This window comes from Spinacia oleracea, chromosome 3 (assembly GCF_020520425.1).
Source record: "Spinacia oleracea cultivar Varoflay chromosome 3, BTI_SOV_V1, whole genome shotgun sequence".
In the NCBI taxonomy this organism is placed as follows: domain Eukaryota; kingdom Viridiplantae; phylum Streptophyta; class Magnoliopsida; order Caryophyllales; family Amaranthaceae; genus Spinacia; species Spinacia oleracea.
In genome coordinates, this window is record NC_079489.1 from 157,715,339 (window position 1) to 157,859,517 (window position 144,179).

The 144,179-nt window shown below is 36.8% G+C and overlaps 7 protein-coding genes and 1 non-coding gene across 13 annotated transcripts in view; 3 read left to right on the forward strand and 5 right to left on the reverse strand.

Annotated features, from left to right (window-relative positions):
- LOC110787501 (BEL1-like homeodomain protein 4) overlaps positions 1-5,833 on the reverse strand; it is a 17,199-nt gene extending 11,366 nt beyond the window's left edge. The window contains exons 1-3 of the mRNA XM_021992130.2: positions 5,350-5,833; positions 3,633-5,155; positions 1,998-2,383 (exon numbers count right to left, since the gene is read on the reverse strand). Of these exons, the coding sequence (XP_021847822.1) occupies positions 1,998-2,383; positions 3,633-5,066 (1,820 nt within the window). The 5' untranslated portion in view covers positions 5,067-5,155; positions 5,350-5,833. The remainder of the gene's footprint in view (positions 1-1,997; positions 2,384-3,632; positions 5,156-5,349) is intronic.
- A 21,836-nt stretch (positions 5,834-27,669) lies between these two features.
- LOC110787502 (protein DA1-related 1) lies at positions 27,670-36,526 on the forward strand. Of its 5 annotated transcripts, none has more exons than XM_021992131.2 (11): positions 27,670-27,931; positions 28,878-29,084; positions 29,787-29,898; positions 30,577-30,772; positions 31,699-31,819; positions 31,950-32,033; positions 33,012-33,131; positions 33,612-33,824; positions 33,920-33,982; positions 34,339-34,457; positions 35,997-36,526. In XM_021992131.2, exons 2-11 carry the CDS (start codon positions 28,968-28,970, stop codon positions 36,412-36,414), a joined length of 1,563 nt encoding a protein of 520 aa, XP_021847823.1. In that variant the 5' UTR covers positions 27,670-27,931; positions 28,878-28,967; the 3' UTR covers positions 36,415-36,526. The 5 variants fall into 5 exon arrangements, with proteins under 5 accessions (XP_021847823.1, XP_021847824.1, XP_056697044.1 ...); XM_021992132.2 differs by having other exon boundaries at positions 27,680-27,842; XM_056841066.1 differs by lacking the exon at positions 27,670-27,931 and adding an exon at positions 28,117-28,209.
- A 1,368-nt stretch (positions 36,527-37,894) lies between these two features.
- LOC110787503 (pentatricopeptide repeat-containing protein At5g66631) lies at positions 37,895-54,702 on the forward strand. The gene is made up of 2 exons (XM_021992135.2): positions 37,895-40,716; positions 52,202-54,702. Exon 1 carries the CDS (start codon positions 38,652-38,654, stop codon positions 40,614-40,616), a length of 1,965 nt encoding a protein of 654 aa, XP_021847827.2. The 5' UTR covers positions 37,895-38,651; the 3' UTR covers positions 40,617-40,716; positions 52,202-54,702.
- LOC130470210 (uncharacterized) lies at positions 47,657-48,343 on the forward strand. The gene has a single exon (XM_056839854.1). It carries the CDS (start codon positions 47,657-47,659, stop codon positions 48,341-48,343), a length of 687 nt encoding a protein of 228 aa, XP_056695832.1.
- Positions 52,953-54,032, reverse strand: LOC110787480 (lysM domain receptor-like kinase 4). Its single transcript, XM_021992103.1, has one exon. It carries the CDS (start codon positions 54,030-54,032, stop codon positions 52,953-52,955), a length of 1,080 nt encoding a protein of 359 aa, XP_021847795.1.
- Positions 54,703-56,522: 1,820 nt separating the features above from the next.
- Positions 56,523-60,544, reverse strand: LOC110787504 (lysM domain receptor-like kinase 4). The gene is made up of 2 exons (XM_021992136.2): positions 57,793-60,544; positions 56,523-57,358 (listed from the first exon to the last, which is right to left on the reverse strand). Exons 1-2 carry the CDS (start codon positions 59,081-59,083, stop codon positions 56,691-56,693), a joined length of 1,959 nt encoding a protein of 652 aa, XP_021847828.2. The 5' UTR covers positions 59,084-60,544; the 3' UTR covers positions 56,523-56,690.
- Positions 60,545-60,689: 145 nt separating this feature from the next.
- Positions 60,690-83,958, reverse strand: LOC110787505 (lysM domain receptor-like kinase 4). Of its 2 annotated transcripts, XM_021992138.2 has the most exons (6): positions 83,816-83,958; positions 71,102-71,241; positions 70,238-70,290; positions 69,545-69,608; positions 63,057-63,241; positions 60,690-62,481 (listed from the first exon to the last, which is right to left on the reverse strand). In XM_021992138.2, the coding sequence occupies exons 2-6, from the start codon at positions 71,102-71,104 to the stop codon at positions 60,969-60,971; spliced, it is 1,818 nt and encodes a 605-aa protein (XP_021847830.1). In that variant the 5' UTR covers positions 71,105-71,241; positions 83,816-83,958; the 3' UTR covers positions 60,690-60,968. The 2 variants fall into 2 exon arrangements, with proteins under 2 accessions (XP_021847830.1, XP_021847829.1); XM_021992137.2 differs by lacking the exons at positions 69,545-69,608; positions 70,238-70,290; positions 71,102-71,241; positions 83,816-83,958 and having other exon boundaries at positions 63,057-64,689.
- Positions 83,959-109,426: 25,468 nt separating this feature from the next.
- On the reverse strand, positions 109,427-109,533 carry LOC130471042 (small nucleolar RNA R71). The gene has a single exon (XR_008931736.1). It is a non-coding gene; the product is annotated as a small nucleolar RNA R71 (small nucleolar RNA).
- Positions 109,534-144,179: the final 34,646 nt, after the last annotated feature.

The following is a 144,179-nucleotide window of genomic DNA, read 5'->3' on the forward strand; positions in this document are numbered from 1 at the left end:
TTTTCTTGGTTTTAGTTAAGATTTTTTGAGTTTTAGTTATGTATTTTTGAGTTTTAGATAACGAATTTCAGAGTTTTAGTTAAGATATAAAATTTTAAGCATTGAAACTAATTAGTTAAGCAATTGAATCAATTAGTTAAAAAATTAAACTATTAAGTTAAGTTTCGGAATCAATTAGTTAAGCAATGTAATAAATTAGTTAAGCAATGTAACATATTAGTTAAACCATGCAAGCAATTAGTGAAGCATTGAAACCAATTAGTGAAGCACTGAAACCAATTAGTGAAGCACTGGAAGCAATTAGTTATACACTGGATTTAATTAAGTTAACCACTGAAACTAATTAGTTAAGTTTGAGATTCAATTAGTTAAGCAATGAAACTAATTAGTTATACAACGAAACCAATTAGTTAAGCACTGAAACCAATTAGTTAAGCAATGAAATCAATTAGTTAAGCATTGCAACTAATTAGTTAATATTTTATGAGTTTTAGTTAATAATAAGTTTGTTTTAAATTAATTGGAAAAAAAAATTGAAAAAAATATTTTTCAAATTTTTTTTTTTAAAAATTCGAATAAAAAAATAATAATTTAAGCCTGAAATCAAATTAGTTAAGCCTGAAATCCAATTAGTTAAGCTTGAAGTCCAATTAGTTAAGCCTGAAGTCCAATTAGTTAAACCTGGAAAAAAAAATCAAAAAACAAAAAAATCGAAAAAAAAAAATTTAAAAATTTTTTTGAAATTTTTTTTTTTTAAAAAAAAATTACATGCTGACGTCAGCATGACGTCAGCACATGCGCCAACATGGCTGCCAGCAAGACTGCCAACAAGGCGGTCTTTCCTGTTCACTTAGCTAGGCCATTTAAAAAAAATCTGAGCCTTGTTGACCTTAATTAATTATTAAATCTTAATGAAATTAATTATGTTGTAAAATCAACTTAATCTCATTCATTATTTTAACGGAAAGGTTAATCCAAAAAAATAATCCCTATGTTCCATAATAATTAAGTGGAACAATTTAACTTTAACCTCATTCACCTACTAACTTTGACTTTTTAAAAAAAAATTAATTTTACTAATATATATTAAAGTTTGTTATTGTATAATATGTAGGATTAATTACAATGTATATTTTCATAATAAATTTTGTTAGTATATTTTACTTCCTGACAATTAAAGATATTGATATCCAAATTTGTATATTCGCGCGTGTACCGGTCGAACTGTTCCACTCATTATGAAACGGAACACGCTCGAACTGTTCCACTCATTATGAAACGGATGCAATATTTTATCTGATGAAATATACGATTTTTTTATTTTTATTTTTTTGAGGGATAGAAATAGATGATATGTTGACAAAAGAAACTGTTTGTAAAAAGAACAATCAGAAAAAGAAGAAGACAAAAAAGAGACATGTCCATGTTGAAGAACCAATTTTTGATGCAACAAGGACACAAAGTAAACCACCATGCACACACCATAATCGAGATCGAACAAGATAAGATAACATAACATAACATAAGAGAACATAAGATTGAGAAACACTTACCACTACAAGAATTTGTAACTTTAACGACAACCTAATTACGACGGGTCAAAAATTTCGTCGCAATAGTTTTTTTGCGACGGGGCAAACTACCAAACAAAGACGGGAACAACTGTCGCAAATATATTTTACGACGGGTTAACGACGGAATTTTTCATTAATGACGATCCTCTTTTATGACGGGTTCGCGACAGGAAATCCCGTCATTAATCAACGATTATTGGCCTTTAGCGACGGGATTTTCCCGTCGTTAATGGTACAACTTTTTGTAGTGTACGGATGAAGAAAAAAAAGAGACATGATGAACCAATTTTTGCAAAAAAGACACAAAGTAAACCACCATGCACACACCATAATCAAGATCAAAGAAGATAAGATAACATAACATAAAGATAAGAGAACATAACATAAGATAAGAGAACATATATAAGATTAAGAAACACTTACGGATGAAGGAAGTGTTCAAAGAGCCAAGCCCTTAGAAAATTAACCGATCTCTCAGGCAAACCACGTTGCGGTCTCCAAGCTTCTTGATCCATCATCCCCATTTGATGAAACGCCCTTTGTTGTCTTAAACTTTGTTCCAACACCTTCAACCTTGGTGTCTCCCCCTTCGTTATCCCCGAGCTAGTGGTCGGATCTTTTTCTCCAAGCATTTCACAGCTGTTCTTCAGCTGTACTAGTATTGCATCTTTAAGACACCTGAAATGACGTGACATCGCCTTTTGGGCTAACGCCGTGTACGGGATGGCGGCCCCATACCCCATTATTAGGTCGAACGAGTTTACCACCATCTGCATCTGCTCGCAGTAGTGGTTGTACCGTCTGTCCACCTGAAAGGAAGACAGACAAACTGTTTTTTAAGTGATTCAATGTTCATCCTTCTCCTCGTTTTTTCTGTAAGGATTTTACAGAGGTTGGTGTGTCACAAGTTTAGAAAGGTGGTTTTGGAGGGTGAATTGGGTGATATGTCACAAGCTTCATGGGTTGAAGTTAGTTGGTGAAGAGGTTACTTAGTTGTTTTCACTACTCAACAACCTTAGAAAGTAACTTAATTAAGGAGAAAAGGTAGACTTCATTGATGAATGATGATATTTTATTTAGTTTGAAAATTACACACTATCAGATTTAAATTTCTATATGTATTTATGTATATGTATATATATTTTTCACGGTGGGTATAGAATAATTGGACATACGTAAGTATATGATTTTGGAAAAAAGGCATCTCAATTTTCTTACTATTTTTATATAGAAATATCTGTGACAATGATATACTTCAATTTTCTTACTGATTTTAAAATGAGAACAAGGATTATTTTTGTTATATTCATAAATATAATCATAACACACACGAATCATTACTTAAATTTTGTAGAAAAGACAAAGTATATATACTACCAAAATAGGAAATAAATGTATAAGTTAATTACTAACCTAAGTTTAATTTTGTTTAATTTTTCGATTGTTAATTTCATAAACCCTAAATAAACAAACAAGGAAGAAGTTAAGGTTTATTACACTTAAAGGGAAACCAATTAAAACTTTTGCATTTATAAAAAAAAAAGGGAAAATAAAATTATATGAAGATTAATAAAATAAAATAAAATGATTGTTAATGGAGAAGAAGGTTGGGGGAGGAAGAAAGGAAGAAAGAATATACTTGTCACTCGTAGTGTTAGCCAATAGAAATCAAATTAATTTTAATTTAAGTCAACTCGACATTATAATATTTATATTAATTAATAACACTACACCGTATTTGATTGGTAGCTTAATCAATTATATAATTAATATTTAATTTTAATTATAATACGATTTGATTAAGAATAATCCCTATATGCCCAACATTAATACTATTGTGCCGGCCAACATGATTCAACCAAAGTGCAAGCATGCCGGATTTTGTTTTAAATTTTTAAAAAATAAAATAAAATCTAAATTTTGGTGGTTTATTGGAAATTAATTAATACGAAGTAATTGGTTTGGTTAAGAAAAGTTGCTCATTATTAATTTATTAATAATTAATAATTGATAAAAGATTTGGTAATAAGTTAAGGAAGGAAAGAAAGAAAGACATGCCTCATCCAACATTGCTAGTAGTTTGACCTTCCTCCTTTGATGTTCTATCCTATCAGAAGCTGATAATTGCGGTGGTTCTTTGGTCGACGACGAAGATCCGCCACCTCCACCGCCACTGCCGCCACCACCACCACCGCTAGTGCTAGGGTGGTTTTGGTTTGAAGAATTCTGTCTTCCCAATTTATTATTATTAGTAGGCTTTTTAATTTGACCCCTTCCAACGCTACAAAACTCCTCTAGTAAATCTTGAGTAGGCTTAGCATACTTTGAATTCCTCAACACATTGACTACTCCCAAGGATGACGTGGCAGCGGCGGTTGACCCGTACCCGATATGGACTTGGTGTATTTGTTGACCACCGAACGCACCACCCACACCGCCGCCTTGTTGCAAGTGGTGTGGACTTGGAGCCAAATTCTCAAAGAAATGACCACCTTGTTGAGATGATGTAGTTGTGGATGTAGCTCCAATTCCTCCTCTTGTATTATTATTATTAGTATTTGGTTGGTGTTGGTTAAAAAACATAATATGAGGATCACCACCGCCACCGCCACCTGGACCACCACCACCACCAACACCAATTTGTCTGAATTCCTCCTCCGCCTGTTTTGCCGCTTGTAAGGATGAGGATAACGATAGTGATAAGTTAGAAAACCCTTGTCCTTCCACAATTCTACCTAATTCTGCTGGATTGTTCCAAAAATTAGGATGAGTATTATTTGTTGTGTTGGTAGTACTCACTACGGAGTGAAACCCACCACCCGGCTGAATGCCGGGTGGTGGTGGTGGTGGTTGTTGTGGTGGTGGAGATGGTGATCTTGGTTGTGGATTTGTCATGAAAAGCTGCATGGCGGCTGCGGCTGAATCATGTGCACTTATACCACCCATCTGCCTATGTTGTTGTTGTTGATGTTGCTGAATTTCTTCAATATGATGATTATGTTGATCATTCTGCCGACTGTTCCCGTACCAGTCGGCTGAACCCATTCCGGCAACCGCCCGGCGGTAGTCCAACAGCTCGGGGCCCGCTCCGGGCCCCGAGCTGCTTCCGTGCCCAAAATTAAACATCTCCGACAACATCCCGGCAGTTTCATATACAGGATGTAGACCTCCTGGGTCTACTTCCTCGGCTGCAGCTGCTGCTGCAGCTGCAGCCACAGTCACCTGCTCAGCAGATCTGTCGAATGCATTATTCGGGAAGGTGAATATATTCGCCGGTTGTTGTTGTTGTTGGTGGTGCTGGTGATGATGATGATAGGACATAGAATTTTCAGAATAATTGTTACTACTACTACTATATTTATCAATTGGTATACTGATTGACTGCAACCGATAAAGAGTGGCACTAGCGGTAGCCGTGGTTGTTGTTGTTGCCGCCGCCTTCTTCGATGATGACGAAGAACAAACTGATGGTACTGGTTGCGCTACACCCATGTTATTACTACTACTACTATTACTATTATCCTTTTCTTCATCACCATCATCTAGTTCAACTGTTTGTAATTCACTAAATAATGTTTTTCCTACACAAAAAACCACATCAATTTGTCAGCAAAAAAAAAAAAAAATCACAAAAACAAAAACACTGAACTCTCCTTTCATGAAGATGATAGCTAGATAGATAGAGACGACCCCAAAAAAAAAACAAAAAAAAAAAAAAGGAAAATGAATAAGAAAAACATAAGCATATTATCTTAAAATGGAAAAATGGAAATACCTTTCAATAATTCAGAAATTCTGCAAAAATAAAAAATTGAAAAATCCGAAGCTTTTTCTCTCTGTAGGTTGTCTGTTGTCTGATAATATGGTCGAAATCAAGCTTTCACAATCAAACCCATCTTTTCTTATTTATTTGAACGGGTTGTGGGTTGGGTTGGGTTGGGTTTAGGGTTCGGGTTCGGGCTTCACTTTCTCTTTGTGGTTGTCTTTGTAGTTAAGTGTGCTTCTTCTGCGATCGCCTTCTGGAAAGAGATATCATCATCAACTAACATTAAATTATATGTGGACTCACTTTGAGAGGGAAATGGAGAAGATGGCAAAAAAAAAAGGAAATCTTTTCTTTTTTTTCTTTTTATTTTTTTTTTATTTTTTTTATTTTATGATTTTCTTCTTCTTCTTCCTAAATTAAAGAAAGAGAGAAAGTATGAGAGAGAGGGGGTGAAGGGGAGGGGATAGGAGGGAGGTCGTTGTTGTTCTTCTTCTTCACCCACTCTCTCACACTCAATCCTTTATTTTAAAGTTTTTATTTTTATTTTTTTAATTGATTGTTTTGTTACTCCATTTATTATTCCCTCATTTGCAACAAAGGTATTGGAGAGAGTTTTACCTAAAAGGAAACCAATTAAAAGAGAATAAATTGTCCTCATTAAGCAAACAAAAAACACATACTGATTTACTAATAATATGTTAGCTATGATGTGCATAGACAGAGAAGAAGAAAGTTTTATTGATCTTGAGGAGTGCACATTATAAAATACAACTAGGTTATGACTTAAAACGTTTATATAATACTTTTTAAATAGATGTGAAAAAGGCCTAGAAAATAAGCTCAAACAGATAGCCAGGCTTATTTCAGAATAATAGATATGGTAAAGTGCAGGGGTGTTGCCCCCGAACCCCTAAACCAGGGAGTGTCACCCTAGCTAGAGCCCGACTCGATGGATTACTGGAAGGGGAGTTGATCGATTCAAGACAGATTCTGACAATTTATAAACCTTTATAAATATGGTCAATTGGCAATGGAGCACATACACTCAAATTCAAGAAGTTTCTCAAAATCTAACATGATACTCTGTAGACTGGCATCATATGTAGGGAAAAAATTGAGATCCGGTAGTTTAAATATGGATAGGTGCATGAACCCCTAAGTGCACCACCACCACGCGCCACCTTGGACCTTCAGCTTGCTCGCAGTAGCTAGCCACCCTTCCGCAACCTCTTTCATCATATACTTGTATTGTTCTCCTTTTCGCTAGGCCATTATTATTCTATATTGTAATAATATCAGTGCAATCTACCTTTCCAGCAATCGCACTAAATATGTTGAGATGGACATTAATTGACTTTGTTCGGTAAAATTAAGCTTGTGATTGGTAAAGTTGTTCATGTTCCTATAAGGTACCATTTTGCAGACATTTTTCTTCAACGATTATTTTTGAAATACAATCTAGTCTTAACTGTGATAAAAAATACATTTATCTACGGTTTAGGATATTGTATATTGTACGAAGTATTATTTTCTAAGTAACATTATGTTTCCTTACACAGTTACACGTATAGTACCATCTTTTGTAACCTTTGTAATTAAATATGATCCATATATACTCTATTTTAAGAACTTTCACAAAATGATCTAACACTTTTGTGTATATCAAATTTTATTTTTTTTATTTTTTATTGTGTATTACCCAACTTTATTTTTTAACCTTATTCACAAGTTTAATTTTGTTGACTTTTTTTTCACCAAACAAAATTTATTGCCTTTTTATTTTTTAGAAAAAACGGAGCGAGTCTATGCATGGTGACTTGGTGAGTCCAAAAGAAAATGATTGACTTTTGTGTATGCATAATCTGAAATCAAGAGTATAAATTTTAATTTTGAAGGTAAGAATAAGAGTCCTATTGACCAACATATATCGCAGGTTAGTTAGTCAACGATATAGGTTTATGTTAAACTATTTTCAAGCATATTCTTGCTTGTGAAACTCGACCTTGTGTCATAAGTTGAATTTTTCACCAACTTGTATATTTTGAGTATGCAAGTGTATGTTTTTTTGGTACAAGAGTATGTACTGGTATATGTTATCAATACTTGTAGTGGCCTAGGTGGGGTCCCCTACAAGCCGAAAATTACGTAATGTATTTTTAATTTACGACCCTTAAGTTTGAGTATAATTATGTATATTTTATACTCCGTTTTATATTGCTTAATATTTTTATACTGACCCTCCACATAAATTTGTTTAAAATACTGTTCTTATACTCCCTCTATCCCTTAATACTCGACCTCTTTTGACCGGACACGCTTGCTAATGCACAACTTTGACCACCAATTTCTTTAACTACATATTATAAAAACTTATAAAAATATTAATATTTTGAAAGTATGTATTAAGATGAAGCCAACAATATATTATATACTAACATTTGTTTTCATATACTAGAAATAAAATAGGGTCAAAGTAAATTATGTGAATAGTGCAAAAAGTCAAAACAGGTCGAGTATTAAGGAACTGATGGAGTATTATACTACCTCCATTTCAAAATGATCTTTACATTTTTTCGTTTTAGTCCGTTTCATAATGTTCTTTAAACTTTGCTTTATTCTATTTTTGGACATGAAAATTTACTACCTTATCCTTTTTGCCCAATTATATTTACAATTTTCCATTCACTTTCTCTTACTTTATTCATTTTTTTTCTAGCTTACACCCATCTACATTATTACTCATTTCTCTTACTTTATCCATATTCTATTATATTGAACCAATTTTTCTACTTTTGTCTTAATCTTTGTGCACATAGTTAGGGCTGTTCATTGGTCCAAACCCGGACCGGACCGAAATTATGATAATTCAAGACCCGAAAACCGGACCGATTATGCTTGGACCGAACCCGGACCGAACGGAAAAAAATCGGTCCGAAACCCGGACCCGGTCGATTAGGACCCGTTGTAGATCTATTTCTATATATTATTTATTTATTATAAAAATTATGATAAAAAAGAAAAAATATATATTAAAAAACTATTTGTTTGAGGCCTTTCTTGTAATCTAAAATAAAATATATCACAATATAATAATATATACAACATATTAAAGGAGAGAATTAAATTTTTTAATAGTTTATATTATATTTTATTAAGGAAAAATCGGTCCGGTCCAAAATCGGGTTTTGGAGACCGGAGCGAAGACCAGAAATTGATATTTCTCGACGCGAAGACCGGACCGATTGCCTTCGATCCGATCCGGTCCGGTCTGGGTCGGTCCGGTCCAATCCGGTCCATTTTTTTTATTCCGGACCAATTCTTACACACCCTTACAAATAGTAACTGTAAATTTTTGTCTTAATCTTTGTGCAAATACGGGTATTACGTATTTCCCCTAAAATCACGTAAAATACTACAATTAGCTATCCAAATTCAGGACTAGGAGTCATGGAATATCAAATTATGGCCGGGCCCATTACTTTGATTTTTCATGTAACGTGAATACGTGATAAGCTCAATTTATTATTTGTCGAATAATATGGAGTATTCCTTAGTACTAATACTAAAAAAAATGTTTGGAAATTTATAAATTAGAAATAAATAAATAAATAAATAAGGTCAGTACAAGGTCATCTCAATCTTTGGTGATATGAAATGTCCATTTCACCCTTCCCGTATATATAGAAGGAAGTTGTTGTTACGTTATTGGTAGTTTTCCTAGCTAGTTGGTACATATATAAAGTAGATAGATATATTAGATGGTTCGTTTGGTCAATTTGATCGTACGATATAATTTTAGTACACTAGTAACTAGTGTTTGTTTTGGTGTGTATAGTATAAACTAGATAGAGATCGGGGTTATTTGGTCGGCATCTAAATTAAATCGTGAAAAATATAACTTTGCACGGAGTAGGAATTTAAAGGAGATTGCACTTTCTTATCTAGGTCTTCTTGAGGTTGGCTATATCCATTTCCGAGCTGGTCCATTTTGGACGCTAATAACTTTACAAGCTTAATTTGTTGGAAATCAGTTTGTTATTAGTAATGATAACCACCAATAAATTAAGCCTTTTAGTACCGGTAAAGCAAAAGTTTTACCGGTAGTGATTACTTGTGTATTTAGTAGTATAAAAAACATAAGAAATGTATACCAAGAACATAATAAATTTGTATCAATAAAGCTTGTTAAGTTCAACATATTATTGTTTTAGCTAGACTTCCTCAGGTCTTCCCAGGAGTCTTAGGTAAGTGGAAATTCTCATGCATGTGAAATTTTACTTCCTAGTTCAACCAAACAACCTTAAACAATGGAAATTCTCATGTGAAATTTTGCGAGTACTTAAAAGTTAGTCGCGACAACGGAATTGTGAAAAAGGTTGGTAAAAAAATTGTCGCTTCAATCCCAATTCCATTTTGCGACGGATTTCCTTAATTTTGCGACTACTTTTTCAGTCGCAAAATCACGATTTTCTTGTAGTAGACGTATCTTCTTCGGGCGTGCATGGGTGGGCTCGGCCTCTAGGACATAAATTAATTGGTGTGTTTTTAGTTTCGACTGTCTCTAAAATTTGAATATTACTGCATAAATTCACACTATATTACCTAATTTTTCTACTAGTCTTCCTAGTAAAACTGTTCAACATCCGTCAATAGCCCTAGATACTTCCATTCTTTAGAAACTAACCTACATGAAAAAACATTTCCAATGTATTTTAACTTCATAAATTATATTCAACCAAACGATCACCTATTATAGTGATGGGAAAGCAGAAAATTAAATAAGGAAAGCTTACAAATTAAATTAAAGTTAAGCAACATTGATGGCACGTGCCATTTGGTTGGGGGTCTATGAAAATGTTAGGTTTGTAATCTTTGTTATGGAGGGAGGTATGGAGGTTGACGTTTGAAAGCCACATATAACTGCATGCCTGTAATTTAGGGTTTAACAATTCACATCAAATTATATTCACTTCTTATCATTACCTTAATATTTGTATTCATTATTGGAAAGCTATTTGAATTCACATGATTTCTATTCATGACTTAATTATTATCCTCTGAATTACTCCGTAGTATAATATTGCAGCGAATTTTTTTATCCGGGTTATTGCAGGGGGCTTTTAAATGTACGCTGCAATAAAACGGGCTATTGCAGGGGGCTTTTAAAATGTACGCTGCAACAAACACTTTTGCAGGGAACAATTAAATTGTACGCTGCAACAACCATTTAAATGGTTTGACCCGCGTTGACCAACTAGTTGTTGAAGCGTATTAATACATGTACGCTGCAACAAGGGGGCTGCAACAGGGGTTTTTTCTACTAGTGCGGGGTCATAATGACGTCATAATTGTGGGGCCCTGTGCAAATTTTCTAAATAAGGTCCTCATTTAACTAAAAACAAAAGGAAAGAATAAAAAAATGAACTTGATAGGATATGAACCCAAGACCTTAGGTATTATACAATAAGGGCTTAACCACTACTCCAAATTTCTTTTTATTTACATTAAGGAAACTAATTATATTATATTCTGAACATTGGGGGCCCTGTTCCGTCGCTCACCTCGCACACCCTCAAAACCGGCCATGATTATCCTTTTATTATTTTTCACTTAGCCCATTTGCTCAATTTCATACATATACTACCAATGAATAAGTCTCCTTAGAACTTTAGGGCCTTGTTTGGCGATTAGCAGTTACTATGTAAGAAGTACACTACAAGAATTTGTGTCTTTGGCGTCTAAATTTACTGACCGCTCATAAATTAATCGGTAAAAAGAGATTTACCGACCGCGAAATAGGTAGTTAGTAAAAAAATCATTTATCGACCGCATAATAGATAGTCGGTAAAAAGTTATTTACCGACAACACTGATAGTTGGTAAAAAGCCACACTAACTGTTAGGTGGGTGACTGGTTGGTACTTTTTACAAACTGCTTTTAGCCTTTTACCGACCGTTTTAGGCGGTCGAAAATTAGGTGTTTTCTTGTGGGGGTAGTTGTTAGCTGGTTTGACTAATTGTTATATGTTTACTGGTTGAATTAGTTGATTTTGTAAAGTGTTTGTTAAATTAGTTGTTAATTGTGTTAATGTGTAAAAGACCGTTAAGGACATCGAAATAAAATAATATAGGTAGGTAAGAGTTGTAATTTTATACAATAATGGAATAACTTGTCATTTTATACTTATTTCTTCAAACCTCTAATCGATATTGAGCTTCTTCAATGTTAGTCTTTTCATCCAAAACTTTTTAACTTCAAAACCTCTCATAAGTCATGACCAATCATTCTCATTATCTTTTTGTAATAGTCAAACCTTTAATTCACCTCAAAACACTCTTGAAATAAAATGATATAGGTAGGTAGGAGTTGTAATTTTATACAATAATGGAATAATTTGTCATTTTATACTTATTTCTTCAAACCTCTAATCGGTATTGAGCTTCTTCAAAGTTAGTCTTTTCATCCAAAACTTTTTAACTTCAAAACCTCTCATAAGTCATAACCAAACATTTTCATTATCTTTTTGTAATAGTCAACCCTTTAATTTACCTTAAAAGGCTCTTTTTTCTCCAAAACTCTCATAATCAGACACCTCATATATCTTTAAGTGACGTGTTTAAAATGGGACGGAAGGAGTACTTGTACAGAAAATATGGAGTGGTCCTTAGAAAGCCAAAGTCAAATGATTCCTACTTGAAATAAAGGCACACAAAACAGGATCTATCTGTATAACTGTATTGCTACAATAAGAAGCTAGAATCACTGTTACTATGTACTATAGATTACTCGTGCAAAGTATGTAGCTAGAAAGGGAAAAACTGTTGAAGATTTATAGGGTTGAAACTTTTTCTAAAAAAGGGTTGTCTAGCTATAATATTTCATTCTATTACAGTTTATCAAGGATCGAATCTTTGATATTTCCGGCATTCTCTGTTAGTTGCAATATTTTGACTTTTATATTATTTGATTTACGTACATACTTTCTTTTGATTGGCTCTGATGAATAATAAACTAAAACATAGTCGTGAGGGGATCTTGTTAGATTTCTTTCGATTATAGTTTTACAATGTCAACTTTTATACAGTAGTTTTTTAACTACACACATTATTGACAAACGTGAAAGTTAAAACGTTGCAACTGAAGAAAAGAAAATGAGGAATTAATTACATGATATTCATTTTCTAAGTTACACCTTTTAATTCTTACTATCCTATGTTCCTTAAAGTTCTTTACGTTTACTATTTGCATGGACTCCAGTGGAATAACTAACCACTAATATATCCAATTTCGTATGTGAAAAAATAATGAAAATTTGATATTCTGAACATACATATCGATCAATCTAACAAGATCTTACATGATAATGTTTTGCGTATATAATAGGAGAATTTACAGTCAATTTTTTTAATATTTTGGATAGATATTCCAAGGTGTAAAGAATTTTCAGGAACAAGTGTAATAGTTAGGAGCCAATACGCGTCACTACGATCCAATTACCCACCGATGATATGATGCTATTATCTGGATATTTGATACCGACTATCATGGTCTCATGGATGAAGTGCGGTACTCATTACCTGTGATCAAATCATGTATATCAGTATATGTGATCAAATCTTGTATTATAGACGGTTATACTATAAAATCCTGATGTCAACTATCTTAATTAGTTAGTTAAAGTCATGATCTCATGGATAAAGTGCGGTACTCATTACCTATGATCAAATCCTGTATAAAACTGTTTTTTTAGTCTCATGTTTTACTATACCAAACCACATATTTCGTACTTTTGTAGTATTGATTCAGGTTTCGCAAGAGATAGGCCCAAAAAAAGTTGAAATGATCCCCTCAAAGTTTGATTAAGGACGTTACTTAAGAAGAAAATTAATCATGATGATTACTTAATCAAACAATAATTGAACATTTAAACAATTATAGTTTAAATTAATTTGGGACATACTAATAATAAGGTTGTCAATTTCCAAAAGGTGTTGTCACTCCTGATTGACGTGTAGAGCTCATGTTCATCATTTGTATTATTATATATATATATGAATGAATTAATAAACAAATCGAAGAAGAAACCTTCTTACTTTGTACACAAGTCTAGTCAACTCCTTATAAATCATATAATTTGAGTGAAGCCATGTCATAGATCTTAATTAATTTCCTCTCAGATCCTCTTATTCTTTATAATGATGTTTATAGTTAATTGGACTAGGCAAGTTAAGGCTTAATCTTTCCAAAGCTCGTCGCGCTCTTCCGATATCTAAATTAAGAATTTGTTCTCTTCACTTGATCTGCTCTGATTTTTCTAGTTTTTGGTATGATCTGATCGATTTAATTTGGTCTGGTATTTTCTGATTTAGTCTGGTCTGGTCTAGTTCAGTGGCGAATTTTGGACACTTTTATGAGGGGTAGTACGTAAGAGGATTAAGAAATATAGTTTGATTTGTACAATTATACAAAGATTAATTTTAGGGAGCTTAACTAAAAATACACTACCAAATACAGTTTGAATGTTTTCTGTTAGTGTTTTTTGTTTTTTTGTGGTCTAGTCTGGTCTGGTTTAATTTTTCTGTTCTGGTCTAATAAACAATAATATTAAGGTGAAGAGAACAAAACCTAAATAATCTACACGATAAGATCGAGATGATAGACTCTAAGAAAAGTACTAAAAACAAGTAAATATATAAATAATAAAAGATCGATACATAAGAACACAAAGCTAATCTTTATTTGATTCAATTTGTTATTAAGTAGGAACATTAAGTGTTACACAAGAGCATACCCTTAGCATGGGAGTTCCAATTCTGCCAATTAAAGGAGATAAAAAATGGTTTATAATGTATAAATTAACAAGCCCTAATTAATCAAAAATATAAATAAATAAAAAAAAGGTCCTAGGGAAAAACAGGGATGTCCTTCTCAAAGGTGGGTCTATTTTCTGAGCAGATGAATACATGCGAGGACCAACATTCTCATGGTATGCCTATGTCGTCTATGCCTGCCTCCCATGCATCTCCTTTCCTCACATTACTATTATTTCACTTTCCTTTCTTTTTCATCTTACTTTTCCTTGGTTTTTTTTACTCATTGCTAGCTATTTTCACCATCTATTAATTTCAATAATTTATTATTATTTTAAAAACAAGTCAATGTTTGCAGTGGCGTATCCAGGATTTTGAAACAGGGTAGACATTTTTAAAAGAAATAAAAACTACATTTTAAAAAAAAAAATACAATGAAAATGACAATTTGCATAGTACTAATTACAACGTTTACATAAAATTTACCAATTCACTTTTCACTGTTATTTTATAAATTCTAATATTATACAAGATAAATGTATACGGAGTACTCCGTGTTATATAAGCAAATAACAACAAAACTTTTAAAAAATACGAAGTAAAAATTAAAAATCAGATGAGAATATGAGATTCAATAAAGTAGTTGTATACAATGGCGGACCCAGCTAAGGGTCATGGGAGCACGTGCGACCCCGGAAAAAAAAATGAAATTTTAAATATTTGGCGAACTAAAAACAATCCTTATATATTTATTCTGCAACAAAGAAACATAAAGGCAAGATGTTGGAGTGGTCAGCAATCAAATCTAGCTAAGATAAAGTCCCCTGGTTGAACAAATTTGTGATTTTTTTTTAACAAAAAATACTCAGCCTATTAAAATGATTTTTCAATTACAAAACTGGGTAGACATTTGTCTACCCAGTGTGCATAGTACATCCGCCACTGAATGTTTGCCTAATTCTAATATGACTACAAGAAATTGTACCATTAACGACGGGTAATCCCGCCGCTAAAGGCCAATAATTCTTGATTAACGACGGAATTTTCTGTCGCGAACCCGTCATAAAAGGGTGCCGTCATAAAAGGGTGCTTTCATTAATGGAAAATCCCGTCGTTAACCCGTCGTAAAAGACATTTGAGAGGAATTGCGACAATCGTTTCCGTCTTTGTCTGGTTATGATCCCCGTTGCAAAAGGCTTTTGCGACGGGATTTTTGACCCGTCCTTATTAGGTTGTCATTAAAGATACAAATTCTTGTAGTATATACTTATACTCGGATGTAAGCGTTTTTAAAGAAGTTTATGTGTGGTGTGACACTCTTCTATTTCAACGAGTCTCAAAGTGCACTTATTTGAAATCTTCACAATATGGTGCTTGCAAGAAGTACTTGAACTTGCATTATATTATCAAGTTTTGAGGTTCGTTAAAGTCGCTACCACGGAGGCTATATTCTCTTCACTTGATCTGGTCTGATTTTCTATCATTTGAGTTTGTTCTGGTATGTTTCTTTGGTATGTTCTGGTCTAAATATTTTTTTAATAACTGTTTTTTTGCTTTTTGTTGTCTAATATAGTCTGCTCTGAGCTGATTTTTTCTATTATAGTTTGTTATGGTCTGATTTTGTATGATGTGGCATGAAATTAAGAAAATTACATTGTAAGTCATACGCAACAAGATTAAGATGAATAGCACATTGCTAAATTATGTCATTCAAAGTATTAATAAGAGGTTATTCTTCCCAAAAGAAATATAAATAAATGAAAATGAGGCAACCATGCTATACATTCCTAAGATGATATTGTACTATCTCCGTTTCAGAAAATTCTTTACGCTTTGGAAAATGTGTCCAACGTATAAAAATTTTGACCATAAATTCTCACCATTATATACATCAAAACGTTACATGTAAGATCTTGTTAGATTGGTCACGGGATGTATTTTCAGACTATCAAATTTTTACAATTTTTTCACATACGAAATTGGATATATTAGTAGTTAAATATTGCATTGGAATCCGTGCAAATAGTAACTGTAAAGTTCTTTTTGAAACGGAGGTAGTATATGTTTTCGGTAGTAATTTACTTGAAGCATCACCCGAACCCAATAACTAGTTAGTTGACAAAAACGCAGAGAGTAATAGTATATGCTATTATTTTTTCTCCATAATTCTTTTAGAATGAAACTAATTATTCTCGAAGAGTACCATTAGTACGTGTAAGTTGAACTTTTTATTGACTTCCCATAATTAGCCTAACATTTATATATATATAGAATTTTATTTGTACAAAAAAAAGAAGATGAAATTGTCGTTTATCTCTGTTAAAATTCAGCAATATCTTCGTTTGATGAAGATGAAAAAAGTAAAGAAAACAAAAATAGGGAAAAAGAAAAGGGAGAAGGAGGTATTTAAAGCAAGAGCCAAGATGAGAGGGGTGGGCTCATGGAGTATGTTGGGCATTGCGGACGGACAACTTTAAAAAATGGTCCCAAATTCAATGAAAATGACATAAATTTAATAATTGTGAAAATACATTTTTGAAGTGCAAAAAAAATTCAATAATCATTATATAAACTTATTTTCCTTTATGTATCGGAAAAAACCAATTATAAATTTACCGTCTTTGCAGAATCAAAACGACTACTCCGTATTATCTAAGCGATTTCACCGTGTATTTAGAATTTTGCAGGAGCCGAAATTAAATACTTGCATAAAAAATACAAGGTAAAATCCCTTCCTCAAATTAATAACGGTTTTACCATAATGAAAACGCAATTTGGTATCAATTAGGGTGCGGATGCGGGAGAGATAAAATCTTAGGCTCTGATACCATGAAATAATTTAATTACGTGGTTTATTATTGCTTTACGTTAGTGTATATAAACACCTTACATGTAAAATTAGGGTAAGTGTTCTAAGTTCTAACGAATATACAAAGAATATTGCACAAATTAAACTGAGATTATTTACATAATCTATCAGGTTCCATGAACAAAAACACTATCTCGTATACTACATCCGTTTCAAAAAGATCTTTACACTTACTATTTGCACGAACTCCTGTACAATGTTTGACCGTTAATATATCCAATTCTGTAAATACATTTCGAGGCCAATCTAACAAGATATCTCATAATAATTTTTTATAGATATAATAGTGAGAATTTATGGTCAAAGTTTTGATTATTGGACATATTTTCCAAAGCGTAAAGAACTTAATGAAATGGAGGTAGTTGTTGTTTTGCTCTAAATTAATTAAAGAAAAAATGAATTAAGTTATTCGATGGTCATACGTGAACGACTGAACGGTAATCACTCACTACGTATGTTTCATTTCAATGTAGAACTACTATTTGGCTCGGGCGATGTCCCAGATTATTATGTGAATAACAATTAATTATTATATTTTTTAATGAAATTATGTTAATTTCTTTTCACAAGATAATTATTATATTAATAAATAAATTTGCAAAGATAACATGTAAAAGCGTTAGCTCAATTGGATAATGATCTGGTGTTTAAACCAGAGATCTCAGGTTCGAATCTTATGCTAATACCATATTTTTTGGTGCGAATGAGCCACAAGGGCAATATAAATTACAAATGGGGGCGGGGGATTCGAACCTGAGATCTATTGTACACAGGCCCTCAGTCTTAACCACTAGGCCAAGACATCATTGGTGCTAACACCATATTTTTTTAAATGTGCATTGATAACATATACGTATGGATTGAGATAGCATCACGTAACATTTATAGAAACACCTTTTAATATATAGTATAGATAAGAAACACTCCGTAAACTTTAAAAGAACTATACTTCTGTCAATCGTTCTATATTGACACTAGTTAATTTTTTTCTAAATTCCATAATAAAAATAATGTACTTCCTCCTATGTGAATGTGATGTTTTGAGATCGACTTATTGATTAAAAGTTGCATGACATAAGTAGCTGAATTTTATTTTATTTAATTATTTATTTATACTTATCTTTTTCGAAATAATGGTGGTCCTATGTTGTACAAGTATTACAATTAGTAAAGGGTCCACGTGGCAACCGGCAGGAGGTGGTCAGAGCCACGTGGGAATTGTGGTCCAAAAGGATCAAAGTCATATACCTCTATGGAGTAGGCTACGTCACCTGATCAGGCAGGCTGTTTGGCCTGAGAGGAAATATAATTTCGATCAGAATTCAGAAAATATGTCCATATACAATTATACATAAATTGCCCAAATTTACATTACTATATTCACATTATGATTTATGAGTTACATTGTTTGATTTACTTTGACTTACTTCATAAAAGTAAGTTTAGACTTTAGACCAATGAAAAAATTAGACATCATCATGATGAGCCCGATTCAATCCAAAAAGACACAGGTTTTGGTCATGGGATTAAGGCTTGAAATCCGGGTTCTGGAGCCAAAAAATAGTAGTAGTGGGTACTCCCTCCATCCCAAAATTATAGTTCTGTTACCTATTTCGGGCGTCTCAAATTTATAATCATGTTTTTTTACTTGGACATTTTTTATAATCATGTTTTCTTACTTAGACACTATATTCTACTTTTTCCACTTTTCCATACACTATATTCTAATTTTCCACTTTTCCATACATTTTCTATTCCACTTTTCTAAAAACTATGTTTTCAATCAAACAATACTGAAGTATAATTTTGGGACAGAGGGAGTAGCATTTCTGGTTTTAAGATTTGGCTATTTTGAGTAACTTTGACAAGTTAAAAATGAAAATTTTGAACTTTTATTTTTCCCTTTATGACTCCTTGTTGGGTTGACCATGAATGCCATGATGCAAGCCATGCTGATTCATACTTGGTAATTTATCTAAAAATAACAAATTAATAAATGGTGAAATCTAAAGGGATGGATGGATCATGGATCATGGTCCCAATTGTTGGTCTGTTGCTGGCTGACATTCCCCGCACATTCAACAATCAATTACCCGGCCCATCAGGCCCACAAGGCCCACTAAGCCCATTAAAAGAAAAATCAAATCTACTTGGAGGAGCCCGTACAAATTGGGTAGATCCATAGATGTCAAATTGGGTTTGTAGTTACCAACTGATCGGATTATGATCGGTTCATTTTTGGAAGCCATTTTTATTGATCAAGGTATGATTTAATGGAGACTCAATCCAATGCTTTATATTCCCTCCGTTTCGATCCAATAGGGACAATTTACATTTTCACGATTGTCAAAGTAAATGTTTGGTCATTAATATCTCTTATTTTGTATTCGTAAAAATTATAAAAAGTTGATATTCTGGAAATACATATCGAGGCGAATCAAACAAGACCTCACACGACTATATTTTTTTCCTTACCCATAAATCACAAATGATAATCAAATTGAAAATTTTGAATAGTGTCAAAATTTAAAGTGTCCATATTATTTCGAAACGGAGGAAATAAGTAGAAGTAGAAATAAATTAACTTTCAATTATTTTAATCCGGAGACTTTGTCAATAAAGTCAAATACTGTAAATTAATGAAATTATGACTTCAAATATTATCTAGTAATTAAAATATCAACTTTTATTTGACTGCCAAATTATATTACGGTTTTTCATGAAATACCCTCGAGGTTTCACGTAATGCACCAAATACACCTGCGTGTTTCAAAATACATAATATGCCCCTATTTAAACTTATTTGCACCAAATGCCCCTGAACTTAACGGAAGTCTAACGCCGTTAGTGATTAACCCCAAATATGATAATTAAACCTAATTAATTAAAAAAAGTTAACCCCTAATTTACTAATTAGCCCCTAATTAACATCTTATCCTTCCTTCTCTTCCTCCTCCTTCCCACCATCACCCAGTTCAACACCACCATTCTCTTGCATCCCAACCCGACACCACTACCCCAACCGGCGGCACCACCGCCGACCTTCCACCACCACCACTATCGACCTCCCACCAGCACCACTACCGACCTTCCACGCCCATCTCCTCCTACCTCGGGAACCGCAGCAGAGGCAACGACGGTGGTAGGTGGGCTTGCTCATTTCTACCCACAACCGCCACCACTCTAAATCAAAACTTCCCCGTAAATCCCTCCGGCGGACCCAACTACGCGACTTCATATGGGCCCAAGCATGGTGGATTGGCTCGCTCATTTCTACCCACAACGCCCAATCTGAAGATCCAGACACCCTAACCCCTAATTGATCAATGCCCTGAAACCCTAACCCCTAAAATCTTCAAAAAAAAATCACATAAGAGAAAATTGAAAGAGTGCCGGAAAAACAGATCGAGGATGGTGCTGCCATGGAAGAGAAGGGAAAGGGGGAGAAGAGAGGAGGACGACTCTCTGCGCGGTGGGCCCAAGCGTGGGCAGCGCCGATGCTGGTGCTTTTGATGGTGACTAACTGGTGGGCGGCGCAGGGAGAGAAAGGGAAAAGGGTTGGGGTTGTGGAGGCATGGGTTCATGAATAGAGAGCAAGAAAAGGGGACGGTGAGGTGCGCCGATGACTCTGGCGTGTCAAGCGAGGGAGCCGGAGTACGCCGGCGGGTCCGGTGTGAGGCAAGGGCCAACGAAGGTGTGTGCAGGTATGGTGGTGTGGTGTTGATGGTATTAGGATATTGGTGGGTTGGTGTTTGTTGTAGTTAGGTAGTAATTAGGATTAATTTAGGGTAGTTTAGAGTTAATTTGGTTTAATTAGGTTAATTAGCAGTTAATCACTAACGACGTTAGACTTCCGTTACGTTTAGGGGCATTTGGTGCAAATAAGTTTAAATAGGGGTATATTATGTATTTTGAAACACGCAGGTGTATTTGGTGTATTACGTGAAACCTCGAGGGCATTTCATGAAAAAACCGATTATATTACTCCTTGTTTTTCTTAATGTTATACGTAGTAGCTTTCTATTTGAAATCTTGTAGGAGTAATTATTATGAATTTGTAAATATACAAGAAAATAATATAGTCATGTAGGAGTTTTGTTTGATTTGTTTCAATGTGTGCTTTAAGGAAATCAAAATTTTATGACTGTTATTAACATATAATTAAAGATATTAGCGATACAAAAAATGCATTCACCAATGTTCCCAACGGAATTGAGAGAACTTTTAGAAACGGAGGGAAATACTATGATTATCATTTTATCGTATCTTATCTTAGTGGCCCTTATTTTATCTTATTTTATCTTATCTTATCTCATCGAACCTGAAATAAGTGAAAATAAGGTGAAGAGAACAGAGCCTAAGTACCAAAATATATCACTAAATGTTCCTTGCTACAATTGACCACAATATTTGAAAGATTTCAAGTTTTGCATGTAATTAATCATCTACCGATCTACGCAGATGTTAGATGACTAAAGCTACTTGTTAATCACAGACTGATAGGAGTTACGACAACCTCAAACCTAAAGTTGACGTCGAAAAAGGTTGCATGTTCCAACGCTATATACAAGAAACATTCTAGCTACATAGTACATTGTAAGATATACTAGACAAATGTAGTTTGATGAAGTACGAACTTTTATTTGATGTTCTATGTATGACTCTCTATTTTGAAAAAATAAGAGGTAGCGAAGTTCAATTCATAACCAAATACGTGTTTAAATAACTTTTTGATATGTAATTTAAATTAGTGAAATCGGTGATGAATAAAAATAACCCTAATTTACCTGATCTCAATGTATATATTTGAACTAAGTATTTTGTTTGAAACTAATTAAAGATCACCAATCCTGATCAATTAGGCAAGACATGCATCGGAACTCAAAGTATACATATAGAACAAAAGGATTTTAATATAGATATGTAGAGTATTATTTTATTCGTCTCAATTTATGTTTTAGGAATAGTAATTTTTTTACAGATCTAGTAAATTTGGGATCTATTAACAATACAAAATGTACATTGACAATCTTCCAGGAAAATGAGAACGTTTAGTAACAAAGGGAATAGGATAATTACTAGTTTAGTTAGATGAAGGCTAGGGAACCTTTATTTGATTTTATTTGTTTTTTTTTTTTTATATAAAAAAATTCCTTACACTAGATGTTATATACTTATATGTATGACTCTATTTTGAAAAACAAGAGGTAATGAAGTTTAATTCATAACCCAACACATGTTTGAATAATTTTTTTATATAATTCAAATTAGTGAAATCAGGTGAATAAAATTAACCCTAATTTACATGATCTCAATGTATATATTTGAACTAAGTAATTTGTTTGAAACTAATTAAATATCACCAATCCTGATCAATTAGGCAAGACATGCATCGGAACTCAAAGTATACATATAGAACAAAAGTTTATTTATAAACAACCATTTTCTTTTCCAAACTAATCAAACCCTAACTATTTTTAAACCCTAACTATTTTTAAACCCTAACCGATACACGGAATCAAAAACTTAAACACATTATCAAACTTCAACTCACGTAAACACCCCTTAATAACCTTCTTTTTATGGGAAGATTTACAATTAGTTAATCCAAAACCCTTATCCCAACTACTAATCATCAAATTATCGACTTTAAACCACTTCTTGGACATCTTTTCACAATTAGGGTTCTCTTTGGTGAAGGTGTAGCTTCTTAGATACCTTTGCCTAGAAGCAAACCGCAATTTCGACAACGATGACAATGGAGAAGAAGGTATTGAACTAAATTTAGAGTAATGGACATCATTGTTGCTCTTTCTTTGAGTTAGTTCCTTCAAGAATTCGGCGTCCGAACGAGGCCATTCGAAGGGTTTCATGATAATATATACCTGATCAAACCTGATTGGAACTTATATATAGATCTGTTTTAAACTTATAGACCTGATAGAATCTGATTGCTAACTTATCGGGAGGTGAAGAAGACGTATCCTTAAAGTATGTTCATGTATCTATTTATACAAGAAGTAATGAGCAAATTCTACTTACGGTAGAGATTGTGTCCTAGTAGGTTTTTTGGATCAGATGTACAAAATCTACAAAATTGTAATGTAATTGTACGTGTAATTAATGTCTCCTAATCCTATTTGTCTTTAGGGGTTTTAGTTGTCTACTACTATTCCGTTAAAATATAATATTACATATATAAAGGAGGCATATTTGCTGAACTATTAGAGCGCCACCTAGGATTACTAATGGTTTCGGCCAATGAAAAATAAGATTTCTAATTTATTTTTGAATTAAAAAAATCGAGTGCCACGTAGATAATTAATTAGGTGCCACGTAGATATTTTAATTATTTAATTAATTACTAACATATACAATTTCATCCAAAATCAAACGCTCTAATAATTAAAAAATAATTACTAATATATACAATTCCAATTGCTCTAATAATTAAAAAAATAAATCTAATAAAATTCACCCAAAATCAAACACTAATCTAAAATAAAATTCAATCCAAAATCAAACATTAATCCAATATTAGAGCGCCACGTAGGAAATCTAATGGTTTCAGCCAATGAAAAATAAGACTTCAAAATTATTTTTGAATTAAAAAGTCGAATACCACGTAGATAAATCATTAGGTGTCACGTAAATATTTTTATTAAATAATTATTAATATTTCTTATATACAATTTCATCCAAAATCAAACACGATAATAATTAAAAAATAAATCTATAATGAAATTCAATCCAAAAAAAAAAAAAATCAATTTAATATAATATATAAAAATATAGCAGTTGATATATGTAGGAGTTTTATTTTAACGTAACAATATATTTAATAGAAACCGTGCATCGCACGGGCTAAAATCTAGTTTAAAATTAAATCTAATACAAATCGGATTACTAGTTGTAATTTATAAACCCTTAATTACACTCTGATGTGCAATAAATATTGTACGACAAATGTGAAGTTAACCAAAATGTTTAAAAGTTACCCTGATATAATATATATAACAACTAGATTTTGGGCTCGGGCGATGCCTCGAAGGCCGAGTCATCACTTGAATAATTGTAACTATGCCTATTTTTCTGTAAAAAAATTTGAAAACAAAACATAATTAACCCCTATTTTTATTAAAATCATTTTTCTTTCTTTACTATCACTTTATTATATATAGTTTGCAAAATATAACACGTAAATTTGCATAGCCAAGTGGATGAGTCATTAGTGGTTCCAATCACCAAGTCATGGGTTCGAATCTTGTATTTGTAATCTAATATATATATATATATATATATATATATAAAGGAGGCATATTTGCTGAATTATTAGAGCGCCACATAGGATTACTAATGGTTTCGGCCAATGAAAAATAAGATTTCTAATTTATTTTTGAATTAAAAAAATTGATTGCCACGTAGATAATTAATTAGGTGCCACGTAGATATTTAATTAATTAATTACTAATATATACAACTCCATCTAAAATCAAATACTATAATAATTAAAAAATAAATCTAAAATAAAATTCATCCAAATCAAACCACTAATCTAAAATAAAATAAATAAAATTCAATTCAAAATCAAAAATTAATCCAATAGGCATATTTGGTGAATTATTAGAGCGCCATGTAGGATTACTAATGGTTCCGGCCAATGAAAAATAAGATTTCTAATTTATTTTTGAATTAAAAAAATCGATTGCCACGTATATAATTAATAAGGTGCCATGTAGATATTTTAATGAATTAATTACTAATATATACAACTCCATCTAAAATGAAATACTCTGATAATTAAAAAATAAATCAAAAATAAAATTCATCCAAAATCAAACACTAATCTAAAATAAAATAAATAAAATTCAATTTAAAAACAAACATTAATCCAATATTAGAGCGCCGCGTAGGAAAACTAATGGTTTCGGCCAATGAAAAATAAGATTTCAAAATTAATTTTGAATTAAAAAAGTCGAGTGCCACGTAGAAAAATAATTAAGTGTCACGTAGATAATTTTATTAATTAATTATTAATATTACGCATATACAATTTCATCCAAAAACAAACACTCTCATAATTATAAAAAAAAAATCTAAAATGAAATTCAATGCAAAATAAAAAACTAATCTAATCTAACACAAAGAATATAAAATTTGTATATACAGAGTTTTATTTAAACATAACAATTTAATAGAATCCGTGCATCGCACGGGCTAAAATCTAGTTTTTGAATAATATTGGATGACACGTAATGACATGTGTCAAATTGAAAAAGGAGGGCGCCACGTGGCATTGTATATTTTCTTATATACAAACGCCTTTTAATATATTAGTATAGATTATATATTTTTTTAGTGATGAAAAATTTCTTTTTAATAAAAGCTATCCCTTCAAAATGACTCACAATGTATAAATGTAACCCAAATGCTTAGTTACACCAGGACCACCCGGTGTACAAATATATATCGTGATGCGGATTTAAAGTTACACTCCGCACTTCGTATTAAAATGCCTTAAAATTACCCCATAAAATGTTAAAACTTATTTATTTATTAGTGATTAATTGTTGTTCTTTTCAATAGATATTATTCATTCAAAATCACCCTTGTAAACCTTAAAATGTTTTCCCATCAAAAATTAATTCATAATATAATTTTTTTTTTAATCAAAACATGTTTTAAGTTACCAAAAAATGGATAAAAGTTATCTTAGATGCATGCAAAATCTATTGTAAAAGTAACCAAATAACCATGTAAGTAGTGACAGATTTTAAACCATTTTACGAGGGACACCAGTAGAAGAATTAGGCAATATAGTATGAAGTATGTAAGTTAGACAATTATATTAAAATTTTAGGGGGGAACAAAACTAAGAACACACTACGAAATTTTTTGCCCGGTGAGACGGACCCACCCCGACCATCAAGAAGATCTGTCATTCATATAACCCTTTTCCCGATGTACAATAAATTTGCCCAAATGGCTTTTAAGTCGTGTTGGGTCGGATTATATTTATTTGCCATCCCAAATTTATTTGCTACATATCAGTTAACATAACTCTTGGGGTCAGTCTTAGCCCAAGATTTCCAACGAGCCTCCAAGAGAGAGGCGTTTAGCCCATTTGCCACCTATTTTATTTAGGAAAAAGGGAATAAGGAAATAGAAAAATAATAAAAAAAATAATAAAAATAAAAAACAATTGGAGAATTAATTGCTGTTTGAGCCAACATTCTGGAAAAAAGAATATTACTTCACCTTAATTTAATTTGCAAACATGCAGAAAAAAAAGCTCGAAAATTGAGCTTAATTAAGGCGTGCAAATCCAATCAACTAAATTTTGTATAAAAAGATGCTGAAGTCAACTAGGATCCTAAAGTAACGAAAATCCAATTATGTCCAATTTATTATTCACATGGGCAAACCAACAAAATAAGTTAGCTACAAAACTAATTAGATATATACCCCAAAAAAACAAAAACAATAAAAGATGGATTAAGAAATGGAGGATGTTCAAGGTATAACGATTGTAGTTTTGCTGAAAATAAATTTGATTTGATTTGACTTGTGATGTATATTTAATAATTAATACGGAGTAGTATTTCTCTTGTAGATGTCTATGCCTTTTTATTGATGAGTTAAGTAATTAACCTCTTTTTTTTAAGTTTATTTTTCTTTAACATACATTATAACTAATTAAGATAGTAGAAAGTGTAACCTTTAATTCACGAGGTCCGAGTTATTTAGTTTTGCACTATTATATTCCTTTAAAAAATAACACCGAGTATGTACCTGTGTATGAATAAAAGTGGCCATGGATCGTTTTGCTTTGCTGTTGTTGTACTAACAGGAAAATGAATAAAAATAGAAAATGTATAAAAGAAGTTCCATTGATGGAATTATATGAGATATCTACAAATCCACGTAAAGCGATATATATTTTCCTTTATGATTTTAGTATTTCTTGCATCATTTGGAATTTTGAAGTGGAGTACCATATAATAGGAGCATTAGTAAGTAAAAAATGTACGATCATCAACACTAATACACTGGATCTCATCAGAACTCCACAAATAAGTGTGTTTAGGCAAAAATAGTACGGAGTACTAGAAATGAGAGGTGACCTATGTGGAAGTTCACTTGCTGCGCCGCATTTTTAATAAGCAATGTTTTGACCTAGTGGAAAATATTTCACTTCCAACCAAAAGGTTGAGGGGTCGGTCGATCACCATCGGGAGTACTTTAAAAAAGGATTCCCTTACAGTTTTCTCCACTCTCAATGTGTCTAGCTCGCTACCTTGATGGGATTTTTAGCCTAATAGGGCAATTAATCGATCGTATTAAACAAAAATAAATAAATAAAAAATCAACAAGTACAAAACACCGATATTATTTTTAATCAAAAATGTTTCAACCTAGCGATTAAGATTGATAGCATCATAGATTCATAGCATGTATTGTGTGCATGATATATCTTCTTCTTCGTTTATAATTTTTTTTACGAATTCTCCATTTATAACTTATCCAACCATCTCCACCAACTCTGTGTGTACTTATATTTCATACTTTTTATTTAATAATGAAATTATAATAATAATACTTCCCATAATATGCATAAAATTTGCTGGGCCCCATCAACGTTCACACTCTTTCTCTCTCCTCCCTCAACTGCCTGGAATTTTCTTCCAACTTTTTTGTCGACTCCCTCCTCAAACCCCCTCTCAAAATCGTATTTTTTTTCCAAAAACATTTGCCTTGCTTTTGAATTGTCAATACAAAATTACGAAAGCAAAGAAGGAAAGAAAGTAAAGCAAGTAATTAAGGTTCTCCCATAAATTATTCTTCATTTTTTTTAATTTTTTGATCTGGGTTTATTCTGGGAATCTTGATCTACCTTCAATTTTTTTTGTTGGTGAGTGATAATTTCTGATACTTATATGATCAAAAGTTTACAACTTTACTTATTCATTGGTTGATTTATTGGATGCTTTTGCACTTTATAACTAGAATATAATTAAGAATTGTTCTTGTTTTGTTTTTTACTCCAATTTTAGTGGGCACTTTTGCAGTTCTTATTTTTGTTGAAGATAAGCATGTATTTATTTATAAATCAATTTTGGTAAATATTAGGTTTGTTATTGTTAATTGTTCTTACAAGTTTGGATTCTTGTAAGGAATTATTGAGTTGAGGTGGTAACCATGAATTTGAAATACAATTTTTATCCAATTTTGGTAATTTTGTTTTGTTGTTGTTGTTGATTTTGACGTGTTTCTAATTTGGTATTATCAGCTCGAATTTTCGATTCATTTCATTGGATTATTGATCAATTTCCAAATTTGATGTTTTGAACCTTATTATGTAACTTAGTTCCTACCCATTTGCGCTGTTGCCGAGTAATTTAGTCTTTTTGATATTTGTTCTGGTCTTTAATATCTTGGATTCTTGGTATTTGGCACTAACATTTTGCTATGATAATTGAATCACTGATCAATTTCCAAATTTGATGTTTTGAACCTTACTATGTAATTTAGTTCCTTCCCATTTGGGCTATTGCTGAGTAATTTAGTCATTTCGACGTTTTTTTAGGTTTATAATATCTTGGATTCTTGGTATTTGGCACTTACATTTTGCTACAATAATTGAATCACTGATCAATTTCCAAATTTGATGTTTTGAACCTTATTATGTAACTTAGTTCCTATCAATTTGCGCAGTTGCTGAGTAATCTAGTCATTTCGATGTTTGTTTTGGTTTACAATATCTTGGATTCTTGGTATTTGGCATTCACATTTTGCAATGATAATTGGGATTATGTTTTTCAATATGTAATTTTCAAAGCATGTATGATAATGGGCAGATTGTAAAATGGCAATAAACAGCTGAGTGTAGTGCTTCTCAAGTTCTCATTGATTCTGCCAGCCCATAAAGAGAGAGAAATTCTTCCATTATGGGTTGGCTGAGTAAGATTTTCGGAGGTTCCAGCAATAGCCATAGAGTTTCAGAAGGGCAACATCATGGAAGATATGGAGAGGATTCAATTTGGGACGGTCCCACCACTTCCGGGGTAATTTCTGCAATCCTTGACATTCTCTTGCGAATTTCACATTTTTACTTTATTCCTGTACTTTAGAACAAAAGAATCTGATGAGGAAATCGTTGCATTTTTCTGTTGCAATCTTGAGATTCTGTGGCTATACCTAGTTTTACTCTCTTTGCCTCATATTCAAGTCTTCAAGATAGAATGAACAATTTCATGAGAAATTCACGTTTTAGTTACCTTTACTATGAATGGAGGTGGTGGTGTCAAAATAAAATAAAATTGAATGGAGGTGGAGGAGGACTAGAGTGAGTTGGAAATTTTCAAGTTGCATTTTCTATATCGGTGTAACATTTTTAGTCTTGACATTCTCTTGCTTTTGCTTGCGAATTTCACATTTTTACTTTATTCCTGTACTTTAGAACAAAAGAATCTGATGAGGAAATTGTAGCATTTTTTCTGTTTCAATTATGAAAGGTTATACCTAGTTTTCCTCTCTTTGCCTCATATTAAAGGGTTTTCATGTTCAAGTCTTCAAGATATAGCTTAGAATGAACAATTTCATGAGAAATTCACGTTTTAATGACCCTTACTATGAATGGAGGCGGAGGAGAACTAGAGTTGAGTTGGAAATTTTCAAGTTGCATTTTATTTACCGGTGTAATATTTTTAGTCTTGGTGGTCATCTATTGGTGTAATATTTTTCTCTAAGGCGGTCATTATGTGCAGGATGCATGGTCAGATTACGGGAATGAAGATATTGATCGTGCAATTGCACTTTCCCTTGCAGAGGAAGAGGAAAGAAGACAGGAAAAAGATCAGAAAGGCAAAAAGGTGATTGGTAAGTTGGATGTTTAGTTGCAAAACCAGTATCTTTTTCAGAAGACATGATTTAATTTCCTTGTGGTAGATATGATATATATTAGTTTAAATCACACGAGGGTGCTTTAGATTTTGCCTACCCATGGATTTTATGGCATTTCATATACATCAATTAGGTTCCGTTTGGTAGGGCGTAAAACATTTTCCCTCGATTTTCAATTTTACATTGTATGGTTTGTAAAGGAGTGTAAAACCATTTTCTCTATGAGTAAAATTGCTCTCCCAATGAAGGAAAACCATTTCCCCTTCAAAATGAAGGGAAAACTGTTTTCCTTCCTTTTCCTTATCTCTCTTGTACACTCCTCTCACTACCTGCTTGCTTTCCCTTTCATTTTCCTTTCGTTTCATCATTTTTCATACTTGGAACCAAACAACGGAAAACTAATTTTGGAATTGTGTTTTCCGTTGTAAATTGTTTTACATGAAAATCATTTTACACTGAAAAACTAGACTTTTTCTTGGATGGATGCTTTTAAGTACCAAATGCGAACATCTTCATTTCTGCTTGATAGAAAACTCCAGCTAATCATATATTCAGTGTAATAGGAGTTTAAAACAGGCTCGGCAATATTTGGTAATCTTTAATGCTAGTTTTTGTCATGAAAAGCTAAAGAATCTTTCGTGAATTGTCTACCAGATCATGATAGTCTATTGGAGCAAGATGAACTACTTGCCAAGGCTCTTCAAGAGAGTTTAAATATGGAGTCCCCAGCTCAAACACCACCACAAACTCCTCCCAGACCGCCTCCTCCTCAATATGATCGTGGAAATATATCGCAGCCTGATCGTGGAAATATGTCGCAGCCTTATCCTTTCTTTTCTTATGGATACAGGTCTTTTATCAGAACTTATCAGTTTCGTCACAACAGTTTCTCAATTTTTTTTTTGAAAATAATCATCAATACGTAGACCCTGTATACTCGTTGGTGATCGGCGTTTTTATTGAATTTTAGTACGGAGTAGTTGTTATAAAAGTATGTTGGCATCTTATATGAACCCATACCCATGAATTTGTGAGAAAAGAAAAACCTTGCGCTGCTGCTTGTGTCTAAAAGGAACTAGATATGATTTATTTGTTAAACATATCGGTGGAAGGAGTTAATATTGACACCAGATTTTACTTCTATGTCTTTTGTGTGCTTGTGGACTCTTAGGCTCCGTTCTATTCAACTTATTTTGTCTGAATTTATATTATTTGAACTTCTCTAAACTTAACAGAATTTAGTTGAACTTATCCGAGCTTATTTTGTCTGAAAAAAAACTTATTTGTGTGTAAAAAATTCTGAAAAGAAGTAACTTATATTATCTGAACTTATCTGAACTTATTTTGTCTGAAATAAGTCAAAATAAGCCGAACAGAACAAAGCATTAGTGCAAGATGTATTTAAGATGCTTCTTGAGTTCTTGCTATACATGTATGTCATTCTCAGGGTTGGTCTTCTGTGTTCCCTTTTGGGTTAGCTGTTCCTTTCACGCATAAAATGCCCATTCAGAGAAATCTATTGCAAGAAACATTTCTTTAGTGCATTTTGCTGAATCTGCTATTGTAGGAAATCTGTTACAAATATTGTGTAGTCTGACTAAAAATAGTCCCAAGAATCCTCCTAAGAATTTTTGGTCTCATTCACGATGGAAACATAGTTTAAAGGATTAAAAGTGTATATAAAATTGAATTGTTTTGGTATCTGTTTTTCTTCCAACTGTTCCAAGGCATTGTGGACCGTGGTAAATCTGAAATGGAATTGTGTTTTGCGGGCAGGACTTGTTCTGGTTGTGGTGGTGAGATTGGTCATGGACGATATTTAAGTTGTATGGGCGGGTTTTGGCACCCAGAATGCTTCCGTTGCCAAGCATGCAATGAGCCAATATCTGATTATGAGGTTAGAGATGCCATAATTCACTTTAAAAAAAAAGATGCATGTGCCTTTTTCTTCCTCTCAATTTATGTGAATAACCCGAATTTTTTTAAACTTACTATGTTGTGTGCTCATCTGATTTTTCCTTCATCAGTTTTCTATGTCTCGGAATCGACCATTTCATAAAACTTGCTACAAGGAGCAGCATCATCCAAGGTGTGACGTCTGCCAAAACTTTGTAAGTAACAGAAAACATTCCTTTACCAGTGTGATTGTTATCCTGCTAAATTGAAGTATCAAAATTCACTGCTACTTTATGCCTCTAAGTTTGTCTACCGCAGTTCAAAAAAGTAACAGATATTGACTTTTCCCTTTAGTTGTGTTGCCATGTTGCTTCACTGTGGTGGTTTGGGATAGTATCATATTTCACTGTAATTAATGACTGTTTATCAGAGTTCAATTATTCCTTGTAAAATTTTGTCTTCTCTTAAATTTGACTCTCTCTGTTTCTTTTTTGTATACTTTTTGGGAGAATGGCATGTTTTGGTTTTGAGTTGTCTCCAAGGACAGGACACAGAAAAACCTACCAAAATTAGGGTTATTGGCATATTTTTGAAAGAGACAAATATAGTGCATGTTAACATAAAAAGAGATAGAGAGAGTAGTTGTTAAGGGATTGGTATGGTATGGCAAACGTAGCTTAAATCTGACCCTTACTGATATTATTATGTAAATTGTTGTTGGATTTATCTTAATGGATATTTTAAAATATATCGACATTTTATATTTTTTACTAATACTTGCCCATTTGGGTTGAACAGAGAGAAATTGTAAATATCAAAATTGACCATATGATAACAAGCAAAAGAGAGGGAAAATGTTAGGTAAAAATGGTAAATGTGAAATGTAAGTAAGTTAAAGTTGGTATTTAGTGTGTGAACACACCAAAAGCATGTGAAAACATACCATAAAAGGAAATGAGGCAACTAATATGCAACTCCGTAAAAGGAAAATGGTGCAAGTAAAAAAATAGAGGAAGTACGGAATTACAAATATATGGTCAAAGTTATGCGTTGACAAATATGAAAGTAAAAAATGGTGCAACTATTTAGAAACGGAGGTTGTATTTCGTTACCAAGGCTTGAAACCTGCATAATTTTGCCATTGTAAACTTTTACCTTCTACCTACTTGCTTCTCACCTTTGTTTTTGAACAGATTCCAACAAATGCAGCCGGGCTTATTGAGTATAGAGCACATCCTTTCTGGATGCAAAAGTACTGTCCTTCTCATGAATATGATAGGACTCCAAGATGTTGTAGCTGTGAAAGAATGGAGGTAAGTTGAAACAAACTGTTCGAATATCTAGGATGATAAAGAAAGAGTTGTAAAGATGGCTGTGGGCCGGGTCGAGTTTCGGGCCATGGGCCTAAACGTCTAGGGCCCACTCTACATCGTGCTGCCGTGCCGAAAAGTTCAAAACAGGGCCCAGGCCTACGGGCTGCTGACCGGGCCGGGCGTCGTCGTGCATACGCCTAAATGCCTAATTTTACTAAATTTAGCGTACTTTGTCGTGTCGTGTCGTGTCGTGTCGGGTCGAGCCGTGCCTTGTCGTGCTTTTTCTAAAAAATGCGCCCCATGCCCGGTCCACGACTTCGTGCTCGTGTCGGGCCGTGCTTTTTTCGTGCTGGGTCGAATCGGGCCTCGGGACGGCCCACAACCGTCTTTACGAGTCTCAGCCTCCACATTATAAATAAAAACTTCAATACATTTTACTTTGGTATGTCTGGTAATCTGAAACTTTCAACATTTATGCAGCCTAAAGACACTGAATACCTGGGACTTGATGACGGTCGTAAGCTGTGTTTGGAGTGCCTAGACTCGGCTATTATGGATACTAATGAATGCCAACCTCTTTATATAGAGATTCGTGAATTTTATGAAGGGTTGAACATGAAAGTGGAGCAGCAAGTACCCTTACTCTTAGTGGAGAGGCAAGCACTCAACGAGGCTATGGAAGGAGAAAAACAAGTAAAAAAAAAACATATGCTACAAATGATCCTAAGTTTTTTTGATGTTCTTGTGATTTTTCTTACTTTCATCTCTTTTTTTTCTTCTTCTATTAGGGTCATCATCACATGCCGGAGACCAGAGGACTTTGCCTCTCAGAAGAACAGACAGTGCGAACGGTAAGATACGTTAAGATGGGTGTTTTTCCATGCATGACTGATACTACGTACTTCCTCCATTTTTATTTACATGACACAATTGAATTTTGGATACTATTTACACAAGCTCCTTTGACTTCCTTTTGTGACTTATACTTGAGAGAAACCATAGTCGTGTGGGGTCATGTTAGATTCGTCTAATAAATATTTTTAAAATATCAACCTTTTATAATTTTTTCATATACATAATTGAAGACATTAATGTTTGAAATCGTGCATAAATACTTGTGTCATGTAAATAAGAACATAGGAAATTAGGAAGTATATATGATATGTGATTATTGGTCCTTTAAGTTAATGTGTCAATGGAAAACCAGATATTGAAGAGGCCAAAGATCGGAGGAGGGCATCGGATTATGGACATGATAACTGAGCCATATAGGCTGGTCCGTCGTTGTGAAGTCACAGCTATTCTGATTCTTTATGGCCTTCCCAGGTATGTTATTCATCTATTGTCTAATTAACTAATCTATCACATAATATTTACCGACTAAGTTAATCTTAGGGGTCATTTGTCCGAAAATTTACCAGGAATTGTGCGCTTAGTTGTTTGCAAGCTATTCTTTTTCATCTGGGGGAGTTGAATTTGCAGACAGTTGTGCTCCCTATGTTTTTATCAATTGATTTTCTAGTCTTTTATTTCTTAGGAAATGCAACTTCAAAGTTCAAATGATCACTCTGGTCTTATTTGGTAATTAGTACGTAGTAGTTAGCAGTTGGCCAACAGTAGCAGTTTGACATCTTGAAATCTAAGGTTCCATTCGGTAAATATAAGCTATATTTTGATAGCATTTGGTGCCAACATTAGATGTTCGCAAGGTTACACTCAATTTAGTTAGCTGCTTACCACTTGAGCCAACTTTATATGACGGCGTATGCAAAAAACTCTTGTTGGGAGACTCACCCACCACAAACTCTTGTCGGAGCTAAGCTCCAGGGAACCGGTGTGCAAACTTTTAAAAAAAAAGTTAACTGTTTAAGCAAGTATATAGTTAATTAGCCCTTAAAAAAGGTAAGAGAAAATTAGGTTAATTAGCAGCGTAGTAAAGATGTCACCTTTATTATGCTAAAACTTCACATCTAATTTACATTTGTTAATGGGAATTGCATTCTTGAAGTTAGCAGACCTTACTTGGGAGGAAATCAGAATCACAGATTGTAAAAGCCATGTCTCCACTTACAGTCTGAGGCATCACCCAATTCTTAACGAATGAAATCTAATTGTTGAAAAAGAAGAAAGCGATAATAATTCTGATGAAGGGTTACTACCTTTGTCCTTGAATATATAGGTCATATTTCTATTTTAGGCCACCCTAAAAGAAAAAAATAATAGGCCTTTTATTTTCTTTTTTGATGGAAAATACGTAGGTCTTTTTCTGAATTTAGTAAAGCATTGGGTGCGTTCTATTCACCTGATTTTCACTTATTTTTTTTAAACTAAGTTGGACTTATCTGAACTAAAAGCTTATCAAAACTTATTTTAGTTATAAATTGTACACTGAACTTAAGGTGTGTTCTATTCACCTGATTTTTATTTATTTTTCCTGAACTCATCTTATTTGAACTTAACTGAACTTATCAAAACTTATTTTAGTTATAAATTATACTTGGTCAACCCTTATTTTTCCTGAATTATCTTATCTGAACAGCTGAACTTAACCTAACTTATCTGAACTTGTTTTTCCTCAAATAAGAGGAAATAAGGTGAACATAATAGACCCTAGTTTTCTTGAAATAAGTGGAAATAAGGTGAACAGAACTGAACGTTAACTTATCCATATCGCCCTTAATGACAGCTTTAACAAAAATCTATTTCGTGGCATGTTTGAGATGTAAACATCAAGAAGGATGGTTATGGGTAGCCCTCTAAATCAAATGTATCCTACAATTTAGTGACATTTAAGCACTAAGTTGAAATATGCTACAAATTTCAAGTTACTAACTTTCATTTTCTTATAATCCCCCTTGATTAAAGGCTTCTAACAGGATCCATACTTGCACACGAAATGATGCACGCATGGTTACGCCTCAACGGTTACCCCAACCTAAAACCCGAAGTTGAAGAAGGAATATGCCAAGTATTAGCTCATATGTGGCTAGAATCTGAAATCATAGCAGGTTCTGGAAATAGTAGTAATAGTGGTGCATCTTCATCTTCTTCCTCTAATTCAGAACCCGGATCTTCATCTTCTTCTTCTAACAGTAATTCTTCAAAGAAAGGTAAAAGGTCACAATTTGAAAGGAAACTTGGTGATTTTTTCAAACACCAAATCGAGTCTGATGGTTCGCCTGCTTATGGAGACGGGTTCAGGATAGGTAACCAAGCGGTTAGCAAGTATGGTTTGAAGCGAACTCTTGATCATATACGATTAACAGGGACATTCCCTTGTTAAAAAGAAAGACACTTTTTTTTACCAAAGTGTAATTTTTTTGATATACATATGAATACTGAAAATGTATTGGAGGATTGACAGGTTATAGGAATTCAGTACAGCATTTCTTCTACATGGTTTTTGAGTACCACATACTCTGTATATTTTCTGATTATTTTGGTGTATAAAATTTGAAACTGCATGTATAAAATCTGAAAAAAGCATGTATTACTGAACTAGGGAAAAAAAGAAGACATCCATATTTTTTAATATTAAAAAACTTGTATCTTTTTATCTTTTACTGGTAGTTTTTTGTAAGGAATTTGTCTTTACCAGCAGCAAAGGCTGATAGACACGTTTAATTGAAAGTACTTGATTAAATGTATCTTAAACGTTTCTACTAATGAGGTCTTGATTTAGTGGTTACGATCGAGGTCTTGTGTATGTTAGGTTTGAATCATTCAACCCTCCCATTTGTAATATGCTTATTTAACTTGTTCATATAAAAGAAAAAGCTTGATTATTCGTACTTTTTTAGTCTTTCTCTACTCGTTAAACGTCTACGTTGGTGTCTTACGTTATTATTTGGGTGACTAAGTTTCTCCAAAAATGTATTGGCCTAATAGTTAAGAGTTAAGACCAAGGGTTGTGGGCCGGGCCGGGTGCAGAGGTGTAGACTTGAATGAGCCTGTCTCGTGCCAAGCTGCTTGTTTCAGACCGGCCTGAAAATTTCAAAAATATGGTTCAGGCTCGGCCCAAGCTCAGGGTCCCTCGTGTTGGGCCGGGCTGTTGTGCCGAAGTCTAATATTACTATTTAGTGTGTTTTGTCGTGTCGGATTAGGCTAGGCCGTTGTTCTTAAGTCTAATTTTACTAAATTTAGTGTGTTTTGTGGTGTCGGATCGGATCGTGACGTGCCTTATCGTGCATATTCCAAAAAATAAAGTTAAGGCCCGATCCACTTAACTTCGTGCCCTTGAAGGAGCCGTGCTGTTAATATTAAATCCAATATGGCAATGAGTTTCAGTTATGATATATTACTAGATATTTATTTAGGAGATATATTATGTTATTGTATTCCTATTTTACGAGTTGTATTTTAGGGATAGATTAGTATATTGGTTTTTCCTAAATTGTAATATTCTAGTAATATTGTGTTTCCTAATACTAGGGCTAGGGTTAGGAAGTTGGGGTATATAAATAGGGATTTATATACCATTATGTTTGATATGCTTGAGATCCTGAGCTTGAGCAAAGTTTGAGAGGAACACCTGTGAGGTTGATTGATTGTATTATTAATAACAGTTTTTGATTAATAATACAAGTTGGGACGTGAGTATATCACGTTATTAATATTGTGTGTGCTTTGTCTAGATTGTTATCTCGTACTATTTCTAACACGTGCCTTTCTCGTGCGCGTTGTGGGCCGGTCCGGCTCACAACCATTTGTAGCCTGTGACCCTGTGTATGTTCTCTGTAATTGTTTGAAATATGCTCATTCGCACGGTCGCACACTCGCACTCTCGCACCAGAAAAAATAAAATAAAACCTCTTTCGCGCCACATATGGGAACGCTAATAGTTGCGTCGTTACTTTCCTTCACTACTCTTCTTCCTATTCTATAACTCCATTTCTGCAATTCTGCTACAATTCACCCGAAATAGCCCCAAATCCAAATTAGTATCACTATTATTAAGTATCATTTCTCTCAAAATCTTTGAAATTATTTCCAAGAACTTTTGATTTGTTCCAGTATAGCTCTCAAGTCTCAAATAACTGTTCAAACTCTAAACCCTAAATCGCAGTCTTCAATGTTAGAACTCTTATTCATGGTTAAAATTGGGTTTAATCTGTAGAATCTCCATTGTCAATTTCATACACGAAGGTATATCAGTATGCAATTGGTATGATCTCTTTCTCCTTCAGTGTAATTTTGATTTGTTATATTCATGCACACCAACTGTTTGATAATTGTTCTAAGAGAACTTAGAAACCTGTTTGTCATTGTTTATTAGTAAAAGATCATTCAATCATGATCTGGGTTTTATCCAATGTTTAGACCAACTGTTCGATAATTGTTCTAAGAGAACTTTGAAACCTGTTGTCATTGTTTATTGGTAAAGATCATTCTATCCTGCTCTGGTTTTTATCCAAAGTTTAGACCAGCTGTTTGATAATTGTTCTAAGAGAACTTAGAAACCTGTTGTCGTTGTTTATTAGTAAGTTTAGATCATTCAATACTGATCTGGGTTTTTATCCAATGTTTAGAAGGATCTTTTTCAAAGTACAGGATTTGTTTTCTAGTGTAACCCATCATCAAGCTCGGGTCTTTTCTCAAAAACCTGACCTTAATCAAGTCTCTAGGTACTTCTGTCAGGCAAAATTCATAGACTCGATACGTTTAAGTCTTAGGTCTGCTAATCCTGATTCTGTTCTTCCTTTGTTAGTGAATCCACATTTGGATTCATTTGTAGTCTCGAATGTCCTTCGTTCTGCTCCTTCCCCTGAATCTGCTCTGTCCTTTGTTGAATCCCTTAAAAGGGTCCCTAGTTTTTCTCATACCCAACATACTCTTCATGCAATTGCTAAAACCCTAGCTAAATCAGGCCGTACTCGTCAGCTGAAAAAGCTTGTTGATACCATTAATGCTGGTGAATTCCCAAAGGTTCGACCTGTTAGTTTTGTGGACCAAATGCGATTGTATGCTACTGCTGGAGATATAGAGTTGGTACTCCGTGTTTGGGACGAACTTCGTGCACAACGTAAAGGCGCGTGTATTGAATCTTATAACATAGTCATGGGCCTCTATGTAGTGACAGGCAAAGACTTGGAAGCTGTCAAAACATTTCGAAGCATAATGCAAAACGGAGCTATTCCCAACTCACGGACATGTACTACCGTGATTGAGCATCTTTTAAACTATGGGGAAGTAGAAAAGGCAAAAGAAATTTTTTACATACTGCCACGAATGAGGGTAAAGCGTACCCTAAGGCAGTATTCACTTCTTATGGAAGCATTCTTGAATGTTCAACAATTTGAGGCTGTGAAGAGCCTTCTTAGAGAAATGAAGACAGAAGGAGTACTACCTCCAAGATCTATGTTGTCATCATTGCAACGAATGTGTGAGGCAGGATTATTGGAAGAGAGTGATGATTTTCTTGTAGAGATGGTACCTGATAGTAGAATTAAGAACATAGAGTTATGTACAGCTCTCACCAATGGTGAAAATGAGGAAGAAGATGTTGATGGTTGCAGCTTCAGCACTGAAGCTGATATTGGTAGTGTTCAGTTGAAGCCGTGGTTGGACCCGAGTGCTTTGGCAAGTGCTTTGAGGGACTGGACAGACACTGACATATCTGCTTTAGAAGATGCTAAACTTGTTTGGACAAGCCGCTTGGTTTGTAAGATGGTTAGGCACTTAAAATCACCTTTAACATCATGGAAATTTTTCTGCTGGGTTGCTTATCAACCTGGATTCGTGCATGATGTTCACACTTATTCAGGGATGTTTACCAAATTAGCAAGCCATGGGAGGGTTGATCTTGTTGATGATATATTGTTAAAATTGAAGAAAGAAGGATTTAAATTGACAATCAGCACAGTCAGACAAATAGTGGATTTCTATGGTCTTTTCAAGGAAGGAGATGCTGCTTTGAGGATTTTCCATGATGTCAAAGTGCTATGTGGTCACTTCTCAGAATTTGATATGGTGCTGTTATATTCCTCTCTCTTAAAAACATTGCTAAAGTGCGGTAGAGATTCCGATGCCATAGATACTGTCAAACAGATGTTCTCTTTGGGAATTCACCCTGATGCTCAGACAATTTCTGGTCTGATGCATCATTTTGCAGTTCGGGGTGATTTCAGAACGGTACAGAAACTATTTGAGATTGTTAAAAAGTGTGGTGTAAAACCAGATGGTTACTTGTATAAGACACTTGTTCGTGCTTACTGTAACTGCGGAAGGGCTACCCTCGCACTGAGACATTTTGAAGACATGAGCAACTCTGGTTTGGTTCCTGATCGTGAGACAAAGTCGTTGCTTGTCAAAAGTCTTTGGAAGGAAGGAAGACTAAAAGAAGCTTCCATTGTTGAAGAGACTTGTGAGGAACAAGATGAAAACCTTCCACTTCCTTCAACTGGTCAGATGTTCAATATCAGCTCTGCAGATCTTATGAAATTACACAATTTATATTGTGGCAGCTTTGAAGGCTCTATTGGTTAAGTGTTATTCAGTTAGAGACTTAGAGTCATATTGGCTCTTTTTTCAGCTGATTTGAGATGAAGCGCCATGATTTTGTGTGCAACTTCTCCCTGATTTTGTGGTAATTATTCTGATTCCTCACTTTTTCCTCTTCTGAATCTTGTGTCTGTTGATTGCATTTCACTTCAATTTCTAATTAGTGATTGTCCTGCTTGTATCAAAATTTTAATTCTCACGATTTATGCTGGTTTTAATTTGAGCTACTCATCTTCTATAGCATATGATAAAAGGGTGATTCCAAATCAATAACGGTTATTGATAAATAGTACAAATCACATGGCATAATCGTAGTACACATTTTAACAGTCTTACTAAAAACTCTATGAAAAACCTCTCTGGAAAAACGCCCCCAACTTCCCAAACCCCCCCCCCCCCCCAAGAACAAGATCAATTAATTAGATCTAATAAAAAACCCAAACGCAAAATCACAAACTTCATCTTTGGCAAAATGTCCCCCCAAGATGAACACATGATGGAAGTGGAACATAACACCCACCAGGCTCAATCTACCACGAACAATGGTGAGGCACTGCAGTCTACATCAATGGTGGTCCTAAAGCGTCACAAATTAATCCCCAAATGTCTTTTAGGGACATGATTAGGGGAGATCACCGCCAACATGAAGCGATGCATATATCCCCCGTAGAGGACGAAGAAGATGTTTCTGATGATGATGATGATGTTGCACCTTAAGAACATGAGTTTGACGAACGGTGTCCAGTAATTCTATTAACCAAAGAGGAGAAGTAACGCATGAGGAGACCCTGGAAGAACTCACTAATTATCAAGATGTTCGATGGCAAACTAGGCTATATGGGGCTTATGCGCAGGCTCAAAAAGAAATGGAACCTTCGTGGAGAAATCTCCCTCACAGACATAGGATGCAGGTACTTCATTGCTAGATTTACCAACGAGGCACATTATAATTTTGTACTCACACAGGGACCATGGATGATTGATGACTGCTATTTAACAATCCGAAAATGGGTGCCTAACTTTGTCCCGGACGAAGCTCCAATCAAAGTACTAACAACATGGGTTAGAATTCCAAACCTTTCGGTTGAATATTTTGACATGAACTTCCTAAAAAAAATAGGATAAAAAATAGGGAAGGTCCTGCGGGTAGACAAAACAACTGCACAAGCACAACATGCCAATTCACAAGGCTGAGTGTAGAGATTGATATAACCAAACCCCTACTATCCAAGTTCTGGCTCAAAGGGAAAACTTGGAGGATTCAATACGAAGAAATAAGGATGATCTGCTTCAAGTGTGGTGTCACCGGTCATGAAGAGCAACATCTCTTCAAGATAAGCAACTCCGTCATAGGTCTGAAGAAGATGAAAACTTTGGAGCTTGGATGCAAGTTAAAAAGCCGATCCGACGTCGGAACCCACGACCGGAAAAAGGGGCCAACGCCACTAGCAAGGATGGTGCTGGATTGAACAAGTCAACAAACATATCGGGTCAAAACTCAGAAAAGGGAACTAAGATCACGGTTGACGAAAATTCAGGCGACAAAAGAGGAAGTGGATCAAGGTATGCAATACTCGAGAATCAAGAGAATATCTCAATGCCACAAAATATGGTTAATAGCGATGATTGCGTAATAATTGGAGACAAAGATTTGGAAAGTGCTAATTTCAACACGGTAGATTTGGGAGTGAATACCCAACCTATCCCTGATATCGTGGAACAAAATCTTAGTTTTAAGGTAGGAAATGTATCCTCACCCCATCAAGAGTCCAACAATTCCAAAACTGTCTCCGAGACTTACCAAGAAAAAAGGAAGCCTACGAATCAAGGACTTTCAAGAGTCCTTCAGAAGTTAACCTAACCCTAATCAACTAATTTTTGCCGCCTTAGTGAAACCTAATGCCGCAGGTAAAGTTGATGATCTTTGAAGCCACAAAACAAGCATCTCAACAAGCCATTCCACAGGTCGATAAACAAGCCCCCACACATCCAGAGGGAAGTCAACCCTACCGAAGCAATGACAACAATGCCTCCCCTTCCACACATTGTCCACCTCACAATGCCAACGGAGAAGACCCTATGTGTGGGGAAACCCACAAACGATCTTTACATGATCACAACAAATCCCCCGACCCATGTGTTGGAAGTCAGGATGGATTCGTGGCACGACCAATCGTCGGAGCAGCCGAAGCTGGTAGTGACTTTGTTGCTACCCAATGAAATCAAGCGCATTATGCGTCTGAGTTGTTTTGCACAGAAAAAAGGGTATTTTCTGTGAAGGTGCGCCCGCAACCACTTTGGGCGTGCCCGCACCCTCACAGAAAATTATCTCAAAAAGCTACTGATCTCTGCGTTTTAGGCATTTTTGTTCAGGTGCGTTCGCGGCAGAATCTGGTGCGCCCGCGGCAGGAGTGGTGCGCCCGCACCAACTTTATTTTCGGGATTTCCTGGCAGCTCCCCCTCGATTTTGCTCACATCTTATTTCACACTCTCTCAAAACACGAAAACCCAAAAACAACCTCCCCATTTTCGGCACCCCTCCTACCTCAAATCCTCATTTCTCCATCATTCTACCTCAAATCAAACATCAAATTCACCTTTTCTTCACCTCCATTACACAAATTCACCTTTCTTTTCCACAAAAATCACCCATCCACTCAAATTTTCAGATTTTTCAAAGTTGGGGTTTGAAACCCAAAATTTTCAAGTTCTTCATATTTGGGATTTTTGGAGCATTTGGGAGTTTGTTCTTGTTCTAGAAGGAGTTTGTTCATCATTTCCACCATTGGATTGGTATATCTCACCTCCTCTATTTGATTAATGCTCATGTTCTTGATTTTTCAAATTGTTGAATTTGGTGGTTGAAATTGTGGATTGTTGTGGTTGTTGTGCATTGTGGTGATTGTGTTGGCCTTGTTGGAATTAGTTGTTGTTGGTTTGGTGTTGTTAGGTGATTAATTTCTTAGGTGGAATTGTGGTGTTGTTGGATTGTTGAAGTTGGAATTGGTTGTGGTTGTTGACTTTGCGTGGTTGTCGGTTTTGTTGGAGTTTGTTGTAGTGAGATTTTTGAGTCATCTTGTCCAACACAATGTTTGGTAGAAAGAAATCAAAGACTTCCAAAGCCCCCTTGGGGTCGAGAAGGAGGGTGGTTAGACCACCAAATGTTGATACTTTGGGGATCGAGTTTTCCGAACAAGCCTCGGGGGACTACTTTATGGGTCTCAGGGAGCGAACCATTCGGCCCACGAGGTTCTATGATGCCTCCGAAGTTGATAAGTTGGGCATCCGGCCGGAGGTAGAGTATTTGCTCCGAAGTTTGGGGTGGGAGAAGTTCATGGATATGCGGGCCGACACTTATCGTGCCTTGACCTTGGAATTCATTTCCTCGGCCCGTTTAAATACCGTTGATGATATTCTTGAAATGTCTTTCCAAGTGTTCGGGGACTCCCATACCCTTACGGAAAGCCAAGTCAATGGCATTTTTGGTTTCCGCAAGGAAAATGTGTATTCTCACCACTCGGATCTTTACTCCTCTTGCCCGGGCTTTAGTGAGCATGATGGTGGAAGAGTTTGACGGAGTTACCGACCTTTTCCACGAACTTCGCCAAGGCCTCCTCCTACATCCACCCGACTATGAGAGTTCTCTCCCGCCTCCTTGTATTTGCCTTGTTCTCAAAGCATAGTGCGGGGGCCCTCTCAAGCTTAGAATTGGGTGCTACATGGTTGGCCCATCATGGGGGTGAAAAGGAGACTCTTAACTTTGGGTTCTTGCTCATGCACCGCATAATTGACACTCGAGATGGGCACGCTCTTAGTGGTGACATACTACTTGGTGGGATGCTCACCTTGATTGTCCAGGGGCTCAACAAAGATTATGAGGAAAAGCTATTGGCACTACCTTCCGTGGGGGACAATCGTCTCACCGTGGGGGAAATGATGGGGTATAAGTGGTTGCACCGGACCGACAATCCGCCTAATTTCATTTGGTGCGTTGGACCAAGTGAGGAGGGGTGCCTCCTCCCTAACTCAACCATCACCACAGTTACCCCCAACCGCGATGATACTTGGCTCATGCCTAATGTTGCTTTCCCGGATTCCGTTCATGCTAAGGCTCTTAAGCGGAAAGCCCGCCACACTCTTCCCATTGTCACTCCGCCGGTTTCCACTCCCTTCCAAGAGGGTGGTACGTCATCTTCCTCTCCTTTATTTGATTTCAATGGTTTGCAAGCTACTCTCGCGGCTATCTTGCAAGGGCAAACCACGCAAGCTAATGCATTAGCCAACCAAGCTAGTGCAATAGCTTCACTAGGCCGCTTATCCGGCATAACCGTGGACCGTGGGGTACATGGGGTCACCACAATAGTCACTCCCCCCCCCATTTGGGTATAATCATAAGGAGGGATCGTAGGGGGAGTGACATCGGGTTGGGAGGGTCCGGTCCAATAAGGGTAGGTGGGTGTATGCGCCTCATTCTAACTAGGGACGGGCCCTTGTTATGATGGATGGTAGGGATAATTGACATCGGGTTGGGAGGGTCCGGTCCAATAAGGGTAGGTGGGTGTATGCGCCTCATTCTAACTAGGGACGGGCCCTTGTTAGGGTGGATGGTAGGGATAATTGACATAAGGCTTAATATCCCCTTTGTCTACATGGAAGTCATACACTTGCCTACCATAATAGTTCGAATCAAAAGAATTATAGGAAGCTATCTCACGGCTCCCTTGAGGGGAAAGAGAAGCTATTGCACTAGCTTGCTTGTGTGGTTTGCCCTTGCAAGATAGCCGCGAGAGTAGCTTGCAAACCATTGAAATCAAATAAAGGAGAGGAAGATGACGTACCACCCTTTTGGAAGCGAGTAGAAATCGGCGGAGTGACAATGAGAAGAGTGTGGCGGGCTTTCCGCTTAAGAGCCTTAGCACGAACGGAATCCGGGGATGCAACATTTGGCATTAGCCAAGCATCATCGCGGTTGTGGGTCACTGTGGTGATGGTTGAGTTAGGGAGGAGGCACCACTCCTCCTCACTTGGTCCAACGCACCAAATGAAATTAGTCGGATTGTCGGTCCGATGCAACCACTTATACCCCATCATTTCCCCCACGGTGAGACGATTGTCCCCCACGGAATGTAGAGCCAATAGCTTTTCCTCATAATCTTTGTTGAGCCCCTGGACAATCAAGGTGAGCATCCCACCAAGTAGTATGTTACCACTAAGAGCGTGCCCATCTCGAGTGTCAATTATGCGGTGCATGAGCAAGAACTCAAAGTTACGAGTCTCCTTTTCACCCCCATGATGGGCCAACCATGTAGCACCCAATTCCAAGCTTGAGAGGACCCCCACACTATGCTTTGAGAACACGGCAAATACAAGGAGGCGGGAGAGAACTCTCATAGCCGGGTGGATGTAGGAGGAGGCCTTGGCGGAGTTCGTGGCAAAGGTCGGTAACTCCGTCAAACTCTTCCACCATCGTTGCTCACTAAAGCCCGGGCAAGAGGAGTAAAGATCCGAGTGGTGAGAATACACATTTTCCTTGCGGAAACCAAAAATGCCATTGACTTGGCTTTCCGTAAGGGTATGGGAGTCCCCGAACACTTGGAAAGCTATGTTACTCCGACTCTTCATTTTACCTCAAGTACCCGTGTCGGACCCTCGACCCTCCGACATGGGTACGGACGCTCCGACACTTCATTTTCGACTTAAATCCTGGAAGTTTTTCATAATTTAGCCGAGTCGGACACTTGGACACGTACCCGTGTCCGACACTAGTACCCGAGTCCAAATAACATAGTTGGAAAGACATTTCGAGCATATCATCAACGGTATTTAAACGGGCCGAGGAAATGAATTCCAAGGTCAAGGCATGATAAGTGTCGGCCCGCATATCCATGAACTTCTCCCACCCCAAACTTCGGAGCAAATACTCTAACTCCGGCCGGATGCCCAACTTATCAACTTCGGAGGCATCGTAGAACCTCGTGGGCCGAATGGTTTGCTACTTGAGACCCATAAAGTAGTACCACGAGGCTTGTTCGGAAAACTCGATCCCCAAAGTATCAACATTTGGTGGTCTAACCACCCTCCTTCTCGACCCCAAGGCGGCTTTGGAAGTCTTTGATTTCTTTCTACCAAACATTGTGTTGGACAAGATGACTCAAAAATCTCACTACAACAAACTCCAACAAAACCGACAACCAAGCAAAGTCAATAACCACAACCAATTCCAACTTCAACAATCCAACAACACCACAATTCCACCTGAGAAATTAATCACCTAACAACACCAAACCAACAACTAATTCCAACAAGGCCAACACAATCACCACAATGCACAACAACCACAACAATCCACAATTTCAACCAAGAAATTCAACAATTTGAAAAATCAAGAACATGAGCAAAAATCAAATAGAGGAGGTGAGATATACCAATCTAATGGTGGAAATGATGAACAAACTCCTTCTAGAACAAGAACAAGCTCCCAAATGCTCCAAAAATCCCAAATATGAAGAACTTGAAAATTTTGGGTTTCAAACCCTAACTTTGAAAAATCTGAAAATTTGAGTGGATGGGTGGTTTTTGTGGAAAAGAAAGGTGAATTTGTGTAATGGAGGTGAAGAAAAGGTGAATTTGATGTTTGATTTGAGGTAGAAATGTAGAATGATGGAGAAATGAGGATTTGAGGTAGGAGGGGTGCCGAAAATGAGGAGGTTGTTTTTGGGGTTTTCGTGTTTTGAGAGAGTGTGAAGTAAGATGTGACCAAAATCGAGGTGGAGCTGCCAGGAAATCCCGAAAATAAAATTGGTGTGGGCGCACCACTCCTGCCGCGGGCTCACCAGATTCTGCCGCGGACGCACCTGAACAAAAATGCCCAAAACGCAGAGATTTATAGCTTTTTGAGATAATTTTCTGTGAGGGCGCTCCCAAAGTGGCTGCTGGCGCACCTTCACTGAAAATACCCTTTTTGCTGTGCAAAACAATAGCTCAATAATGCTTATTTGACTTCCATCACTAGTATACCTGTTTTAATGGAAGATACAATTCTAAACCTCTGTCTGAATTCTCCATCAATAACATGCATGGTATGGAATGTCCAGGGAGCGGGAAACCATAACTTCATCTCAGCACTCAAGGAAGTTGTTCGGTCTAATAGACCTAATGTTATTGCACTTATTGAAACTCATATGGGAGGGCAACAAGCCCAAAAGATCTCGACTGTACTTGGCTATTCCGGGCGTACTCGAGTTGATGCACAGGGTTTCAGCGGAGGCATTTGGATTTATTGGAAGCCTGAATTGGTACTAGTTGAAACTATCCTGAAACATAATCAGCATATAACTATGGACATCAAGAGGGTTGGGGATACTCCTTGGTATTTCACGGCCGTATATGCTACCCCAGATCCCACGAAAAGAAAAGAGCTATGGATTAAGCTAAAAGAATTTGCATCCACGCACAACAAGCCATGGCTAATTGCGGGTGACGTTAATGATACTCGCTTCCCTTCGGAGCGTAAGACGTCTTGTAATGAGACGAATCAAAGGTCTGCCCGATTTAACGCTTGGATTGACGATATGCAATTGATAGAAGTTGAATTTTTAGGAGCTATGCACACCTGGTCGAGAGGTCTTATCCCAGAGACGAGACAAAGTGGCAGACTTGATCGAGCCCTTTGTAAGGGGAATGGGGGCTTAGATTCGAAGCTGCTAAGGTGAAGCATCTACCGTCAATCCAATCGGACCATTGTCCCTTGCTGATCTCCCCCAATGGGTTCGCCCCATTAAAGTCTATTAATAAACCGTTTCGTTTCCAGGCCATGTGGCTAACCCATGAGAAATTTAGCGAGTTTATAGATGAAAAGTGGGATCGAAATAGTCACCTCATTCCAGCCTTGGCCAAACTTTCCTGTGATCTTCAAGATTGGAACAAGGAGGTTTTTGGAAACATTTTCTGGCAAAAAAACCCATTATTGCACGAATCGAAGGCATCCAAAAAATCCTACCTTCGAACCCGGATTGTGGCCTTTTGAAATTAGAGGCAAAACTCAGAAGAGAGCTCGATGAAGTGATGGAAAAGGAAGAAATTCTATGGTACCAAAAAGCTCGGGTGGACTGGCTCAAGAATGGTGACCGTAATACCTCGTTCTTTCATCTAAGTACCATAGTCAAACAATGGAGGAACAAGGTGGTGGCCATTCGAGATGCCAACAATTCGTGAATTTTAGACAAAGAATTGGTCAAGGCACACTTCGTGAGCTACTTTACGCATTTATTTACCGAGGAATGCTCCCCCCCACCAATCAGTCATCCCTAATGACATTTTTCAAGAACTTCTTCTGAATGGGAATTATTATCAAAACCATATTCTACGGTTGAGATGGAGCCCTTAAAGCACCAGGTCCAGACGGGTTTCAAGGCCTCTTTTTCCAGAAAAATTGGGACCTAGTGGCTCCTAAGGTACACAAGACGGTGATCGACGTGCTCGAGGGCAGAGGGATGCCTGAACATTTGAAAGAAACACATATTGTGCTCATTCCAAAGTCAGATCATCCGGAACTTGCTTCTCAGTTCAGGCCCATTGGGCTATGCAATGTAGTGTACAAGATCGTCACGAAGGTGATTGTTAACCGTATAAAGCCCCATCTGCCATTCTTTATATCTAATACTCAATCGAGTTTTGTACCGGGGAGGCAAGGAACGGATAACATTGTCATTATGCAAGAAGTTCTTCATACAATGAAGAGGAAACAAGGAGTTAAAGGGTACATGGCGATCAAGATAGATTTCGAAAAGGCCTATGACCGACTTCGATAGAGCTTCATTCGAGAAACCTTGTGGCAAATGAGTTTACCCTATCTAATGATTAACGTGATCATGGAGTGTGTAACCACTTCAAGTCTCAGTGTACTTTGGAATAGTGAACCAAAACAATATTTCAAGCCTTCGAGGGGTGTTCGCCAAGGAGATCCATTATCTCCGTACCTTTTTGTCATGTGCATGGAAAGACTGTTCCAAACCATCGAAGAGGCCATAGCACAAGAAAAGTGGAATCCCATTAGGGCAAGCCGTGATGGCCCCTTACTCTCTAATCTATTTTTTGCGGATGATGTGGTCCTCTTTGCCGAAGCGTCGGTCGACCACGTTGGTAATCAAGGATTGCCTTGATTGGTCGTGTAATGTCTCGGGACAGAAAATTAGCTCTTCGAAGTCACGAATCTATTTCTCTCGAAACATACCAGTGTCGACACAGGATGGAATTAGCTCAGCCTTGGGGATGACCTCCACGGAAGATCTTGGGATTTATCTTGGCATGCCCACCATCACAAGTCGAGTAACGAAAGAAACCTTTGGTCACCTATGCGAGAAAATTGATCGGAGGTTAACCGGGTGGAAAACCAAGTATCTTTCATTAGCCGGGCGTATCACTCTTGCGAAATCTACACTTACCACCATGGGTACCTTCTCGATGCAATTATGCTAAGATCCCACGATCCATATGCGACGACATCGATAAGAAAACCCGGCGATTTATTTGGGGCGGTACATAAGAGAAAAGGAGCACCCATTTAGTCTCGTGGGAAAATCTACAAAAGCCAATGAGTCAAGGTGGCCTCAACATCAGGTCAACTCGTCAAATCAATGGTGCATTCCTTGCAAAATTGGGGTGGAGGATGTTAACTGAGCCCGACTCTCTGTGGTCTCGAGTCCTTCGCCACAAATATTTCAAAGGACGGTGTGACGTGGATATGTTTGTACCTAAGGTCGGAGGGTCAAACGTCTGGAGTGGGATTACAGAAAATGCTAAGGTGTTGTGTGAAGGGATGCGGGTTGCGATTGGGAATGGGAATCGATCCTTATTTTTGGACCATCAATGGGCACTTTCTCAACCCCTTAGCAGCGTTGCAACCCAACCTATCCCTATGGATATAGCAGGTGCTACTGTAGGGGAAATGTGGGATTCGGTTCAAGGCTGGAAATGGGAAGACTTTGCACCGTACCTAGCCGAAGAACATCTTAAACTTATTCAAGCATTCAAGGTCAAAGAGGATCCTGAACTTGCAGATTTGGTTTACTGGCAAGGGGACAAGAAGGGGAAGTTTTCCATTAATGCAGCCCTTTGCCTTATGAAAAATGAAAGTGATGCTTTAGATGATGTAGGGTGTGACTTAGTGTGGCATGCCCCAGTTCAGCAGCGAATTAGAGCTTTCCTTTGGCTTGTGTATCATGACAGATTACTAGGGAATTTGAACAGATTCAAAAGGCAAATGACGGACTCTCCCAAGTGCTATGTGTGTGATGCGCCTGAAGAATCCACCCTACACATATTGAGGGACTTCCCAACTGCGTCAATGGTGTGGAAGGTCCTTGGGGGACCAGCTGATTCCCACCAATTTTACTCCCAGGGACTGCTGGAATGGGTTAAAAATAATCTAACTCATAGTGATGATGAGGGCATGCCAATCTGGGCAACTTATTTTGGTATCACATTGTGGTGGATTTGGCGGTGGAGGAACCCCATCAACTTTGGTGCATTCCTTAAAGTAAGGTATGCTGAAACGCGTAATGCTATCGAGAATGTCCTTGATCTTATTACTACCACAACGGTAAGGGAGGTCGAATCCTTCATACAGTGGATGAGGCCTCCTAATGGTTGGTATGCTTTAAATGTGGATGGGGCAGCAAAAGGATGTCCAGTCCCAGCAGGGTGGGGGGGGGGGGGGGGGCAATCATTCGAAATCATCAAGGGGAATTCCTTTCTGCCCTAGCTGCAAATTTTGGTCACACTAATGCCTTCAAAGCTGAGGCCATGGCTTTATTGCGTGGTCTGGAATTAGCCAATGATCTGCATATTGCGAAGCTGCTTATTCAACTAGACAACTTGGCTTGTGTCCAGATCCTCGAAAGCAAGGACTATGGAAGGGGTGATTGCTCCCATATCTTCAAGAGATGCTTAGAGATTATTGAAAGTCCTTCATGGACAGTTAAGATTACCCATGTCTATCGAGAGGGTAATAGAGCGGCGGATTGGCTTCCGAACCATGGAGTGACTCAACACATCGGCAACCATATCTTTACTTTTGCACCATTAGAACTTTGTAGGATTATAGGAGAGGATGCTAGGAATGTGGCTCATCCACGCCTAATTCCTCCTTAATTGTGCTGTTGTTCTTGTTTTTCTTTTGCCTGTTTGTTGGTTTTTATTTTCTTTATGGAATCATTCCTCATTTGGATCAAAAAAAAAAAAACATGGCATAATCGTAAATAAATAGACTTTCAAGATATACATTTAACTTCAATTTTTATTCACTTAAGCTTACATTTTATTCATTTAACTTCAAATTATATTTAGTTAACCTCAACTTTTATTCATTTAATTCATTTTTTTCGTTTCTTTTTTTTATTTTTTTTTTATTTTTTTATTTCCGCCTTTTTGAGTTCCCTTACCAATTTAATTACGAAAATGTCATGTTATTTGCACTATTCACAAATCACAGTTATTGATATATACTTTTCTATAATAAAATGGTGGAGTGGTAAACATTTTAACAACTTTTCAAATTGTTATCTTAATAGAAAGAAAGAGAAATTGAGACAAGTACAAAATTGTTAGCTGTAATTGATGTCATCCTGCTGATTAAGTATTAGAGACAAGAAGCTCTGAAGAAAAAGGGCCTTCTCCCTTCTGTATACAACAGCTAACAGATGACATGACATAATATATGACAGTATCAGCTGTAAGTTACAAACTTTGCTACTTGCTAAACTTATTCCTGAACACATTCCTGATCTAGATCCTATCTCATCAGTGTAAAGAAAAGGTTTATAAACATCTGCATAATACCCTTCTCGTGGATTACCAATCCACATTAAAATTTTGAATTACTACTAGGAAGCAAAAATGCAAGGCTCCGTTTGGTTTGGTGTAAAACGTTTCCGGTGCAAAATGATTTTCCAAGGAAAAACACAATTCCAAACGAGTTTTCCTTTGTTTGGTTCCTTAAATGAAAATTGGAGAAGATGGTGAAGATTAAGGGGAAGAAGGGAGAGGGAGGCAAGTAGGAAAGAAGAAAAGGTGGAAAAGTGGTTTCCCTTTCTTTGAGGGAGCTATGGAAAATTGTTTTCCATTCCTTGTCAACCCAAACAACGTAAAATGATTGAAAAGGGGAAAATTGTTTTCCATGAAAACGTATATACCCCCTACCAAACGGAGCCAAGTGTAAAAAGGCGTTAGTACAATTTAACTATAGAAGGTGCTTACAACTACCCCATTTCCTAGTGAATGGTAATTCTGTGAAAGATTTTCGAGTCTGTCTTGCCCTAGAATTCACAGCGTTGATTCCCAGGTCATTGACATACTCAAAACTTTTGAGAGAGACCTTACAATTTCCTCCATTTCTGGCCTGCTTGAAGGATCTCTTTGTAGGCAAAGGTCAATTAGTCTAACTACAGAGATAACACATTCAGAAGGATAATTCCCTTTTAGAGAAGGATCCATCAAACCCCTTAACCGATCTTTTCCCTTTGTTTCATCAAAAACACCCACGAAAACCTCTGGTAAATTCCCATCTAGCTTTTCTATTAGGTTAGCAGCCTTTTTCCCTGTGAGTACCTCTAGCATTAGCACCCCAAAAGCATATACATCTACTTTTGTAGAAAGCTGGTTTCTTTCTCTATACTCAGGTGAAAGGTAAACTTGCTCAGATGTAATTTGACTTTTTTGCCCTTCTGCTGATTTTGCTGGGCTGAAATTGCTGATCTTTGCCCTGAATTCAATGTCAAGAAGAATGCTACTGCTCTTCACATCTTTGTAGACATAAGGAGGGTTGTTATAGCTGTGGATATAGTTAAGCCCTCTTGCAACATCTAACACAATTTGCATCCTTTGTGTCCAACTTAAGAACTTCTGATTTGTATTATTGCTGAAAATCCAGTCGTTTAGTGGCCCGTTTGATGCATACTCGTAAATAAGATACCAGCACCCTTCATTGAAACAAACACCTAGAACACGAATAAGGTTGAAATGGTTGATGTTTGATAAAGAACTGATTTCCTTTGACACATCCCCTTTCATCTTCTTAATGGCAGTAAGATCACCATTCATTTTACCCCGGTAAAGAGACCCGTTAATTTGTGAACTAGGGTTGAAATCATCTGTTGCATACTGTAAATCCATGAAATTATACACTTTCATAGATTGAGGTATATTGGCTAAGCTTTCTAGAGATTCTCGGTGCTCAACCTCTGTTTTCTTCCATATAGGATTCTCGTATGCTTCGAATGTCTCTGCTGGTAGAATATCTGCTTCTGTCTTTGTTTTTTTTGAAGACATGCAGCAAATACATGTTATCATGACTAAGATAACAGCTATTCCAGCAACAACTCCAATGATGATATAAGCTGACATCTTTTTTTTGATGTTGTTATGATAGTGGTGGTAAGAACTCGGAATTTAGCCCAGAAATTTTGGAAAAAATGCAGCGATGAAGAAACAAAATTGATAATATATAGTTATGATAATGCTGGTAAGAACTCGAAATTTTTGCCCTAGAAATTTTGAAGAAAATGCAGGGATGAAGAAACAAAATTGATCATATATAGTTATGATAATAGTGGTAAGAACACGGAATTTTAGACCTAGAAAATTTGAAGAAAATACAGGGATGAAGAAACAAAAGTGATCATATATAATTATGATGTTATGATAATGGTGGTAAGAACTCGGAATTTTAGCCCTAGAAAATTTGAAGAAAATGCAGGGATGAAGAAACAAAGTTGATCATATAGTTATGATGTTATGGTGGTAAGAACTTGGGAATTTAGCCCTAGATATTTTGAAGAAAATGCAGGGGTGAAGAAACAAAGTTGATCAAATAGTTATGAAAATTGCAGATTCATTGAAGAAAACTTCCAAAAAGGAAGAAGAAGAAAGAATTTGACAGGGTTTTCATCAAGTCCATCGTGCAAACTATATGTTTGGTTGACAATTTCTAGGGTTTTTAATCATATTAACAAAAAAATTACAACCTGTAAGAGAAGTTTCATGGTTGCCAATAAACATTTGATTTGATGTCGTATTTCAGGGGGCACATCCTTTAATAATTTAACTGGAATGACAAGCTCTCCACTAACCTGAAACTCATATGGGATTAATTTCATTAATTATTAGGTCAATTTCTTGTTAATCTCCTTATTAGTGGCTTAATTATTGATGATAAATAACTTATTTTTGGCTGTATCTAACCGTACAGAAGTTGGAAATTTAGATTACTGTTGGAATTCTGTTGTGAGAGATGGTAATATTGATAATTATGGTTATTGATGATATCGCGATAACTTGTATTTTTTTCACCAAGTATAACCTCAATGAGCGATTTTCAAAATGCGCCACTTTTTAACTTAATTCACACCATACCGTCCACGTCAGCATTAAAACCGGTTTTTTTTAATGAAGCGACACTAAACCGCTATCTCAGGTAGCGGTTGACTTAAGTAAACCGCTACCTGAGATAGCGGTTTATAATCACTATATATAAATGGTAAAAAAAAATGACCGCGTCAGTTAGGGGGGTTGAACCTACGACTTTCTGCGTAGGAAACAAACGCTCTATCCACTGAGTTACAGACACTAATGTTGATAAGTTAAATTTGGTAATGTTTATAATTAATATTAAGAAATGGTTAAAAAGAAATAAGTGTGTCAGGTAGGGCTTGAACCCACGACCTTCTGCTTATAAACAACACACTCTATCCACTGAGCTACAAGGAAATCGCTTGAACCCATGCCCTTCTGCTTAGAAACAACACACTCTATCCACTGAGCTACAATGGTTAAAAAGTAACGTATTTAGGAAATTATTGGATCTTTATGCAATATTGAAGGAAATCGCTCAATCTCAATTACTAGAAAAGAACATTTTTTTTAATGTTGTAAATTACAGATGTGCATTGTGTATTTTTCAGTTATCACTACCTACAAACCCGAAAAAGTTATTTCAATTTTACTAAAAAAAGTACAAGTATTTTCTTCTTTTAAAGATGTGAGAGGATAACATTGTCAAAAAGTGTTAAAGACTTTGAGAAAAACTTCCAAAATGCTTCATGCTCCAATTATTTAGAGCATCTACAATGGTAAGCTAATTTGACAATTAGCTTGTTATGCTGCATAAGATTTCAAGATATTTTATTGTCTAGCTAATTTGTGCTACAATGGCTAGCAACTAGCTTGTTATTTAAATTTGTCCTACTTGTCCACTTGTCAATTAATTATTTGGCAATTTTGAGAGCTGGTTGTCAAGCAAATTAGCTTGTTTAAGCTAATTTGCTTGGCCAAGCTAATTTGTTATTTTCACTCCAATGGTCTAGCTATTAGCTTGAACTTTTATAAATTTCAAGCTAGTCTCTAGCTACAACCATTGGAGATGCTCTTAGAATGTCTAATATTGCCAATTATGTTTCCAAGAACAAAATATTCTACATACTCTTAAACATGTAAATTTGTACCAAACTAGTCTTGTGAGCCAAATAACGAATGGGGATGAGATATTTCAACCTGTGGCCTAGCGTACACTCTTGACCATTACGCCAAGACATCTTGAGGGTTGTTTAGATATATGGAACTACGGACATCGTTTCAACTCCAGATTTGTGAAATAAAATCATTTTTGGTTTAAAGATGTTTACCAAAAGTATGGGAGGAATTCTCCCTGGCTAAACCCACTGCATCCTTCCTGAAGAGTTCCTGAATGAAATTAGGTAAAATGCTCTTATATTGATATCAAGACGTAATATTCCTTGCTTATATAATTACCACAAATTCTTAATTGTACCAGGTATACAATAAATAGTATAAGACGGATGTAAATTTACTATAAAATACTTAAAAGTTATCCCGATATAAGTAAAAGTTATTCCTTCAAAATCACTCATAATATATAAAAGTAACCATTTGTACACAATTGTCTTTACCTTCTGGTTTAAAAACATCATAAAACAAGAGACAAGAGAAATTACATTTATAATACATTGACAAAAATCTTAAAAATAGTCCAGACTCTTGATATGATCATGAACTTGAGATGCTAGTAGAAGTAGATTCCCAGATCAGTGTTTTTGTAAGAGTTTTTGACAGAATTTGCACAATCTCATCCATGGAAGGCCTATTTCCTGGATCTTTACTCAAACAACGATCAACGAGCACAACCATAGAATAAGCAACATCTGCATTATAATCCTGTCCAAGTAAAGGAGAATCTATAATTTCATAAACATTTGAAATCCCATCTTCATCATTCATAACAGGTCCTAAAACCTCAGATAAATGAACCTTAACTCCTTCGTAAAGGGTAGCAACGTCTTTACCAGTAAGCATCTCTAACAACAGAACACCAAATGCATAAACATCAAGCATAGGGGAGACTATTCCATTCTCTAAATACTCAGGAGCTAAATACCCTTTAGTCCCTACAATATGCTTTGTTAAGGTGAATTGACCATCATGCCCTCTAACCGGCCTTGCGAGTCCAAACTTCGCGATTTTACCCCTGAAGTCATCATTCAGAAAAATATTGCTGCTTCTTATATCTTTGTGAACATGGGGTGGACTTGTATACCTATGAAGATAATTCAGCCCTGTGGCGACATCACAAGCCACCTGCATCCTCTTTCCCCAACTTAAGGTTTGAACCTTATCGGGGTTATTTTGGTAAATCCAGTCGCTCAAAGGTCCATTACCTGCATATTCATAAACAAAGTACTCCGTATCAAATAGAGCTAGCAATTGGTTGGGTTGGGTAGGGTCAGAATCACGTCGACCCATCTATAAACGGGTTGAGATTCTCAACCCAACCTAATTATAAACGGGTTGACCTGATGTTGACCCGTTTAATTTGTTTTTTTCACGTTAGTGTTGATTGACTTGAATTTATAACTAAAGGGATCATTTTTTAGGGGCAAATCTCATAGCAAAAAAGACCAATACTCCAATTTTGAGAGAGATAAATAAGTATTGGCGGTTGCTAGACGTTAGTTTAAGTTATTTAATATTTATAATTTGTAAAAAGATAAAAAGACCCAAAATTAAATTTTTTTATGCGGTTTGACCTAACCCAATTAGTTATATGTGTTAGGCGGGTTGCTTTCGAGTTGAAAGTTCAGAGGTCCGTTACCTGCATATTCATAAACAAAGTACCAAACTCCATCATGAAAACAAACTCCTAACAATCTGATGAGATTAAAATGGTTGATCTTGTTTAGTACACTAATCTCTTTGCTGACATCTCCATCCATCTTCTTGATTGCCACCTGATCACCATTTGCAGTTCCTTTGTACACCGATCCCTTAATCCAATAATCAGGGCTGAAATTCTGTGTTGCTGTCTGTAAATCCTTGAAACTGTATACTTTTAAGGAAGCTATTTTCGATATGCTCTCGAGAAACTCCATGGATTCTGTCTCAATCTCTGTAGGCAGCTCTGCAACTACTGCAATGGCCTTTTCTTCTGACACAATTGGACCATTTCCATTTTTCTTCCTCAAACTTTTCCTTAAAAACATGAAGAAAAGAATGATCCCTGCAACTGAAATAAACACAGCCCCTGCAACCACCCCAACCCCAAAGTAAACCCATCTCCGGCCAGAACTGCCACCATCAGGTGGTGGTGACAGTGTCTCAGTAGGAGGAAGAGAGGGTGGAGATGATGGTGGTGGTGGTGGTACATAAGGTGGATACTCCATTCGAGAACCATTAGGTGGGTTTTGTAATGGAACAAGAAGGGTTGTGTTAGGTTGTATAACAGAATCCTGCTCAGATTTTCCATTAGCTTCAAGTGTTTGCCCAACATCAGCTCTAAACCTCTCAGCAATACTCCCAATACCATTTCCCGGTTGAATCACAACCGTCATAAGGTACCTAATCCCGGCATTAAGCTGCCCTCTTGTAGGACAAGCACACCTTAAAGGTATATTAAGCCTTTCATCAGGAAATATATCTATTATATTTGGACTGGGTTTCTGAATTTGTATAGCATTACATGTAGTTAAACTTTCAAAAGGGTTAGTAGTTATAACATAATAGTTTTCACCAGTTTGAACAACATGAGTTGTGTTGGCTTGGTAAAACCTACCTGAACAAGAGCATGTTACAGGGATGATCAGCTCGGTGTTCGTTGCCAAAGCCGTGGTTTCTGACACGTTGTTGTTGATTTCCGAGACCTGAGATGGATTGACAGATAAAAGGGAAGAAATGGAAGAGACAGTGTTATAGGCAGGTTGAGCTCTGTATATGAGGAAAGATTGGCAAGTTCTGTTAACACCATTACAGTCGTACCCAAGAGTAGTCGTGGCGTTGTTGTAATCAGGACAGTTACTATCACCATAAGATTGCTGTGCTATTATGAGTAAGGAAGGGAAGCAAAGTAAGGAGAGAAGAAAGGTGTAAGTTAATGAATGAGAAGCCATTTTGTATTGGAGTTTTGGGTTGGTTAGTGTGGAATAATATGAATGATTTTGATTGGATTTATAATATAAAGTGGTAAAATTTTTGGATGATTCATGATGGTATTGAAAAGAAAAAAAAAGATAGTAACTTCAATTATTAATAATAAAAAGTATGTTAAAATCATTCTTGGGGAGGTTTTTTTTCAAGGAAAACTACATGTAATTTCTAGGTTGACCATCTTAATTCTTAATCCTAGAAATAAGGAAAAAATAAAAAATAAAACAATGTTGTGGATGGGTAATGAAAACTCCTATATATGTGGGCCATGAGGAGTTGTATTGAGGTCAACGTTCCAACTATGAAAGTCAATGTTCAACTACATAAGGGGGATTTGTAAAGATATATTCTTGATGGAAGGAAATATAAAATTTATGTTATGAATTGGTAGTTTGGTATTATTTCATGTTGTTTTATTGATAGAGAATTAGAGATATGATATGTTTCAAAATGTTGTATAATTATCATCGTTTGGTACAACTAAAAACTATTTTGAGACCGAGGGAATACAATATGGTAGCCGGCCAGCCGGGGAGGCTCAGAATCCCACACACATAATTGGGTTTCAGTTTTGACTATCAAGGCCTTAGTTAAGAATCAGGATTACTATAAATTTAAACCTAAATGATGAAACAAGAAATCAAGACTCCTTAACTGATAGCATTTTCTGATTAAACCAGAGAAGAATCAAACATTAAAACTTTCAGAGGATTAAAATGATGTCAGAAACTGTATCATAGACTAGAAGATTCAAGTTAACCTTTGTTTACCATCAGTAAAAATAGCACTACCAAATAATTTCATCATTCACTCATTCAGTCTCTTTCTCAAACTTCTAGACAGTAGCTAAGCCGTGACACGGCGGTTTTCAAACCTGCCTTATCTCATGGTTAATGAGGTTTAATTACCATAAGGTTGATCAGAAACAGTCAAAAACTACCTGCTGCACTTTAATTTGAGTGATAATTAAGGTTGTTTAAGGTTGACAGAAATATAATATACAGCAAAGAATTCTTTGAATTGAGTTAGCTTGTTAAGTAGACAAAGTTATTATAATGTGATAAACATACATACAAACATAACAAGGGACTGTTTTTTTATTCTTCTATCTTATCCAATTTCAGGAAGCTTCAAGCTTACCTGAAAATGGAGTAATAAAAAATTCCTTATGATGTAACAATCAACCTTAACAAAAATTAAACAACACAAACAGTCAAACAAATTCTCTAACCTAGTAAGAATAATAGTACCAGTCATAATCTACACATATCAGCCATTTTAGCCAAGCATAATAAATTATTCAAGCAGTTTTTAACATTTTCAGCAATCTTCTGTCATTAGTCTCTGTTTCTTTTTCTCCCCTGCAAAATTCTAAAGGGTCGTACCAGTGCACAAGGTTCCCGCTATTTAGCACACAGTCTTGGGATATACGGGCACACAGCCTTACCCTTACTTTCATAAAGAAGTTGTTTACACGGATTGAACCTGTGACCTATCAGATAGCAAGTAGACACTTGACAGTTGACCCCCACAAAAGTTCTATCAAAAGAAAATTCTTTGGCTAGAAGGTTAACAACTTAACATCAAGACTTGATGTTTTCCTCCTTAAACGGTCAGTTTCAGTTTCAGTTTCACGGAAATTTTAATGCTAGTTTAGTTCATAGAAACATTCTACCTTAAAATAAGATTTTTGGTTAACCCTAACCTAGTACAGAGTATGAACTATGAAGTACTCTGTATCCTTCAGCTGAAATAAAACGCCACAGTTACAGTGAGTAGCTTAAAGCAGCTGAAAGACAAAAACAAAATAAACAGCAACTGCTACACAGAAAACTAGTCCTAACCTTATCATGAACTTGAAATACTAGCAGAAGTACTGGATCCCCAAATTAGTGAGGTTGTCACAGTTTTTGACAGAATTTGCACAATTTCATCCATGAAAGGACGATTTCCCGGATCTTTCCTCAAGCAACGATCAACTAACAAGAGCATAGTATACGCGATATCAGTAGGATAATCCTCCTCAAGCGAAGAATCCATAAATTCTTTCAACCTTGAAATTCCATTCTTCTCACTCAACACAGGGATTAAGATTTCTGATAAACGCACCTTAACTCCTTCATAAAGGAAACCAACTTCCTTACCAGTAAGCATCTCTAACAGAAGAACACCGAAAGAATAAACATCAAGCATGGGGGAAACAATTCCGTTCTCCAAATACTCAGGAGCTAAATAACCTTTAGTTCCCACAATATGCTCTGTTAGCGTAAATTGACCATATAGATATTCATTCCCTTTAAGTGGTCTCGAGAGCCCAAATTTGGCGATTTTAGCCCTAAACTCTTTATTCAGAAGTACATTGTTGCTCCTTATGTCTTGGTGAATGTGTGCCGGGTTAGTATAGCTATGAAGATAGTTTAACCCGGTGGCAACATCGCAAGCAATCACCATTCTCTTCTCCCAACTCAAGGTTTTACCATCGGGGTAAATCCAATCCCGTAAAGATCCATTATCAGCATATTCATACACAAAGTACCAAACCCCATCATCAAAGCAAACCCCTAACAACTTAATGAGGTTAAAATGGTTGATCTTGTTTAGTACACTAATCTCTTTGCTAACATCTCCATCCATCTTCTTGATCACCACTTCTTCCCCGTCAATACTTCCTTTATATACTGATCCTTTAATCCAATGATCAGAGCTGAAATTCTTCGTTGCTGAATGCAAGTCCTTAGAACTGTATACTTTCAGAGAAGCTATTTTAGATATATTCTCAAGAAAATCAAGGGATTCTTTCTCTGGTGTCTGCTTCAAAAGAGCGGTTTCTTGTGCTTCAAAGTTGTGTGTTGATGATGATACAATTGGGTTAGTTTTTTTCCTTGGCAACACAAAGAAGAAAAATAACCCGATTAATGAAATAAATATACCCCCTGCAACTGCTCCTAACCCAAAATAAACCCATTTCTTGTTCAAATTCCCACTAGACAGCGGCAATGGTGTTGCTATAGGAGGCAATGACGGTGGAGAAGATGTTGGTGGTGGTACGTAAGGAGGGTACTCCATTTGAGAACCATTTGGCGGATTCTGTAACGGAACAAGAAGGGTTGTGAAAGGTTGGATAACATAATCCTGCTCAGATTTTCCATTAGCCTCAAAAGTTTGTCCAACATCAGCTCCAAAATACGTTGCAATACCCCCAATACTAGGATTGCTTGGTTGGATGACAAAGCTCATAAGGTACTTAATCCCCAAATTTAGTTGCCTCTTGGTAGGACAAGCACACCTAAGAGGTATAGTAAGCCTTTCACCAGGAAATATATCGACTATATTTGGACTCAGTTTTTGAGCTCGGATCGCCCTGCAAACAAGGTTATTAAAATCGAGATTCTACTTTCAATCAGAAGGGGCTCTTAGAATCAAATCGTACGAACAAGTATAATCATGATTTTATTCTCAAATTTCATTTAAAGTGCTTATATTATAATTCATCCGTTTCAAAATGATCTTTACACTTTCCGTTTTAGTCCGTTTCATAATGTTCTTTACCCTTTGCTTTATTCTACTTATGGACATGAAATTTTACTACCTTAATTTTTTTACCCAAATATATTTACAATTTTCCACTCACTCTCTTTATTTATTTATTTATTTTTCTTATACTCAACCACCTTTTTACACATTTCTCTTAATCCATATTTTATTGTATTCAATCATTTTTTGTCTTAATATTTGTGCAAATACTAATTGTAAAGTTCTTTACGAAACGGAGGTAGTAAGTGAAAACTTAATATTTGATATTTGTATAATAGCTAAATAAATTAACAATATTTATCTATTAACAACTTTCTCATCATTATTCAAATTTACGAGGTTTTCACTAGTCAAGAAAAAAGGTATAGAATCATATTTGAATCGCGATTTTAATAACCATACCTGCAAGTAGTCAAACCTTCAAACGTGTTGTTAGCTAGCTTGTAGTAATTATCATCACGTATAACAACATGAGTGGTGTTAGCTTGGTAGAATCCACCAGCACAGGAGCATGTAACAGGGATGATCACCTTAGTGTTTGTTGCTAAAGCCGTGTTTTCGGTAACATTGTTGTTGATTGCAGAAATCTGAGATGCATTAGCAGAGAAAAGAGTGGCAATTGAAGAGATGTTATTGTAGGGAGGTTGAGTTCTATAAATGAGGAAAGTGTTGCAAGAAGTTTTCACACCATTGCAGTTGTACCCAAGAGAAGAAGACTCGTTTCGACGGCAATTGCTACTGGCATAAGGCTGTTGGGCTGTGATCAAAGAGAAGAAGTAGATTGATGAGAGAATGAAGGCATGGATGAATGAAGGAGAACCCATTTGGGTTGGGTTGGGTCGGGTCGGGTCGGGTTGGAGTGAGATAGTGAGAGAGAGATGGAAGGGGTGGAAACTTTTGAGCGGGATGATAATTATAGGAAGTGTTTTTGAGTGGGATGTAATGTGAATTTTGTGATTGAAAGCAACTTTTTGACTTCTAAATGAGAATTTGGTTGGAAATTGGGAATGGGTTTGAGGTAGGAAAAGTTAAGGAAGTTGCTGTCTTGTTTGTTTTTCATCAAAACAAACAAACCGAGAGTTGAAATGAAAGCTAGTGTTGACGTCAATAGTCAACTAAAGGAAACAAATTTGTTATGAACTGGATTGCCGACTTTGGAATCTTGTACGGAACAATCAAGTGCAAGTAAATAATATGGACCCACCCTCATTTTTGCATAAGTTCTCCTTCTTTGGTGTTAAAATCGTTAACACATAAAGATGGTTGTGGGCGGGCATGACTCGATATGATATAAAAAAAAGGCCTAGCCCGGCATAGGCACAAAAAAACACGGTCCGATACGAGCACAAAACTATGGGTTGTGGCCCGTATTTTTTTTGGAAAAAGCACGACAAAGCACGAAATCACTCGACCTAGCACAACATAGCACGGCCTGACAAGAGCAAAGTGGGCTTGGCGTGGGCCGGGCCGTTCTAGTCCGTGGGAGCTCGACCCACAACCATCTTTACTTTCACATATCAAATATTCAAATTGTAACTCCAAAATGATTACTTAGGGGCATTCTTTTCGCCGAATGAAACATAGACTTATTTTAAACTGAATTGTCTGAAATTATTAAAAGTGTTTAAATCGGATTGACATGATAAAACCATTGGAACATATTGTATCTCCTCGGACCGAATTGCAAGAGAGAAAACTTGATGAGGTCAACTTATAAGACATGGTTGAAGACCATATAGGAACTGAATGCAACTTATGACCCGACACTTCTTTTTTAAGGTGAAGAGAATGCACCTTTAAAACTGCAATTTAAAAACACAATCCCTCCGTATTTTATTAAGTTGCGCACTATGGCCAACACAAAGTTTAATGAAGGTGAGTCAATTTTATTAAACAATGGAGTAACTTATAATATAAGTATTACTCCCTTTGTATTTATTAGGGGAAACACTTGCCTTTTCTGGCTGTATTTATTTAAAAGATACATTTGCCATTTTTAATAACTTATCAACCCCACCATCTAATTAAATAATATATCTACACCCCACCCCCACTCCCTAAAATGATATGGTCCCCACTTGTTTTTCTTATTAAAATATCTACTCAACCCCACTTGTTTTATTACTTTATTTCATTCAATTCTTTTTCTTAATACCCGTGTCCGGCCAAGTGTATCTCTTAAATAAATACGGAGGGAGTAAATATAACTAGTGAGAGTAAGAAAAGATGACTAGTGGGATCCATAGGAAAACAGAACATTATCAAATAGGAGTAAGAGATGAAGTGTCCATAAATAAAAGTGCACACTTAATTAAATACGGAAAAACTAAGAGAAGTGCATCACCTAATAAAATATGGTCGATTATAAGAAATGCACCACCTAATAAAATACGAAGGGAATAAAAGAGGCCAAAGGATGACCATTGTTCTAGACTTCTAGTCAATAGTCAAAATACTACTCAATACTCATTAGTGAGCTTATCACTTCATTTTGCGTACAGCTAAGTAATGCACGATGAGTCAACAGTCAACTACATCAACTTGTTCTTAACGAAAGAGTGTCTTCTTATATCTTTGTGTTATGCTTAAACAGGCTCTCCACTCTAATTGAGGAAGAGGTTAATAATGGGAGCTGGAAACCTCTTAAAATTTCATCATCTATTTCCATTTTCCACGTTTTCTATGCAGATGATGTTTTTTTATTTGGAAAGGCCACCACTGATAATATGTCTGTTATTATGAACACGCTAGACAGTTTTAGTAATCTTTCAGGTCTTAGAATTAACATGAATAAATCTTCCTTGGTTTTTCCTGCAAAAATGTGTCATCAAGTTCGTAATTCAGTGGCTGCTACTTATGGTTTAAATACTACCTCTTCCTTTGGAAAATATCTAGGGGTGGATATAAGGCCAAATAAATTGAAAATTTCAAATTTTTTGGGCTTGCTAGATAAAACCTTAGACAGGGTTAGGGGATGGCAAAGTAAGTTATTAAATATGGCTGGTCGTTGTACGTTAATTAAATCAGTACTCAACACTTATCCCTTGTATTCTATGCAGACCACTATCTTACCTACTAGGGTTTTAAATAACATTCAAAAGAATTGTAGGCAATTTCTTTGGAATAAAGTAGATCGATCTCGTTATATATCTAGAACGTCTTGGGAAAATGTCACTAGGCCTATGGGCTTAGGGGGTCTTGGAATAAGGAGACTTAAAGATTGGAACATCGCCTTTATGGCCAAGCTTTGTTGGAAAATGCTAACTAGTCCGGATAAGCTATGGGTTCGTCTCTTTAAAGAAAAGTACCTTAATCGTACTAATTTATTTGATTGTATTCCCCATGGGTATCATTCTCCTATGTGGCGAGATTCTTCATGGTAGATCCCTACTTCAAAAGGGGATAATTATAGGAATAGGAAATGGAAGGTCCACCTCGCTTTGGTATCATCATTGGGTCGGTTCGGGCCCTCTTTATAAATTAATTGATACAGATACTCCCGAGTCTAAGTCCCATTGGTATGTCAGTAATATTATTAGAAATGGGAAATGGTATCTGGATAATGTAAGACACATAATTCCAACTGATTTGTGTAATCTTATTCTTTCCACTCCTTTATCCATGCATGATGATCAAGAAGATTTTATTAGATGGATGTATTCTGAAAATGGTTCTTTTACTGTCAAATCAGCTTATTCTCTTCAAACAAATTCACTGTCTCAATCCATTGTTAATCCCACTGTTTTCCCTTGGAAGAGTTTATGGAAAATAAAAACTCCTTTTAAATACAAAATGCTTTTGTGGAACTGTTGCCATGAAATTCTCCCTGTAGCTCAGAAACTTTCGAATATTTTAGAATTTATTTCCCCAATCTGTTGTAGATGTCAAACTCACTCTGAATCTCATCTCCATCTTTTCAGAGATTGTTTGGGAATCTGGTATTTTCTGGAATTTTGTTTTCCAGCGATTAACAGCTCCTAAAAGTCTGAACTTATCTAATTTCTTTAATACCAATTGGAGGGACTGGTTGACTCTCAATTTGGCTCAGGATATGAACTGGAAAGTGTTGTTTGTTGTGGGCATATGGCATATTTGGAAATCTCGCAATAGGGCTGTTTTTGATCAAAAAATGATAAAACCTTTTTCAGTTTATAATAGTTTTTATGTGGATTGGATTTCTACTTCAACCATTTTGCAGGATAAAGGAAAAGCACCAATGAGAGTGTTGTCTCGTGCCAAGCATGTTTGGACTGCCCCAACTTCTGGCTACCTGAAGCTCAATACTGATGGAGCATGGACTGCACATACTATTGCTGGAGGTGGTGGTGTTTTCAGAAGATCTTCTGGCACTTGGTTTATGGGGTTTTCCAGTAAATTCAATGCTGTCACTCCCCTTGCTGCTGAGTTGCTTGCTATCAGAGAAGGTTTGATTATGGCAATTGAATATAAGGTGGACAAACTGGAATTAGAAACTGATGCCTTGTCCTTAATGAAAATGCTCAATTCCTTGGATGGTCATACACATCATCAATTATCTCCAGTCCTCAATGATGTTGCCAGTCTAATGCAACGATTCACTTCTCTCACTGTGCATCATATCCCGCGTGCAAGGAACCTGGTCGCTCACTCTTTGGCTGCTTACTCTATCTCTATGGCTGTGGGTCACAAAGTCTTTGCAGATGCCCCTCCTTTTGCCAGAATTGCATATCATGGAGATTTACAAGGTTTAGTCAGAACTTTTGCAACTGAGGGAGAAGCGCCACAAGTTATTGATCTAGAGGCTACTTCTGAGGCAGCTTCTGCTAGCTCTACTCGAATCATGTTTGGCTCAATTCCTGCTGCTGTACCAATGGAGATTAGGGGCACTGAAGGTGGAACTGGAGGATCTAATGCAGGTTACAATGATGAGGTTATCCAGGAGACTGATGTCTCTACAAGGAAGGAGTAATCGCAGTAGCAATTTGCAGCTCTCCAGCATGGATGTCATTTCAACTTTTTGTGTTCTTTCATGTTTCAGCTGGAGCTGCTCGGAGACAAAAAATATTATTTTGTGTGCTTTAATGGTTAGACAAGTTTGTTTTGTGAATATTTGGGTTGTAAGTTTTTGGTGTTGCCCCTTTTGTAACAAACTTATTGATGGACTTGAGTCCTAAATAATAAAATTGTCTCCGTCTTATGTTAAAAAGAAAGAGTGTCACAATTACACATTGAATTTGAACGTTGTCTCGGGCTTTCACATTAAGCTTCCTTTCAAACCCGATTCCACAAAAAGTGTGAACATGTGATCCTAAACTAAAAACTATGCAAGTATGTAACAAATGCATTCAAATCAATTCTTTAACTCAGAGAAAAAGCTTCCTATCAATAGCATAATATCTGAATTGAGAAAATACTCTTCTGTGCTTAATGTCCTTAGGACACGGCTCAATGTATCGGTTCTTCTTCCAGATACTTATTTGGCCACTAGAGAACGGTCGAGTCACGCAAAGCTATTGGTCTAACAGTCTAAATTGGTATTTGACGAGTTCTAAGTCAACCTACCGAAGAAAGGGGATCAAATCCCGTCTACATCATTTGTCGCCTCGTCCTTAGTGACTTTAAAGATGGTTGTAGGCCCGGCCGGCCTGAGCACGAAAAAAACACGGCCCAACATGAGCACGGAGTCGTGGGCCGGGCCTGATCCTCATTTTTTTTGGTAAAAGCACGATTAATTTAGTAAAATTAGGCGTCGACACAACGCTTGACCCGGTCCGGCACGACACAAGGCGGCCCGACAGCCGTTGGCCTGGGCCCATTTTAAAACTTTCAGCCCGGCCGACACGATGCAGAGTGGGCTTGGCATGGGCCATGCCCGAAACACGGCCCGTCCAACAACCACCTTTAAGTGGATCTCTCTAACCAAAAAACTAACGAGAGGGGATGTGCAGAGGCGCGAGCTGCTGTCACTTTTGTTCCTTTTCCCCCACTTTGCCCTTCCTGTGACTCTAGCTGCTGGTCTAGGGGCGAAATAGGGGGATGGATTAATGACGAAAGAAATATAGGCTTTGTTCTTTACACTCACAAATTCAATCTGAACCGAACTTGCTGGCCTTAATCTGAAATTAATTCTTGGTTGTTAATTGAACTTGCAAATAAATTTTGACAACAATTCTAATCACAAAAGAACAAAGAATTGTATGACAACTGCACATGGAATGATTTCTCTTAGTAACATTCAGTGTTCAAGTTGGTTCTAAAACAATACCGTTCCAACATTTTATACAAATCAAACAACATCCATCAACTCAATAATTGTATCCACCACATTGCTTGCTCTATCAACTAAATATATTCTAGACCTATAGCCCAGCCCGCTGGCCAGGCCTGAAAAGTACGGGGTTGGGTAGCATAAAATATGCATTTTAGACAAAAACCTGAGCTCGCCCCGAGAAGGCCACACCAAATTTATGAGTTTGGGCATGATTTTTTTGTTAAAGCCCGACCCGGCCCGAATTTCGATCACTTAGTATATTCTAACAGCCGCATGAGGCTCTTTAAATTTTCTTTCCTTGACCCTCCACTGCAAAATGAATCAATTTGTACAGAAAGGTGGAACTGGATTATCTTTTATACATTCTAGAGTGTTTCATTTAACTATTGCGGATTCCTCCTTATTAATCACAATCAAAAACAAAGAATTCTAAACATTTATCAAGGAAGGCAACTCAAGATAATATGCAATTCCATCAGGAAGTTCTTCTCAGATTTCAGGCAGAAAAACAAGTATAACCAAGACAGAATAGAAAATCTGTTTTTTACCAAAAACTTCGTACTTTTATAGGTGACCTATGCAAATAGAATTTGTGCATATACAAAGACTTTATAAGGAAAAATAATGTATGAGAATGTACCTCAATCAGCACATAACAAAGTTGCGTAATGATTCTTAATCCTGCTCTCTGTGCTATTATTAGCCTGTCATTTGAAACAATAGATATATAACAGCAGACAACTATTTTCCATGCCTAAAACTAGATTCACTTGTCATTAAGCAATGACAATAAAACTTCTCTGCAATTGACAAAATAACTGGTATTCCATTGCGCTTAAGGCTTATTGTCCCCATTTTGTCCCCATTTTAAGGCTCGGAATGATATTCATTTTGAGACCACCTTAACTTTTAGTAGTTAAGGTGCCAAAACGATTAACTTTCCTAACTGCTGCATGAGGATCTATTAACTTTCCCTCCACTGAAAAATGAATCAATATGTACCGAAATGTGGAATTGAATTCTTATTTATACATTCCACATTATCACATTTAACTTTTGCGGATACCTTCTCATTAATCTCAATCAAAAACAAACAAACCATTCTTATCAAGGAAGGCAATTCAATCAAAGATAATATGCAATTCCATCTAGAAGTTCTTCTCGATTCAAGGGTAATAGAAATCAACAACCTTGCGGGAAGGGGCAACCAGAGACCAAAAGTCACCCCACAGCAGGTCTTGGAAACTTCCTACTTTTATTAGGTGATTTATGCAAATAGAATTTGTGCACATACAAAGAACTATAAGGAAAAACTGTCCTTGAGAAAATGTACCTCAATCTAATTGCGTAATGATTCCTAATCGTGCTTGCTATGCTATTCTTATCCTGTCATTTGAAACAGTAGATATATAACGGGCAGGCAACTATTTTCCATATCTGAAACTGGATTCACATGTCATTAAACAATAACGATAAAACTTCATTGCAATTGACAAAAGAACTGGTTTTCCATTGTGCTTAAACCTTAATGTCTTCATTTTCAGGCTTGGAATAATATTCATTTTGAGACCAAGAAAAATACATTGAAGTACTTCATAACTCTTAGTTGTTTGGGTGCCAAAATGATTTCCTCATTTGGGCCTCTTATTAAGCACCCCATAAAGAGAAAATATGTTTACAACAGAGTAAATAAAAGGGGGGAGGGGAGGCTCAATAAAGCCAAAATCCCCACAACTTGCGCCATTGATTGTCCAACTATGAATAGCTAAAATGTGGAGATCCCAAGGTATGTCAAATATCTCACTTGAATCACCTCATACACACCTCTTCGAAAAGATATCATCTTTCTCACATATCTCAAGCAATCATAGACGTAGGAGGGAGTTTCATCCAACACCAGCCCCAAGGTCAACTTATTGTGTTGTGAGCAAGTGACTTGGCTCAAACACAACATCTAATACTCCGTATGTTTTCCCTACAAACAAAACAAACCTCACTAGGGGATTGTTCTTTTACCCAAAAATCCAACAGAACAAGAGGTGAGAGGTAAGTAATACGAAGTAGGAATTACACACCTCCCTCCATGGAGATTTAAGTCCTACAAATCCCAAGTCCCAAACTCCCAAGTGCCCAACCTGATGGTTTGGATCTAGGGTTACTAAATACTAATAGGGGGAGTCAACCTTAAGTCCCTTACCATTACGCTTGCTCAGCTTCACTCGTGATTGTTCTCGACTCGATTAGAGCTTTAATCAACTTTCACCAAAACCAATCTTGACCAGCTTGTTCAATGGAACATACCATCAACCGTACACCCAAGCCACCTATTAACCTAGTCTACAACAGGAGGCACAGAAAGAGACAAGATCAGTCAACAACAATCCTACAGGAGACAAGCAAGGAGGCACAACAATAGGTGGGAGTGGATGGTACAGCCGTTAGCAGCAAGAAGACAAGAAACAATTAAAGTAATGTACTTGAGGAATACCTTGAGTATATATGTCGGGGAAAGAAGAGAAGTAGGGCATTGTGTATTGTATTGAGATAACTGAGACTTGTAACCTGAAGTTATAGACATGGGATTGGTACCCTCAAAGCTATTTTGTTACTCTTTACAATCCAAAGTGTGGGTTTGGGTAGCATAAAATATGGATTTTAGACAAAAACCCGAGCGCGGCCCGAAAAAGCCCGTTTCGGACCCCAAAGTCTGCACCAAATTTATGAGTTTAGGCATGAATTTTTGAGTTGAAACCCGGCCTGAATTTTGATTAATTCTAACGGCCGCATGAGGCTCTTTAAATTTTTTTCCTTCACCCTCCACTGAAAAATAATCAATTTGTACAGAAAGGTGAAACTGAATTATCTTTTATACATTCTAGAGTGTCTCATTTAACTTTGTGGATTCCTTCGTATTAATCACAAATGAAAACAAAGAATTCTAAACATTACTGTTATCAAGGAAGGCAATTCAAGATAATGTGCAATTCCATCTAGAAGTTCTTCTCGGATAAAGATACTAGAAATCAACAATTTTGCAGGGAGGGGAAACCGAAGACCAAAAGGTACCCCACAGCAGGAACAAATTTCAGGCACAAAAACAAGTATAACCAAGACAGAATAGAAAAACTTTTTTAACCAAAAATTTCCTACTTTTATTAGATGATTTATGCAAATAGAATTTTTGTGCATATACAAAGAATTTATAAGGCAAAAATATCTATGAGAAAATGTACCTCAATCGGCACATAACAAAGTTGCGTAATGATTCTTAATCCTGCTCTCTGTGCTATTATTACCGTCATATGAAACAGTAGATATATAACAGGCAGACAACTATTTTGCATTTCTGAAACTAGATTCACTTGTCATTAAGCAATAACAATAGAACTTCCCTGCAATGACAAAAGGACTGGGTTTCCAGTTCCATTGTGCTTAAGTCTCAAATCTTGATTTGCAGGCTCGAAATGATAGGAGTATTCATTTTGAGACAAAGAAAAAAAATTTGAACTAGTTTTCAGTTGTTCAGGTGACAAAATGATTTTCCCATTTGGGACTCTTATTAAGAACCCCACAAAGAGAAAACATGTTTATTACAGAATACAGAGTAATTAGATGGGAAAAAAGCTCAATAAAGCCAAAATCCCAGCAACTAATACCAATGATTGTCCGACTGTAAAATCTAAAACGTGGAGATCCCAAGGTATGTCAACTACCTCACCTGAGTCACCTCATACACACCTCTTCGAAAAGATCTCATCTTTCACGCATATCTCAAGAGAACTTAGACGTCGGTGACATTGCTGAAACACAAAATCTAATATGTACTCCCAACTACAAACAAAATAAACCTCACTAGGTGATTGTTTTTTACCAAAACTCCAATAAAACAAGAGGTTACAGGTAAGTAATACGAAGTAGGAATTATCACTCACCTCCCGTCCCATGGATATTTAAGTGCTGCAAATCCGAAGTCCCGACTACCAAGTGCCCGACCTGATGGTTTTGATCTAGGGTTACTAAATACTAATAAGACGTGTAAACTTTAAGGCCCTTCCCTTTACACTTTCTCAGCTTGACTCGTAGGAATGAGACACCTCCCGCCATGGATATTTAAGTCCTACAAATCCCATGTCCCAAACTCCCAAGTGCCCAACCTGATGGTTTGGATCTAGGGTTACTAAATACTAATAGGACGAGTCAACCTTAAGGCCCTTCCCTTTACGCTTGCTCAGCTTGACTCATGATTGTTCTCGACTTGATTAGAGCTTTAATCAACTTTCACCAAAACCAATCTTGAGCAGCTTGTTGTAATGGACCGTACCATCAACCGTACAGCCAAGCCACCTATTAACCTAGTCTACAACAGGAGGCACAGAAAGAGACAAGATCGGCCAACTACTGTCGTGCACGAGACAAGACAAGGAGGCACAACAATAGGTGGGAGTGGATGGTACAGCCGTTAGCAGCAAGAAGACTATAAACACACACACAAAAAAGCAATAAAAAGAGGAGAGAAGTGAAGAAGAGAAATCATACCAATATGTACAAGAAGTGAATACCCCCCAAGCTAACTCGGACAATGTCCTCATTGGCTCAAAGGAGTATGGAATCGTCACCAATATCATCATCAACACCATTATCATCGCCACCAAGCTGTCCACCACTCGGCCCTGGTCCACTACCTCCGGCACCAAAACTCCCTTGCCCACCGACATGGGTAGTGGGCATATAAAAACCATGGGTACCGGGAGCTGCGTAACCACCCGCGGGGTACTGGAACCAAGAGGGGTGCTCACTAGACTCACCAACAACGCCCTGCCTGGCATAATGATCATACATAGGGAACGCGGCTCCTCTGATGGTCGCTCTCGAAGCGATTAAATCGACTCTCAAATTGACTCTCAAATCGATCGAATCGGCTCTCGAATTGACTCTCAAGTCGATCGAATCGGGAAGTGAGAGCCTCTTGGTTGGGCTCTAGCTGCTGGAATCTAGCATAAATAATCTCTGGGTCTAGGGGGCCGGGCTCACCAGGGTGTCCTGAAGCCCGTGCTGCATCTCTGAAATAGGCTTGCTCTTGTATAGGTTGCTCAACATTACTAGGAGCCTGCTCAGCGGGGATGTCATATAGATAGCTAGCCTGATCAGGAAGGAAAGCCGTGAGGGTAGTATCAGACATTGTGAAAAGAGGCTTCCCATTGACCATCCATTGAATCTCACCAGGTACTAAGGTACTAAGTTATTGTGGACGGGCTTGATCCACCCTTGCCTTTCCATATAGAGAAGTGTCATGGCATTACCACCCTCAACATACCTAGTGTCTGGTTGAACAAAATTAGCTACACTCATAGCTAGGCGGGTGATCATGCCTCCCAGCACGATGGGGCGGCCCGATGACTGTTTTCCTACAGCTTGAAAATGTAGGGCCATGTGGTGGGCCACATTGATCTTGTAAGAATTACCTCCTCTGTATACCCAACTTCCCAGAATCATCAATTCAGTACTACGGACATTGTTAGGCTCAAATCTCCCAAAGAAAGTCATCCCGAAGAATCGTTGCCCTACCCTAAGCAAGGGGTGTTGGAAGGAAGTGGCATGCAGATGTTGCACATCCTCCTTTACCTCCCCTGTTAAAGTATTCCATAATTGCAAAACATTGTAGGGTGCGGGGGTTCCTCAGGTCCGCTTATATTCGTACCAAACACCCGAGCAAAATCTCTCAAAGTCATGTGGTAATTCTGATTGAGCAAACGAAAATACACATGTGTAATTTCACTACCACGTCCTCGTACTACATTGAAACTACTCAAGCATTCGAGAGTAAGGCGTGCATTAGTTTTTCTACCACAAATATCATACATTCTACCCAAGCCAGCATGCTGAAATAGTTTTTTCATTTCCTTATCAATGCCTAACTTGTTTAGACTCTCCTTATGCAACCAACGAGTGGGGTGAATGGGTTTACCTTTGAGATTCTTAAAACGGCATTGTTGATCGTAGAACTCGAACACCACATCCGGGTAAGTGGCATCTTGATCGATCTGCACTTGAGGAGGCGGTGATGGTGCCCTACTCGTACTTGCCTCAACCCTTGCCCTTTTTGTTGGTGCCATGGATGATATTTTCAAGCTTTTGGAGTGAAATCCCTTTTTCAAAAATCTGAGTGAAATAAAAAATTGATACCAAGAGATGAAAGAGGAAAGGATGGGGATGATTTTGATGTAAGAAACTTGTAATTTGGTGGAGTAATGAAGGTGGTATGGGGATTTGAAGAGTTAGGGTTTTGAGGTTCAATGGAGTTTGGGGGAAACTTTGGGGGAGAAGATAAGTTTGGTGTGAGAGAAAGGGATACGTGGAACTGCTGGCTCGATGAAGGAAAGCAGGTTTTGTGGTCAAAACCTGCCGGTTTTCTCTTTAAAATTTTGTCACTAATCTGCTCAAAACCGAGGTTTTCACAAACTGAAAACCTGCCGGTTTTCGGACTTTCTCTAAATTCCTTTTCCTTGCGAAACCGGCACCAACAAAAAGGGCAAGGGCTGAGGCAAGTACGAGTAGGGCACCATCACCGCCTTCTCAAGTGCAGATCGATCAAGATGCCACTTATCCGAATGTGGTGTTCGAGTCCTACGACCAACAACGCAGTTTTAAGAATCTCAAAGGTAAACCCATTCACCCCACTCGTTGGTTGCATAAGGAGAGTCTAAACAAATTAGACATTGATAAGGAAATGAAAAAACTATTTCAGCATGTTGGCTTGGGTAGAATGTATGACATTTGTGGTAGAAAAACTTATGCACGCCTCACTCTCGAATGCTTGAGTAGTTTCAATGTAGTAAGAGGACGTGGTAGTGAAATTACACATGTGTCTTTTCATTTGCTCAATCAGAATTACCACATGACTTTGAGAGATTTTGCTCGGGTGTTTGGTATGAATATAAGCGGATCTAAGGAACCCCCCGCACCCTACAATGTTTTGCAATTATGGAATACTTTAACAGGGGAGGTAAAGGAGGATGTGCAACATCTGCATGCCACTTCCTTTCAACACCCCTTGCTTAGGATAGGGCAACGGTTCTTCGGGATGACTTTCTTTGGGAGATTTGAGCCAAACAATGTTCGTAGTACTGAATTGATGATTCTGGGAAGTTGGATATACAGGGGAGCTAATTCTTACAAGATCAATGTGGCCCACCACATGGCCCTACATTTTCAGGCTGTAGGAAAACAATCATCGGGCCACTCCATCGTGCTGGGAGGCATGATCACCCACCTAGCTATGAGTGTAGCTAATTTTGTTCAACCAGACACTAGGCATGTTGAGGGTGGTAATGCCATGACACTTCTCTATATGGAGAGGCAAGGGTGGATCAAGCCCGTCCACAATAACTTAGTACCTTAGTACCTGGTGAGATTCAATGGATGGTCAATGGGAAGCCTCTGTTCACAATGCCTAATACTACCCTCACGGCTTTCCTTCCTAATCAGGCTAGCTATCTATATGACATCCCCGCTGAGCAGGCTCCTGGTAATGTTCAGCAACCTATACAAGAGCAAGCCTGTTTCAGAGATGCAGCACGGGCTGCAGGACACCCTCATGAGCCCGGCCCCCTAGACCCAGAGATTATTTATGCTAGATTTCGGCAGCTAGAGCTCAACCAAGAGGCTCTCACTTCCTGATTCGATCGACTTGAGAGCCAATTCGAGAGCCGATTCGATCGATTTGAGAGTCAATTTGAGAGTCGATTTAATCGCTTCGAGAGCGACCATCAGAGGAGCCGCGTTCCTTATGTATGATCATTATGCTAGGCAGGGCGTTGTTGGTGAGTCTAGTGAGCACCCCTCTTGGTTCCAGTACCCCGCGGGTGGTTACGCAGCTCCCGGTACCCATGTTTTTTGTATGCCCACTACCCATGTCGGTGGGCAAGGGAGTTTTGGTGCCGGAGGTAGTGGAGCAAGGTCGAGTGGTGGACAGCTTGGTGGCGATGATAATGGTGATGATGATGATATTGGTGATGATTCCATACTCCTTTGAGCCAATGAGGACATTGTCCGAGTTAGCTTGGGGGGTATTCACTTCTTGTACATATTGGTATGATTTCTCTTCTTCACTTCTCTCCTCTTTTTATTGCTTTTGTGTGTGTGATTATTTGCTCCTTGAGGATAATCTTATTGCTTTGAAAAAAAAAAATATACAAAAATACGTGTTGATCAATGAGATTTAGACAATAAATTCCTTGTGCCCCTTTGGTTCGAAATTCTTATTTGATGATTCAAGCTGATAAGACAGGTGAGCATCATGGATTGATTGTTTTTTTATATGAACTACAGTTACATTGACTCTTGTTAAAGGTCAACTTTGTCCCACTTTTCATATGTATAATGCTGGATTGTGGTTGGATGTGAGGTTTTGAGCCTTGATTCTTCTGAGTGCTTAATTCCTGGTGTTGCATTGATCTGAGTTTTTTGGTTTTCGACTATTAGTATGCTTAACACACTTGTACTTTGTGCATGATGAAAGACCATTCTTTAGGAAGCTTTCAAACCGATCTTAGATACATTTGTTCCTGCTTTTTCCTCCCCATGCTTAGCCTTGACCATTCTTTCATTTAACTCCATAAAATAGCCCTTATTAGCCTCGTTGGTTACTTATCCCAAGTCTAGCTTGGGGGAGCTATCATTTGTTATTATCGGTTCTTTTTGTTGAGATGGTTGGCTTTATAGGCCTAGGATACTCAAGGTTGTGCTTCTGTGTTATATGGGAAGTTAGCAAGGAAGAGGTGTAATCATTAGTTGGCACCTAAAGTTTGTGGTTACGGGTATTATAGTTTGTACATATCTAGTTATTCATTTTCGTCGTTATATATAAAAAAAAATCAAAAAAAAAAATATGTCATTTATTTTGTAGTTTAGAAAAGTAAGGAAAAGGGTAGAAGTTGGTTCATACTTCAAAATTTGTTGGTTACTTCTTCCCTTATGGTTGTACTTTGGCTATTGATGAGTTATAGTTTCTCGAGATGAGTTATACTCGACCAGACTTGGCTTATTCGGTCCATATTTTGTCTCAATTTATGTAAGAACCTCGCATGGAGCATTGGGAGGCGGCCCTTCGAGTCGTTCGTTATTTGAAAGGGACTCCCGGTCAGTGTATTTTGCTGCGTGCAGCGTGCAGATAGTGAGTTGACATTGGAAGGTTGGTGTCATTCAGACTGGGCGGCCTTTCCCCTTACTCGTCGTTCTCTAACAGGATGGCTAGTGTTTTTAGGTCAATCTCCGATTTCTTGGAAGACGAAGAAAAAAAATACGGTTTCCCGGTCCTCTGCCGAAGCTCTAAGTACAGGTCTATGGCCGCGATCACTTGTGAATTAAAGTGGCTAAAGGGTCTGTTGTTGAGTTTGGGTGTTCATCATCCTAAGGTAGTTAAATTATTTTGTGATAGTGAATCTGCTTTGCATATTGCAAAAAATCCAGCTTTTCACGAGCGAACAAAACATATTGAAGTTGATTGTCATTTTGTTCGGAATGCAATAAATGAGGGTTTGATTTCACCATCTCATGTCTCCACATCGTCCCAATTGGCGGATATTTTCACAAAAGCTCTCAGGAAGGCTCAGTTTCATTTTCTCCTTTCCAAGTTGGGCATTTTTTAATCTCATCCTCCAACTTTAGGGGGGGTATTGAGATACAGTTAGGAGAGAGATATTTAGGAGAGACATATTTAGAAAAGATATATATTTAGGAAACTAATTGTTAGGATATCTTTAAATATTTATCTTTCCAAGTTTTCTAATTTCCCTCTTGGCTTGTATTATACATATTGTTTGGTGATTGATAATGAAAGCAAGCCGAGATTCACCAATTCAACACTCGGGAAAACAATGGAAAACAGCCAACACCCATTAGAGCGGTGATGGTGTTGAGAAGAGTTCTTTCCGGTGGGTTTTTGCACGAGCCGTGGCTGGAACACCGTCAAAAGGGAACGGTGGTGGAATATCGGCGAAAGTTCATTGAACTGATCGCACCACTAGACGAAATTCTAGAGGCGGTGGAGAAGGGTAGTTTATCAGCGGTCTCAAGGATGAAGTAAAGGTTGAGGTGAGATTACATGGACCTACCTGACTTGACCATGCAATGGACCTGGCTGTCAAAGTAGAAGATAAAATGAAGTTTGGGCTTAACAAGCCATTTGGGCCAAACGCATCCAGTAGTAAAATGGGTTCATTTTCTAATAACAACTCTTTTCTTTTAAATCTGGCCACATTACTTATAATAGTACATATGCCTTGTTATCATCACCAACTACCTAATGTGGAGGCCATACCTTCAACTCCACCAAACCTTACGGTGGGGTGCGGCGTTTAAGTGAGAAAGAGTTCCACTACAAGAGGGAGAAGGGGTTATGTTTCCGTTGTGACGAGAAATGGAACGTCGGCCATGTCTATAGCAAGAAGGAATTGAGCGTGTTGCTCGCGGTCGAGGACGATGACGAGCTCGGTTCGATGGGTGACCTAGAACCAATATGGAGGCACCGGGAGATCACGAAGAGGAGTTTCTACAACCAGAAACTTCCTTGAATTCGGTCATGGGGCTAACTAATCCTAAAACTATCATGATGATGGGTCACATCAACGGTGAAGAGGTGGTAGTCATGATTGATCCCGGTGCGACGCATAACTTTATTTCGACGACCACTGTGGAAAAATTACTTATGTCGGTGACTCCCTCTAAAGCCTTTGGGGTATCCTTGGGTACTGGAGAATTGGTTCAAGGGGAAGAGATTTGTCAAGGGGTTCCACTATATCTACAGGGCATTGAGATGGTGGAGGATTTATTTTCGTTGCCACTAGGAAATTCCGACCTCATCTTGGGTATTCAATGGCTCGAGAAACTGGGCACAATGACCACCAATTGGAAAACTCAAACTCCCAAGTTCATGTTAAATGGGGAGGCGGTGACTTTGATGGGTGACCCCTCCTTAGGTAGGCCACTCGTATCTTTGAAGGCTATGATCCGTACTCTAATCAAGGATGGCAGAGGTTTCTTGATCGAGTTCAATCATTTGGAGGGGCAACGTGAACATAATACAATACACAGAGTGAGACATCCACCCATAGTTCCACCCTCCCTGGAACAGTGCTGAAAACGTTTGAGAAGGTGTTCCATATGCCTAATGGCTTACCACCAGGAAGGAGGAAGGGGGTAAGAGCATACAATTGTGCTCAAGGACGGCACACAGATATCCCCAATGCCAAAAAGACGAGATCGAAAAACGTGTACATGACAGGTTGAACGCAAGCATAATTCAAGTATCGTCTAGCCCTTTCTCAAGCCCGGTGTGTTACTTGTGAAATAAAAAGACAATTCATGGCGGTTTTGCATTGTCTATAGAGCCTTGAATAAAGTGTCGGTACCGGAAAAGTATCATATCCCATTATTTGATGAATGAATTACACGAGTCTAAAGTTTTATCTAAGCTTGACTTCAAAAATATGGTCATCACCAAATATAGGTGCGAAAAGAGGATGTGGCAAAGACAGCGTTTAGAACACACGAGGGATATTATGAATTTCTCGTAATGCCCTTTGGACAATGCTCCCGCAACTTTACAAGCCCTTATGAATGATGTATTTAGGTTGTACTTGAGCCTTGAGGCGGTTTGTATTGTTGTTTTTCGACAACATTCAAATTTACATAAGATTGAAGGGGAGCACCAACAACATATTCCCATTGTGTTAGAGCTGCTAGCCAAACACTAACTCTATGCCAACGCAAATAAGTGAGATTTGGTCAGAAAAGTGTGGCCTATTTGGGTCATATAATCTCAATAGTTGGGTTATCCGTGGACAAGAGTAAAGTCCAGTCCATGATGGAGTGGAACCTTCCTGTAAACACCAGAGTTGAGGGGCTTCTTGGGCTTGACAGGGTACTATAGGAAATTCATCGCGGGATATGCTAAGATCACACAACCTTTGACGGACTGAACAGCTTAAGAAAGATAACTTCAACTGGAATGAATCAGCTACAACACCCTTTAGGATGTTACAACAGGCTATGATGTTTGCACTTGTATTGGCCATGCCAAACTTCGACAAACTATTCATACTTGAAGTTGACGCTTCGGGGTATGGTGTGGGTGCAGTCCTCTTCCAAGAGGGCCATCCTATAACTTTCTATAGGAAAGTATTGGGGCAGCAAGCGAGGCTTAAATCCATATATGAAAAAGATTGATGGCGATTTTGCTAGCTGTCCAGAAATGGAAGCATTATCTCTTAGGTGAACTGGGGAATGATTGGGGAATGATTATCTGAGAAAGGTGAGCAAAATTATGGGTTTTAATTTTGATATTCACTACAAACCAGGGGCATCAAACAAGGTTGTTGATGCCTTATCTCCTAAAGGTGAAGCTGCGAAAGAGTTGGGATCAATGGTGTCTACATGTGGGGTAGATTGGCCAGCCATACGCGCTGTGATTCAGAAAGACGCCTTGATTCAGATTCAGCAGTTAACAAAAGGCTTATTTGGAGAGTGAACAGGTGCCTAAGGGTTTCTTTGTCGAAGGTGGGTTACTCAAGTTCAAAGTTAGGGCCATACTACCAAGGAACTCCACCATTGTGTCTAGTGTCTACCTTACTATAACAATACCACAATACCCCCCCTTGGGTGGCCATTCTAGAGATTTCAAAACTTATCATAGGTTAGCACGAGAATGGTACTAGGCTGGCATGAGGAAGCATGTAGCTCAATATGGCCAAGCTTGTGTTGTCTCCCAACAACGGAAAACATCTACTTTAAGCCCAGCTAGGCTCTTACAACCACTTCCCATTCCGGATAAAGTTTGGGAGGACATATCCATGGATTTTGTGGAGGTTCTTCTTAAATCCATGGGAGTTGACTTGGTCTTGGTGGTGGTAAATATGCTCACCAAGTACGCTTAGTTTGTGGGGTTGAAGCACCCATACACAGCTTCTCAGGTAGCCATCGCGTTCATAAATGAAATTGTCAGGTTGCACGGCTTCCCATCAACTATTGTGTCTGATAGGGATAAAATCTTATGAGTTTGTTTTGGAAGGAGATTTTCAAATGACAAGGTACTGCTTTCCACATAAGTATTCCTTATCATCCTCAGTCGGACGGGCAAACAGAAGTTGTGAACAAGGGTATGGAATCCTATCTCAGATGTTTCATTAATGGCACTCCTAAGAGTTGGGCCAAATGGTTGCCATGGGCAGAGTATTGATATAACACTACTGCACTCCTTCAAAGCATTATATGGTAGAGATCCCCCTACTTTACTACGATTTGAAAGGACCACCACAAGATGAAACAACATAAGATGAGTATTTTTGAAGGGCATGGTAGAGATCCCCGTGGTCGAAAGTGACCTCTCTGCGAGTATTGATATCTCAAGGGACATTTACTAAGAGAACAACACAAGATGAAACAAGTGGAAGATGCTACACGCAGAGAGGTCACTTACAACCAGGGGGATAAGGTGTTTTGAAGCTCAGACCCTACAGGCAACAATCTTTGGCCAAGAGACCCTATGAAAAATTGGTTGCGCGCTTTTATGGACCTTATGAGGTTATCCAAAAGGTGGGAAAGGTGGCTTACAAGCTAGATCTCTAGATTCACCCTGTGTTCCACGTCTCTCAACTGAAAGCTACTGTGGGGATTGTCCCTGTGTTTGCCACAATAACTTTCACAATTTTCTGCTGACCTCACTTTGGAGGTGGAACCAAAAGCTCTATTGGGAGTCAGGCACCCTGTTGATATAACCATAACTGAAGTATTGATTAAGTGGAAGGGGTTGTAGGACTTCGAAGCCACTTGGGAAGACATGTCCACCATCTCATCTTTCTCGCATATCTCGAGCGGAATTAGACGTCTGAGGGAGTTTCATCCGACATCAGCCCCAACGTCAACTTATTGTGTTGTGAGCAAGTGACTTGGCTCAAACATGTCTTCCCAACTACAAACAAAACAAATCTCACTAGGACATTGTTTTTTACCCAAAACTCCAATAAAAAAAGAGATGAGAGGTAAGTAATACGAAGTAGGAATTACACACTTCCCTCCATGGATATCTATGTCCTACTAATCCCAAGTCCCAACTCCCAAGTGCCCACCCTCACAGTTTGGATATAGGGTTACTAAATACTAATAAGACGAGTCAACCTTAAGGCCCTTCCCTTAACACTTGCTCAGCTTGACTCACGATTGTTCTCGACTCGATTAGACTTTACCTTGGAGTCATGGAGACATATGTTTGCATTGAATTTATTACTATCTCCGTTACTTAATGTTCTTTCCGTTTCCGAATTGGTGTTTCTTTTGTTCTTCCCATTTGAAATTTATTCAATTGATAGCAAATAATTCCCCAAAAATACGGTCATCCTAAAATTCTAATTCGAACCTTATTACACCTTTGTTCCTCTAACGTATTCATTAGCTTCGTTTCAAATTAGTCTAATAATGTGTAACGGTACATAAATCTGGCTTTAATTAATCATCTACTTCATCTGGCACTGTGATTCGGGATTACGAAAACGAATTTTATGTACAATTTTCAAAATAACATCATCATGCTCGAAAATTTATCCCTAAAATAATCGCCATAAATTATCAATTGCACACGATTGTCAATGAAAACAAATGGAACTTTCAGAAACTTCTGCCCTAAAATAATCGGCATCAATCACCAATTGCACACGATTGTCAATGAAAACAAGTAGAACTTCCAGAAAATTGTTCGTTTTACAATTGCAATTCTAGAAAGTGAAAGAGACAACATTATTACAGATTCATGAGCATGATTAAAAAAAATTGATTCAAATTTAACAGAAAATTCAGTAATCCGGATAGATAGAGTGAGAGAGAGAGCTGAGAGACTAACAAAGCAGAGAAGGATGCGAACCAGTAAAAGGCGGAGTGTATATGCAATTTCCGACGCAAAATCGCCGCGGATTGCCGTCGTAACCACCGCAGACACCCTTTCTATTACTGTCGTCTTAATTGTTTCTGACGCGATTTCTGGCGGAGTTGAGAAATCAAGGAATTGCCTCCTCCCTTTCTTTGCAGTTGTAATCCTGGGCTCCACTTTTTTTTACTTTTTTTTATTTTTTTTTATTTACCGCCGTTAAATAAATAAAAAACAAATTTGTGTTTTAATTACCACCTTAAATCTCAAAGTTTTAAATCTAATATATATATATATATATATATATATATATATATATATATATATATATATATATAAAAGGAGACATATTTGCTCAAATATTAGAGCGCCACCTATGATTACTAATGGTTTCGGCCTATGAAAAATAAGATTCCTAATTTATTTTTGAATTAAAAAAATCGATTGCCACGTAGATAATTAATTAGGTGCCACGTAGATATTTTAATTAATTACTAATATATACAACTCCATCTAAAATCAAACACTAATCTAAAATAAAATAAATAAAATTCAATATAAAATCAAATATTATTCAATATTAGAGCGCCATGTAGGATATCTAATGGTTTCGGCCAATGAAAAATAAGATTTCAAAATTAATTTTGAATTAAAAAGGTCGAGTGCCACGTAAATAAATAATTAAACGCCACGTAGATATTTTTATTAATTAAGAATTCAAAACATCAAAATTTACTAATAAAAACATCGAAAAGATAACAAATATCGTTAATCTTGTTTGATTCGTTTCAATAAATATTTTAAAATTTTAATACTTCAGTTTGTAATTAAAGATATTATATTAATGAATAATGATCAATAGTGTTTATTAGAGACCGCGAAAAAGCAAAGGCCACCATTTTAATGAATACAAACTTTTGTATAAGGCGGTATTTCCTGTAAGACCACCTTATACTGGATTATATTCGCGGGTCATTAACCATGGATACGGGTCACGGATTTTTTTTTCGGATCATTTAAAAACATGATTTACCCCATCCCAAACCCTAATTCATTATTCTCTCTCCTCAAAATCAGTCTGTCATTCTCTCTCCTAAAACTCCTCGTCATTCTCTCTCCTCAAAACTCCTCGCCATTCTCTCTCCTCGCCATTCTCTTTCCTAGTCCGTGGCTCTCTCCATGAGGACCATGAGTACTCAATATGGGAGGCGACATAGATTCCGGCGACCGAAACCTTGCGGTGGTGGCGATCTAGTGGTAGCGATCTAGTGGTGGCCTTGCGTGGGTCGAGGCAGAGGCAAGAGAGTCAGAGATCGACGTTTTTGGCTGTCGCCTGCGAGGATTAGTCTTCCTTGATATCGTACTCCATGGCGGCGTACTCGAACCATTTTTGTCGTCCTCCTCCGTCATCGCTTCTCATGTATGGTTGTGGTATCACTCACTCTTCCTTCTACTTTAGGTTTTTAATTTTTGAGTTTTTTGGATTCATTTTGATTTGGATTTTCGATTAATTTTGCTTATTTCTTTGTGATTTTTCTGCAATTATAATGCTACTGCGATTTGTTTATTTTTGAGTTTTTTTAATTTATTTTGTTAATTTTTCGGTGAGATCATGGAAGAGATGTGGATGAATAGAGGCGAAGAGGAGAAGATCGACGATTCTGTATCGCTGTTTCTTCAGATCGAAGAGATGACCGGCGACGCGGCACAAAGGCTTCGCTAGTGAAGCAGAGAAATAGATCATGCTCCACCTAAGGAACAGAGGCAACCAATTCGTCGTCGGTTATTGCACAAGAATGAACCGCGGTGGACTGGTGGCCCATGGCTGTGCTGGTGGCGGGTGGCTGCAAGCGAAGGAAGAACAATTGTGCGGCCGCATGGTGGCAGCTCCAATTCATTTTTTACTCGCTTCTAATATGATTTTCGATATGTATTGTAAATGTAATTCAATTTTGTTTTAATTATATTAGTAATGAATAAATTGGTTTTAGTGAATAATTATACCTTTTTAGTTATACTTTTGGCATATTTAGTTATGAAATGTTCTTGTGGTGGTTGTGCTGGTGGCTCTGATTTCCTGGTGGTTATATTTAGTTAATAAATAAAATGGTTTAGTAATAAATTGTATATTACAATTGCAAAGAAATGTAATTAATATCCATGTACTGTAATAATTTTGTTTCATTTATATTAGTCATGATTAAATAGGTTTTAGTTATGAATAAATTTATTTTAGTTACACATTTGTTATATTTAGTTAAGAATAAATTGTTTTTAGTAAAGATTAAATTTCTGGATTTTAGTTAAATTTTTTTGAGTTTTAGTTATGATTTCGTGAAATTCATTTAGTTTAATATGAAATTCAATTAGTTAAGCAATCGAACAAACTTGTTAAGCGTCGAAGCCAATTATTTAAGCACTTAGGCCAATTAGTTAAGTGACAAAACAAATAAGTTTACATATATAAAGAAAGTATTTGTTCAGTCGAAAATCAATTACTTAAGCAATGAAACCAATTAGTTGAGCTTTACATTCAATTAGTTAAGCTACCGAAGAAATTAGTTAAGCAATGGAACTAATTAGTGAAGCAATGAAACCAATTAATTAAGCACCGGAACTAAGTAGTTAAATTTGAAATTCAATTAGTCAAGTAATGGAACCTAATAGTTAAGCAATGAAACCAATTAGTTAAAAAATGGAACGATTTAGTTAAAACAATGAAACTAATTAGTTAAGCCTGAAATTCAATTAGTTAAGTTTGAAATCCAATTAGTTAAGTAATGAAACTAATTAGTTAAGCAATGGAACGACTTAGTTAAATCAATGAAACCAATTAGTTAAGCCTGAAATTCAATTAGTTAAGCAATTGAATCAATTAGTTAAGTTTGAATTTCAATTAGTTAAGTAATGGAACATTTCATTTAAGCAATTGAACTATTTAGTTAAAGCAATGAAACCAATTAGTTAAGCCTGGAATTCAATTAGTTAAGCAATTGAACCAATTAGTTAAGTTTGAATTTCAATTAGTTAAGAAATAAAACCAATTAGTTAACCAACGAAATCAAATAGTTAAGCAATGGAACGATTTAGTTAAAATAATGAAACTAATTAGTTAAGCCTGAAATTCAATTAGTTAAGTTTGAAATCAAATTAGTTATGTAATGGAACATATTAGTTAACCAACGGAACCATTTAGTTAAAGCAATAGAACCAATTGATTAAGCAATAAAACAATTTAGTTAAAGCAATGTAGCAAATTAAGATTTTCTGAGTTTTAGTTAAGATTTTTCAAGTTTTAGTTATGGTTTTGGAAGAGTTAGGATTTCAAAAGAAAAAAAAATTAAGTTCAAATTACATATTTTCAGTTATAAAAAATTCAGTATTAGTTAATTATTTTTGAGCTTTAGTTAAGATTTCAGTGGATTTAGTTTCGTTACTTTGCGTTTTAGTTAAGATTTTTTTTAGTATTAGTTATGATTTGAGAAGTTGTAGTTACATAGGATTTTTTGAGTGGCATCAGAATTCCATTAGTTAAGAAATGTAACTAATTAGTTAAGCAACGAAACCATTAGTTAAGAAACGAAACCAATAATTAAGTTTACAGATATAATGAAAGTATTAGTGAAGCTTGAAATTTAATTAGTTAAAGATAAAATCCAATTAGTTAAACAATGGAACGAATTAGTTAAAACCATGAAAACAATCAGTTAAGCACTTGAAATTCATAACTAATTTATATAAACTCTTAACTATTCTACTTATAATTCGTAAACCCATAACTAATTATGTTTTAGTTTTAGTTATACTTCTGAAATAATGGCCTTCTTATTGGAATTGCTGGACTGATTTTCTATGTTTAGTTATGAATTTTTAAGTTTTAGTCACGATTTTTTTGGTTTTAGTTAAGGGTTTTTGAGTTTTAGTTACGTATTTTTTAGTTTTCATCAGGGCTTTAGTTATGATTTTTCCGAGTTTTAGTTGTGATTTTTTCAGTTTAAGTTACGATTTTCTTGGTTTTAGTTAAGATTTTTTGAGTTTTAGTTATGTATTTTTGAGTTTCAGATAACGAATTTCAGAGTTTTAGTTAAGATTCAAAATTAAGCATTGAAAATAATTAGTTAAGGAATTGAATTAATTAGTTAAAAATGAAACTAATAAGTTAAGCTTCATAACCAATTAGTTAAGCAATTTAATAAATTAGTTAAGTAATGTAACATATTAGTTAAACCGTGCAACTAATTAGTGAAGCATTGAAACCAATTAGTGAACACTGGAAGCAATTAGTTATGCACTGGATTTAATTAAGTTAACCACTAGAAATAATTAGTTAAGTTTGAGATTCAATTAGTTAAGCAACGAAACTAATTAGTTATGCAACGAAACCAATTAGTTAAGCAATGAACCAATTAGTTAAGCACTGAAACCAATTAGTTAAGCATTGCAAGTTTGCAACTAATTAGTTTAGATTTTTGAAGTTTTAGTTAAGAACGATTCTAAAATTAGACATAAGTATTGAATTCAGGTTATTTCAACACAAAATGATCAGAAAATTTGCCAAATATAACTGCAAACTCCAAAATTTGACATGAGCAAGGAATTCGGGTTATATAGACTTGCATCCTTTGACAGGAGAGCTTCCATGTTAAACTATAACAAAATCAATACAATTTTTAGCTAAACTATAACTAAATCAATAAAAAAAATTAACTAAATAAAACAAAACTATAACTAATTAATACAATTTTTAACTAAATAAAACAAAACTATAAGTATATAACTAAATCAATACAATTTTTAACTAAATAAAACAAAATTATAACTAAACCAAGACAATTTTTAACTAAATAAAACAAAACTACGGGATCAACGCAATAAAAATAAGACAATGAGACATGTGGTGTTGAAACCCCCTGATTACACACTAGAACTTCAATGGCCTTGCAGCTTCAATCGCCTTTCTTGACGGTGTTGAAAAACGTCGATACCAGTGGAGATCCGGATCGCCTCCTTCACTTCTTCGAGAATAAAGGTTGCTAGGGTTCAGGAGGGGCGGCGACGAGGAGGTGACGGCCACATTCTTCGATCTACAAAAGGAAGAGAGACAGGCATCACCGGCAGCGAGAGAGAGCAGAGTTTCAAAAACCTAAATCAACGATCATAGCTTTGCATACCGCCGAGGTTAAGGAGGGAGATTGCCGAGTTTCAAAAACCTAAAACGCAAATTCAACAAAATCGAAGGAAAAAAACCGAAAAATCTAAAAACCTCAAACGGAATCCATGGCCGCGCATCCATGGTTGGCGGAGACAGTCGGAATCCAAGGTCTCGCATCTTGCAACGGCGACGAGAGGAGAAGAGAGAATGAAGGTGGCTATGGTTTTGGAGGAGACGGCGAGAGTGTTGGAGGAGAGAGAGATCGGGGAAAGAGGGGTTAGGTTTGGGGTTGCAGAGAGGTTAGGATTTTGTGTGGTAGAGAGAAGGATGAGAGGAGAGCGTTTGCAGAAAATGATAGGAGAGAGAAATTTCTTCTACTTATATCGCGCGTGAGACCACGCGCGCGTGGTTTCACACCATGTCTTTTCTACACGCGCCTGTAAGGCGGTCTTACCGAAAAGTTGTTGTTTAATGAAAGTAGGGAGTATCTCTATTCGTACTATGTAATAAGCAACTCTTGATACTCCATAGTTTAGTACTCCCTCCGTCCCTTATTACTCGCACCGCTTTTCTTTTCGGGTCGTCCCTTAATACTTGCACCGCTTCTATAAATGAAATTTTTTACCAATATTATATTATTTCTCACACTTACCTACTAACCCACTACACCCCTACTCCCTACAAAAAATTATTTAAAAATTCACCCCCCACACTCACCACTCCCCACCCCTTACACATTTTCCACTAACTATATTAAAAAATTACTCCACTATCAACTAACCCCCATTAAATTAATAAGTCAATTTAAATGTCTTAAACTCCGTACCGGTCAAACCGGTGCGAATATTAAGGGACGGAGGGAATACTCTGTATTACGTATTCAACTTTAACAGTGAACTTTTTTGGGCAAGTAGATTTTATGCTTGCCACGTACATATTTTTATTAATTTATTAATAATATTATGCATATACAATTTCATCCAAAAACAAACATTCTCATAATTCTTTTTTTTTTTTAAATCTAAAATGAAATTCAATGCAAAATCAAAAACTAATCTAATCTAATATACATATATAAAGGAGGCATATTTGCTGATATTAAAGCGTCACCTAGGATTACTAATGGTTTCGGCCAATAAAAAATAAGATTTCTAATTTATTTTTGAATTAAAAAAATCAAGTGCCACGTAGATAATTAATTAGGTGCCATATAGATATTTTAATTAATTAATTGTTAATATATACAACTCCATCTAAAATCAAACACTTTAATAAAATAAAAATAATCGACTGTCACATAGATAATTAATTAGGTGCCACATAGATATTTTAATTAATTAATTACTAATGTATACAACTCCATCTAAAATCAAACACTCAAATAATTAAAAAAATAAATCTAAAATAAAATTCATCCAAAATCAAACATGCACTAATCTAAAATAAAATAAATAAAATTCAATTTAAAATCAAAACATAAATCCAATATTAGAACGCCACGTAGAAAAATCTAATGGTATCGGCCAATGAAAAATAATATTTCAAAATTTATTTTGAATTAAAAAAAGTCGAGTTCCATGTAGATAAATGATTAAGTGCCACATAGATAATTTTTTATTAATTAATTATTAATATTACGCATATACAATTTCATCCGAAAACAAACATTGTCATAATAAAATAAAATTAAAATCTAAATTGAAATTCAATGCAAAATCAAAAACTAATCTAATATAATGTATAAAAGTGGTATATAAATAGGATTTTTATTTAAACATAACAATTAATATAATCCGTGCATCGCACGGGCTAAAATCTAGTATATACATATAAAGGGGAGTCTTTTAAGAGAGCATTGAGAGCGTCCACGTAGGATTTCCACGTCATACATATAATTAAGCTATTAATTAATAAATAAATAATATTAGAGTCTTGCCATGATTGACTACTTAATATGATAAAGATAGATTCCAATAGTATTAGTGTAATCCCCCGCAAATTTATAAATGTTATTAATATATTAGTATAATTAATTATATTTAAATAGAATTTACGAATTTTAGAAATAAATATATAAGTAACGTATATTTATTTTATTACATTCTAAATATTTTAACGATTTATGAAATCAAAAATAATTTAAGAATTTTATGTTGAAAAGAATTTGAATTACGAAAACACATTTGAACTTGGAAAACAATCATAATCGGTTTTGGATTCAAATACTAAAACTAGATTATAACCCTAGCCCAATTTGATAAAGCCCAAAACAAATAACCCATAAACCCCAATCCTTGTTTCAATATTCACGTGAAAATCAACTCCCCTCTCCTCTTCTTCCCCTTCACGTACTTCACGTGAAAATCACAAAAAAAAATCTCAAACCCTCATCTCCCTAAGCCGTCGGACCTCTGCTGCTGCGCCACCCCTCCTCCGCCGTTGGTAAACTCCTCCCCTTCTCTCCCCTCGTATTTCCTTCTCTCTCTCTCTTTCATTTTGCTTTCTTTAATCATGGTTCAGTTTCGTTTTTCTCCTTGCTCACAGCCAGCGTGCTGCCACCACACAACCACCGAGTGCCACCACCACTTGCGCCACCATTCTGCGTGGCGCCACCAGCCACCCGCGCACCAACCGTCGCTGCTGGTCTCTGGCCAGCATTCTTCTTCTTTCAACTTTCTTTTCCTTCGTGCTTTGCTTCCCCTCTCAAATCGCTGCAAGCCGCGCCGCCTGCCGACCTCCGCAACCACCTGCCCGGCTGTCGCGCCGCCCTGCCGCCGGCCAACCTTCACTTCTCTCTCTTTGGTTAATTCTTTACCTTTTTATTTAATTAATGTAGTATTTATGTTTTAATAATTTAATTAATGCTTTCATGATTTAAATTATTTGTTTTGATAATTTGTATTTGGAATTCAGATTATATTTTAGTATGACAAATTTAATTATTTTCAGAATTGTTAATTAGGTTTAAATTATTATTTTAATTATTAAATCATGAATTTTTAAGGTTTTAATGGTTTAAGTCATGGTAGGATGATTATGAATCATTAAAGTTATGATATTTATGATTTTGGGCATGTTAATTTGGTTTTGGTGAAGTTTTAAACGATTTTATATTGCTGAAAATTTTAAAAGGATATTTTAATTTATTGGAGTTTTGAACGATTGGGGATCATGGATTCAATAATTATTATGCTAGGAGATTAAGTATCCAAGTTTTGATATTGGGGAAGGTTCTAAATATGTTTAGGATGTATTTAGAATGCTTTATTATGGTTGCGAATGATTAGAAATTGATTGGGAATATTTGTTGGTTATTTTAGGCGGAGAATTCCCTTTAGGCGATTTTTGAAAGTGTTAAAGTGACCTATCAGTTTGTTTACACAAGGTACGTACATACCTGTATGCTTGGAGATGTGTGTTGTTGAAACCATGTTGAATGTGTCGATGAACTTGGTTATGTTGAAATTTACATGTTTAATATTGTTGGATGAATATGTTGAACATATATTTCGTTATGAGAATTATAACATGTTAGTATGGATGATTGATGCAAGCATGTTGGTTGGGAACACTAGATTACTCTATATTTATTGGTTTAGATCGATTGATCGTTGTTACCTTTTAGCTTTTCACTACTTTATGAGGGCCGAGGACCTTGTTTAGTAAGTTGAAACCTTATACCCATATAGAGGGGTTGATCATTGTTAAAGGAAATGTTGAATTAATTGGAATGAGTCTTGATTGATACCTTTGTGATCACTTGCTTAATTCCAAGATAAAAACAGTTGTGAATAATTGTTGATTGTATGACTTATGTGATTGTTGAGTCATAACAGAGTTTTAATCTGTAAATCATGTAAAGTGAAACTGAGTAGCAATAGCTTTAGACTGTGCACGTCTGAAGTGACGGACAAACAGGAGTTGGGGTTCATGGTGGTAGCCCATGGCCTTTTCTGGGACCGGATTGATCACCGTGTTCTATTTTTATTCAAAAGTCCCGGCCTCGATATCGCAAGTCACTGAGTTTACGGAATCGCGCCCGTACCTCGTCTTCCTTAGTGAAGATTCTAGCTAGACAACTCGGTCCATTGACTATTTCAATTAAAATAATATTATTGTTATAAAAGTTATAGTTCAGTCTAGCCTAGTCTAGTCAAGTGTGGCCTTAAGATTAATATGTTTTGTTTGCCCTTATGTTTTATTAGTATCATGTTAGGATTGTTCGTTTAATAGAATCATGTTAGGATTATTATTGATTTAGTATATAGTACTCAGCATTGCTGATTACGTGCTTTGTTTGTGTGTGTTGATCATGGCTATGCCTTATTGATCCTGTGATGACCCATTTTGGTGAGTAGTCTCTAAGGATCAATAAGCGTTGCCATCTACAGGTTTGAAGATGATGCATCATTGGGCTCGGGATTAGAGAGCTTGTATTTAATTTGTCTTGGTAAGTGATTTGGGTTTTGTTAATTTGGACTTTAAACTTGTCATACTATTTACATTTCCTTATTTTCGTCGATTGGTTTTTGGGATTAAATCTGTAATCGATTATTTATAAATTAAACCTAAAAGTTAGTTTTATGTTTTCCTCTGCAAAATTCTGAATAAGCCGTTACGTTTTCACACGGGCGATAATGCCTTGATAATTCTCTACGTTTTATATTAAAAGGTTATTTTAGAAAAGAGAGAATTGTCGGGGTGTTACAAAGTGGTATTTTTGAGCTATAGGTTTTCTGACTTTTCGTGTCTACTTTTTAAATTTTTAGGGGCCTAACTAACTAATTATTTACTTAAAATGAATTTTGTAGAATTTTAGCTCCAAATATCAAATTAATAGGTCTGAAATTCTTTTATTTTTCCAAAGGGTCTGAATTAATTATTTTTCAAAAAAGATTAAAAAAAAAAGTCCGAATTTTTATTTGGCCTAAATCTGAAATTTTATAAATTCTAAATTTCCTTTTTGGTTCGAATTAATTATTATTTTTCTTCAAATTTATTTAAATTATTCGAGTTAGTTAATTCCTTTTTTCTTCGAATTTATTTAAAATTATTCGAAAAGTTATTTTCCATTTGTTCAAAGTTAATTAATTTCTTTTATTCGAATTAATCTTCCTTTTCGAACTTATTTTAATTCTTATTTGAAAAGTAACGAATTTTTCTAACTTTTATTTTATTTTAATTTATTTTCTTTCCTTTTCTTACTTCATTATTGTTATTATTTAAAGGAAAATTTGGTAATATTAATCCAACCTTTTGCCGATTTTCTTTTATTAAGCCCACCTATGGCATATTTCTTAATAATCCCACCTTTACTACCTAACGACTTTTATTACGCCTAACATGTCATAAACTTGTTGTACACGGTAATATGTCTTTAAGTAGCAGTACTCTCTCTCGATATATTCAGTCATCATCATCACTTTATCACCACATTGTTGACTTTTTCACCTGTTATTGGTCAATTAAGCCCAATAAAAGTCGTCGGGTAATAAAGGTGGGATTATTAAAAAATATGTCGAATGTGGGATTAATAAAAGAAAATCGGCCAAAGGTTGGATTAATATTTCCAAATTTTCCTTATTTAAATTACTTCAATGCTTTAATTTGTTTTAATTATATTATGAGAGATGATGGGTAGTATAAGAAGGGCATGTAGGATAGAATTATATGTGCATTTGTAGCTAGTTAATTCTAGCATAAGAAGTTAATTGTTATATGCATGTGTTAAATGTTTAAGTGTTGCATTTAAATGTGCATTAGAGAGATTGTTTGATTCCATCGAACTTATTGCTTTATTGAACTTTGATTATGGTTTGGTTGGAAAATCGTTAGTGAGACCTTAAGTTGTTTCTTTCAGGAATAAAATATCTCTTTATGAAGAAAGTCGTGTTTGGATGTGAGTATTTTGCTAGATACAAGACCAACCAATCTTAATGAGAAAGGATATCATAGCATCCATCATTGTTCATTACTTACTTAACAAAATGCCATACCTAGAACTCAAAGATAAGTTTAAAGACATGCATTTTGAGGATGAAGCCCCAAATTTGGCTAAGTATGGGACTAGGGATGATGAGGTGGCAAATGAGTCTCATCAAGATGAAGACATGGGAGAAGACTCAGACCCGGAGGAAGAGTTCGACGAATACTAAAGACCTAGATTTTACTCCGCAAGTTTCCAAAGAAAGAACAGATAGGCGAAATGCCACAAGAGTTTGAAGTTGTAATAGTTAATTAATTCTTTTATGTTTTAAAGAATACTTCCTCCGTCCCTGAATACTTGACCTGTTTTCCTTATCGGGCCGTCCCTTAATACTTGACCTGTTTCTAAAAATGGAAATATTCTAACAATATTATATTATTTCTCACACCACTCCTATTAACCCACCTACCCCCTACTCCATACAAAAAATAATTAAAAATTCAACCCCTACTCTCCCCCAACCCCACCTCTTAACCCACCTCCCACTAACTACATTAAAATAATACCCCACTATCAACTACTACCTATTAAATTAAATAAGTCAATTCAAGTCCCTTAAACTCTGTGCCGGTCAAACCGGGTCGAGTATTCCGGGACGGAGGAAGTAAGTAGCAAAGCTACCGCAGTTTAAAGTTAAAGCAATAGGAGTTTCAGTTATTCTTTATTCTTTTCAAGGATATAATAAACCTTTATAGAGTTAGCAATAGAAGTTAAAGTATTCTTTTCCAATTTGGGAATTCCAAAATTCGCCAACAGTAGTTTAAATATATGTCATAGAACCTTTATTTTATTTTAGGACAAACACAATGTTACGATTTAAGAATTGTAATCAACATTTTCTTTCGAGGAATAAAAGTTAGATTATTGATAATCCAAATTATCAAGAGTTTATTTTGGGCACGCGAATGAGAATATTATTACTTATTTGTTGTGATTGAACTTCCATTCATTGGTTTTCAAATTGTATGTCCTTGATGGGGATATTTTTCATGAATGAGTGACGATGATTGCTCTAATATTGGTGTACATTCTTGAATAAGTGTTTGTTGATGCGATCTCTATGATCAAATCGAAATTTCTTTCGTAGAGGTGACATATGAGTTATGTGTCGTAGAGTCATTAATTTTAGGTTGCACACTAGAATGACAAGCAATAGTGAGTTAGTTGATGCTATTCGCCTTTTGACAAAAAGACTGGCTCAAGAGAGAATTGAGCGTCCTGATTCTACTGGGGACATGTTTGAAAGGTTAGCCAAAGTTAAGCCGCCATACTTTAAGGGGCAAGCTGATCCTACCTTTTTAGAGAAATGGGTTAGAGAGTTTGAGAAACTGTTTGGGGCTGTGAACTGTGTTGAGAACATGAGAGCGGGTCAAGTTGTACTGTACTTGGAAAATGAAGCTGATTGGTGGTGGAGAGAAAATGGGGCTAGACTTAGCGCTGTTGAGGGATTCAATTGGGATTCGTTTGTTACTGCCTTAAGGAAAAAGTTTTATCCTCCTTTTATGAGAAAGCAAAAGGCACAAGAATTCATAAACCTTAGGATGGGAAGTATGACCATTGCCGATTACTATAGCAAAATTATAGCACTGTCGAGGTTTGCACTTGAGGTTGTAGCCACAGAGGAGCTAAAGGCTCAGAGGTTTGAGCAAGGTTTGACTGATGAGATCCAATTAGGATTAGGTGGGGAAACCTTTACATCTTTGGATATTGTGTATAGGAAAGCTGCTCATATTTATGGTTTGCATTCTAGAAGGGACAAGTAAAATATTGTTGTTGGGGAGAAAAGAAAAGAGTTTAATGCTGGGGAAAACCAAGGGAATTTCAAGAGGAATATGAATGAAAATGGGAATGGGAATGGAAATGGAAACTTTCAAGGAAGGAACAAACAATGGCACAACAATAGGAACCAATCTGAGAGAGTGTATCACTGTAAGATGTGCAATAACAACCATCCTGGTAGAAACTGTAAGGGAGAATTAGTGACCTGTAACTATTGTCAGAAAAAGGGACATAAGGAGTATGATTGCTTTACTAAGCAGAAAAAGGAACAAAATGGTAATGGGAGTGGTAACCAGGTGAAGTAGGGATTTAACCAGTCAGAAAATTAGGGTTCAAAGCCTGTAGGGGCGCAGAACAACTAAGAGAACCTCCATAAGTCTGCTAATGAGAATAACAACCATAATAAGGCTCCGGGTAAACTGTTCGTGATGAGAAATGAAGCTGAACGTTTTGCAAACGTAGTTCAGGGTACTTTTTCTATTAACTCTGTGCTAGTTAAAACGTTGTTTGATTCAGGGGTAACTCATTCTTTTGTTTCGTCATTTGTTGTTAAGAGTCTAAATTTAGTAGATTTTGTGGTGGTTGTAATCCCCCAAAAATTTATAAAGTTTATTAATATAATTTAATGTATAGTTATTTATATTCAAATGAAATTTATGAATTTTATTAATATATTTATATATTTAATGTATAAATGATTTTATTTAATTACATTCTAAATATTTTAACGATTTATGCAATCAAAAATAGTTTTTAGAATTATACTTTGAAAGAATTTGAACGAAAACATTCTAATCGGTTTCGAACAATCCTATTCTTAGCCCAATTACTAAAGCCCAAGTAAATAAACCCCAAACCTTATTCTCTTCCCTCCCAACTCACAAACCTAAAAATAAAACTACGCACTCCAAATTCCCCCTTCCTTCAACTTTCACGTGGACTCTCACCTCTGCCTCAGCCGCCGGCCACCGTCACTTCAGGCCGGACCGCCGTCGTCCTCGCCGTCGGTAGCTCCTCCTCCCTCCTCTTGTTCTCTCGTCCTTTTATTTTCTCTTCTCCTAACTTATTGTTTCTCCTTTCCTCCTTCGGTAGGTGAGAACCACCTTGCTGCCACCATTGTTGTTGTCGGCCACCCTTCTCCTCCGCCGCCCAGATTCTCGCCGCCGCCCAGCTTCCCCGTCGGCTACGTCTCTCTCCTCTTTCACGTGGAATCCTCCCCCCTTATTCTTTTCTTGCTTCACCATCAACGCAACCACCACCGCCGGCCACAACAGCCGTCGACGCTGATTCCCTCTGCCGCCCAGCTTCCTCCGCCGCCCGGTTTCCTCGCTGCCGCCGCCCATGCTGCCGGCCAGCACTCTTCCTCCTCTTTTCTTGGTTATTTCTTAAACCCTAAGTAAACTAAATATTTTGATTTTATTTTGTTTATTTAATTTATGATTTGATTTAATAAATTGATGATTTTATGAGTTAATTGAATTTTCAGATTTATATAGTATGTTCAAATAATATATTTAATTTTCAGATTATCTAATTACATTGAAATATTGATTTTTGATTATTTAAAGCATGAAATTCAAGGTTTTTATGATTGTAAATAATGGTAGAACGATTATATATTATTAAAGTTATTATTTTTATGATGTTAATGATGTGGAATATATTTTGAGCAAATTTTTAATTACTTTAGATTGCTGAAAATTTAAAGTACGACGTGTGCGAAATGTTTTCAACGAATTTCAATCACTAATTCAAAGATTATGATGCTAGGAAATCAAATGTTTAAGTTTTGATATTGGGGAAAGTTCTAAATATGTTTAGGATGCATTTAGAATGCTTTATTATGGTTGCCAATGATTAGAAATTGATTGGGATTACTTGTTGGTTGTTTTAGGCGGAGAATTCTCTTTAGGCGACTTTTGAAAGTGTTAAAGTGGCCTATCAGTTTGTTTACACAAGGTACGTACATACCTGTGTGCTTGGAATGTGTGCTAATTGTTGAAGCCATGTTGAATTGTGATGAACTTGGTTATGTTAATGTTATTGATGAACTTAGTCAGGTTAAAATTGCATGTTTGATACTGTTGGATGAACATATTAAACCTTTATTGCATTTTGAGGATTATAACATGTTAGTATGGAAGATTGATGCAAACATGTTTGATTGGGAACACTAGATTATTTAGTATATAATTCAGATCAGTTAATTGTTGTTCCCTTTTAGCTTTTCACTACTTTATGAGGGCGGAGGACCTTATTTAGTAAGTTGAAACCTTATACCCATATTCAGGGGTTGATCAGTATTAAGAAAAGATTGGAGTTAATTGGAATGAGTCTTGTTTGATGCCTTGTGATCACTTACTCAATTCCAAGATAAAAACAGTTATAAATAAATGTGAGTTGCATGCCTTATGTGATTGTTGAGTCATAACAGGGTGTCAATTTGTAAATCATGTAAAGTGAAACTAAGTAGCAATAGCTTTAGACTGTGCACGTCTAAAGTGACGGACAAACAGGAGTTGGGGTTCATGGTGGTAGCCCATGGCCTTTCATTCGGACCGGATTGATCACCACGTCCTATTTTCAGTCAAACGTTCCTCGATATCGCAGGTCACTGAGGTTACGGAGTCGCGCCCGTACCTCGTCTAGCTAGAAAACTCGGTCCATTGCCTATTTCAATTAAAATAATATTATTGTTATAGAAGTCTAGTCCAGTCTAGCCTAGTCTAGTTAATTATGGTCGTCAGATTATCATGCTCTGTCTGCCCTTGTTTATGTTCATTAGTATCATGTTAGGGTTGTTCGTTAATAGTATCATGTTAGGATTATTATTGTGTTAGTATGTAGTACTCAGCTTTGCTGATTACGTGCTTTGTTTGTGCATGTTGATCATGGCTATGCCTTATTGATCCTGTGATGACCCAATCTTGGTGAGCAGTCTCTAGGGATCAATAAGCATCGTCCATTACAGGTTGAAGGTGATGCATCATGGGGTTCGGGATTGAAGAGCTGTGTAGTTATTAAATTGTTTTGTTTTAAGTCTGATGTTGAATTTGTTTGGCCTGTTTTAAAGAGACTCGAACTTTGTTTTAATTAATTACGTTGACTTTGTTTTGTCGGTTGGTTTTAGATTTCATTCCGTAGTTGACTTATTTAAATTATTAAAGTTAGTTATTATGTTTTCCGCTGCAAAATTCTGAATAAGCCGATACGTTTTCACACGGGCGATAATGCCTTGATAATTCTCTACGTTTTATATTCTAAAAAGTTATTTTAGAAAAGAGGGAATTGTCGGGGTGTTACAGTGGTTGATTTACCTGTTAGTATACCTACTGGTGCAACCATAGGGTAAATCAAGTTGTTTAAGAACTTGTCTTGGAAGATAAATAAATTGCGTTTTCTTTCTGATTTGATAGAGTTTACTCTGGGAAACCTAGTTGTAATTCTGGGAATGGATTGGCCGAGTTTTTACAAGCATGTTGTGATTATCTATGATCGTTGAATTTAATATCAAGCATGTTGTCCAAGTATTTTATGTATGTATGGGTTGTTTGGAATGCAAGGGATAATTGTTATGTTATTATATGTAATGTCTAGCATATATTGAGCCAAGTTGTTCGTGCCTCGTTGCACTATTTATTCTACCCCATGTGTAGGGTATGTTTGGGAGGTCAATGTGAATTGAATTAGGATTTATTCGTGCCTAGTGCACAACCCGCATGTTAACATGCATGTCGTGGAATCTCAATGGTTTATTGAGAAGAAATTAATAGTAGTAATTATCACTTGAGTCGTGAATGTTTGATCACAAGTCCTAATGAATCTAAAAGAAGTATTGTTTGGTTGTTCGTTTATTAAATGCCTTGGTTGTTGTGTCTTGAGTTCACCTTGTAATAAAATTTTAATAAACGTCACGTGCAACCAAAACAAGCTTCAAAACTCTTGGAACGAATATACCTTGAGTATGAACAATGGGGGAGTCTTGCCGGAAAACTTGTACTCCTACTAATGATACAAGACGTTGTTTCAATTTCATTTCTTTATTTTATGCGCTGGAATTCCGTCGGTATGGTCAGACAAGTGGGTTATTTTTATTATTATTTATTTGGTGTTTGGTTGGCTCCCAACACCCTTACGTAACGGATATTTATTTTAGTTTTTGGTTGGCTCCCAGGACTCTTCCCTAATGGACATTTCTTGTGAGCCCGTTCGAAGCTTATTCTAATTAATCTATCAGTCAAGAGTCGTGTCGAGAGTCGAGCCTTGTCTTCATGATTAATTGTATACTTAGTTGGCTTTCGCATGTGATCTAATTTACCGTTGGAATGAAGCGTGATAGATATAGGATTTCATTCTAGCTTGTTTGTACTTAGCTTTTGCTGATTACGGTGTTTTGGTCCTGGCCTTTGCCGTAATGACCCTACGATGATCCATCATTTGCACTTGCATTGTTCGGGAGTTAAATATTAATTAACAGGTTTCTAGAGATGACTTGGAAGCCAAATAATCTTAGAAGGGGTTAAATGAGAGAGTTTATTTACTTGCAAAGTTTAAAACTCTATTTATTTTATTTAGTCTAGACTGTAATAATTTCAAGTTAGTTAATGGATTTTGATTTAAATTATTTTGGTGGGTCGTTATGGTTCCAACTTGTAGTAAGACCATTAACTACTATTTATTGTTTTAAAAGTTAGTTAATTCCGCTGCGAAATTCTGGTACTAGCCTTAGTCGTTATCACGGTGGCGGTAATAATTTGATAATTCCTTTATTTTAAGTTGGAAAATAGTTTTATAAAGGCGAGGAATTATTAGGGTGTTACATATGAGGAGCGGCTTGGGCTTCCCCGTCCATCCCTTTGTAGAAGAGGTTCTAGACGGGTTCGACCTTGGGATAGCCCAATTGATGCCCAACTCTTGGTCAAGCGTGATGGGGTACGTGGCCAAGTGTGAAATGAAAGGTCTGAAGCCATCGTTCAACGCTTTTCTTAGGCTTGTTCATATGTGTGTTTTATATAGAGTTTTTACCCCCGTCCCTTAGTACTTTTCTGCATCAAATGAGCTCTTAGGAGCCGTTTTTAGTACTAATATGTTTTGTAAGTGTGCCTTGAGTTTCAGGATTTGTTAGATGAGAAATTAGCCTTTTTAGGCTCGTTTCGCGATGATATAGGCCACTACACGGACACCGAGTAGGTTCGGGATGATTACGGTCGACCTTTGGGAGCCTAGGATGCCTATGTTCCATCCCCGAGAGTTAGACTTGGTACTTTGAATGAAGGACGATGCATTATGCAAATCGTCCTTTGAGTGGAGGGCTGAATGACAAAATCGGGCGAAGAAAAAGATTTATGGAAGTTTCAATGCGCGCCCGATCCGGATCGGGCGACCATTCTGGATGCTATATGGGGCATTTCGCAACCTCCCTATCGGGCAGAATTTCTCCCGATCGACCTACTTGTCGAGAAGAATGCCCGATCGGGCGGCCATCTACCCGATCGGGTGACGTCAACCCCCTGCACTTATTCGCGAGTTTATTTCCAGTTTTTGGGTTGTATTTTGGGTAAACTATAAATACTAGGCCCTTTTATTTTTAGTGGACATCTAATTCCTTAGTTTTAAACACTTAGTTTATTTCCTTTACTTAGTTTATTCTCTCATATTGTTGCAACACTTAGTTTTTAATTTCAATCAAAAATTCAAGCTTTCAATATTCATTGTTCTTCATTTAGGTATTATTTTTTACTTTGCTCTATTATTTTGTTTTAATCATGCTTTCAATAGTATTAATTGATTTGTTTATTATTAATATGAGTGAGTAGTCAATTTTCTAGGGTTTTGGGGATCCATGAATTAATATGAAGGGGTGATTGAATGTTGTTGATTGTTGGTATTGTGGTTAATTCCTATTGATTGGTTTCATTTACTTTACAATTAGATTTGCGCAGGTTTAATTGTATTAGTCAAGAAACATCAAGTTAAGATTCGAGAGATGCAATTTGATGTTTAGGCTTGTTTCAATACGTAGAATTGGAATTAATACGCAGCGAGAGCCCGTTAATTCTAAGTTTATGATTAGCACCGATTCGAGAGAGCATGCTAGTCTAATTAACTGTTTTATTGATTATTATCGATTGTTTGTCATCTTGGATTGTTTTTCATTGGTGAACCTATTCCCTAGACCTTTTAATATCTGAATTATCCCTATTTTATTATTGTCGTGGTTTTAGTATCAAAATCAACCAAATTCTTGTTCGCAATAGTCTAGACTCTATATTTAATTGTAGAAAGAACGTTGTTTCCCTGTGGATTCAATCCTGACTTCCCTTTCTATTTAGCTAGTGATTTTAGGTTTATCTTTGACTAGGTGATACGACTTTAGCCTGTCACTCGTCGGTCTCCAGAAGGAAGAAGGGGCCGAAGGATGGTTTCAATTGGCCAACAAAGGCGAGTATCTGACTACTTTTGACAAATCGTCCAAACACCACTTCTGGAGATTAAGGTGGGTGGTTATATGGATGGCTGATGAAGAGATATAACTGAAGTTTGGCCGGTGGCAGCTGGCGCCTCGCTTTCTAGGTGGAAGTGAGGATTTTCCGGCTCTAACTAAGCAGGAGCGGGATCAGATTGCGGAGCACTTTCAGGCCGAATCGCTGGATGCAAGGGGCAAAACCCCTAATATACCCAAGTCTTGGTTGTTGTCCTGCTCTCATTTTAAGGATTCAGTATTTCTTGCGGCTGCTGGTCTAGATCATGGGTTAGACCAAGGTATTTGGGATGATCTTTGTTTTGATTGTCTGGTTCTTTGTCCTTATTCTAATCACATGTTTTTGTGCAGCCGTTGCCATGTCAAAACTTCCAGTTCAAGAGAAAGGGGAAATCAGCACCAAAGAATGGCTGAATGGAGTAGGGGTTGTCTAGGGGCTTCACAATCTGTTGAACGGGAACAAAAATTTCAACAAAACCTTCCTTATTCACTGTTTTCAAAAGCCCCTTCACTTCTTCAACATTTAATATTTCCCTTTTACCAGTTTTAAAATTCATTCCTTTATGTTTATACCACACATTAAAGTTTCTAGGCACTTTCATGTTGTAAAACATAAAATCGTGCACGACAACTTCCCGAATAAAATGCACTGATATCTTAGAAATACTAGCATTTTTCTTCGAGAAAACAACCCCATCATCCCAACAAATTATATGTCAATTTTTACCGATTCTTTTTGGAACAAAACAACCCCCCAACCTATTTTTAATAACCACAGTATCTTCACTCTGCATTCTGGAAAAACAAAAACAATAATAAAACACATAAGCAATCAAAATTAGCATATTCAATCATGAATTGTTTAATTAGTCTACACCAATCCCAATGTCAGACAGTTATAAACGAAACCTATATCACCAACATACATAATCTAACCAGATTATATTAAGAAAACCCAACTAATATTAAACTCAAATTAACTTTAATTGATTGTTAATTAAACAATTACAGGTCAATTACCCAATTTGACATATTAGTGCTCCAACAATTTTTACCTAAGTTATCCCCAATTATCTATTACATTGCATAATTCAAACAAATATGGACCACTTCATAATAAATTCGCATATTACTAACCTTTTTTCGTCCTGCTTCTCTAGGAAAAATCCAAACTTGTGGTCCTTCAATTATGGTGATGAAGCTTTTTCTCGTTAGTATGGTGCCACATGTTCTGGATTATGACTAGCGTAGCGACAGTAACAGAAAGAGAAAGCAAAGTGATATATTCTTCAAGAATTATAAAAATTGGTGGTGATGAATTGAAGAGCAGTAAAGAGAAAGGTTGAATGGGAGAGCAGCGTTAAAGATGAGGTAGAATTGCAGTAAAGAAGAAGAACGTGTTGTAAGGGCTAAAAGTTTGGAGGGAAATTTAATTGGAGGGCTGTTAGGAAATTATGCAAATTTCCTAATGAATTAGATTAGTAGGAATAACAATAATATTTAAAATAACACACACAAACAAATTGATTATCCGATAAGTGTTATAATCTCTAAATACCGTGCAAAAATTTTACTGAAAAGATAAATAATACACAAGTGTTCACAACACTTATTGTAACTCACAATCTATTCGCACCCCAATTAAACCTAAGAATTTTTCTCTAAAAATTCTTTTAAAGATTTTCTCTCTCTCTCTCTCTCTCTCCTTTATATTTCTTTTTGTTTTTGGGATGATTATTACAAACAATATAACCTACGTTTATATAGTTTTTAGTTTTCTTAATATAGGTTGTTCAAATTAGCAAACTTTTCTTTCCTATCAATTTTAAGACATTGCATGCATGCATTCTAAGGATTACATTGATTTATTATTTTAACTAAAAATAATAATGGTTGTTAATATCCAACAATCTCCCACTTGAAGACTGATTTTAATCTGTCTTCACACCTTACTCCATGGAGTACAACTTTCTCGTATGCTACTCATGCATGCCAACTAAAGTGGAACATAACTTTAGTTTGTCAATAGTCACCGCCTTTGTTAACATATCTGCCGGATTCTTAGTTCCTTGAACTTTTTCCAATTTTAACACTTCATCCTCTAGTAAAGATCGGATAAAATGATATCGAAGCCCAATATGCTTTGTTCGAGAATGGAATGCTGAATTCTTTGCCAAGTGTATCGCACTCTGACTATCACTATATAGAACATTATTCTCCTGCTTGAATCCCAACTCAGTTAACAAACCTTGAAGCCATATCATCTCTTTACTGGCTTCAGTTACTGCTACATATTCAGCCTCTGTAGTGGATAAAGCAACATTCTTCTGTAACTGCGACATCCAACTAACCGTTGTATTTCCAACTGTGAATATATAGCCGGTGGTGCTCTTTCTATTGTCGACTTCACCTCCAAAGTCTGCATCTACATAACCATGTACTTTTAATTCACCTTTACCAAAGTACAAACACTTCTCTGTGGTACCTCGTAGATACCTCAAAATCCATTTCACTGCTTCCCAATGAACTTTTCCTAGATTTGACATAAACCTGCTAACAACTCCCACTGCATGTCCAATATCTGGTCTTGTACAAACCATTGCATACATCAAACTCCCAATGGCTGATGCATAAGGAACCTTAGCCATATAATCTTTATCTTCCTCCGTTTGAGGGCACTGATCCTTGGATAACCGAAAGTGACTTGCAAAGGGTGTACTAACTGGCTTGGATTCACTCATATTGAATCTCTGTAAAAGACGTTTGATGTACTCTGATTGAGATAATTGCAAAGTACCTTTATGCTTATCTCTTGTAATTTGCATTCCAAGAATCTTCTTTGCTGGACCTAAGTCCTTCATGTCAAACTCCTTAGACAGTTGCTGCTTCAACCTTTTAATATCATCCATATTTGGACCTGCTACTAACATATCATCGACATAAAGTAGTAAGATGATATAACTGGACTGATATCTTTTAATGTAGCAACAGTGGTATGTGTTGCACTTCTGGAAATCTTCCTTGTGCATAAAGCTATCAAACTTTTTATACCACTGTCTCGGGGCTTGTTTTAGGCCATACAAACTTTTCTTAAGTTTGCACACCATATTTTCTTTCTTACTTTTTAAGAAGCCTTCTGGTTGATGCATATATATCTCTTCATCCAGATCCCCATGAAGAAATGCAGTCTTCACATCTAATTGCTCAAGATGAAGATCTTCAATGGCAACAATACTCAACACTGTTCTGATGGTATTGAGTTTCACAACAGGTGTAAAAATCTCATTGTAGTCAATTCCTTCTTTCTGTTGGAATCCTTTGACTACTAATCGAGCTTTGTATCTCTTGCAACCATCATGTTCCTTTTTCACTCGATATACCCATTTATTGTGAAGGGCTTTCTTACCTATGGGTAACTCAATTAGTTCCCATGTCTGGTTTGAGATCATAGATTGCATCTCATCTTTCATTGCAAGCTCCCACTTGCTAGCATCACTGGTATGACATGCTTCATTATAGCATTCAGGCTCTCCCTCATCAGTCAATAACAGATAATTCATATATTTTCTGTTTGGCACATGTGGACGAGTAGTCCTCCTCAATACTGGTACCGGACTAGAAGATTGTGGCATGTTGGACTGTGGCATAGTGATTTGTCCAATGGATTCATTTTGTTGAGGTTCCCTTACAATTGACTCTGTCATTGTACTATCCGGGACATAATCTTCATCAACAAACATCGGCCCACTCTGTACTGAGTCGCTGGCATCAGTTTTGTGTCTATCCTTGTACATAACTCTTTCATTGAAAATCACATCTCTAGTACGGATCACCTTTTTGTTTTCATCATCCCAGATGCGGTATCCAAACTCATCCCCACCATATCCAATGAACGTACATTTCTTAGATTTAGGATCAAGCTTATTCCTGCCTTGATCACTAATATGCACATATGCTACACAACCGAATACCTTTAAGTGAGATAAACTTATCTCTTTTCCTCTCCATACCTCTTCTGGTATTTTGTATTTGATATGTGTGTTTTATATAGAGTTTTTACCCCCGTCCCTTAGTACTTTTGATCTCAAATGAGCTCTTCGGAGCGATTTTTAGTACTAATGTGCTCCTTGTAGTGTGTTTGTAGTTTCAGGTTCATCATTGTAGGAATTAGCATATTTTTGTGCATTTCCTACTCATTTGAATCAATACAAGAAATTATGTACTTTCGAGAGCACAAACATTAAGTTTGAAGAGTTTTGAAGCAAAGCGAATAACGAAGGAAGTACAAAAATGACTATAGTCCACTATTTTAAGCATAACTAAAGTTCTACAACTCTAAATTATGTAATTCCAATTGGGTTGGATTTTAGACTTCAATAGCTTTCCAACAAGTGGTCACTCGGCTAATTCCGACGAATAACGAAGGAGATATGACGTTTTGAAGATAGAGGATCGTGCAGTTTCAACATGCGCCCGATCGGGCGGGCTTCGCCCGATCCGGATCGGGCGGTCATTCTGGGCGCTGTTCTGGGCATTTTGCAACCGCCCGATCGGGCGGAATTTCGCCCGATCGGGCCGACTATCGAGCACATTGCCCGATCGGGCGAAGTGTCGCCCGATCGGGCGACGCCAACCTCCAGCATATTTCGCGAGTTTTTATTTCCGATTTTGGGCTCTATTTTGGGCAAACTATAAATACTAGCCCCTTATATTTTTAGTGACACCTTTTATTTTTAGTTTTGAACCTTGAGTTTATTTTCTTAGCTTATTATTCTCTCAAATTTGTTCCAATACTTAGTTTTATTTTCAATCAAAAATTCAAGCTTTCATTATTCATTGTTCTTCAATTAGGTATTGCTTCTTGTTCTAATTTAGTTTATTGCTTTAATCATGTTTTCTATTATATTAATTGCTTTGTTATTTATTATCATGAGTGAGTAGTTTAATTTCTAGGGTTTAGGGGATCCATGAATGCATGATTGGGATTATATGTGGACATGATATTTGATTGATTGATTAATTTCTATAGCTTATTATTATTGCTCGTCAATTCTGTTCGGCCGGACTATTTTTATTTGAGTTTGATTAACCTTAGATTATGCGCCGAGAGGTATAAATCTGATGTTTTTGGTTTGTGGCTATTAGATAGGAATTATTTCTAGTACGTAGCGAGAGCCCGCTAGTTGTTCTATCCTAAGGAATTCATAAGATTCGAGAGATGCATGTTTTCCTAGTTATGATTGTTAATTGATTGTTATTGTCCGTTGTCCAATCCCGGTCTGCATTTATGGTGAACCGCTGCCCTAGATTCCTTTAATATTGTTATCTTCCGATTTGATTATTTGCTTTAGTTTAATATACAAACCAATCCAATTCTTGTTACCAATAGTCTAGATTAGTCTTTTAATAGTAGAAAGAACACTGTTTCCCTGTGGATACGATCCCTGCTTCCCTTGCTATATTTTTAGTTGGTGAACGTTAGGTTTATCTTTGATAGGAGTGCGATTTAGCCTGTCAAATTTTGGCGCCGTTGCCGGGGAAACGGTTTTATTTTCTGTTATTAATTGTTTTTCTAGATTATTGTTTGTCACTTCTCAAGGGACTCCCGTTCCTTGAGACCGGATCTCACGACTGTTTTCTAGTTCTTGCTTGTTTATGCCCAGGACTGTCCATACCAGCGATCTGACTTCGTTCGATCCTGAACCTGAACGGACCTTTCGTAGACGGCGTAGATTCGTTGAACAGTTGAGAGACTATTCTGACTCTGAATCCGACTATCTGATTAGCAATCTATTCCATAGAGATTCAGAGATGGGTGACCAAGCACCACCACCCCCACTTGTGCCAAGGCTTACAGACTATTCTAAACCAAGTCTGTCTATGCTTCCCAAGGCAATCATGCCTTCCATTGCGGTCGAGAATTTCAAGATTGAACCCCAGCTGATAAACATGATCGAGAGACACCAATTCGGTGGGGAAAAGGGTGAAGATCCCAATCTCCATATTCAGTCTTTCATTCAGTATTGTGCCACCATTAAGCAGAAGAATTTAACACCGGAGCAGACTATGGAGATACTCTTTCCATTTTCATTGAGTGGGAAGGCCAAGCTATGGATTAACAGTCTCAACCGCGCAGCTATGAAAATCACCGATTGGAATTCTTTGGCCCTTGCATTCTATGTTAAATATTTCCCACCTGAGAAGACAGCTCGTCTAAGGGGACAGATATTAGGTATCTCTCAACAAGCAGATGAGAGTTTATTCGAGGTTTGGGAAAGATTCAAGGACTTGCAAAGAGAGTGCCCACACCATGGTTTGGAGGACTGGTTCAGCAGTTCAGCAGTTCTATAATGGTCTGGGTAATGAGTCTAGGTGTCTTTTGGATTCAGCTGCCAGTGGGAGATTTATGGAACTGGAGGTGCCTAGAGCTTTAGAGGTGATTGAGGAGATAGCCATCCATAGTGCCCAATATGGGAATCCTAGAGGTTTTGCCGATCGTGGTGTTAAGCATGAGATGAACTCTATTGAACAGCTTACTGCTCAGCTAACTGCCCTACATCACAAGCTGGACAATATACAGATCGCATCTTCCCAAGCCACCCAACAAGCTAGTGTCGCCGCAATGAGTGCTCATTTGGCCAATGTCTGTAATAGTTGTGGGATGCAAGGTCATTATGCATCGAAATGTAGGAGCTCTATTGAACAATGCAATGCATTCCAGGCCTACAAGCAGAACAATCCGTACTCCAACTCATACAATGAGGGGTATAAAAACAACCCCCTATTATCATATAGGAGTACTAATGTTCAGAACCCCCACCAGATTCAACACCCTCCACCACCACAACAACCTTACCAACCACGTACCACCACAGCAACCCTACCAACCGCGGAGTAACTACAACCCGCAGCCTAGTGGACCACCTGGTTTTCCTCCACAACCTCAACCCACACAACCTGATCCCATGCTTGTAGAGATGAGGAATATGATGTTGGAATTGCAGAGATCTCTGAGCGAAAAGGATGCCAAAATCGATGCCCTCACTGCTCATAACAAGATCATGGATAAACAGTTGGCACAAATGACTACTGCTCTTGCAGAGAGACCGAAGGGTCAACTCCCTTCACAGCCTGTGACCAGAGAGTCTGCAAATGCTGTCACTTTGCGGAGTGGATATGAGTATGATGGGCCACCTATGACTATAGAGGAAGGGGTTGAAGTATCTGTTAGTGGTGCTATGCCAAGAGAAAGTGAGAAGGTGGTCAAGGATAAGGAAGCTGACACAAGGGTTGAGAAGAAATTTGAGATACAAGTTCCACCTATCAAACTTCCCTTCCCTCATCGTCAGCTAAAGAACAAGCTAGACAAGCAGTTTGGTAAGTTCTTAGAAGTGGTAAAGAATCTGCAGGTAACGGTCCCTTTCACTGAATTAATTACTCAAGTACCTGCATATGATAAATACATGAAAGACATCTTGACTAGGAAGAGAGCATTTAGTGAGGTGGAGACTGTTGCATTTACTGAAGAATGTAGTGCCTTACTACAGAATAAGTCTCCACCCAAGTTGAAGGACCCTGGGAGTTTCTCTATCCCGTGTAATATTGGCAACCTTTTTATTGACAAAGCCTTATGTGATTTAGGTGCCAGTGTTAGTGTCATGCCCCTGTCTGTATGTACTAAGTTGAACATGGGTGATTTAAAAGTTACCAACATAACTCTGCAAATGGCTGATAGATCTGTAAAATACCCCCTAGGTGTTCTAGAAGATGTGCCTGTTAGAGTAGGTAAATTTTTTATCCCTGTTGATTTTGTTGTGTTGGACATAGAAGAGGACAGGAAGATTCCTATTATTTTAGGTCGACCTTTCCTACACACTGCGGGGGCAATCATAGATGTCAAGAATGGCAAGCTGACCTTAAATGTGGGGGATGACAAGGTTACTTTCAATTTAACCCATGTTGCTAAGAGCCCTATGGTAGAGGAGTCATGTTTTGGAGTCAATGTTTCTAATGATTATTTTAATACTAAATTGACTCATACTAACTCCAACAATCCTTCGGAAAAAGAGCATGTTTCAAATTGTTTTGCAGGTGGAGGTAATCGGAGTATGAACTCTTCGGCATGGGTTCGAAGGGAAGCACGATTTGATGATGTTGAGACCCGAAAGGCCGAAAGTTCGGTGAACGGTGGGCATCGCATTCATGATCGGGGTCGTGGTCTGTCACCCCCCGCGCCACATAGCTCATCCAAGGCAATTGATTTGACACCAGATGGCACCATCTTTGGTGCCCCCATTCGATGAGTTGTCGTGGCTCTTATCCCCTTCCTTTCGTTGTCTGTGCATAAACTGAGATTGTGTAATGGGGACATTACACCAATCTAATAGGGGATGAGTACTTAACTATCCATTTATTGCTTTCCGTAGTGTACTTTATGCTTTCGTTTTGTGTGTTTTAGTATAATTTTTGATCAAGTGTGTGATTCAGTGTAGTCCTTGGTATTGGAGAGGCGAGATGAGTGTATTTTACGGTTTTGGTGTTTAATGTTATGCAGGTCTAAGGCCCCAAGCTCGAAAAAGTTGAATCAAAGCCAAACGGAGTAGCTTGCATTTCACCCGACCCGGATCGGGCGAAGAGCGCCCGATCGGGCGCGTGTCGATACAAAGAAAAATTTGGGAAATCGCCCGACCGGGCGAAAGTGGCCCGATCGACACAAAAGGCGTGTGAAATGCCCGATCGGGCGAAATTCCGCCCGATCGGGCGGTTGATGATGACGTCGTAGGAAGGTCAAGGAAGGATTTTGGGCTGAGAAAAGTCAATAAAACAAGGCATTGCGTTTCGCCCGATCCGGATCGGGCGAGGTGAGCCCGATCGGGCGCGCACAGATTCAACGAAAAGGTTCGAAATTCGCCCGATCAGGCGATTTGCGACTCAGCGACAAATAAGCCACGGGTTGCTCACTTTCCTCATGATACCCCTTGGCCAATGAGGACATTGTCTGATTTAGCTTGGGGGGGTGTTTCACTCACTTGTACATATTAGGTATGTTTTTCCTTTTATTTTTGCATTTACTTATTTTTGTGTGTTTATTTTGGTGTGTTTAATGTTTTCTAGAGTAGTTTATTGCTTTGAAAAAAAAAATACAAAAATACGTTTCGATGAATACAATATTATGCTTCCCTGTGCCCCTTGAACGAAAATTGTTTTGATTCTTGGTATTTGATGATGGGCAATGTAGATGTGTTAGCCATGATTTGATATTCGATTGCTTTGATGCCTTAACATGAGTCAACTCCGACTAACTATTTGTGGACTTGGTACTTGACTAGTTGATTTGGTTAGGATGTGTGATAGCTTCCTGGTGTGTCATTGATTTTGAGTATTGATGTGCAACTATTTGTAGTGTTTTATGACTGATATACATGCACATTGTGGAGGACGAAGGCATTTTTCTATTTAGGTAGCCTTCAGATGAAATTAGATACATTTGTCCCCTCCTTTTCTACCCATGTTGTTGCTTGTGCCCTTTTATTCGGTGACTAGCCATATTACAAGCCCATGAAAAACCCCATTGGTTACTAGTCCCAAGCCTAGCTTGGGGGAGCTAATAGTAGTGAGGTGAGGGAGTTGTAGTGTGCTACAATTTGAGCACAAAGTGGGTATTGAAAATAGAGTTCGTCTTATCATGTTTGTTGTTGAAAATGAGTTGAAAATGAAAAGAGATGAAAGAACAAAACAAATGTGAAGGTTGCTAAAAAAGGAAAAAAAAAAAAAAAAAAAAAAAAGAGATTGAAAAAGAAAAGAAAGAGAAAAATCTATTACTCTCATAAAAAGTTCAAAGTGTTGTTTCAATCAAGTTCTGCAAATTCATATCCTTATGAGTGATTGGTTACAATTGTGAAAAAAAGCAAGAAAGTATGGTGTTGGCTATTTGTTGTTTTGTCATGTGTTGAGTGGGTGATTAGGGTCATTATGTTGATTGATCACGATTGTTTTTAGGATTTATGCTCCCCAAAGCCAAGGCTTTAAAGCTCACATTATACCCAAATTTACCGCACCCTTACCTAAGCCTAACATTACAAGCTTTGAAGACCTTCCGACCTTTGTGCATAGAGTCGTACTTATGTGAAAATAGTTGTTTATCAATGCAAGTTATGACATGACACATTTCAAGTCGACTACTAGGTTGAGTGTATGTTTTTCTAGACACACGAGTGTTGTGAGTTTGGGAGGGCATTGTTCACTTATATGTTGGGAGAAGAGCGAACGGGTACATCTTTTACCCGCCACATAAATAAGTGATGAGTGTGTGAGCACTAGTCTGGAATTCCATTGCGCACTTGTGGTTCGCTTTGCGTGACGATTGTTAGGGAGGATTTGTGGTTGGGTGGATTTGATTGGTTGACATTGATGCATGCTCGTTAGATTTTGCCTCGAATTATGTTTTTCATTTTGAAATAAGGTGGGGGTGAAGTTGGTCTTGTATTCATCGATGATTTTCTTGCTTAGGGACAAGCAAGGATCTAGCTTGGGGGAGTTTGATATGTGTGTTTTATATAGAGTTTTTACCCCCGTCCCTTAGTACTTTTGATCTCAAATGAGCTCTTCGGAGCGATTTTTAGTACTAATGTGCTCCTTGTAGTGTGTTTGTAGTTTCAGGTTCATCATTGTAGGAATTAGCATATTTTTGTGAATTTCCTACTCATTTGAATCAATACAAGAAATTATGTACTTTCGAGAGCACAAACATTAAGTTTGAAGAGTTTTGAAGCAAAGCGAATAACGAAGGAAGTACAAAAATGACTATAGTCCACTATTTTAAGCATAACTAAAGTTATACAACTCTAAATGATGTAATTCCGATTGGGTTCGATTCTAGACTTCAATAGCTTTCCAACAAGTGGTCACTCGGCTAATTCCGACGAATAACGAAGGAGATATGACGTTTTGAAGATAGAGGATCGTGCAGTTTCAACACGCGCCCGATCGGGCGGGCTTCGCCCGATCCGGATAGGGCGGTCATTCTGGGCGCTGTTCTGGGCATTTTGCAACCGCCCGATCGGGCGGAATTTCGCCCGATCGGGCCGACTATCGAGCACATTGCCCGATCGGGAGAAGCGTCGCCCGATCGGGCGACGCCAACCTCCAGCATATTTCGCGAGTTTTTATTTCCGATTTTGGGCTCTATTTTGGGCAAACTATAAATACTAGCCCCTTATATTTTTAGTGACACCTTTTATTTTTAGTTTTGAACCTTGAGTTTATTTTCTTAGCTTATTATTCTCTCAAATTTGTTCCAATACTTAGTTTTATTTTCAATCAAAAATTCAAGCTTTCATTATTCATTGTTCTTCAATTAGGTATTGCTTCTTGTTCTAATTTAGTTTATTGCTTTAATCATGTTTTCTATTATATTAATTGCTTTGTTATTTATTATCATGAGTGAGTAGTTTAATTTCTAGGGTTTAGGGGATCCATGAATGCATGATTGGGATTATATGTGGACATGATATTTGATTGATTGATTAATTTCTATAGCTTATTATTATTGCTCGTCAATTCTGTTCGGCCGGACTATTTTGATTTGAGTTTGATTAACCTTAGATTATGCGCCGAGAGGTATAAATCTGATGTTTTTGGTTTGTGGCTATTAGATAGGAATTATTTCTAGTACGTAGCGAGAGCCCGCTAGTTGTTCTATCCTAAGGAATTCATAAGATTCGAGAGATGCATGTTTTCCTAGTTATGATTGTTAATTGATTGTTATTGTCCGTTGTCCAATCTCGGTCTGCATTTATGGTGAACCGCTGCCCTAGATTCCTTTAATATTGTTATCTTCCGATTTGATTATTTGCTTTAGTTTAATATACAAACCAATCCAATTCTTGTTACCAATAGTCTAGATTAGTCTTTTAATAGTAGAAAGAACACTGTTTCCCTGTGGATACGATCCTTGCTTCCCTTGCTATATTTTTAGTTGGTGAACGTTAGGTTTATCTTTGATAGGAGTGCGATTTAGCCTGTCAGTATTCTAACGGAGTTGATGGTCCTCGGTTGATCAAGTAAGATGCTGTGTTGACTGCTTCTGCCCAGAACTGCTTCGGTAAACCAGACTGTATACGAATGCTTCTGGCTCTTTCTGTCAACGTTCGGTTCATACGCTCAGCTACACCATTGTGTTGAGGTGTACCAGGTACGGTTCTCTCCATCCTTATTCCATGACCATAGCAAAACTTCTTGAACGTGGTGTCTTCATATTCACCACCATTGTCAGTTCTGAACTTTTTGATTTTCAGACCTGTCTCATTTTCAACCATAGCTTTCCATCTCTTGAAAACTTCAAACACTTCAGATTTATGTTTTAGAAAGTAAACCCATACCTTTCGAGAATGATCATCAATAAAAGTGACAAAGTAGTGCTTTCCTCCGATGGATGAAGTAGTTGTTGGTCCCCAAACATCGGAGTGAACAAGCTCCAACTTTTCTTTCTTTGGGGTTCTACCACTAGTCTGAAAGCTTACCCTCTTCTGCTTTCCAAGTATGCATTCCACACACATGTCTACTTCAACAGACTGTAACTCTGGAATTTTTCCTTTCGAATGCATAAGCTTCATCCCTTTCTCACTCATGTGGCCAAGTCTTTGGTGCCACAATTTGGAATTTTCATTTCCCGCTGCAATTGCAACTGAACAACACGCCCCTGCTGTCATATAAAGAGTACCACTCTTTTTACCATGCGCAATTGTCATTGCACCTTTTGAAATCTTCCAATTATCACCTTGGAAGTTTGTAGTCTAGCCTTCGCTAGCCAACTGCCCGACTGAGATCAAGTTTTTTCTTAGGTCGGGAATATGCCTGACATCTTTCAACTCCCAAACTGACCCATTTAACTTAATCTTCACTACACCTTTACCAACAATATCACAAGGTTGATCATCACCAAGATATACTTTCCCAAGGTTTCCAGGGACATACCTCTCGAAGAAATCTTTCTTCGAAGTAGCGTGGAATGATGCTCCAGAGTCTAACACCCAAGACTCTTCCTTGCTCTCTAGAGAGCATATCAACGCATCATCTCCTTCCAAGGTAGAAGTGATATTTGCTTCTGCCTTTGCTTCTTGATTTTTCGGTGCACTCTTGCACTGATTTTTGTAGTGCCCAATCTTCCCACAATTCCAACACTCGATAGTTTTCGAGCTTGTTGAATTAATGGGAGTCCTTGATTTCGATCTCCAATTTCTAGATTTACCTTGATAGCTTGATCTTCCACGTTCATTCCTTCTGGTTGAATTTCTTCCTCTTGACTCTGTATGCAATACTGAAGAGGTTGATGATTCACCCGACTCTCTCCGTCGGATCTCTTCACTGAGAACCAGATCACGAACGTCGTCAAATTTCAACTTATTGCTTCCTGACGAGCTAATCACAGCTGTGACTGTAGCACTCCAACTATCTGGTAATGAAGATAAAAGTATCAATGCTCGAACTTCACCTTCAAAATCTATTTCGACTGAACTTAATTGAGTTGTGACTGAATTAAGTTCGTTGAGATGTTGAGCTACCGATGCACCTTCCGTCATCCGCAAATTGAATAACCGCCTCATTAAATGAACTTTATTAGAGGTTGATGGCTTCTCATACATATTTGAGAGAGCTTTCATAATACCTGCCGTAGTCTTTTCCTTTGCTATATTAAAAGTAACATTGCGCGATAACGTTAATCGGATAACTCCGAGGGCTTGTCTATCAAGAAGATTCCAATCTTCATCTTTCATTCCCTCTAGCTTAGTTTCCGAGAGAGGTTCATAAAGCTTTTTCTGGTACAGGTAATCTTCAATCTGCATCTTCCAAAATCCGAAATCTGCACCATCGAATTTCTCGAGTTTTATCTTTCCTTCATCTGCAGCCATTGCTCCCACTTAAATCTAACTTCGTTCACTAGTAGAAAAAACCCCTGTTGCAACCCCCTTGTTGCAGCGTACATGTAATAATACGCTTCAACAACCAGTAGGTCAACGCGGGTCAAACTTTATAAAGGGTTGTTGCAGCGTACAAATTAATTGCCCGCAGCAAGAGAGTTTTTTGCAGCGTACAAAGTAAAAGCCCCCTGCAATAGCCCATTTATTTTGCAGCGTACAGATAAAAGCCCGCTGCAATAAAAAAATTTCGCTGCAAAGCTAATTAAGAAAAACATTTCGGATCTCAAACCTAAGGACGCTCAGTACTCCCTCTTCTTCCCTCAGCTTTCCCTGCGTACTCTCTCACCTCCTCATTCTTCTTCTTCTTCATCTGCTCTCTTTCTCTCTCCTAAATCCCTTCTTTCTCCGCCATATTCCCCCAATTCTGAGGTCCTTTTCGTGAATTCTCCCCCGTTTTCTCGCCGCGGTTTCTTCCCCAGGTAACTCCCATTTCGACGCTTTTTTCTGAATCCCCCCTTTTTTGTTCTAAGTTTTCTCTAATTCGTGGTTTTTTTGGGTTTTTTGCAAGTAATTGTTGAAATTGGGTGACAATTCATCTTGGTTTTTGTGAAAATTTGCTCGACTCTTTCTCTCCAAGCATCTGGCCTTCGACCTCAGCCTTCGAACTCAGCCGCCTTCGAAATTGAGGAGGTATAGTTTTCTAACTTTTTGTATTTGTTTTTCCCTAATTTCGTATTTTTAGGGTTTGCTTTCAGTCAATTCTTGATTTTTCCCCTAATTTCGTATTTTTAGGGTTTGATAATATAAATTATTCTTATTTTTTGTGTTAATTGATACATTTTTTCCGATTTTGATTGTTAGGGTTTGATTTTTTTCCGATTTTGATTGTTAATTTAACTTGGGGACATTTATATGACGGTTTATTAATATAATGGGGAATGCCTTCATTATTGCACTTTAGACTTCAGAGATTCATATTTTGGTAAATGTATCAGTTTACTTGACTCAAGCTTGGTATGAAATGTGTGTGGATTATGATTGTATTGGACCATTGGTGTTTAATGTTTATGCTTCATGATAATAAATTGGGTTATAATGGTTTATGTTATTCAAGATTATATTCATTGACTGAAATAGGTGTTGTTGTTTAGCCTTGTTTTTCATTAAGAGATAAGCATGCTATGATTCGCTTTTCTGTTGTTGCTGCAAATTTCCCTACCTTTTTTCTTTAATAATCGACATGTGTTGGTTATGAAGCCTATTACAGATCTTAATTACTGTTTTATTTATTTATTTTTGTGCAATTTTGGCTAATTCTTTCAATTGGGTTGCTGTGGATTGATCTGCAGCAACACCTTGACTTCAATGTTGATCTGGATTGATCTGCAGCAACACCTGAACTTCAATGTTGTTTATGGTAGAGTGAGCAGGCGCAAGGTCCCAATCTCTAAGTTGTGGCAGCTAAGTTGGCTACTGATCTGCACGTACTGATCTGCACATCAGTTACTTGCATTTTCCATAATGAGATACAACTAGGATAGCCAACAATTTGGGCTGCTGTCTGACCGGTTTTCCTCCTCACGCGAACATCGAATACTGGTGAGCATGTCCATCAGTCTCTAAATATTTTCTCAGAGTATTACACTTATTACATGTTTAATATGAATAGTTTTAACTTTCTAACACTCATTCCAATCTACTTATGCAAATTTAAGGCTTGTTTGGTCGTTATAGGTCATATTAGGCTAAAATGAGGCTTTTTTGCTCCCAAATATGAAATAAAGAACCTTAGGACTCATTTTAAACATATTAAATGTTTTATATGATTAGTTTTAACTTTACAAGACTTAATCCAATCTATTTATGCACATTCATGACTTATTTGGCCGTTATAGGTCATATTTAGGCTAAAATGACATTTTCGCTCCCAACTTTGATCTAACGAACTTAAAAACTAATTTCAAACTTATTACATGATTCATATGATTATTTTTAACTTTCTAGGACTCATTCCAATCCATTTATGCACATTTAAGGCTTATTGTGTCGTTATAGGTCATATTTAGGCTAAAATGACATTTTCGCTCCCAACTTTGAACTTAAGAACCTAATGACTCATTTTAAACTTATTATATGATAAATATGCTTAGTTTTAAGTTTCTAAGACTTATTCTAATCTATTTATGCACATTTAATGCTTGTTTTATCGTTATAGGTCATATTTAGGATAAAATAAGGCATTTTCGATCCCAACTTTAAAATAAAGAACCTAAGGACTTATTTTAAACTTATTACATGATTAATATGCTTAGTTTTATGTTTCTAAGACTTAATCTAACTACTTATACACATTTAAGGCTTGTTTGGTCGTTATAGGACATATTTAGGCTAAAATGACATTTTCGCTCCCAACTATGAACCAAAGAACCTAAGGACTCATTTTAAACTTACTAAATGTTTTATATGCTTATTTTTAACTTTCTAGGACTCATTCCAATCCATTTATGCACATTTAAGGCTCATTGTGTCGTTATAGGTCATATTTAGGCTAAAATGACATTTTCGCTCCCAACTTTGAACTTAAGAACCTAATGACTCATTTTAAACTTATTATATGATAAATATGCTTAGTTTTAAGTTTCTAAGACTTATTCTAATCTACTTATACCCATTTAATGCTTGTTTGATCGTTATAGGTCATATTTAGGATAAAATAAGGCATTTTCGATCCCAACTTTAAAATAAAGAACCTAAGGACTTATTTTAAACTTATTACATGTTTAATATGCTTAGTTTTAAGTTTCTAAGACTTATTCTAACTACTTATACACATTTAAGGCTTGTTTGGTCGTTATAGGACATATTTAGGCTAAAATGACATTTTCGCTCCCAACTATGAACCAAAGAACCTAAGGACTCATTTTAAACTTACTAAATGTTTTATATGCTTATTTTTAACTTTCTAGGACTCATTCCAATCCATTTATGCACATTTAAGGCTCATTGTGTCGTTTTAGGTCATATTTAGGCTAAAATGACATTTTCGCTCCCAACTTTGAACTTAAGAACCTAAGGACTCATTTTTAAATTATTATATGATTAATAAGCTTAGTTTTGAGTTTCTAGGACTTATTCTAATCTACTTATACCCATTTAATGCTTGTTTGATCGTTATAGGTCATATCTAGGCTAAAATAAGGCATTTTCGCTCCCAACTTTAAAATAAAGAACCTAAGGACTCATTTAAAACTTATTACATGTTTAATATGCATAATTTTAACGATCTAAGACTCGTTCCAATCTATTTATGCACCTATAGGCTCATTGGGTCGTTATAGGTCATATTTAGGCTAAAATGACATTTTCGCTCCCAACTTTGAACTAAAGAACCTAAGGACTCATTTTAGACTATTAGAACATTGTCATTAGTTTCTTGAATGTTAAAATGTGATATTTAATTTGTATTTAATCTAATGTTTAATTTAAATTTCTGTTTTTGTAAAGGTCTACACTCCGAGGATTGCGCCTTATGCGAGGAATTTGATGTGGTTCGTGAGCAATGGGCTAAGTTTTTTACCAGCAAGTATTTATTATTGGCTTTAGCGTGCTTGATCGAGTTGGTTTAGTTGTTATAGAATAAATTTTATATTAAAATGTATGTTTATGTTGAAATTGGAACATATATTTAAATGTAATATGTGCACTCTGGTTTTGGGATATATAGTATACAAAACTCCAGTTGTTGTTTTTATATTTGTTATACAGGTTGCGTTATTCTATTATTGTTTTGACAGGTTTCTATATTTGGTGCAAGGCACTCTAGGTATCCCTAAAGAAAATTAGAATTTTCCCGCCAAAAGTGCTTTGTTGCAGCGTACATATATATTGTACGCTGCAACAAGGGACAAAAATTTCGCAAAATTTCAGACTTGTTGCAGCGTACAAATAAATGTACGCTGCAAAAAGTTGAGTCTTTTGCAGCGTACATATATATGTACGCTGCAACAAGTCCAAATTTTTGCCAATTTTTTGGCACTTGTTGCAGCGTACATACATATGTACGCTGCAAAAAACCCCTTTTAGCAGCGAACATTGTACGCTGCAACAAGTTCAGACTTGTTGCAGGCCCCCCAGTTGCAGCATACGATGTACGCTGCAACAGGGGTCTAAAAGCCCGCTGCAATAAGGGTTTTTTCTACTAGTGGTTGGATCGTATTTGACAATTCGTCTATGGATACGAACAGAATTTACCAACTCGGCTCTGATACCAGTTGTTAGGAAATTATGCAAATTTCCTAATGAATTAGATTAGTATGAATAACAATAATATTTAAAATAACACACACATACAAATTGATTATCTGATAAGTGTTATAATCTCTAAATACCGTGCAAAACTTTTACTGAAAAGATAAATCATACACAAGTTCACAACACTTATTGTAACTCACAATCTATACGCACCCCAATTACACCTAAGAATTTTTCTCTAAAAATTCTTTTAAAGATGTTCTCTCTCTCTCTCTCTCTCCTTTATATTTCTTTTTGTTTTTGGGATGATTATTACAAACAATATAACCTACGTTTATATAGTTTTTAGTTTTCTTAATATAGGTTGTTTAAATTAGCAAACTTTTCTTTCCTATCAATTTTAAGACATTGCATGCATGCATTCTAAGGATTACATTGATTTATTATTTTAACTAAAAATAATAATGGTTGTTAATATCCAACAAGGGCCCCACTTGATGAAACTGTTAACGGGTCTGTTAAGAGGTGGTGAATTTTTAATTCTTTTTTAGGTGGTATTAGCATTGAAGCCCGTACGATGCACAGGTATGTCAATTAGCATTTTTTGTATTAAGTTTAAGGAACCCTATGGGAAGGTCGACCTCATGTGGATGTTTTGAGAAGTCCAAGAACCTTTAGTGATTTCTGTAATGCAAGTGAGGAAATTGATGAATAGGGAGTGTGAACTATTTCTCTGTAGTGTGTTAGAGGTGAGTAAAGAAGTTGGAGTGAAAATCGAGATGTTGCCATTGTGAGTGGATTCATTGATGTATTTCCAAGTGAAATTGCAAGTATGTTACCTGTTAGAGCCCTTGAGTTCACTATAGAGTTAAATCCTAAAACGACACATATATTTAAAGCACCATATAGAATGACACCTCCTGAAATGAGCGAATTAAGACACGATTGCATGAATTTTTCGATAAGGGTTATTTTAGGCATAGTGCATCACCGCGGGGAGCTCTGGTGTTGTTTGTTAAGAAGTGAAGGAAATAATGCCCTTGGTCCAAGTATGCATACTATGTTAAGTCTAATAAATGCGGTTCAGTATTAATTAACAAGTTAATAATTCAGTGAGATCAAGTGAGCTGAATGCCTAGCTAGAGGCCGCTTCAGTTCAAGTGGAATTAATGATATTAATCCACAGCTTACTCTTGACTGAACCCGTAGGGTCACACAAATAGTACGTAAACGGATCAAGTATTTAATGGCATTAAATACTCCATCTATGAATATTCGGAACCGACGGATCTTGGTTTCAGTGGGAGCTAAGATCGTCACAGGCAAGAAATGAATACTCCGGAAACGATGATATTGCCGGAAACGGAAATATGGATCGTATCGGAAATATGAATATTATCCAAGTCGTAGATGTTGCCGGAAACGGAAACATGGTACGTATCGGAAAATATTATTGGAAATGGAAATATTACCAGAATCGGAAATATTGCCGGAAACGGAAATATTGTCAGAATCGGAAATATTACCGGAATCGGAAAATAATTCCGGAAACGGAAATATTAAATATTTGTTCGAAACGGAAATTAATTCCGGAATCGGAAATATTAAATATTGTTCGTATCGGAAATAAATTCCGGAACTGGAAATTTAATCGGAAGCGTATCGTACGAATTAGCATCGGACGAGGCCTGCCGGACGAAGGCCCAGCACGAAGCCGGGCCATCGCCCAGCAAGCACGCGCGCGCCACAAGCCCAGCCAAGGCAGCGCCCAGGCCTACCACAAGGCAGGCCCAGCGCGCGCCAAGGCCACCGTTGCGTGGGCCGCGCTGCGTGGGCTGCTGCTCGCACGCGCATGGGCAGCCCTTGTGGCTGCCGTGTGTGTGTGAGTTTGTGCTCATGCGTGATTCCTAAATCTACAAGAGTCAGTGTATGATTAAATTTCTATTCCTAATTGGATAAATTAATTAAATAGAATTCATGTAGGATTCTAATTTCAATTAATTCGTATCCTACTAGGATTACGATTCCTTTTCCATAACTCTATAAATAAAGGCCTAGGGGTCATAATTTATACACAAGTTTCAAAGTATTCAAAAGTGAGTTTTTTGAGAGAAAATTAAAACACACATCTTGCTCATAAAGTGCCGAAATTTTCTAGTACCTTAAGGGCGATTCTAGTTGGTCAATCTTAAGGCGGATCCGGACGTGCTGTGGACTATCTACGGAGGGACGACACTTGGAGTCCTAAAGACTTGTTCTTGTTCGGTTCGGGCGCAGCTAGGGAGGGCACGCAACAAAGAGTATGCATCTAAATTATGCTATATGATTATGTGTAAATAATATGTTGTCCTGGGTTAATGGTTGTTTCCGCATGATTTATGTAATGTCATATGTATCATAACCTAACAGTGGTATCACGAGCCCCTTATTATTTTCATAATCTAAATTGCATGAACATGGTTAAATATTACAAATTTGCAAGAATTAAAAGGGGTGATTAATTTTCGTAATTGTTAATTAATTGCAAATTGCGTTTATTTAATTATACGTACGCAGTTTTTCGGCAGTTTCTTCGTTACTCATCCGAATTGAGTGATTTTTGTGTCAATTCCGCATGTAAAAGGCATTCTAAAATTTTGACAAAAATAGTGTTTTTCTGCCGAACCCAGAATTCTCAAATTCGAAGCCTAACTATGACTTTTCGAAGGTTTTAGTTTTTCGAATGCAAAATTTCGTAAATTTAAGATGTTAAATTAAATATTTGCGATTCTTGTTGATAAATCTTGAATTTTTGATTGACCTACTGCATATGTTTAACAAGTTTGAATGCCTAGTCTTGTTAATTATGCAATCTAATTTGTAATTATGATTAATTTGTTGAAAATTAGAATAATTTAGAATTAATTTGATTTTCATAATTAATTGTAATTTAATTAGAAACCTATGATTAAAAACCACCATAAAAATTGTAAATTTACGATAAATTTTAAATTTTTATGACCTAGACTTGAATCCATAACAATCGGAAATCAATTGGATAATAAATTTTCGATTTTTTCGCCCTAAAATTATGAAATTAATAATATTTATTAATTTGTCATTAATTTTAAATATAGATTTTAAATTTTTATGCGATTCATTCATATAACTTGCACGCACGAAGCAATGGACGCTTCGTGTTACCCTTAAGGGGTGTTGTATAATGCGGGCATGCGACGACGAGCAAGGGAGCTCGTCGCCCGTGCGGCACGAATGCAATGAGCAAGGGCGTAGTGCACGAGCACAAGGCAGCAGCCCTGCCTTGTGTCGTGTGCCACGAGCAATGAACGAATGGGCATGGGCGAAGGGCGAGCCAAGGCAGTCGCGTGTGGGCAGCAAGCGAGCTGCGCCACAACGCGCGCTGCCTCGCACAAGAGCGCGCAGCCTCGCGCGCAGCGAGCGCAAGCTCGCGTGCCACGAGCGCTGCGCCCAGCATCACTCGCGCGCACAGCGCGCGATGTCGCGCGCCCAGCGAGCGATGTCGCGCGCCAGCGAGCGATGGCTCGCGCCAGCGAGCGATGGCTCGCGCCAGCGAGCGATGTCGCGCGCCCAGCGAGCGATGTCGCGCGCCCAGCGAGCGATGGCTCGCGCGCCCAGCGAGCGATGTCGCGCGCCCAGCGAGCGATGTCGCGCGCGCGCACTGCGAGCGATAGCTCGCGTGCGATGAGCGCTGGCGCGCGCAGCGAGCACAATGTGTGCGGAGGCTTGCGATAGGGAAGCAGCAGCTATGCGACGAGCGCATGGGCTGCGCGCACATGGCCAGCAATGGCTGTGTGCGTACGGTCCATGGGTGTGCAACGCGTAGGGTGTTTGCGTTACGATTAGATCGTTTTGAATGTTTAATTTGAAAATTTCAGTTCACGTAATTTTAATTAATTTTAAAATTAATAATTTGAATTATTTTCTTGGATTTTAATTTTGAATATTATAATTATAATAAATGTTATTTATTCTAATTATTTTACTAAAATTAAAATCATGAATTAATTTAAATACGACTGAAATTAAATTAAATTTTTGGATTCAATTATAAATTGATATGAACTTTAAATTTTAATTAAATTTGTATGTTTCCGGTTGGACTAGAAATACATTTTTATGTTTAAAATTGGTAAAGCATATGAATTTATTGGTTTAAGTGGGAGCGCTTTTTAGTCATAAACTCTTGATTAGGTCTACAAATCCTTAAGGTTAAAACAACTTGATTAGAATTAATAAGGACTGAATAATTGGTAGATTATTGGTGCCCTTGATTAATTGCTGCAAATGTTTACGTGATGCATAATGTGTTTTACTAACCAGCTATGTGGGCCATTCATGATAATGAATGGGTGAATGGTATATATTGTATATGTACTGTTTTGCAGGTTATGAAGTGACTAGTATGGCCCAAATAGGATAGAAAATATGGTCTGCGTACCATTAATTTGAATGTAATTGGTCTAAAGTACCAAAGTTATTTTTCAATTCAAATATGGTCTGCGAACCATCAAATAGTTGTAATTAGTTATAGCTTATCCTATTTGAAGAAAATGATGCCTCCCACGGAGATTTTCAAGACGGACTTTGAAGTCAAAGCTTCAAGATGAAGTCGGGCCATACTAGATCACAAATATCTTATGCATGTTTTAAGTTATTTATTGCTTTAAATATGTCTTAAAATGCATGAGATCAAAAGCTTGATTATGTTGCATGATTAAGGATTTTAGTTCACTTAAAATCTAACCAACATAGTAAGAGCCTTAAGTTCCAAACTTAAAAATTGAGTTAAAAGGTGCCATGCCAAAATATACACTTGCTTGGATATCCTTTACATCAATCTAGTAATAGTTTTCGCTCAGCGAGGTGTTACTTATTGGTCCTAAAGGGGCAAGGTACACAAATAATTGTGAGTACATGTTAGTTTTGGTGAAACTCAACGATATAAGTAAGGAGTCCTTTTATGTCGTGGCAAATTCGATAGGTTTACCTAATAAGTTCTTAGACGTACCTATCAACCAAGAATAGTTTCTAGACTATTAGCAAAAGGCTTTTGCTTACCTAAGATGTTCTAGGATTAAGTCGACAAACTGTGCTTAGTTCTTCAATGATTTTAGGATCTTGGAATCATTTTATTCACACCTGCCGGAACACATAACTTGAATAAAATGCTTAATAAACATTGAATTATGCATGTATGCTAGAATTTAAGTTTATTAAGAGAAACTGTGAATGGTTATTTATTTGTTTATTCTTTTCAATTGTAGTTTTAATATGGCAAACAACAATTCTTTCAACATTCGATCAATTCTCGAAAAGGAGAAGTTGAACGGGAAAAACTTCCTTGACTGGCAAAGGAACTTGCAAATAGTTCTTATGCAGGAAGAAAAGGAGTATGTCCTAGATGAGGCGATGCCCGAAGCTCCAGGCGACGGGGTCACTCAGGCTGCCCTCAATCGTTGGATTGATGCCAACAAGGATGTGAAATGTCTAATGCTCGCCACCATGAGTGCGGATCTGCAGAAAACGTTCATCAACTCAGATGCTTTCACAATCATCAGTGAGTTGAAGAACATGTTCCAAGATCTGGCTCGAGTCGAAAGATTCGAGACTCATAGGCAAATTCTTGAGACCAAGCTTAAGAAAGGCGAGCCCGTAAGTCCACATGTTCTCAAAATGATTGGACTCATTGAGAATATGAGTCGGCTGGATCAGCAATTTTCTCAGGAAATGGCTATAGACACCATCCTCCATTCTCTTCATAGCGGGTATGATCAGTTCAAACTGAACTACAGTATGAATAGTCTGGACAAAACGCTCACTGAGCTTCACGGTATGCTGAAGACCGCTGAAAAGACGCTCAAAAGTGATAAGCAGGATGTGCTTATGGTGCGTGGGGGCAAGTTCAAGAAATCTGGAAAGAAGAGGAATGCTAAGAAAGGTGGCAACAAGGCCAGCCCAACTAAGCAAACTGGCGCCAAATCTGCAAAGAGGAAGGTCAGTCAACCCACTTCTGAATCCGAATGCTTCTACTGCAAGAAGAAGGGGCATTGGAAGAGAGATTGCTTGAAGCTAAAGGAAGATCAGAAGAACGGAACAGTCGTTCCATCTTCAGGTATTTTCGTTATAGACTGTATACTTGCTAATTCAACTTCTTGGGTATTAGATACAGGTTGTGGCTCACACTTATGTTCCAATCCACAGGGACTAAGAAGAAGTAGAAAGTTAAGCAAGGGTGAAGTCGACCTACGAGTGGGAAATGGAGCACGGATTGCTGCATTAGCTGTAGGAACTTACTATTTGTCGTTGCCCTCCGGGCTAGTTTTGGAACTGGAAGAATGTTTCCATGTTCCAAGTCTTACTAAAAACATCATTTCAGTTTCTTGCTTAGATGCTAAGGGATTTTCCTTTATAATAAAAGACAATAGTTGTTCGTTTTATTTTAAAGAGATGTTTTATGGATCTGCTAGATTAGTCAATGGACTTTATTTATTAGATCACGACAAACAAGTATATAACATAAATACCAAAAGGGCCAAAAAGGATGATTCAGATCTCACCTATCTGTGGCATTGTCGATTAGGCAATATAAACTTGAAACGCTTAGAAAGACTTCAAAGGGAAAGAATTCTAGAACCATTTGACTTAGAGGATTATGGTAAATGCGAATCATGTTTACTTGGCAAAATGACAAAGCAACCTTTCTCTAAAGTTGGAGAAAGAGCAAATGAACTATTGGGTTTAATCCATACAGATGTATGTGGACCAATGAGTACAAATGCTAGAGGTGGTTTCAGCTACTTTATCACTTTCACTGATGACTTCAGTAGGTATGGTTATGTCTACCTAATGAAGCATAAGTCTGAATCCTTTGACAAATTCAAGGAATTTCAGAGTGAAGTAGAGAATCAATTAGGCAAGAAGATTAAGGCACTGCGGTCTGATAGAGGCGGTGAATATCTGAGCTATGAATTTGATGACCATCTGAAAGAATGTGGAGTTCTATCAGAATTGACTCCTCCTGGAACACCACAATGGAACGGTGTGTCAGAACGGAGGAACAGAACCTTGCTAGACATGGTCAGGTCAATGATGGGTCAGGCCGAACTTCCATTAGAATTTTGGGGACATGCACTAAATACAGCTGCACTCACTATAAATAGAGCTCCGTCTAAAGCTGTCGAAAAGACTCCATACGAATTATGGTTTGGAAAGCCTCCAAATGTGTCTTTTCTTAAGATTTGGGGATGTGAAGTATACGTCAAACGATTAATTTCAGACAAACTTCATCCAAAATCTGACAAATGTATCCTTGTGGGCTATCCAAAGGAAACAAAGGGGTATTACTTCTACAATACATCTGAGAACAAAGTGTTTGTTGCTCGAGATGGTGTCTTTTTGGAGAAGGATCACATTTCCAAAATGACAAGTGGGAGAAAAGTAGACCTCGAAGAAATTCGAGTCGAACAACAAACTCTAGAGAATGCTCAAGATGACATTCAGGATGAAACTCAGAGATCTTTAGAAGAATCTGGTGAGAATCATGGTCAATCTAGAAATGTTACCCCGCGTAGATCGCAAAGATATAGATCTCAACCGGAAAGGTACTTAGGTATTTTGACGAACGAGAGCTATGACGTTCTATTACTTGAAAGTGATGAACCTGCGACTTACAAGCAAGCTATGACGAGCCCTAGCTCCAAGCAGTGGCAAGAAGCCATGCAATCTGAATTAGACTCCATGTCTGAAAACCAAGTATGGGATTTGGTCGATTTGCCAGATGGCTACCAAGCCATTGGAAGCAAATGGGTTTTCAAACTGAAAAAGGACAAGGATGGGAAACTTGAAGTTTTCAAAGCTAGATTGGTTGCAAAAGGTTACAGGCAAGTCCACGGTGTGGATTACGATGAAACCTTTTCACCAGTTGCAATGCTAAAGTCTATTCGAATAATGTTAGCAATCGCTGCATATTACGATTACGAAATATGGCAGATGGATGTCAAAACTGCTTTCTTAAACGGCGTTTTAACAGAAACTGTGTTTATGACACAGCCTGAAGGTTTTGAGGATCCAAAGAATGCTAAAAAGGTATGCAAGCTAAAGAAGTCAATCTACGGATTGAAGCAGGCATCCAGGAGCTGGAATATACGTTTTGATGAAGCAGTCAGTGACTTTGGTTTCATCAAGAACGCGGACGAATCTTGTGTATACAAGAAGGTCAGTGGGAGCAAAATTGCTTTCCTAGTATTATATGTCGACGACATATTGCTTATCGGAAATGACATTCCTATGTTGAACTCTGTCAAGATTTGGCTTGGGAAATGTTTTTCGATGAAGGATCTAGGAGAAGCACAGTACATATTGGGCATCAAGATTTACAGAGATAGATCTAAAAAGATGATTGGACTTAGTCAAAGCACTTATATCAATAAGGTGCTTGATAGGTTCAAGATGGCGGACTCCAAGCGAGGCTACCTACCCATGTCTCATGGAATGACTCTAAGCAAGACTCAGTGCCCAAAAACACTTGATGAGCGTAGACGAATGAATGGGATTCCATATGCATCATTGATTGGTTCAATAATGTATGCTATGATATGTACACGCCCGGATGTTGCGTACGCACTCAGTGCTACGAGCAGATACCAGTCAGACCCAGGAGAGGCGCATTGGACTGCTGCCAAGAATATTCTGAAGTACCTGAAAAGGCACAAAGATGACTTCCTGGTCTATGGTGGAGATGATGAATTAATTGTTAAAGGCTATACGGACGCAAGTTTCCAAACCGACAAAGATGATTTCAGATCACAGTCTGGGTTTGTCTTCTGCCTCAACGGAGGAGCAGTAAGCTGGAAAAGTGCTAAGCAAAGCACCATTGCGGATTCTACAACTGAAGCGGAGTACATTGCTGCACATGAAGCAGCAAAGGAAGCTATATGGCTAAGGAAGTTCATAGGAGAACTTGGTGTAGTCCCCTCCATTAAAGGACCAATAGCCCTGTATTGTGATAATAACGGAGCTATTGCACAGGCAAAAGAGCCTAGACACCACCAGAGAGTCAAGCATGTACTTCGTAGATTTCACCTTCTACGAGAGTTCGTTGAAAGAAAAGAAGTCGAGATAAGCAAAATTGGAACTGATGACAACATATCAGATCCATTAACTAAACCTCTGCCGCAAGCGAAGCACAACTCGCACACTGCAGCTATGGGAATCAAGCATATTGGAGAATGGCTTTGATGTCTCTGTTTAATGTTTTAAAGTTTTAGAGTTTAAATCTTTGTAAAACATTATTGGTTAATCATTCACAATAAATGAAAGGAATTCATTTTTCCATTTAATTTGTGGTTTATTAAATGATGAGTCCCTTCAATTTGACGATATATTCAAGATAGACTGTCAGGACCAGTCCTGTGACTAAGAAATGTCTATCAAGTGAACTTGAATGTCAAAGGTTGAAAATGGTCCCTAATCGGAGTTTTCTATAAAATTGGACGCATAGAAAACGTTAGACGATTAGAATGCAAGATGACTAGTAGTTCTGTTTCTTGAACTATGTGGACATGGCAATGTCATAATCATTTGCATAGATACTTACTTTGGGAAGACTAGTATCGGACAAGACCTATGAAACTTTACTGTAAGAGATGAAAGTCTGTCATAAGTAAATTTCATTAAATTATTAGACACTAAATCCTCAATACCTGAGTGATTTGAGATTACTTGTTTGAGAACTGGTTGCTTTGACGTTGACCAACCGTCGCACCGTAAAAGGAGGCTATAAAGGCAACGCTCAGGTAATCACCTATCAAACGAAGTCTAATCTCAAGATCGCAAGATTGGGATTGTCCTCCCATAAATCGGGATGAGATGCTTAAAAGTTGTACAAGGCCACTCGGAGAGCTAGAAACTGTGAAATGCATGGCCGTGCTCGGATGAATCATAGGCTATGATTATCTGTTTATTTGATCAGTTGAACTCTGAAACCGAGGAACACCTCTGGACATAATAAGGATGACAACTCTTACCTTATGTTCAAGAGCAAGCATCGAGCGACAAAGGAATTAGGAAATGCACACTTGTCCCTAAGGACAAGTGGGAGACTGAAGGAAATAATGCCCTTGGTCCAAGTATGCATACTATGTTAAGTCTAATAAATGCGGTTCAGTATTAATTAACAAGTTAATAATTCAGTGAGATCAAGTGAGCTGAATGCCTAGCTAGAGGCCGCTTCAGTTCAAGTGGAATTAATGATATTAATCCACAGCTTACTCTTGACTGAACCCGTAGGGTCACACAAATAGTACGTAAACGGATCAAGTATTTAATGGCATTAAATACTCCATCTATGAATATTCGGAACCGACGGATCTTGGTTTCAGTGGGAGCTAAGATCGTCACAGGCAAGAAATGAATACTCCAGAAACGATGATATTGCCGGAAACGGAAATATGGATCGTATCGGAAATATGAATATTATCCAAGTCGTAGATGTTGCCGGAAACGGAAACATGGTACGTATCGGAAAATATTATTGGAAATGGAAATATTACCAGAATCGGAAATATTGCCGGAAACGGAAATATTGTCAGAATCGGAAATATTACCGGAATCGGAAAATAATTCCGGAAACGGAAATATTAAATATTTGTTCGAAACGGAAATTAATTCCGGAATCGGAAATATTAAATATTGTTCGTATCGGAAATAAATTCCGGAACTGGAAATTTAATCGGAAGCGTATCGTACGAATTAGCATCGGACGAGGCCTGCCGGACGAAGGCCCAGCACGAAGCCGGGCCATCGCCCAGCAAGCACGCGCGCGCCACAAGCCCAGCCAAGGCAGCGCCCAGGCCTACCACAAGGCAGGCCCAGCGCGCGCCAAGGCCACCGTTGCGTGGGCCGCGCTGCGTGGGCTGCTGCTCGCACGCGCATGGGCAGCCCTTGTGGCTGCCGTGTGTGTGTGAGTTTGTGCTCATGCGTGATTCCTAAATCTACAAGAGTCAGTGTATGATTAAATTTCTATTCCTAATTGGATAAATTAATTAAATAGAATTCATGTAGGATTCTAATTTCAATTAATTCGTATCGTACTAGGATTACGATTCCTTTTCCATAACTCTATAAATAAAGGCCTAGGGGTCATAATTTATACACAAGTTTCAAAGTATTCAAAAGTGAGTTTTTTGAGAGAAAATTAAAACACACATCTTGCTCATAAAGTGCCGAAATTTTCTAGTACCTTAAGGGCGATTCTAGTTGGTCAATCTTAAGGCGGATCCGGACGTGCTGTGGACTATCTACGGAGGGACGACACTTGGAGTCCTAAAGACTTGTTCTTGTTCGGTTCGGGCGCAGCTAGGGAGGGCACGCAACAAAGAGTATGCATCTAAATTATGCTATATGATTATGTGTAAATAATATGTTGTCCTGGGTTAATGGTTGTTTCCGCATGATTTATGTAATGTCATATGTATCATAACCTAACAAGAAGAAAGATGGGAGTATGGGATTGTGCATCGATTTTAGGGAGCTAAACAAGGTAACCATCAAGAAAAAGTATCCTTTGCCTAGGATAGATGACATATTGGATCAATTGAATTGGGCGAGTGTGTTCTCGAAGACTGATTTATGTTTGAAGTACCACCAATTGAGAATAGCTGATAAGGGCCTAAGACCTCATTAGGACTCGTTATTGTTATTATGGGTTTAGAGTAATGTCTTTTGGGTTAACCAATGCACCTGCCATAATTATGGATTTGATGAATAAGATTTTCCACGAATTCCGAATTAAGTTCGTTGTTGTATTCATTGATGGTATCCTGATCTATTCAAAGATTGAGAAAGAGCATGACAAACACTTGAGGATTGTATTGGAGACGCTTAGGAAGAATCTAGTTTTATATAAATGAAGTATACAAATCTTGAAGTCATGTGTGTAAAAGTGACACCGACGGAAAAGTGGTTGTAGGATTAAATTGATTGAAAACTATGTTACGTGAGGGAATAAATTTAAGAGAAGATTAAAGTGGTCCAGTATTGTTAGAAATCATTTGTTGTCTTGAAAAGATGGGAGGAAATATATGAAATTGGTGAAAGAGTTAAGAGTTAATCCCAAAAGTTATACATCCATGAATGGCATAATGAGGTTTGGTAAAAAGGGAAAGTTGAGCAGAAATAGTCTTTGTAGATCCTGCTAAGATTCAAGTTGTGAGTGAGTGACCTACTCCAAAGAATGTGTCTGATAACCGAAAGTTTCCTAAGTCTAGCTGGCTATAATAGGAGGTTTGTGAAAGACTTTTCGAAGAAAGCAAAACCAGTGACCAACTATTTGGAAAAGGAATCGAAATTAAAGTGGAGTGAGAAATGGGAGTAACTTTCCAAGTTTGAAAAGAACATTTGACCTCTGCACCTGTTGTCGCATTAGTTGAAACCCTATGAGACTAATTAACCTACTCATGATCGACCTAAAGCTAGCTGCTATTGTGTTATCTGTGAATATTTGGAGACATTACCTTTATAGGGCAACATGTAAGATCCTTATCGAGCACAAAGTCTGAAATTTTGGCAATAAGGTCCAGCTGAATCTTGGGGACAACATTGAAAAAGAGTACTTCTTTCCACCCTGCAATTGATGGTCAGTCTGAGAGGACTAACCAATCTATGGAATATATGTTGAGAGCCTGTGCTATTGACTTTAAGGGTAGTCGAGAACCATCTAGATTCGATTGAATTTCTTGCAACAATAGTTACTATGTGAGCTTTAAGATGGCACCTATTGAGGCATTGTGTGGAAAGAAGTGTAGAAATCCCACTTGCTACGATTTTAGTGGAAATATAGCATTGGGGACATGATTCGCTGAAGAAGAAATATCCAAAGTTATTCCCTGAGATGAGTTACGAGGGCGTAACTCGTTTTCTTTAAGGGGGGTAGAATGCGATAGAAATTCGCGCTTTTTACCTATTTTTATAGCAATTTTATGCATTTTATGCTCATTTTTAACAACTTATACACGTTGGTGCAAAGTAAATAGATTCTCCGCATAAGAAAAAGGTGTTCATGAGTAACACAAACAATTTTAAGTTGGAAAAAGAGTGCACATGAGTGGCACAAGTACTTCTCCACTAAGAATAAGTTGAAAACTTTTGAAAAATGTGTGAATTTTCGTGTCAAGTTTTGGGACGAAACTTCTTTTAAGAGGGGTAGATTGTAGTCCCCCGAAAATTTATAAATGTTATTAATATATTTTAACGTATAATTAATTATATTTAAATAGAATTTACGAATTTTAGAAATAAATATATAATTACCGTATATTTATTTTATTACATTCTAAATATTTTAACGATTTATGAAATCAATAATAATTTAAGAATTTTATGTTGAAAAGAATTTGAATTACGAAAACACATTTGAACTTGGAAAACAATCCTAATCGGTTTTGGATTCAAATACTAAAACTAAATTCTAATCCTAGCCCAATTTGATAAAGCCTAAAACAAATAACCCATAACCCCCAACCCTTGTTTCAAAATTCACGTGAAACTCAACTCCCCTCTCCTCTTCTTCCCCTTAACGTACTTCACGTACTTCACGTGCAAATCACAAAAAAAATCTCAAACCCTCATCTCCCTCAGCCGCCGGACCTCTGCTGCTCGCCACCCCTCCTCCGCCGTCGGTAAACTCCTCCCCTTCTCTCCCCTCGTGTTTCCTTCTCTCTCTCTTTCGTTTTTCTTTCTTTAATCATGGTTATGTTTCGTTTTTCTCCTTGCTCGCAGCCACCATGCTGCCACCGCACAACCACCGAGTGCCACCACCACTTGCGCCACCATTTTGCGCTGCGCCACCAGCCACCCGCGCACCAACCGTTGATGCTGGTCTCTGGCCAGCGTTCTTCTTTTTCAACTTTCTTTTCCTTCGTGCTTTGCTTCCCCTCTCAAATCGCTGCAAGCCGCACCGCCTGCCGACCTTCGCAACCACCTGCCCGGCTGTCGCGCCGCCCTGCCGCGGCCAGCCTTCACTCCTCTCTCTTTGGTTAATTCTTTACCTTTTTATTTAATTAATGTATTATTTATGTTTTAATAATTTAATTAATGCTTTCATGATTTAAATTATTAGTTTTGATAATTTGTATTTGGAATTCATATTATATTTTAGTATGACAAATTTAATTATTTTCAGAATTGTTAATTAGGTTTAAATTATTATTTTAATTATTAAATCATGAATTTTTAAGGTTTTAATGGTTTAAGTCATGGTAGGATGATTATGAATCATTAAAGTTATGATATTTATGATTTTGGGCATGTTAATTTGGTTTTGGTGAAGTTTTAAACGATTTTATATTGTTGAAAATTTTAAAAGGATGTTTTTATTGGAGTTTTGAACGATTGGGGATTAATTCCGGAATCGGAAATATTAAATATTGTTCGTATCGGAAATGAATTCCGGAATCGGGAATTTAATCGGAAGCGTATCGTACGAATTAGCATCGGACGAGGCTCGCTAGACGAAGGCCCAGCACGAAGCCAGGCCATCGCCCAGCAAGCCACACGCATCACCAACACACGCCAAGCCTCGACCAGGCCCAACGCAAGGTCAGGCCCAGCCAAGGCCTTGGGCGCGCGCGCGGACACAGGCAGCAAGCATGGGCCGAGGCGCAGTGCGCTCAGCGTGGGCCGCAAGGCCTGCGCGAGTGTGCGGTGCTCGTGCGATGCTCGTGTGCGTGCTATACGAATCCTAAAGCTATCAGGATTCGATATATGATTAAATTCCTAATCCTAAAAGATAAATTAATTAAATAAGAGTTCTACTAGGATTCTAATTTAATTAATTCGTATCCTAGTAGGATTCCAATTCTCTTTCCATACCCCTATAAATATGTGGCCTGGGTTCACAATTTATATCGAGATTTGAAGTATTCAAAAGGTAAGATTTTCAAGCAAAAATCAGCCTAACACTTGCAACCCAAATAGCCGAAAATCCTAGTAACCTTAAGGGCGATTCTAGTTGGTCAAACTTAAGGCGGATCCGGACGTGTTGTGGACTATCTACGGAGGGACTACACTTGGAGTCCTAAAGACTTGTTCTTGTTCGGTTCGGGCGCAGCTAGGGAGGGCACGCTACAAAGTGTATGCATCTGAATTATGCTAAATGATTATGTGTAAATAATATGTTTCCCGACTTTATGGTTTTTCCGCATGATTTATGTTTATTCATATGTATCATAACCTAACACTTCGTACTCTCTATTATTTGGTTGATTAACGTAATTAAATTAACATAGTATGAATATTTTAAGTGAAAATAAAATTAAAAATTAGGGAAATTTTGTTGGTAGTAATGAACTCTTGCAAATTCCCAGTGATTGAAATACAATTACTCCCTCCATATTTTTTTCTATTTGTTTATTACTCTCTCCGGCTCTCTCTCGGTTGCTTTATTATTCTATTAGATTCAACTATCCTTTCTAATACGCATGCCGATCAACATATGAATCCTACTCCCTCCGTTTCTTTTTGTTTGTTACGTTTGACTTTTGCACGTTTATTAACGTATAATAAAGATTCTTTTTTATTATTATTAAAAAAGTAACCCAAATAAAACCTTAATCCACTAGTCATTACAACAACCAATAAGATTGTTTTATTTATCAAAATGAACCAATAATACAAAAGCACAAAGATTGCTAACTTAATATACTTGGGAAATTGTAAAGAAATTTAATGAGTTGAAAAAAATAGACCAATTAAAATTAAAAGATGGCACAAAAAATGATAGTATAATAAGTTTATAAAAGGAAAGATTCTCCCACGTAATAAACATTGTGAAACACCCTAAAAAGAATACGTAACAAACAAAAAGAAACGGAGGGAGTAATAAATATATATAAAGGGAGTAAGTAACATTAAGGATATATATTTATTAGGATAAATTTATTAGGAGTAAGTAACTCTGACTGTACTCCCTCCGTATTTATTTAAGAGATACACTTGTCTTTTCCGGTCGTATTTATTTAAGAGGTACACTTGCCATTTTTAGTAACTTATCAACCCATCATCTAATTAAATAATATATCTACACCCCACTACCACCCCCAACTCCCTAAAATGACATGGTCCCCACTTGTTTTTCTTATTAAAATATCTACTTAACCCCACTTATTTTATTACTTTATTTCATTTAACTCTTTTTCTTAATACGCGTGTCCGGACAAGTGTATCTCTTAAATAAATACGGAGGGAGTAGGTCTTAATTTCCAGTGATGTTCGTATTGTAGTTAATTTGAGCCGCCTTCTAGAATGTAGATAGCTAGTTTTTTCTCATTCAATGCACTTGCCATATATGTACCTACTATGCTTGTTCACTTGCCATACAAGTTGGCAAGTTGCAACCAAAATATCTCAATAACATATACACTTAAATAGTAATGTCTTCCTCTATAAATACAGACACTTATCTAGCTAGCTAATTATATATTCAAAAAATAATAAATAAAATAAATTGAAAGAAGATAAAATGAAGAACATGGTGGGATGCTTTGTTATCATAGGGCTGATAATCATGAGTGGAGTTGTTGAATCTGCGCTCATAAGTTCTTCGGCTGCAAATAGGCTTAAGCAAATATGGGGTAATGGTTCTCCATCATCGACAGCTAACCTTAAAAAGCTTCTGGATAAAATAAATCATACTAAAGACGTATGTGATCAAATGAAGAAGATACTGAAAAAGTACTCTTATGAGGAGAGATCAATTAACAAATTTCCCAACTATAGACTCCTCTATAATTTCTATAACCTTTGCCGAGAAGCCTAAGACTAATTAATTAATTAATTAATTAAAAATCTCGAGCAATTAATGTGTATTATTAAGTTAATTTTTACCTGTTTGCGTTTTCAATTTCCTGCCTAATTAATTATGTCTTAATTAATGTTGCGGAGTAGTACTCCGCTTTCAATAATACTACTACCTCCGTTCCTTAATGTTCTTTACGGTTACTATTTGCACGGACTTCAATGCAATATTTAATGACTTATATATCCATTTTCGTGTGTGAAAAAATTATAAAAATTTGATATTTTGAAAATGCATAACGAGACAAATCTAACAAGATCTTAAATTATAACATTTTGATGTATAAAATAGTGAGAATCCATGATCAAAGTTTTCATACTTTGGACACATATTCCAAAGCGTAAAGAACATTAAGGAACGGAGGTAGTATATGTTTTGGCTTTTATGAAGTATTTTGTTAACTTTCATTTTAAAAAGTATTTCCTCCGTCTTTTAATACTCGCAACGTTTGAACTTTTGCCACTATTCATATAATCTACTTTGACTATTCTTAGTGTTTTTTATATAAGATAAAACATAGTTATGTGAGATCTTGTTAGATTCGTCTCAATGTGTATTTTTAAAATATCAACTTCTAATAATTTTTGCATAAAGAGAATTTAAGATATAAATTATCAAAGTTGTGCATTGGCATGCGTGAAACTAACAAACGTTGCGAGTATTAAAAGACGGATGAGGTATTTTATTCTTCTCCAATTAAATGTCATGATTCTTCTCCAAGGTTAGTAATCGAGGGTGTGGTGAAAAGTTTGAACTCACTCAAAGCACCAGGCCTGGATGTTTCACCACTTACTCAAGCTCCGTCAATGTTTCACCACTTACTCGTTATTACACTCTATTACAACGTTTTTTGTTTTTTGTTTTTGTGGCTTAAGCTAGAAAATTAATAACTGTATATTTATAAATCAAGTAATTATTCCATTTTTTCCTATTTTTTTACATTCACTTTTATTTAATGCATTAATTTACGTCAAAAACATATATATATTTACATAAAAAGATGTAACATAAGTTGTGGTTGGTTAAGATAAGATGGTAAGAGGTATAACTTTTAACAAAGAGGTCTGGTGTTCGATACTTGTTACTTGTTTTTGGTTGTAATGACATGTCATGATGCTAATTACTGGGGATGTGGCGTATTTTGAAGAGAGGTATACGTGACACGTATACATTCTTAAGAACGTCTTTTAATATATTAATATATATGCTTATTTAAACTTCCAAAGGAATCTACATCAAAAACTATTAATACTAATTACGTAGTACTCCGTGATTGTTAAACTATTTAATGCTCCTTAAACCCTTAATCAATCTATTTTAGTTTTAATTAGAGTACCTACTGATTGCATTTATTATCTTTGTGCATTGTTGTTTAATACTCCGTGTTTTACTTATACGATAAAATGCAACAACACAATTTCAAGGAAGGTGATCTTTTCACAAGTCTACATACGTTTATAAACATGCATATACGCTAATGTAAAATCTTTACTTATCTACGGAGTATGTTTTCGTAAGCATCGTCCGGAGAATACAATAGAAAAAATCTACTATGATTGAATGGTTTATTGTTTAATTTACAGAGAGATCTTGGAATAAAATTATAAAATAAAAAATGGAATTACTGAAAATTTTCTACACTAATTACGGCAAATTACATAGTTTTGGTTGGGAGTAATTATGGCAATTTACATAGTTTTGGTTGGGACCTTATTAACCAAAATTAGAAACAGTACTATGATTTTGAGACGTCCGATTTAAAAAACATGACTACAATTTTGAGACGGGGGAATAGTTAATTCGAGCCGCCTTCTAGAATCTAGATAGCTAGACGTACTATGTTTCTCATTCATTCGATGCAAGCCACATATAATGTAAGTACTATGTTAATTTGTTCACTTGCATACAAGTTGGCAAGTTGCAACCAAAATATCTGAATAACACTTTCCCAAAGCAACTTAGCTAAATTACGACCTTTAGTTTCATTTGAAGTAGCTTCTGCTAGGTAGTAAATAGTAATGGTGTTCCTCTATAAATATAGACACTTATCTAGCTAGCTAATTATATATTCAAAAAATAAAATAAAAAAATAAAAATTCAAAGAAGATAAAATGAAGAATATGGTGGGATGCTTTGTTATCATAGGGCTGGTAATCATGAGTGGAGTTGTTGATGCTGGATTCCCAGGTTTTTCGGTCGGAAATCCAGGTTTTTCGGTCGGAAGGGCGACTGAGCGTTTTGGAGAAAAGGAACTTGAGGTACTTAAAAAGCTTGAGGACTTATTGGGCAATATTAAGGACTCTGACTTATTGGGCAATATTATTGGAGCCAATGACTCATTGGACAAGGCCAAGGTCAAGGTCCTATGTGAACGTGTGAAGGATGCACTGAAAAAGTACGATAAGAGATCAATTAACAAACTTCCCAACGTCATAATCATATTCAAAATCTATATCAATTGCCAAAAGTACGGATATTACACTAATTAATTAAAAACTCGAGCAATATATGTGTATTATTAAGTTAATTATTACCTGTTTGTTTGCGTTTTCAATTTCCTGCCTAATTAATGTGGTTTACTATGTCTTAATTAATGTTACGGAGTAGTACTCCGCTTTCAATAATACTACTCCTGTTTTGGCTTTTATGAAGTATTTTGTTAACTTTCATCTTATAAAGTACGGAGTATTTGATTCTTCTCCAATTAAATGTCATGATTCTTCTCCAAGGTTAGAAATCGAGGGTGTGGTGAAAAGTTTGAACTCACTCAAAGCACCAGGCCCGGATGGGTTCCAAGCCCTATTTTATCAAAAGAATTGGGACCTTGTAAAGGAGAGTGTCTTCAAAACAATGTTGCCGGTTCTTCGATGGTAAAGGTATGCCTGCAAATCTTAACGACACCTGTATTGTGTTCCCCACTTGTGTCAAGCATACGGTTAATTATTTCATCCACCCTTCACTTCGATAACAGTACCTACTTAATAGTCACCCTCATCAACTTCATTACCCGATCATCAATCCCCTTCTCGAGAGGTACAAAATAAAATTCATCCCCTATTCATCACCCACCTCCCGTGTATTCACACTCGCCTCAAACCCATCCTTAAACTCAATTCGTTTTTTTAAGAGTTTTGAATTTTAAAACTCTATTTTAGAATCTTTGACAATTCATTGGTCTTATTAGAGTAATTGAGTAAATAAATAAAAAATATAATATGTAAGCTAGTAGTGATTTTTTTTATTATACGCATAATTAATTAGATGAAGATTAACGTCGCTGGCGCACAGCAATAAATCTAAAATTCACCCTCGCCCCATCCCCTGCGACGAACTCATTATTGAACCCCATCACCACCAAACTTTTTTCAATCCCCACCCAGTTGGGGCGGATGCACCGGGGGGGTCTCCCAAAATACTTGTCCATTTATAATCTGACACCCCAAAATTCGATGAATATTCCACTTTTCCTTTTAATTACCTTTTAAATATATTGACATAAGTGTGAGGGGGTGATAATTTGGAGGATAGCTATAAGCTCTATTTTGATGATAATTGTCTACCATATTTCATATAAATTTATATTTAGATTATAAATCGTGCATCGCACGGGTATTATACTAGTTTAACTACTAATATATCCAATTTCGTATGTGGAAAAATTATAAAAAATTGATATTTTGAAAATACGTACTGTTCCGGTGTTGTAAAGATGGAAACAATGGGCTTCGAATGAAGGCCCTTTTGTATGTGTTGAAGATCTTGCTTGCTTGAATGAGTCTAGTCCGAATTCACCTGCACAAGAGCAAAGTCACTAGCCTCGGGGGTGTTTCCGAGAAAAGCCCCTCCGATGCCTAAGTCAGCAGGCAGTATTGTTGTAGTATCCAATCTATCATCATGGATTGTTTCGTATGCTTTCAACTTTGCCATGGTGATCCAATAGAGTTCTTCGGGTAAATGCTCCAACCCATTTGAACTCGTATGGTATTTTGTTCTGAAACCTAGCTAACATGTTTATTGATTCTCTTAGTTTTCTCATATCTATACATTATTTTTGAGTACGAGTAATCTTGCTTTGCTCTAATATGCTCCACTATAACACATGAAATTTGGTAGCTTGGTTTAAACAATTAAACATAACTAGTATTTTGGCCCGTGCAATGCACGGAAGCATTATATATATAAAGTGTGAAAACTCTCATCCCTCGACCTACAATTTTTAGATATTGTAAAATATAATTTATATGGTACATTCACAAATATTTGGTTAGTGTAAGATATAAATAAATAGAAACACTTTATGTTACTCTTTTTCTACTTTAAGGTTAAACAAAAATTCACCCTAGACAAAATTCAGGAGTAACGTACAATCAACTGTAGTGAAAACGTGATATACAATATATTGCTTCTAACATAGCAAAGAAAATGGTCAATAATCAAAATAATAAAAATAAATGGGAAAATTAAGACATAATCATTGAAAAAGGCATGACCAGAAAAAGCCATTGAAAAGGTAGAAAATACGTAAAATAATATTACCTCTGAAAATGTATGTGTTGATTAGTTGATCGTGCGAATGATATAACCAAAAATATTTGGTATTCAAATTTATTTATCAGGGGGCATGGGAGATGAGAGATTGATAGCACTCTTATTATTTTCTGAAGTTAAGAATTTAAAAAGATTATTAAGTTATAAGTACTAATGCTTATTGATTTTTAGTTATTTAAATCTATGTTTTATGTTATGGGTGACTTTTGAGTTGTTTATTGCTTTCATATTCAAAGTTGTCTTTTAAGTTGCCACAATTTTAATACAAGTACTAATATTGAATAATATTTTAATGACTCCATTGAAAAAAGAAAAAAAAGGAAAAAAAGATGGAGATGATGGGGAGATGGACACATGTCACGTATGTCATTATGGTTTGAGTTTTTAAATACTAGGTATAGATGGTTGGAGAGAAGAAGCAATATGTTGTTTTTTTGTAAATGAGATTCCAGCATATATTATTACGTGTTTTGGATCAGACTAAGTGTTAAAACTGTGTATTCCTTGATAGACCCCGGTTAAATGACACTGCTTATTGCTTATCGCAAATATATCTTTTTTTTCTCCAAACCACAAACTTGAAGAAGATTATAAGAATATTCTATGTATGTTATGTTGAACAATTTTCGATCACGAAGCTTTTGGAGTCACCGAAGTGTTGTCTTCCTAAGTTTATGTCTATCTTTCTCAGATAATTAAGCTCGTTGTTGTTTTAATCCGACTCGGGTTTAGTCTGTTACCAATGAATCCGATCCCATATGAATCCGATCCGATATGAATTCGATCCGAAATGAATCCGATCCGATATGAATTCGATCCGAAATGAACCCGATCCGATATGAATCCGCCAGACATGAACCAAACCCGTTATAGTCCGACTAAACCCGTTAACAATCCGTCATATTTCAATCCAATCCGACCCGACCCAAACCGACTACAATCCGACCCGTTTACAACCCGATCCGATATGAATCCGTGAATAAAAAATCCGACCCGATCCGGTCCGTTAAGTTTTCAATCCGATCCGATCCGACCCGTTAGCCAAATTAATCCGTTCCAATCCGATCCGTTTCAACTCGAATCCGATGAGTCCGACCCAAACCCGATCCGTTGATCCGATTTGACACCCCTAATTATTTGACATGTTTAGGAAGATACTGCTTTTGAAAAACAAAGTGCTACACGCTGTTGAGACCATTCTTTTTTATTTTAATCCATATATAGTTAATTTCGCTGCATATTATTGTAATTATAGCTAAACGCTATTGTATGATACGAGGTGTAATTTATTTATTTAAATAATGTATTCAAAAAGAATATGCAGCTTTCAATAAAGTACTTATATCTTATATACTTTTAGCGAACATCACAC

Coding starts and splice junctions, on each gene's coding strand:
- LOC130470210 (XM_056839854.1), top strand. CDS start 47,657: ATGGAAGATACAATTCTAAACCTCTGTCTGAATTCTCCATCAATAACA.
- LOC110787502 (XM_021992131.2), top strand. CDS start 28,968: ATGGGTTGGCTGAGTAAGATTTTCGGAGGTTCCAGCAATAGCCATAGA. Junction 33,132..33,611: donor GTAGCTGTGAAAGAATGGAG/GTAAGTTGAAAC, acceptor ACATTTATGCAG/CCTAAAGACACTGAATACCT. Junction 33,825..33,919: donor CTATGGAAGGAGAAAAACAA/GTAAAAAAAAAA, acceptor TTCTTCTATTAG/GGTCATCATCACATGCCGGA.
- LOC110787503 (XM_021992135.2), top strand. CDS start 38,652: ATGTTTAGAAGGATCTTTTTCAAAGTACAGGATTTGTTTTCTAGTGTA.
- LOC110787505 (XM_021992137.2), bottom strand. CDS start 63,478: ATGGGTTCTCCTTCATTCATCCATGCCTTCATTCTCTCATCAATCTAC. Junction 62,482..63,056: donor GAAGGTTTGACTACTTGCAG/GTATGGTTATTA, acceptor CCTTGTTTGCAG/GGCGATCCGAGCTCAAAAAC.
- LOC110787480 (XM_021992103.1), bottom strand. CDS start 54,032: ATGTCAGCTTATATCATCATTGGAGTTGTTGCTGGAATAGCTGTTATC.
- LOC110787504 (XM_021992136.2), bottom strand. CDS start 59,083: ATGGCTTCTCATTCATTAACTTACACCTTTCTTCTCTCCTTACTTTGC. Junction 57,359..57,792: donor CTTTGTTTATGAATATGCAG/GTAACGGACCTC, acceptor ATGAATATGCAG/GTAATGGACCTTTGAGCGAC.